The sequence below is a fragment of the Schistosoma haematobium genome, chromosome 4 (assembly GCF_000699445.3).
Source record: "Schistosoma haematobium chromosome 4, whole genome shotgun sequence".
NCBI classification, from domain to species: domain Eukaryota; kingdom Metazoa; phylum Platyhelminthes; class Trematoda; order Strigeidida; family Schistosomatidae; genus Schistosoma; species Schistosoma haematobium.
In genome coordinates, this window is record NC_067199.1 from 2966457 (window position 1) to 3110635 (window position 144179).

Sequence of the window (144179 nt, forward strand, 5' to 3'; positions counted from 1 at the left end):
ATGAGGGAATACCATCACTACGTTTTATTCTCCGTTTAACATACTAAAACAATCGTTTTGGACAAGTACGGCTATCATATTTCATCTGTCTTTCGTAAATAGTATGTCATCTAGCTGTGATCTTTTTACATATATCCCAAACGTTTTGGTATTCACACTTAAATGATTCGTGTCCTGTTGACAAGAAAAAGTCCAAGAAATGTTTCTTACGTTTTAGAAGCTCTTGGACTTTCTTATTAATCCATGAAGGGTAATGTCATAGCCTACATGGTGTTCATGAGATGTACGGTGATGTTTCGGATTCGAATGTGGCCTTTAACGTATGTCATTCGTCTTTGATTGATTCATCCACACCGACCGATCATTCTGTCGAGGTAGCACATTCTCTTATTGTTGGGATGTTCGCCGGATATTGGGACAGGGTGGAGCAGATACATATTGTATACCGTGTGTCCGAAACTTAAATTAAAGTACGGTGTGATCGCTACTCGCTAGTGGGGAAAGTGCCGGGTGTCAATAACATACTCACGGTCGTGTGCAAGGACAAGGTCCAACTGTGACGGATCATGCTCCAAGTCAGCATGTGTCGGTTTTGCGACACACTTTACAGGTGCACACTGATGAATGGTTGGTAGAAGGTCACTATCAAAACCCCCATCTGAAGCTGTAAGCTCTATCCAGTTGATATGCGGTTCGCCGAAATATCTAATGATGTGACAGCTTTCTGTCTTATTCCAAAGACAAATGTGTCTTAAGATAAAGTCGTCAACAAGACAGCACGGACTGCGGTATATTCCTCCTATAGTCACTAATCCGTGTCCAGATCTAATTGTGCTACATTCTATTTTATATGTACCACTAACATGAGCCTCCGATATGATTAATTGTATACGAAAGTGATCCCTGACATATAACATCATGTCTCCTCCCTTGCGACTTATGAATCTATCACTTCTAGTACAGATGTATCCTAGAGTGATAAGAGGACAGTCTATATCTAGGGTGAGCCAAGTTTCTGTGACGACAAATATATCGGAATTTAATTCATCCACCATCAAAACTAGCTCGGACGTTTTATTTCTAAGACTACGAGCGTTCGTGTATCACACACTTAAGGTGTTTGCGGAATCATTCATTCTATCCATACATGTCTCGGAAGCATTGAACCCCATGACGGCTTCCTATCGTGATGTCATATTCTGTCTTTTGACCACTAGGAGCTTACCGCTTTTCTTTCTTGTAACAGAGTCGTTAAGGGTGAGCGGATATCTCTCTACAATTTTTGATGAGACCAAACGCTTCCCATCTACGATAGGGTTAAATATTTTCTTACTTAGGAACTTTAGTGCAGTAAGCCGAAAAGCAGAATTTGAATTCACCAAGGAATTTTCAACTAAACTTGCGCTATTTTTAACTATACTTCTTTCTGTTCTATGTTTCCGCGTCATCTATCAGTCGCAGTATACACATTAGAACTGCTCGGGACAATAATTTATTTTTCTGGGTCATCAGTCGCTACTGGAGCAACATGGCGACCAGTATCTAATGGTGAATCGCTAATTAGTTGTTTCGTGATGGAAATCCCTATTGTGTGTTGTAAAGTCGGGTTTCTATAACGTGCTGTAATAGCACTGACAACAGTAACGCATTCTATGTTATCAGTACACATGTTCCTGGTAACAGGTTGGTGCCCAACGACAGAGGCCTAACTGCCTTTTAGATGAGTAATGTTTTGCTCGAACACCAAAACATACAAAGACAATAAGAGCTTAGCTTTGAGCACCTTTTATAGGCAGTGAGATTTAAGCGGGTGCACATCTTATGGAACCGCTTCTTACACTCATCACATTGCATTTCTTCTTCCACAGGGAATAAGGTATATGACTGTCCGCATTTGTGAACAGAGCCGACCACCTTAAAAATTAGTTGAAAACGGTAACACGAGAGTGAATATGTCGAAAAATTTCAAACCTTAACCGAATAATTCAAATCAACGTCGACTGAGTATGCTTTGCTGCAACAAATCCACAACAGAAAAGTCAATACACATAGGTAGAATACCACTTTAACTGACATAAATTTAATGAAAGTGTAAACAGTAGTTTTTATGCGTAGTTTACGAGCAAAACAGTAAATCTGTCTCAACGAGGGATCATACCACTGTCGTTTATAGATATCGCGCGATATGTTTTGTCTTGTTTGGTCGTGTCGCTGTGCCAAAAACAAGGTCAAACACGTTTTTCCGAGTGTGCTCATATATTTGTACATCTTTTCTCTTAAAAAGATCAGAAAATTCATCGTGCAACATTTTTAAAGCTACGTCCTTTTATTTATGATTGCGTATGTCAGTTTTTTCCTTTTTGTACACATTTTGTGTCCTCACGTGAGCACGAATTCACTTTGATATTCACCTATATTTTCACTTCTTTCTTTCCTGTGGCGACTAAAAACAAGGAATACAATGAATAGAAATTTTCATCGTACGCTTTTAGCGTTGTTTTGTACTATTTGGCTCGTTATATTGAAGAAAGGTGACCAGATGCTCATGGACTAAGCAAGCTATCAGAAGTATTTGCCAACAGTAGGCTCGTCGCTTTTAAACTGCCGGCTGATCATGTCTTAGAACCACCACTATCTCGGTAGCCAGAGAGTGAGCTGTAGCAGCAAATAAATATCTGAAACGAATAGATCGTCTTGTCTTCCACATTGGTGTTGACTTCATTCGTTTCACTGGATATGGCCTAGCTGATGGCTCACGGTCACACGCCTGCACCAAATCATGAGTGAGTATATCCCTCGCAACTGCTAGCCAGCTTCGGCCAAACGCTTCTCGAAATGTGTCTTCCAACCTATTCATTTTTGACTTCTGGTTTGACTGGTTTGTTGTTCTTTGATTATTAAGGTGTCACAGGTTAAGGTGTTGTCAAACTCCGATTACCTGTGGTATCTTTAATCCCCTAGGCTCGAAAAATTCCTTTTGGAATAGAAAGTTGTCACAGGTTCCATTACGTTCTTTAAAAGAAAGCTGGACGTAAGCTGAAAGCTAGTGCTACTGAGATAATTTATCGTAGTTGTTTACTCTGAATGTTTACTATTATTTATTGCAGACGTCGCTCAGTATATTGCGTCGAAGTAGCCAGTTCATATCTTAAAAAGGATGATAACATGTTCGAGTGTATGTATTGTGTGAGAAGTATAATACTAATGGGTCATTCCAACTTTTCCAATGATGGACGGTTACTATAAACCTTTCCCCCTTGTCTAACCTCAGAATGCAAGGTGACCTTGTATTGGTGTGGAAGATTATAATTTTGAGGTAATGATTCTACCTTTCCGTCCATAGCGACAGTCTTATGCAACCCATAGGCAGTGTAGCACGTTATTTCTACTGAGTGTAGTTTGAACGTTTGCACGCTATTTAAAAGGGAAGTGGTATTGTTTCTTGTTGAGTTAAATTAACTGTTTTTATCGTAAATTACGCATCAAAACTACTGTTTACACTTTAACTGAATCTTTTCCAGTTAAATTGATATTGTATTGAGTGTCTTGATTGTGTTTTTGTGTACTTAATGCATCAAAGCATACTTGGTCGACTTTGGCTTTGTATGTTTTGTTGCTTGAGCAAAACATTACTCATCCAGGAAGCAATTAGCCTCCTGGCGTTGGCTAATAAGGTTGACGAGGGCTGTGCTGGTGACATGGGTACTGATCGTAAAGATTGCGTCGGTGCCGTAAGTACTGTCACGACACAATTCAGATATCTAACTGTGCAGCCCTCAATTGAACCTTCCACCCCAAAATAATCAATGAGGGGCATAACGTTAGATATTGGTGGCCAAGTTGCTACACCAGCGACCGGTAATCCAAACAAAACAATGTAAATAATACCACTGATGGAAAATGAATGACGCGGAAACGCAGAAAAGTAGGAAATATAGCTACAACTGATCTTTGTTTATGTTAGGGGTGCAGAGAAATATACCAATAATTATCGTGTTAAGTCTAATGGTGTCCTTGGACATTAAATGGACATTTCCATTGGTCGATATTCATTTCACTTGTCAAATATTGTACAATTGTTTTCTATTTTAAGGCACGATGTGGACTGGTTGGTTGGTACATAAATAGAGTATGTCTGAAATATAATGATTCATATCTCAGAGGCTGTGACTTGCGTTCTGGACTCAACTGGCTGGGCTAGACAGGGAAGCGGGACCAATCGAGACTCTAGGCCGTTCATTACGTGTTTTACGTGTCACTGTAATCGATCAATAATACGCTGTCCATCTAACCTGCAATCCACACGTCACAACAGTTTACTTGATAAGTCCTTGGTGAACTCAAAGACTACTCTACGAAAGTCCCAAAGTAAAGCCTCGTCAAATATTGTTGTGAGTCACTAGCTCGACTCTCATGACTCTGTTACGATAAAAACTAATCGTAAGATGGCAGTAGTTAATATTAAGGGTCTAACGTCACGATCGAAAGCCATGAACACGATTTCAAAAGAAGCTAAACTACTTCCCAGTTTAATTATTTGGAATCCAGAGGAGTTAAAAGACAATGACCCTGCTAAAAAACATGCACACGCTCCGCAGTTAGTGGAATCTGTGATAATAAATGTACTACCTGAAGAGGTTTCAGGGGTACATAACATCAAAGTAATACGACTCGGAAAGTGGGTCGGAGGTGAGACCCCAACAAGAAGGATCTTCAAGCTTGAGGATCGTATCAAGTGGAAGAATGCGCTTACGGAGTTAAGAACTAGCAAGTAAATGGCGAAATTAACCTTACCAGCAATGGTTTTCGGGTAGTTAGGTCTTGAAAGCCAAAGCTTCCGAGACATGTATGGATAGAATGAATGATTCCGCAAACACCTTAAGTGTGTGATACACGAACGCTCGTAGTCTTAGAAATAAAACGTCCGAGCTAGTTTTGATGGTGGATGAATTAAATTCCGATATATTTGTCGTCACAGAAACTTGGCTCACCCTAGATATAGACTGTCCTCTTATCACTCTAGGATACATCTGTACTAGAAGTGATAGATTCATAAGTCGCAAGGGAGGAGACATGATGTTATATGTCAGGGATCACTTTCGTATACAATTAATCATATCGGAGGCTCATGTTAGTGGTACATATAAAATAGAATGTAGCACAATTAGATCTGGACACGGATTAGTGACTATAGGAGGAATATACCGCAGTCCGTGCTGTCTTGTTGACGACTTTATCTTAAGACACATTTGTCTTTGGAATAAGACAGAAAGCTGTCACATCATTAGATATTTCGGCGAACCGCATATCAACTGGATAGAGCTTACAGCTTCAGATGGGGGTTTTGATAGTGACCTTCTACCAACCATTCATCAGTGTGCACCTGTAAAGTGTGTCGCAAAACCGACACATGCTGACTTGGAGCATGATCCGTCACAGTTGGACCTTGTCCTTGCACACGACCGTGAGTATGTTATTGACACCCGGCACTTTCCCCCACTAGCGAGTAGCGATCACACCGTACTTTAATTTAAGTTTCGGACACACGGTATACAATATGTATCTGCTCCACCCTGTCCCAATATCCGGCGAACATCCCAACAATAAGAGAATGTGCTACCTCGACAGAATGATCGGTCGGTGTGGATGAATCAATCAAAGACGAATGACATACGTTAAAGGCCACATTCGAATCCGAAACATCACCGTACATCTCATGAACACCATGTAGGCTATGACATTACCCTTCATGGATTAATAAGAAAGTCCAAGAGCTTCTAAAACGTAAGAAACATTTCTTGGACTTTTTCTTGTCAACGGGACACGAATCATTTAAGTGTGAATACCAAAACGTTTGGGATATATGTAAAAAGATCACAGCTAGATGACATACTATTTACGAAAGACAGATGAAATATGATAGCCGTACTTGTCCAAAACGATTGTTTTAGTATGTTAAACGGAGAATAAAACGTAGTGATGGTATTCCCTCATTGCTGTTACACGAAAATTCACATTTACTAGCTGAATCAGGTCGGGCAATAGCTGAGACGTTTTCAAACTGTTTTAGCGAAAACTACTCTACGTTTATTGTGACGAATTCTTGTACCAATCACACCGATATCAGCCATTGAATCTGTACAGGTGACTGAGAAAACTGTCCTTCCGTTGATAACCAGCCTCAAATCTTGTAAGATATCAGGCCCTGACGGGTTACATCCGCGGCTGCTGTCATCTCTTGCGGATATTATTTCAAAACCGCTCGCGACACTCTTCAACATGTCCCTTTCACGACTTGAAGAGAACAACGCATTGCAACGCCGCCGCCGCCAAATTTTTCGTGCGTTATGGTCAATTCGCCGAGCGTTCAAATGCTTTGACGAGAAAATGTTTTGAATTTCATATTCCACCTATGTAAGACCACACTTAGAGTAATGTATCCAAGCAACTGGCCCATGTCTGGTAAAGGATACTAACTCACTTGGGCGTGTTCAGCATGTAGGAACAAAATTAGTGAATGGTCTTTCTAAACTCCCTTACGATGAGGGTTTAAAACGCCTAAACCTTTTCCCCTTGTCGTGTCATAGGACACGAGATGACCTTATATTGGCATTTCGTATCTTTAATTATGATTTAGGTGTTAATGTCTCATCATTTCGCTCTTTCTAGCACTAATAATCTCGGAAGTCATAGCAAACGTGTTCACGAATGGCGATCGAATAAACTTAAAGTGATGTTCGGTTTTTCTCAGCAAGTGGTCAATGACTGGAACGCCTTGGCCGAATACGTGGTACCGGCTCCATTGGTTAACATTTTCAAGGAGAAGCTGAACCTTCGCTGGAAGACAAACTGTCAGGATTAACACAGGTTAACCAACCTTCTCTCCGTATTACCGAATAATATACTCACTAGAGACCTGCTCTAGATTCGACCTTTTGATGTGCAATAAACGATTTTTCTATATTAATACGTCACGAGTGATTAAGTTTACATTTCAGTAACAGGTATTATGTTTGATATAGATTCATATAAAATTGAGTGATAAGCTGTTGTTATCAACTATGCATATATGCCACAAGTATAGGAGACAGTATTGTGCGATACTTTCGGCTAAATCAATCTTTACATGATGATAAACAGTGAGTTTTGCTCGTGTGATTACCGGGTAGAGCATAAGTTCTGACTAAGGAGAGTGAAACACCCATCCCAAATCCATGATAATGTTGTGGTGGCAAATAAATCCCCATGATCAATAGCTCTGTAAGTCTTCCACATTTGATGCTATCTGAAGGCTCTCGGTCACTCATCCGCACCAGATCACGAATGAATATGCCGTGCTTCGAATCCATTTCAACTACTAGTCAGTTTAGACCAAACGTTTCCTCGACATTTCGATAACTTTCTAATTATATATTTGAACCTCTTCACTCCTGACTTCTGATTTGACTGGGTTGTCATGGTTCCATTATAAAGGTGTTACTGGCTGAGGCGTTGTCAAGCTCCGAATACTTGTGGCATCTTTAATGGCATGAACCTTAGCTAGTGTTGGATTAAGTTCGACAATGATGTTTACTATTTGCAAGACATTCGATCGATTGCTTACACTGAGGGTTTGCATGCATGATTGTGTAGCCAAACCTGTTATTATACTGACACGTTGTTAATATGTTTATCAAATGAGCAAGTGATAGAGAAGCATTACTGAAATCATCTATGATAGCTAATTATAACCACGAAAGAACAACACTTATGACATCCTTAAGTCAGTTTACCGACAGAGGTTGCGAATAATTTCATCAATTTTATTAGTCATATTGACTGATTATCAAGTCATAACAATGTTTCATGACGATATCCAGAAACTGTTATGAATAACTAGTTATAGTGTTGATTAGGGCTTAGCCAGTAAGAAATAGGTATTGTTATTTTAGGTAATTCTGAAATATCAAAAGTTTCTGACATAAACGAACCCGAGTTGCTCTATTATAGTACGAATTGCGATCCAGAAATATTTATTCACTTAGTGTTCACTTTCATAGTGTGCTCTAGAGTATTTATTTTGAACGCTTGGGTAACTAATAACCACGTGATAGTTTGGTTATCATACTAGTGCAGTTTGTTACCTTAATAAGGTGAACTTATCATTTCAACTATGTTAAATGTCAATTAGACTTAAATACGTATGGCAATAGCGCCTACACTGAGATTAGTAGAAAACGTTGGATGCGGTTCATATAATTATTAAATTTCAGTGGCATAGACATGACATGATGCAGTGTAAGCAAGGTGGACGTGTAAGTTAATGTAGAATACAAAACAGTTAAGAAACCTAACAACAGAGTTTAAAAATTTAGACATGACTCATGAAAATACAGTAAGAAACATGATGCAGATATTATAGACCTTCCGTAAGAAGTTGCTGTAGTTAACTTAGTGACATTTATAAATACGTGGCAATGATAATTAGAATTAAAGTGTGTCAGAATAATGTTGAATCTAATATGCTCCGCCTGATAACAGCAAACTTTCTCAATGTAGTATGTTGTCGTATAAACCTATTAAATATACTGATGTGACAGACGGTTTAGGAAGGGGTCTATATGACATATATATGGATAGTCTAATTGAAAACAAATAGATGTTAAGAACAATCGAAAGCATAACAAGTTATCCAGCAAAATGATAGAACTCTCTTGGATTATTTTCGGGATTGAGATTACCCAATACATTTGGCATATAGAACGCCAATTGTGGCATAGATCGAAAAGGAAGCAAACTAAATATACAGTAGTACAACTAATTCCAGGGTTCTTGATGCTGTTGATGTTTTGTCACTCGGTCAATTCAGTACAAATTCAGGAGTTCAGATAAATATGTGTATGAACCATCGTAAGTTTTTTAAACATTGTCTCCGTTGTTTTTCAAAGAAACTAAAAAATCGGAAATTAATCAGGCAGCGGTCAGAAGAAAAAAATATTAGAGAACATTCTATGGTTTAAGATGGCGCAAAAAGCCAAGTGAGGCATCATATCCAGACAACTGCACAGAACTTGCCTACATTAATTGCTAGCCTACGTGTATTTACATCGATTAAGGACATATTTGATAGCGCTTGATGTTTTGACAAGTTTATTTCACTGATGCCTATAAATGCTACCAAAATCATAAAAGTGAACCATCACAGCTAAACATATATATAGTTAGTTAGTTATTAGGATCGATAGAGAAAGTAAGCTGAGTACTAATCAATATCATAATACTACAGTACACGTGAGCATTAGTCAAGAGACTAATGGAGACTAATCGATAAAGCTAAAATGAATATGAGAATTGACATCGGGCTGCGTGTTTTCGTCGGTCCCATCAATGTGGAATTATGGTCTTAGTTTGGTATTAGTGCTACTATAATGAAAGACTTAATCCCGATATTGTAGATTTGTAATGATGTGACTACCTAATCCATGAGATCCTACGTGGAAGTCACGTCATTGTCTACACTGACTCGTCATATGGTGGAAATCAACAATACGACGTTTGGCACTTCTGAAATACACATTTGAGTTGAGAGTAGAACAATATTTATTTAATGTGGAAAGGTACGAATTACACAAGAATGACTACGCCTGTGAAGCTGGGCCAAACTAAACCAAGCAATTGTTGCCGCCTTCACCATTGGTGACCCCTCCATTTTAAATGATGAATATGAATCTTCTCAATTACCTCATGTTCAGCTCCGAGGATCGTGCGGTTAGGACCAATACCACTACTGTTCCTTTGCCTATTCTCCTCTGTTTGACCTGTCGCCTGAGGGTTGTCCAAAAGAACTTGTGCTGAAGATCAGTGTCTTCTTTTTGAAGCTGAGTGAGTTTGAGAAGGTAGATACCTAAGGAACTGATGAAGCAAGTTATACAGGATAAGGGGTCTGTAACTAAACTGTGTTGTATACCTGAATGAAACTGAGAGATGTAGTCCTGTTGTCGAGATTCTCAAAGGAAATAGTCGTCTACAGACGGGCTGAAAGAGACGGTGGGAGGTTGATGGTCGGTAAACAGAGCGAATTCTTAGCCTTCCACAGAGTGCTGAATGTGACAAACAGCATAATACATGAGTGGAGTTTCCCCAACGAGAGTGCTATACTTCCATTCAGTGTCTTGCAATCGTCTCGAGAAGAATGTCTAAGGTTGCCAGATGTTATTTGTTGATTGCTTTAGGACTCCTCCGATAACCAAGTCGGTTGCGTCTACAAATGGGTGCTTCGATGTTTATGTGTGCTCACATAGTTGCTTTTGCGATCATTTCATTGACTGTGAAGAATGTTATTTTGCAATGTCGTTTAAAATTGATGAGTTTCACATTTCCATGTAGCTGTTCTGTTAAGGGTCTGATGAGAGACGAGTAGTTCGATGTGAACCGTCAATGTAAACTGACCACGTCGTTGAACGTGTGTAATTCTTTGACAAAGGTCGGTTCTGGGTAATCCAGAATGATGACTACTTAATTTTCTAGATAGCAATTACCTTGAGCTTTGGTAGTATGCCCGAGAAAATCGAAGGAGTCAGTCCTAACCTGGCAATTCTGAATACTTACAGTAACTGTATGTTTTGGAGTCGTTGGATGTTATGGATAGGATTCTCTGTCCGGACATGCAATTTAGCAGTCATCAAAATAAGAGTGCACAAAGTTGATACCTCTGAATATATCATCAATTAATCGTCGGAACGTTCCAGCAGAATTTAACAAATGAAAAGGCATACGAAAAAATTTGCAGAGTCCAAAGATAGTGGTGATAGTGGTTTGATGAATGTCATCTGCTGACATAGGAATTTGATAATATGCACCAACAATATCGGTTGACAAGAAAAAGTTGCAAATTTTAACGCGGTTCTCAGGTCGTAAATGTGCTGCAGTCGGTAGTGATTTTCGTGGTAATTCGCCGATAATCACCAATCGGATATCAGCCATCGCTGTCTTTTCTAGGGACCATATACGAAGGAGACCTCCGCAGGTTGTTTGATGGCCGAATAATTCCCAAGTCTACCATGTGCTCGAATTCTTCTTTGGCCAACCTTAGCTTTTCGAGAGCTGGTCCTGTATTCGCGATGTGATGTTTAACGTTGATAGTTACACATGGTAATTTTGGCCGTGTTTTTTACGGTTCGGGATATTTGTTGAGTGTCTGTTTGAAAGACGGATCGATCATTTTTTCTATTGTGACCAGGGATAACCTACAACCAGAAAATGAGTAGGTTGTAGTATTGTATCAGTTCTATGCCAATGATCGGCATAAAAACATCTTCAACAACGGAAATTCATTTAATTGGTTTGCTCACACCTATACTAAGATACACATATTACTTACAATATATGGCGATGAGTTTCTCGTTTGCCACCTATAAGTTGAAAATTGATTCTTGCAGTTAGTAGTTAATAGGAAAGTATACTGTAGTTCACCAAGGTAGATGATCTACATCAAATGATTGGAGGCCTATTCGATTTAGACAGGAATGTTGTGACGAAACAGCTAACTTCAAAGTCACACCTCGCGGTCAGCTTCTAACGTGGATTACCTCTCGACGTATCAAAATACTATGGCTGCTTTGAAGACCGTATAAAATAGAGGACGTTATAATGGAAGTATATTGGTTAAGGTAGATACAAGCGAAAATAAGACCACCGCCTCATGGGTCAGTCCATGGCGTACGATCAACTGATGCGCGTTGTTTATCTTTGACCTTGACAGGAATGGACGATCTGTTCGACATTCAATGACCCAACTGCCGGATGATTTCGCTAGAACTCAGCGACATTTCACTGACCCTACAATACTAACAATATTTTGTCACTATTTTAAACTTTTTCTACTACTACTTTCATCAAGAGAATGCTATTGGTTTAATGGAGACAATTATTATTATAACCAACTGCACCAGTGATTGTTTTACAGTACTTGTTTGTTTGACTGTACAAAAGACATTTATTCTTCCGTTGATTGTTACCTTGTACGAATTCGGTTACGCTCAGTAACCGCACTTGTAACCTGGCACGATCTCGGTATTCTTTCGATACCACGAGATCGCCAACAAATACATCTCGACTACAGTCATCAACTGCCTTCTGATATTTGGCTTACGGGGATCTCATCGGTTAACTGGCACGTAGTTTTTGTGTAGTAGTGACGCCACACTACAACCTATTTATTATTGAATCAAAGATTGAAATTAAAAATAAACGAATCAATCTGTAATGAGTAATAAATTTGATCTGAAAACAATGTTTACTGATTGATCCATTAGAAATGTCGTCATAATAGGTGTGTTTATTTTTTCTTAAACCAAACAAACAAACCGGTAAGAATACTTAAGGTCACCAAAACTGTGAGATCAGTTCAAGGACATTCTCTCCTTAAAAAAAGTATCTATTTATAAGTAATAATTAAGTCTATAAAGTTCAAATTTACCTTAAGCGATATTAATATGCTTGATGAATTAGTGAAAGATCATCTTGGTCGTATACAAATGGTTATTCAATCACATTACATTTCATCGAATATCTTTAATAGGAACTGGATAAATATCGAAAATTTCCTTTACAAACGGATGATAATAAATTGGAAATGCATTTAGAATTAAGCAATGCAAGATATCAAAAAGCTTATGAAAGTATTAAAGTAAGGATTTTATATAAAATATGACATTTACTATTTGTTTAATTATTAACTAGTCAAAAAAGGATAGCTATTTCATCTTATCAGAATGGGTTTTGTGGAAAGTTTTAGAAATTTCACTGGTTGAAATCATGACTCAATTGAAGCTAGACCACAATGGAAAACCTGGAAGCACTGGACGGCCGTTTCATCCTGGTATGGGACTCCTCAGCAGTGCGCATCCACGATCCCGCACCCCGCGAGATTCGAACGCAGGACCTACCAGTCTCGCTTTAGGCGCTTAACCAACTAAACCACTGAGCCGTCATCCAACGGTGTTAATCACGCGGGGTGCGGGATCGTGGGTGCGCACTGCCGAGGAGTCCCATACTAGGACGAAACGGCGGTCCAGTATTTCACCTTAGTTTGAGATATGTCATTAAAGCATATTTCCCTAGTGATCATCCTGTTCTATTGATCAAGTCTTGTCACGTTCATCATATGCTGGTGTAGTTAACGATTGAAAACAAAATCCTTAAAACAATTCACATTCTTTTCTATAGATGGTTTTTGCCATAAACTGGATGGCTGACAGACGTGTTCGGGGTAAAAACCGGTGTTAGGCAAGGTTGCTTACTCTCACCCTTTCTCTTTATCCTGGTGATCGGCTGGATCATGAAGACGTCAACATCTGAGAGGAAGCATGGGATACAGTGGACAGCTAGGATGCAGTTGGACGATCTAGACTTCGCAGATGATCTGGCTCTTCTATCGCACACGCAACAACAAACGCAGGGAAAGACGACCAGTGTGGCAACAGCTTTAGCAGCAGTAGGTCTCAACAAATGGAAAAGCAAGGTTCTCTGATGCAACACAGCATGCACCAATTCAGTCACAATTGACGTCGAAGATATGGAAGATGTAAAGACCTTTACATACTTGGTCAGCATCACTGACGAACACGGTAGATCTGTTGCAGATGTGAAAGCGCAGATCGGTAAAGCAAGAGCAGTATATTTACAACTGAAGAACGTTAAGAATTAAAAAAACTGTCAACCAACACCAAAGTCAGAATTTTCAATACAAATGTCAAGACAGTTCTACTGTATGAGGCTGAAACTTGGAGAACTACGAAAGACATCATTCAGAAGATACAAGTGTTTATTAATAGCTGTCTATGCAAAATATTTCGGATCCGTTGGCCAGAATTTCTCAGAGAAAGACTGGATTCCATCGGAGGAAGAAATCAGGAAGTAGCGCTGGAAGTGGATAGGACACACATTGAGGAAAACAGCCAACTGCGTAACAAGGCAAGCTCTCACATGGAATCCTCAAGGTCAAGAAAGAAGAGGAATACCAAAGAGCACATAGGCTCGAGAAATGTAGACAGATATGAGAAGAATGAGCAGGAATTGGATAGAAGTAGAAAGGAAGTCCCAGGACAGAGTGGGATGAAGAATGCTGGTCGGTGGCCTATGCTCCTTTGTGGGTAACAGGCGTAAGTAAGTACGTTTTGTCACGAACTGACATCATTTAAATACTATTGACAACCAAACAGCACTGGACATTCATTTCGCCGTTGTATGAGAAGAGTGTAACATGAAAAACAACAATAAAATAAAATAACTTCCATGAAATTTCATGGTCACCAATGTGTTATGTCATTGAGTGTTAAGTTAGATTTACAATAGGTATGATTATTTTGCACAGGAAAAGAACAATAAGATCCTCAGAGATTAAATGGATTATAACTCGGTTTAGACGCTTCTTCTCATCATCTGCTGAATGTTGAAATTCACGACAAATAATAGGATAAGGAAAACGTTTCATTTACTCTATTTAATGAATTTGAAATAGAAGTTCGTTAAGAGATAGCATTTCGAAGAATTAGAGCATAATGATGGTAATATAAATCATTAGTAATGGTTATCAATATTCAGGACTGTGATTTATCAGTTTTTTCATGAAATATATGTGTTCTGAAATGATGCTTCCATATTGTCTTTTAATGACAGACTAACCTGTAAGTTCATTTGAGCTGACCAAGTTATTGGTAATTTGGACTTGATGATTTGGTGAATAATGCGTTAGCTTTTAAACCGACAACGACTAAATTTGATTCTCTATGTGAAAATCAACACTGAGATGTAAACATATCCAGCTGGCTAATCCTCAACACTGCGTAGAGAGCCACTTGAAGTCAACTACAAACCATAAACCAAGTAAACTAAAGACCAGAGTTGAGATTAGTGTATATGTATACACAGGAAAGCTAGTCATATAAGTAGTTAAGGTAAAGTCATAATTAATGATAATGATGATAAAAGTGAGTGATGTTTTGATTAAACTAGTCAGTCGTAAAACTCAACCCAGTGAGTGAAAGTCAGTAGATCAGGAAAAAAAATGGGATTATGTAATTTGTTAAATTGTTTCTGGACTGCTACTGTTGTTAGAGCAAACAGTTGTTAACCATACTTCCCTTTTCTGTAAACGGAGGTCATGATTGAGATCATGAACCGACTGATGTTAGACCACCACTGAAAACATGCAGGTACTAGACGGCCGTTGCGTCCTACCTTGGGACTCCTCAGCAGTGAGTATTCACGATCCCGCTCGCGGGATTCGAACCCAGGACCTTCAGTCTCGCGCACAAACGCTTAACTTACTGGACCATTGAGCCGGCATACCGTGATGGTAATGTCTAACATCAATCAATCCCCAAAATTGCACAGCCATCTTCCATTGTACTGAGGTAGATACCTACCTCTACCCGACACGGATTAGATCCACTGGTCACGGCTTCTCACTAGAACTTCGAGAATTCCATCACAAAGCTTCCAGGTTTTCAATGTTGGTCTAATATCAATCAGTTTATGATCTCAATCAAAAACGTAATCATCTTCACAACCCCTATTTTGATAACTAGTTTATTTTGTTAAAAGAAATATTACATAATGTGTCTTTTATTTTTCACTAACAAGGTATTTTTGTGTTTTGTTTATGATCAATAAAGGCGTTGAAACAATATACAGAGTCACCTAGCCGATCAGTACAAACAACAAATGAAGTAGGTTAGTTTTAATGTAATACATGATAATGACGTAATGAAAGTGGCAAAATTAAATTGTTTTACTCATTGTTACATTTGATTAACGTTAATTTCATTGATTGAAATCACGAGTCGATTGAAGCTAGACCACCATGGAAAACCTGGAAGCACTGGACGGCCGTTTCGTCCTAGTATGGGACTCCTCAACAGTGCGCATCCACAATCCTGCTTAGTGGTCTAATTGTTTAAGCTCCCAGAGCGAGACTGGTAGGTCCTGGGTTCGAATCTCGCGGGGTGATATTTTACTCGGTAAAACAATTTATTCAAGTGTAATGTATTTGTTCAAGAGACATTAATCAAAATGGGTGTACAATGAAGTTAGACTTTAATGGCCGTTGTGAATCTGATTCTAGTTAGATTGTGTGATGATCGTACATGAGTTATACATTTCGTCAATCCTTGTATATAATCAACGACTTAAATCACATTGGTAAATAACGGAATCGAATGAGTCAAATACAACAATGGATCTTTGAATATGCTAATTTCATACAATTGTTGATGAAATAACAAAGAAAAATAAAGTAACGTGCAATGGAAAAGGCAAGTAAGCCAACTCTCTTTAATCAAGCTTGAATCGATATTTATAATCAGACAAAAATAAGTTACAAACATGTGATGAGTAGGATAAGAAATTCACACACATACACTTACATAAAAAAGTCAAGGTTGATAAGTGAATAAGTGACAGGGGTAAAAATGTAGCTTGAGGAGAATGGAATAATTGGTTTGTCCAGAAGCTAGGATAACCTATCTGGACATTAACACCGTTGTCCCAGTGGTCTAGAGGTTGGGTGTTCACTCGCGAGAGTGGAAATGCTGGGTTTAAATCCCGCTTGGGGTATCGTGGGTGCGCACTGATGAAGTGTTCTTTACTAGCATAAGAAGGCTGTCCAGTACTTCCAGGTTTTCAATATTGATCTAATATCGATCGACTCATGATCTCAATCAAGGTTCGTTGCGTTTTGTGTCTAATAAATCAAGATTGGTTAGACTATCTCCTAAGATATTACATGGTATTATATAAACTCTTATGGTTGTTAATTTATAAAGTAAGAGAACTAACTAAATAAGATCATTATTTTTTGAATGATCTTTCCATTAACTTCTGAATCACTACAAATTCATAAATATTCGTTGAATTTGGATTATGGTCATTACTATTCAAATCACTACTATTAGCATACGGGTTACAGCATTAAAGTAACTTACCAGTGTATACATGGATGTAGACGAATGTACAACTTCATGATTGATCGAGTCAGAAATTTATTAGCTGAATTTCTTGTTGTTGTGAAGGGTGGTGCCCAAAATCTCATGCCTGATATACGGTGTGCTATGCGCTTATCCTTCAAGTGACTACTTGAGCAAGAATACAAGAGTAAGCAAGAATTAGTATTAAGCTAACCGAACATAATGCACAAATACTCATTTATATATATATCACTTTAATCCTTAGGGAATTGATTCATTTTTTAGCCAATGAAATTCGCTTCTAGTCTAGGTCTTTTTTGTTTGTCATCAATTGACCTTCTCATCAGACTACATCTGATTGGCTCTTCATATCACTTAATCCTATGTTATCACATAATTGACTCTTAAATAGTTTCAATTAGCTAGTAACAATAATAATAGTAGTAGTTGTGTTGTGTATGATACTTAAGTTTTTTTCGACATAAAGGAATTCACAATTGAAAGAATTATGAAGGATGTGAACGACGACTAACGGAAGATTTTCAAATAGAGTATTTCACATTTTAGGAAAAAATGCTCTAAATTGGTTGTCTCCACCTGAGTTCTCGTCCACTACATTATTATTATTATTATTATTATTTGTAGTGGTAGTAGTAGTAGTAGTGGTGGTGCTGGTAGTAGTAGTAGTAGCGATGGTGGTGGTGGAAGTAGTAGTAATAGTAGTAGCAGCTGTGGTGGTAGTAGTAGTAGTAGCGGTGGTGGTGGTAGTAATAGTAGTAGTGGTAGTAGTGGTGGTAGAAATGATAGTAGTAGTAGTAGTGGTAGTAGTATTCCATAAATAGTATTTTCACTATTAGTTCTTATTGGTATTTAATACTTGAAATAGATAGAAAAAACGATATGGAAAGTTTCATGAAAATCATGATGATTCAACAATTTCAACAACAAAATTTATTATATCAGTCTGCATTATTAAATACATTGACTAAAGGTTAGTAAATTATTGATTTAAGCATCATTATAGTTAACCGTTTTTGTGAGCATAGTAATTTAATGTTAATTTGATGTTAAATGTAGTTAACATTCTGGACTGATCTTGGTTAGAGAAAAGTTGGAAAGTAGGAAACATTGGAAAGTTAGTTCCCTTCAAGAGTGTTTATAGACGACCTCGTTACTTCGGATCAAACCCGCAAACGCTCAATCTTCAGATCACTGAACGAGCATCCAAAGGTTTACATTGGTTAAGTTTAATGAATTTGCAATATTATGCAACTATATTCCAATTTACTAGGTGAATAACTACCTCATACACGATATGGTTGAAATTCGCCGATCACCGGCTTTTCACTAGAACTCCGGGATTACCCTTGGAAGCATAAGATTAATTATTGTAGAGGAGATTTCCTGAACCTTATGAACAATACCGAAGAGTAACATATCAGGATGAAACAGCTGCCTAATGTTTCCTGATTATCAATAATTGTTTAACTAATATCACTCCGTGATGTTAAATATGAAATCCAAAAACTCTTCATAAACCCCATTTATTAATTCATGGAACAATTATTTTGTAGTGCTTTTGGGTTACCTTTCTATGTAGCTACTGCTATAAGAAAAGAAAGTTTATACCAGTTATTTAGTTTAAAAATATCAAACATCACTAACTGACTTCAGCTAGACAACTGGTGTGTGTCAGGAAGTGCCAGAGACAACTGGTTTTATTTTGATTTGGTATTGCTATCTGTGAGATTTGTTTCACTTCTAGAAAAAAAACAATGGACCTCATCGGTTAGAAGTTCACTAGAGTTTGAGAGATTCTTCTCAAATTAACATATGAACCTCTTATAAAGAGTCTCAATCACCCTTCAGTTGCTTCATTCGAATTCTTAAGGAGCGTGAATTTCTACAATCCACCAGTCATATAAAACAAGTGTATTACCAAGTTCGTGAGTTGTACTGTTAGTGATATAGAGGGTAAAGTAAATCTGAATTTTTACTGATGTTTTTGAAAATCCTCGTAGACAAATAAAGAAAGCATTTGTAGTAATTAAGCCAGCCAAAGATCAAGATTTTGACTTGATAATCAATGACTAGAAATCTACTGCAATTCAGTTGTACTGGTAACTTTTATCAAACAAACGATTATTATTTATTTATTTATTCAAACATATAAGAAGACAACAAACAGATGTGCGCCACATAAATCATTCGATTTGTATAGGGGCTTAGATACTGCTAGAGTATCCAAACTGAAACAAGTGTTTATCCTAGGGGGGCCACAACCAGAGCCTTCGATCTAAAGGTCTAATCCACATGGCGGTGGAGCAACACCAGAAGACGCAGTCGCATGATAGCCGGTGATAGATTTTACTTCTATATTATATTTCTTTTGTGATCTAGAAGAACGAGCACAATATATAACACATTATCTTCCATATGGAGATATTATGAAATCAGATGTCGAACGTGAAAAGAAAGTATTAGCTTTAGAGAATGGAAAGGGTAAGAAATTTGATTTTTAATCTCGATTTGAGTAATGTTATATAATCATTACATATGTAGATGAATTGCGTATCTATCTATCTATCTATCTATCTATCTATCTATCTATCTAACTAACTAACTAACTAACTAACTAACTAACTAACTAACTAACTAACTAACTAACTAACTAACTAACTAACTAACTAACTAACTAACTAACTAACTAACTAACTAACTAACTAACTAACTAACTAACTAACTAACTAACTAACTAACTAACTAACTAACTAACTAACTAACTAACTAACTAACTAACTAACTAACTAACTAACTAACTAACTAACTAACTAACTAACTAACTAACTAACTAACTAACTAACTAACTAACTAACTAACTAACTAACTAACTAACTAACTAACTAACTAACTAACTAACTAACTAACTAACTAACTAACTAACTAACTAACTAACTAACTAACTAACTAACTAACTAACTAACTAACTAACTAACTAACTAACTAACTAACTAACTAACTAACTAACTAACTAACTAACTAACTAACTAACTAACTAACTAACTAACTAACTAACTAACTAACTAACTAACTAACTAACTAACTAACTAACTAACTAACTAACTAACTAACTAACTAACTAACTAACTAACTAACTAACTAACTAACTAACTAACTAACTAACTAACTAACTAACTAACTAACTAACTAACTAACTAACTAACTAACTAACTAACTAACTAACTAACTAACTAACTAACTAACTAACTAACTAATTGGTCATTATTCATGAAGACTATATTATACATACAATCTCTGAATAAAATAAACATTCGATTAACGTCTGTTTACTATTAGTTCATTTAAATACCATGATAATCTTATTCTGTAGTACATTACTGTCTTGTGTTTGTAACTTTTAGACGATCTTTGGATAACGTTAATATGACCTTGAAAATATTCACCTAATTTTTTACATCAGGGTTAACTGAGGATTATAAATTAGTGTGAGTAATTAATGTTTATAGTTAAAAGTTAGGCTTATAAATAAGATTTAGTGGTTTTCATTACGAACTGACATCAGTTCTAATGCCGAAATGGTATTTAGCTAGATGAAAGGATGAATTTCACACTAGAATTCATAACCTACTATCTTAAATCTCATACACATAGTTCGCTTTATCATTTTGAAAAGAGCAATAACTAAAAGATTCTAGCAGAATAACATGAATTCATTTCGATTTCGTAGGTTCTCATCAGCTGCTTACAACCTGTGATATTTAACGAAATCATCCTTACATAATGGATTTCAATTACTTACATGAGACGGTTTCGTTGGAAGTCCGGAAAGGTGTAAATGAAATTAATAGACTAAATATTGTAAATATATACCTTATGTGATGAAAGAACATTTTACAACATTGATTGTGACAACAGTTCAAACAGCTAGAAACAAGTGAATACGTAATGAATAAATGTTGGCAGGAATATAGTGAGTAGAGTTCAGTTAGAAAATTATTATCACAGATTGAACTCATGAGTCAGTTGAAGCTAGACCACCATTGAAAGCCTGGAAGCACTGGACGGCCGTTTCGTCCTGGTATGGGACTCCTCAGCAGTGCGCATCCACGATCCCGCACCACGCGGGGCTCGAACCCATGACCTACTGGCTCCGCGCGCGAGCACTTAACCATTAGACCACTGAGCGGGATCGTGGATGCGCACTGCTGAGGAGTCCCATACCAGGACGAAACGGCCGTCCAGTGCTTCCAGGTTTTCAATGGTGGTCTAGCTTCAACTGACTCATGAGTTCAATCTGTGAAAATTTCTAAAAATCTCCACAAAACACATTCTGATAAAAAATTATTAATTTGATAGTTGAAAAAAATGAAATCAGTGATGCAATAAATACAAAAGGAAAAAAAAGAAAAAAATTTAAGGTGCAGTGAAGAAAATATTTGTCACTAAGGCAAGGAAAGATTGACAACCGTCTCCTTTTGAACACATAAATCAGGTTTTTCACGCCTGATGGCAATAGCTTCAGCAAACTCCAGATGACTGGAGTTTGGCTGCCTACGAATCACCCTAAAGGATTGTAAGGTATCTACTTGATGTCCTGTATCAAGGAGATGTTTGGTGATTGCACTGTTTAGAGTCTTTTTTTCCCTTGTTCTAAGACTTTTTGGAACATGTTCAAAGAATCTAAGATACGCTCTCCTTTCTGTTCGGCAAATGTAGCTGCTTTGGTAGGTACACGTAAATTTATAAATACAGTTGGCGGTAACCTGAAAGCGTTGCTTGTCGATCTTTGATTGGTTTATTGAACATGTTGTTTTATAGAAAATTAAAAGTTTAGCAGCCGGATAAGTTCCGGCTAGAGCAGTCTTCAGTCTCCTGTTGATTATTTGTGCAAAGTTATCACCTTTAAAGTTAAAATTTATATACACTGACTTTTTATTGACCGTAGTGTGGTGTTTGAATGAACTAATGATACCTTTGTACTTGTTGATTGCTCGATTTCGAATTCTAAATACAATACATTCATTCGTGCTCATCTAGTACTTCTTGATTCAATTGCGTTATTTCGGGGATTCTTAGTCCGTATTATAATTCAAATAATTCGAAACACTATACGTAGTTAATTCCGTCTTGTTTTCTTTCGACTTTTTATATTTGTAGATAAAAGTTGTCTTGTAGGCATTTTTCTACGTTCATTAATTCTTCTTCCAGTTTGCCGGTGGTACATATCTTTTCTACACTGTAAAATTGGGTTTTAACCAATGCCTTCTTGTAACTGAGTGGACAAAAACTATTGACATTCAAGTAAAAGTCATTCAAAGTACTTTATCGATAAAGCGAACGTTGGACTGTCCCGTCTCTTCTACGTTTTATAGCAACATCAATAAAGTGAAACATGTCATTCTGTTGGTGTTCCATAGTAAATTCTATGTTAGTATGAGCGTTATTGAAACGTTTTAGCAGGCGGATTGTATGCTGTTTATTGTTACAGATAATAAATGTGTCGTTCACATATATGGAATATTCCGTTGTTTCACTAATTGCCTGTTTAAGTACCGTATTTTTAAGATACCCCATAATTGGACCTAGTGGGCTTTCCCTTGTCACAATTAATGCTGTAGAGTATTCCTTCACATTAGGTATATATTTACAATATTCGGTCTATTAATTTATTGACACCCTTGCTATAATATACGAATGTATCTTCAATATAACTTCCAAACAAACCTTCTCATGGAAGTAATCTAAACCTATTATGTAATTATGATTTTCTTAAATATCACAGGTCGCAAGTAGCTAATGAGTACCTACGGAATAGAAATGAATTCATGCTATTCTACTGGAACCTCTCATCTTAAATCTGATTAGTTCGTTGAGAAATAACTTTTCCACCACATATGTTGTAGTGAACAGAACAAGGGTGGAGACAATCGAATGTATCTAGAACACAAATTACAGAGTTACTCGATAAAATAGAAAAACCAAATAGCAAATCGTTAATTTGCAAAATATCAATCCATCATATCAAACCAGACTGTTGCCGTTGCAAACATCAATCCATTATCTCACATTTTATTGTTCATGCGTTTTCTTACAAATTGCATTGTGTTCCCGCTCTTCTTTTCTTGATCTACCCCCATCTTCTGCTGCCAGACATTACGTTATTAACTTGCGTCATATACTACTTATATCAATGTAAGTAGTACACACCACATGTATATAAATATATATATTTAAAGTTTTTACTTCATAATACTACTTTTGTACGGTAATTCTAATTTTATTTTATAGCTGGTAAACGTAATCGGTCATTGAATAGTTTCCATGGATTACAAAATAATGGTATCCACTATTATTATTTATCTTTATTAACCAATCAAAATATGTATTCATAGAAAATGCAAGTAAATTACGTATTTTTGGTTATATTCATCTATTTGCAGTGATTATAAAACAATCAATGATTCAGGTAAATGTCACAGTTTTTCAATTCCCTTTTTTGTAATGCATAACTAATCATTTTGTTTTTAAGAATCAATGGGGTAATCAATGGATAGCCCTTTCATTTATTCATAAAGTAGATCTGTCATTTTAAAAGGGATCTAATGTTTATCAGTAGGTAGGTTCGAAACCTTATTATAGGTTAATGAAGTATAACAGTGATCATTCATCAATGTCGTTTTAAGATAAGGGGTTTGCGAAAATTGTTGCTGACCATTATTCATTTTCATCATAAACTCTTATTATCAGAATGGGTTTTTGTGGAGAGTTTTAGAAATTTCACAGGTTGAAATCATGAGTCAGTTGAAGCTAGACCACCATTGAAAACCTGGAAGCACTGGACGGCCGTTTCGTCCTGGTATGGGACTCCTCAGCAATGCGCATCCACGATCCCGCACCACTCGGGGCTCGAGCCCAGGACCTACTGGCTTCGCGCGCGAGCACTTAACCACTAGACCACTGAGCCGGCATTGCTGAGGAGTCCCATACCAGGAAGAAACGGCCGTCCAGTGCTTCCAGGTTTTCAATGGTGGTCTAGCTTCAATCGAGTCATGATTTCAACCTGTGAAATTTCTAAAACTCTCCACAAATCCCATTCTGATAATAATCAACTGCTCACTAGTGACTGACTTCAGGAAAAACTCCTGGAGTTCTAGTGAGAAGCCGTTACCAGTGGAGTTCAACCAGGTCTGTTGTGAGATAACAACTCACTGAAGACAATGGTGTACGGTGGCGCAACTTCGTGGATTGGTTGAAGTTAGACATTAACACCGTTGGATGCCGGCCCAGTGGTCTAGTGGTTAAGTGCTCGCGCGCGGAGCCAGTAGGTCCTGAGTTTGAGCCCCGAGTGGTGCGGGATCGTGGATGCGCATTGCTGAGGAGTCCCATACCAGGATAAACTCTTATGTTAATTGAGAAATTATTGTAAACAATTAAGAATTAAACGGATGTTTTGACAATAGTACTTGACTATGTAGAAGTACATACTGACGATCTTCAGGCTTGACAACTAGGATGACCTAATAAAATCAATCAGTTATGATATAATAGAAAGAAAAGTCAAAATTCGATTGATTTACTCATTATGAGTTTTGTTCAATTGTACTTCCGTTTTGATTCAATGTAATGATTACTCAATGTAGTATTTGTTTTCCTTTCTTGTATTCCATTGACATGAAATATGCTCAGTCTGTGATTTGTTATAACTGTAAGTATTTTTCATACATGTGATTTGACCCTAATTATGAATCAAAATGGGTGTACAATCAATATGTAAATGGGTGTATTCTCTACTAGAGTCTTCGTCGTCGTCGTTGTGTTTTGGGGTTAATAAATCATCTCTTATACCAGTCTTTGTGTTCTTACTTTTGTGTCGTGGGAATTGTAGAGGTCCCTCGTTTCGAGTATAAGTGATAAGCGTTTCCGACATAACAATCAGCGACGACCAGATACAAAAAAGTAGCATTAAAAGAGCCAAGACAATAAGCATTCAAACGACAAATGACAACAAGTTACCATCTATAATTCAAACTTCAATAAATTCTCAATTGATCAGTACTATTGATGTTAGCTGTTTTATTCCCTACCCGAATTCAATCCACCATTTGTATTTGAATGCATTTTATTCTTTCAATGTTACTTAACAACAAATAAGGAAATAATAAACTTCTCTGTAACTTTATAATTGTCATACTTAAATCATGTAATTCGCTTTGTTGAAGCATAGCGCAGATCACAAAGCTATAAGTGGACCAAGCAAATTTGAAGCGGAGTGGTGAATAAGTATATGTGAGCAATTACATAGGTAAATTTATAATCAAATTGCATAAGGGCGCAGTAAGGCAAAGTAAAAGGTAATAATAGGATTTGACTATATACATACATGGGGAGGAGGATGATGAATCATTGAGTGATATTTAAGCAATCAACATTTTAGCTAGAGTCTTTCTCTCTAGTCTCTCTAGTAATCATTACTTAGGTTTGAATAATTTTTTCTAGTTAGGGTATTTTTAGAGAGTTAGTTTTCTACGGGATGGGGTCGCTAACCCCATACTCAACCCTCTTCCTTTATCCGGGCTTGTGACCGGCATTAGCCCCCGGAGGGACTCCAAGCGGAGTGATCATAACGGTACAAAGAAATATGCAAATTGTTGCTATCCAAATAACATTGTCTGTTAAGTTAATGAATCAAAACGGTTTAACCAACATTAACTATAAACGAAATTGGTTGTAGATTAGTTGCTATAGGCTTGTTAGAAGTAGTAGTAAAACAATAAAAATAATTTAGTTTCCATTACAAAATACAGATATTTCATAATAATGAATGAGCAAGTGTATTCAAGCCATTAATTTTGAGCTGGGTTTGGACACCTTCGGTTTCATAATAGTTCAATAATGAAATTTATAAGTTGATCGGATATGAACCAGTATATTCTATGCTGTTCAAATTTAACAAATATGAATGATTATGGGTTTTAAAACTTTGAAAAACGGCTATACAATATGCTAAGTTTGTTTATAAGTATGACTTTCATTTCTTCCTCGATTATTGAAATCATGAAATCGATTGATATTAGACCATCATTGAAAACTTGGAAACACTGAACTGCTATTTCGTACTATTGTGGGACTCTTCAGCAGTTCACATCCATGATCCTGCTCGCAGGGTTCCGAACCCAGAGATTTCGGTCTCGCGCGTGAACGCTTAAAACAAATAAGACGGCAGGAACAGTTAGTCCAGATATTCAAGCAGGCCTTAAACTTACTTCCTACTATTTGTTGTATTATTCTTGAGTATTTCTACAAGATTTCTTTTACCCTAGTTGGAATTGCCTAATTCTTTTAACAATACTTCTTATTTACAGATATTCATTGAACTTTTGATTAGTTGTAATAAATTCCATTTTTCGCCATCTAAAATACCGTTTCATTCGGTAACAGTCATAATGTATTTTATATTGGTAACTAGCAGTTGTTTAGACCGATCTCCAGAAAATTCATTAGTTTTGATTTGAATTTAGCAATACCCCAAGCTATTGCACTAGAGGTTTCGATACAATTAACACAACTTTCAACAAGACAGGGATGAAAATAGTAATTACTTACTTACTTACGACTGTTACTCCTGATGGAGCATAGGCCACCGACCAGCATTCTCCAACCCACTCTGTCCTAGGCTTTCTTTTCTAGTTCCATTCAATTTTTGTTCATTTTTCTCATGTCTGTCTCCACTTCCCAGCGTAATGTGTTTTTTGGTCTTCTTCTTTTCCTTTGGCCATGAGGATTCCATGTGAGGGCTTGTCTTATGACGCAGTTGGGTGAGTTCCCCAATGTGTGTTCTATCCAATTCCAGCGCTTCTTCCTGATTTCTTCCTCCGCTGGGATCTGGTTTGTTCTCTCCCACAGTACGTTGTTGCTAATAGTGTCCGGCCAATGGATCTGAAGTATTTTGCGTAGACAACTGTTAGTAAACACCTGTATTTTCTGGATGATGGCTTTCGTAGTTCTCCAGGTTTCTGCTCCATACAGTAGAACTTTCTTGACATTTGTATTGAAAATCCTGACCTTGGTATTGGTTGACAGTTGCTTTCAGTTCTAGATGTAATTATCGAACACTATTTGTTTGACTTATCATCTAGCCAAAGTTATTCAGTATAATTTTGAGTAATTAAACTGTTAAATATATCAGAGGAGGTTTTTGTGGATGTAATAGTACTTATAATTGTTGAGTTCATCAGTCAATTAAAGCTAGACTACCATGGAAAACCTGGAATCACTGGATAACCGTTTCGACCTAATGTGGGACTCCTTCCCAGGTTTTTCATCGTTGACTAACTTCGATTGACTCATGATCTCAACCATTAAACTTGTTAAATATGTATTTAGAATTTAGTAAATTCTTGATTTCGCTGATCTCATCTCTTAAATTACTGTTATCATTTTTTTTATAGCTTCCTTTTAGATTATCAAGTAGACAAAGTTTTACATTAATGCTTCGTTATTCAGTGGATTATCTAGCTGATAATTTAAAAGATGTAAGTTTAAGAAAGATTATTCGAATTCATGCTTAAATTCATGCTTACCAGCATAACAATACAGAGTAGTAGTAGATAGTAATTGTAATAAACTTGGAACCTCTTAACTAGATAAGAAAAACGATATTAACTTATAAGTGACGATACTACTTTATTGCAAATTAGTCGAAGTTCATAACATGCGCATGATTACGTGAACCGACTATATTCTATCTAGGAAAAGATCCAAAAGTATAAGATTTTATCCTGTGTATTATGTCATTGATGTAGTATACTTTTGAGATGTCAGAAGTTTAATCTGTCAAGCAATTGTTCACTTGCTAGATAATTTCAAGGAGTTTTATAGCTAACAAATCCATGAATTCACTGACAAGTGAACTGAGTCATGTTGGTAGATGTAAACTACCTGGCTGGGATCTGCGAGATGATTGCAACCGATGGTTAGAGACCTTAAATGACATGGCTCAAAATCGTTTGCAATGGCGCAGGTGCATTCATTCTTTGTGTTCTCTTAAATTCTAATCTTCTGAATTCTTCATCTCCCTTCTTTTTTTCTCTTTCCAAATTTATTTCACTGGTTTATACTCCTTGAATAGCATCTTCAAACCCTAATCTTCCCGACTACTGCTTACAGTATTACTACGTCAACTACTATGGGATTTGAACCGACAATTGTATCTCTATGCTAATGTAGTATGGCAACCTGAAGTGATGTACGTACGTACGAAGTTCTACGTTGCTGCTGACTGACTGATAGCTAACACCACTTATTATTATCTTTCAAACAATATTATTGTTTTATAATATTTTCAACTATTATGAAATCATATCAACTGGAAAATGCCTGTAAACTAGGAAATGTTGAATGATCATTTCTTTCTATCAGTCTATGCAAATAAAACTCAGTTCTACTTGAAGAAAGAAGCGGTAGTGTATGATGAGAATGACAATTAAACCTGAAGTTAGACGATTTACCTCAAAGAATCCAATTCTTGAATATCGAAATTCATGCTGAAAAGCTCTATTCAGTAACTTATCTCTTACTTACATTCATCTCATAAATTCCATACATTACAAAACAATAACGATGTCTTGTATCTTCCTATTGAGGTTTAAGACTGCAATTGATCAGTCTGTTATTGGCATATGTGCATACTGTGCGTATGCCTTGATATTGCCTTAATTCACAAGCATTTTGTAAGCAATGATGGAAAGTGACTAGCCAAATAAGACCAAGTGAATGAACATGTCTTGTCGATTACTTTTCATAATGATCTTATCAATCTTTTCCAGACGTAAAAACATTTGTCGATGTATAACATGTTAGGAGATCTATCGGTCTAGATTTGATTCCAACAAAATAATAAATAAACGACCAAAACGTACATTCATTAAGAGTTATGTTGAATATTCATAGATTAGGTCTATGAAAAACTCAATCGAAACTGATAAGTGTTAGTTTCAAAGGCCAGATATCCGTCTCTCAATTAGGAGACGAGTATACTGCGAAGCAGTTTGTTCTGTTCCAATTTACAGCTGCGAAATGTGTCTATTTATAATAGGAGATACTTGTAAGCTATAAGTATTTGACCACAGATGCCTTAGAAATATAGTTCGCATCTTCTGAAATCACCGGGTAAGTAATAGTGAGGTTAGACACAATGTATTAGGGAACGATGGTAATTCAGTTGATGAGCTTGTAAATCTTCATCGACTGAGATAGTTGGGTTACGCGTTACGTATTCCTGAACACCAATTACTACGACGCGCAATGGTGACTAGTGTTGATGATGGTTGGAAGAAAGTTAGGAGCAGCCAAACCAAAACGTGACATCAGTCCTGGAAGTCACTAACTTCTAGTCTTCTAGTCCGCGTCACTATCTCAACCAATGGTTGGAGACTCTGGGTAACATGACTCAGAATCGATCACAATGGCGTAGGTGTATATACTCTCTATCCTCCCTTAAACTACGAGATTAAAATCGCTTCATATCTTTCTTTCTACAAACTAATTCTCTCTTAATGTATCATATCCAGTGTTCATCTTGTTGTTTTAATGAAGTGTGGCAACTTGGACCGTTGCATATATGTGCCTGATTCTGTATTGTAGCTGACTAACTGACTGACGTGTAGATCCATGAATTCAGAAGTGACTTTTTTTTCACCATAGATTAATATTAGCTGGGGGGAATGACTTGAAGCTAAGATGAACTGACTAATTGTTTCTTACATTTCATCTGTTTGTTTTTCTCTACAAGATAAATAAAGATCTTGGAAGAAAATTGAATTCAATGAATATGAATACAGCTTATCAATTTTATTTATTATTGAATAATAATTTGGATAATAAACAACAAAAAACATTGAAAATAGAATTACAAGATATGCTTGACAGTATATTAATTGAATTAACTGAAAAATTGGTAATTACTTTCATAGTTTGATTTCATATAAATGAATATAAGTGTAATGTAAATTTGAATTTGACTACTTATCCTCTGAAGAAGTAGCATAAACTGAGTTACGAAACGTTAGGAAATCTACTTTTGATTGAGATTATGAACCGATTGATGTTAGACCATCATTGAAAACCTAGAAGCATTGAACGGTCGTTTCATTCTATTGTGGAACTCCTTAGCAACACGCGTCAATGATCCTACTCACTGGATTCGAACTCAGCGCCTTCAGTCTCGTAAGTGAACGCTTAATCTTTAGAACACTAAGCCAGCCGGCATCCAACGGTATCAATGTCTAACATCAACCAATCCACAAAATTGCGAGACTATCTTCCATTGTACTGAGGTAGATACCTATCTGTACTCGACACGGATTAGGTACACTGTTCACGGCTCCTCACTAGAACTCCGAGAATTCCTTCACGAAGATAGTCACTAGTGATCACATGATAATTGACAGTATAAGGTTTTAGAGGTTATTCAGTTTTTGATTGAGATCCCGTGAGCGTAATCATGGATGAGCAATTCTGAGAATTTCAAGTTCTCAGTGGTGGTCTAAAATCAATCAGTTCATGTCCACAATCGAAATCTAAAAATATAATAAATTATATGTGTGGTTTTGCAGAACTAAAAGTTTACCTGATATCGCAAATAAAACCAACAAAATATTGAAAATTATAAGTGGTCATTAGGTGTTATTTAAGGTTTGGTTTGAATAATTTTTTCTGGTTAGCGTATTGTTAGCGAGTTAGTTTTCTACGGGATAGGGACGCTAACCCCATGCTCAACCCTCCTCCTTTATCCGGGCTTGGGACCGGCAGTAGCCCCCGGAGGGACTCCAGGCGGAGTTCATCAGGTGTTATACTTTGCACTAAACAGTATGTTGAATTGAATGCATTGAATTCCCTCTGACAGTTCATGAAAGTTCATCACATTATAGTAATTAAAAGCTATTGAGATATTATATATGAAGGGTTTGAAATACAAATATCATTTAGATTTTAGTGATATATATATATACTAGCTTCTTTCGGAACTACGCATTGATAAACTTGCCTAGCAACGCAGAGAGAATGACGTACTTTAACAGCTAGAGTAAATACTTTGCTACAACACTTATGAAATAAAGAATGGAAATCAGCTCTTCTCTAGTTCAATAACATTAGCTACATGAATTGTGACTATGAGTTTGATTAAATGAAGTAAAAACAACTAATTATAGACAAGGATTTGTTATATCCAAGCGAAGATTGAATTACGAGTAACGTCTGAGACTTATTAATGGACTATTGTTATATATATATATTCTTATGGTATAAATATTCAGTAGCTAGATAATGTATATCTGTATTCTCCTTGTTATAAGCTTTATTTTCACCTATAGACTATTATTATACGATTTATTGGTCTTAAGTTATGTTCAGTTTATTGACTACTGCCTCCCACGTTCACAGCCACTTTTTGGGCTTATTTGTGTACAAATGTTATTTCCTATTTTATGGTGCGTTGCGGTCTGTTTGATTGATATATATAAACCCAGTATGTCTGACATAAATGATTCGATTCGACTCGATTCTCATAGTAGAAGCTGGTATTTGGTGTTCTGAACTCAAGTGAACGGGCTAGGCGAACATAGAACCAATAAGGACGCTAGGCTGCTCATACCGATCAAACATCATTGGTTTAGCACAGTGCTAAGATTGTATAAGTTGTATTTTGATCGGTGAATAAATCATGTGAGAAAAAGCCGGACATAAATATATAACAGGAGTGAATATGAACAAAACTTTAAAATGAATGGAAATAATGAGACGATATAATAACATTTAGATACTAAAATGGAATTGTTCTGATCATTAGTGAAAACAAATAGAGTATGATATAGTCAGATTTCGGTAGGAAAATGAATTTAACATGAAACATAAGGGATTACAAAATAGTAAAATTTCAGCCTGGGGACCTTCTGTAGTTACTATCGATTCCATGACAGGGTAGCAATCTCATCGCGTAAACAGAAAAGAGTCTTCTTATGCTAATTTAAAAAGCAATTTCTCAATGAATATTCACTAACATCCTGAATTTAACCCTTAATTGATTGATAAAAGAATCTTCTAGTCAAGATTAAGTTGTAGTGACTTAGCTTCGTTAATCAATCACCTTGATATCTGTCATTATACAGATCTCCAATGATGTTTGAAATCAGAAGGCATTATCAAGCGGCCACTACAGTTTATTAGCTACAAGCACTTCGAGTGAATTTGAAGCGGAGAAGTGAATGTGCGTGATCACGATTAAATACAGAGGTGAATTTTGTAGTCAAATCGAATCAAGGCGAAAGCAATTAGTAGGATTCGAACCTATATATTCAAAGGGGAGAGGAGGAGTCATCCAGTGATATTTGAGCTATCAACATTTAAGCTAGAGAGAGATATGTGTGAGTAGACTGTCACATTGTAGTGAACAGAACACCGGTGGGGACAATCGAATGTATTTAGCACAAAGTTACAGGACTTATTGATAGAATCTAACAATGATAAAGTAAATGCTTAATTTGCAAAATATCCACCAATTGTCTCAAAATGACTCAGACTTCATTGTTCTTGCATTCCCATACCAATTGCATCCTGTTTTCATTCTTTACTGTTCGATCCTCTTGTCTCTCTGCTGTCAGACCTTCTATTCACGACTAACATCATCTACTACTTATGTTAATATAAGTAGCACACACCACAACATGTGAACAAGTGTACCAGCTAATACAAACAAGATAGTGATCATAATAATACAGAGAAATAGACGAATTGTTACTATTCAAATTGCGCTGTCTGTTCAGTAAGTGCGAGACTATAATTTATGGACGAATCAATCAGATTTACGATAACAGGTTTTGAATTTCTGAATAAAATTAATTCATCCATTTGGCTAAATTAAAGTTTTGGTATTATAGTTGATGTTAGCTCATGATGAAAACCCTAAATCTAAATTCCTAACCCTAAATTATCAGCTGCAAATATTAATTCTTATATATCATATTGGTTTATAACCCTCATTTAGCTGTAGTATGTAGGTGGACATTCTTATGGTCTTTTTAACGTCACTCAAACTTACTTACTTACGCCTGTTACTCCTCGTGAAGGAGCATAGGCCAACAACAAGCATTCTCCATCCAACCCTGTCCTGGGCAATCCTTCCCAGCTCTTTCCAGTTGTTATTCATCCTTTTCATAACTGCTTCTATTTCCCAAAGCAATGTGTTCTTTGACCTTCCGCTTTTCCGATTCCCTTCAGGATTCCAAGTGATGTCTTGACTCATGATGTGGTTTGATGATTTGCGTTATGTATATCCTATCCATTTCCATCGTCTTTTCCGAATTTCCTCTTCAGCTGGAAGTTGGTTTGTTCTCTCCCACAGTAGGCTGTTGCTGATGGTATCCGGCCAATGGATGTTGAGTATCTTACATAGACATCTGTTTATAAGTGCTTGTACCTTCTTGATGGTGGTTGTTGAAGTTCTCGAGGTTTCAGCTCCGTACAGTAGAACTGCCTTGACGTTCGTATTGAAGATTGTGACTTTGATATTGGTTGACAGATAGTTGTTTTGAGTTGCATATGTTCTTCAATTGTAGGAATGCGACCCTTGCTTTGCCGATCCTCGCCTTTACGTCTGCATCTGAACCTCCTTGTCCATCGACGATGCTTCCTAGATATGTGAAGGACTCTACATCTTCCAAAGTTTCGCGATCAAGATTGATTGGATTGCTGTTCGCCATGTTGCATTTGAGGACCTTGGTTTTCCCTTTGTATATGTTGAGGCCTAATGATGCAGAGCCTTTTGCTATACGTCACACAAAAGTCATCCATAAATTGTAATCTCATCTAATTAGGTTAAAGAAAGTGTTTAATCGAGGATTAACTATAATCGAATCTGATTATATGATAGTTGCTCTAAGATGAATGCACATTCTGAAATATCTTCTATTTATTCTATCTTACACCATCAATCAATAAAGGATTATTATAATGGATTCTTTTTTAAAATCATATTTAGTCTGAGAAACCATTATTTGCAATGAATAACAATTCAACTATTTATATGATGTTGAAAAAGGATCAAGTTTATCCGAAAAACTATTTTATCACAATAGAAAAGGTAGGTTTATGATAAATTATGTAATTAGAATATTTTATTAGCTACATTTGACATTTGTAACTGAGATTGAATTTGATTGGAATATGATATGCTTGAATGTTATTACAGGGTTCATCTTACTTGGTAAACGGAACAACGATCAAAGATACAATGATACGATAGGCTATTCTAATCTGTTGTCTCCAGATCTGCTAACTAAATCCAGAAGTCTTGATAAGGCGTAGAGAATGTATTCTACAAGCATCCAGAAAATACGAGGTCACTAAGTACACAAATCAAGCTTATTTATATAATGATAGAAATGCCCTTGGGAGTGCCACAAAATAGCGTAATAAAAAAATCTATCAACCAATGACAGACAAGGATTTCCTAGTAGGAAATATAAGCTGTAGAGAAACTAAGCGTCTCTTGGCGCGAAAACATAAAATTCAAATTTTCAGAATAAATTAGGAACTTTTCCAAGTGAGTTCTGGGGATCTAACGTCCTCAACAGAATAGCACTTAGAACAATAATATAGTAACATGTTAACGAACTCGGATAAATCAGACTGTGAAACAGTTAAACATAAGAATTTCAAGTAGATGTATTTTTTGTAATTTTACTGAAGTATACCGTGAATGAAACAAAAATAAAGTCAGTTTTATTGAAAAAATATTTTGTAAAATAACTACAAAAGTTTATAAGTAAAAATGGTTAGTGGTGAGAAGTGGAATCTATGATGCGTGTTTCGTCTTATTCAGGACTCGTCAGCTGGATCTACCTGCACCTCAGAGTTGATGTTCACTTTGGGACTCCAGCCCAATACCGTTCGCTTCAAACGTCATCGCATTATCTACTTACCTACTGAGTCTTGATGGCTACCTGCTTGTGCAATGTAGTGAAGTTTTAAATTCACTTGGTGTTAGTTTACTTGAATCTTCCGATTGTTATTTAAGACTGTATTTGATCAGTTTCTTGTTGCATATGCGCATCCTGTGAGGACTCCCTTGATATTACCTTAGGTCACAAGCTTTATAAGCAAAGATAGATAGTGGCTAACAGTGGAATCCAGGACGCATATACCAACAAGAGACTAATCAACTACACTTATTAAAGTTCAATAACACGGTCCACTTATTCACATATTTCATATGTACTATTGTTAAGTTTGTATTGTTCCTACTCTCTCCCTTTCCATTCTTTTGTATATTGTTTTATACTACTTATTTACACTTAGTAAGCAGTTGTATTACCAACATTTTTCACACGTATGTTGTAACGCAAGTTGCACTGTAATATCTTTAACGTTTATTGTCCTTTTCATTGTATTGATCATTAAAATTACTGTACCTTAATCGCTGTAGCTGTTATCCACAGTTTTGTGCATTTGTTTAAACGCAACAGTTTCCATATTGTTTGCTCTTGGTTCGGGTTTCGGTTGTTCGTAAACTGTTATCAAATTTAGACACAGCTATAAGCTGTCGTTTGTACTATCGAAGCCTTTTTATTTTCATACTTCAAGGACGCGTTTAAACGCCCCAGACACCTCATAAGTTGAGGACAGCTATTGTAGACAAATCGTTGTTTCGGAAACTTCGGTTTTGCGCGTATTTCAATCGGGTGACTTGGACGCTTCGATAGATCTAACAACTATGTTATAATGAAGGACAGTAATATTTTCTTTTAAACTATTTACATAATCCAGAACAAATGACTAAGCTAATGAAAGAATCTGTTTAATAATATTTGGAAATCTACCTGGTTCTAGTATATAGATTCATGAACATTTTTTTCAGGAAATCCATCTGCTCATTACCGTTTTCTATCAATCTTTCTAATCAATTCACAGTATAGAACATTTTTAAGTTTATTTTTTCTTTCAGAAGAGCAATTTGTTTGACTTCAATTCAAAATAGGAAACTTTTATAATTAGAAGCATATAAATCGAATAAGTTATACCGACTCTATAAACGAATAAATATGCAACCGGGAATCAATTTATCGATTGGGTCTTAAGCCAATGCACTGGAGTTTTCAATCACTAGACAATAGGTTTGAACCCATATCTCTCCAATTTTAATTTGTACAAAGTAATATTATGTACAGTTCTTATATGAAAAGTGATTCGAAATTGAATGAGAGAATACGTACTTGGTAAACGGATTTTTGTAAAAGGTTATCACAAATGATTGATCACTGAGTTGTGACCGATGTCATGTGTATCAAGTCCTTATTATTAGTGCAGACCGAATGCTATCAACCATGATGTAATGTGACCACTAGTCTAGGTGACTCCACACTGCGTGCACTATTGTGAGATTAGATGGTGGTTGGAGGTAGTCGATAGGAAACCCTGAACCCCGGTTTTGTGCTACTCAGCACTCGTCAGCAAGGTGTACCTGTAATCTTGAGGGAACTGGTGCTCCCTGACGGATTCAATCCCATGTTACCGAGCTTCACAGTCAGGGACGTTACCACTGAGCTATCCGAGCCGCGAGTGACCTATTGTAGGACTGAGATGTAATCACAATTGTTTGATCACTGGGTGGTGATCAATGTCATGTGTGTCAAGTCCTTATTATTAGTGCAGATCAAATGCTATCGATCATGTAAAAGATTAACACTGACTGAATACTTGATTGTTACTATATGTAAAGTCTAATGAAAATAAGATAAAAGATTAGTAAAAAGCTGATGATAAAACTTATAGACAATTAGTCTTAACAGCTAGTTTTATTAATTCTCTTTCTAAATTCATTCAATCTTGTATTTATACTGCGAAAATCATCTTACAAAGAAAAGGATTGATTGTGTTATATTCTAGCGAAGATTAAATTGCGGATAATTTCTGAGAACAATAAATGGAAGAATATTATATATATATTTTTATTGTATAATGTTGTGGATGCAGAGGAATAGACCAATAATTATCATGTTAAGTCCAATGGTGTCCTTGGACTTTAAATGGACATTTCCTATTGGTCGATATTTATTTCACTTGTTGAATATTGTACAGAATGTTGTTTTCTATTTTATGGTACGTTGTAGTCTGCTTGACTGGTATATAAACAAAGTATGTTTGAAATATAATGATTCATATCTCCAAGGCTGTGACTTGTGTTCTAGACTCAACTGACTGGGCTAGACAGGGAAGCGGGACCAATCGAGACTGTAGGTCGTTCGTACGTGTTTACGTGTCATTGAATCGATCGATAAGTACGCTGCTCTCCAATTTAGCCAGTCAAGGACACAACAATTAGCACAGGGAAAAATTGACCCAACTTAAAATCATAACATATAACTATTCAGTAACTAGATTATGTATATCTATATTCCTCTTATTATAAGCTTCAATTTGACTTATAGACTATTATCATACGATTTACTGTTCTGAAGTTATGTTCCGTTAATCGATTACAGTCTCTCACGTTCACAGCCCACATTTTGGCTTGTTCTTGTATAAATGTTATTACGTATTTATGGTGTGATATGGCCTGTTTGACTGGTATATAAACCAAATATGTTTGAAATAAATTATTTGCGTAGTAGAAGCTGTTATTGACATTCTGGACTTAACTGGCAGGACTAGGAGGAAAAAGGGCCAATAAGGAAACGAGGCTACTCGTACCGGTCGAACGCTATTGATTTGGCATAGTACTAATATTGAATAAGTCATATTTCGATTAGTGGATAAGCCACGTGATAACAAGTTGGGTTTAAAGGCATAACAGATTTCTTCTGAGATGACTATTTGTACGAAAAGTCTTTAATCTTTTATCTTTTAACGTTCGATTAAGTTATTATCACATATCTAATGTTTAATCAATTACCTAAATTGATATAACACAATGTATAAAGGTGAAGTACTAACAATCAAACAATGTTTATATCTCAATTCTATTTCTATACTACTTAAGTGAAATAAGCATTTAATGGACGAAAACGATCTATATGAACGAATCAATGATCTAGTATAGTTCAACTGCTTTAGAATCTCATTTGCCCATTTGATTATGAAATAGATTATCCATTATATTTATCGGCCTATGCTCCTCTACAAGGAGTAACAGGCGTATGTAAGTGACATCTTTCTTTTTCTTTCCATTATGAAATTGAATTCATCTCATTGTTTATTCATATTGAACAGACTCAAATTAATTTAACTGAAACAGGAATGATACGTACAATAACTTTATATGAAACTAAAATACTGATATTTGGTTTAGTATTTCTTCGAGCTTTGATTGCAAAAGTGAGTAAATTTTAAAGTTATGATTTATACTATTGAATTATATTTAGAAGTAGTAAAAAACATTCATCGGCATATTTTGAATTTAACTAACCAAATTCACATTGAATTCATTGGCTAGAGATAAGATATATACTGGGGAATAATTTCATTTCCATGAAATAAATGTAAAGTATAAATACAATAGTACGTTAACTCCGGTAAGCTCATACTGTTCACTAATAACATCCTCTGGTATAATAGTGATATTTCTATTTCTCAGTAGCTTACCCAAATAATGTAACTTAGATTTTATGATCGAACAAGCAAAAACCTCAAACGGAACATACAAAAAGTTGACATTTATCCAAATTAAACACAAGAAATGACAAGACAAAAAAAATTAAAACAGTAAGGGAAAGACCGGTAAATTCGGGGCTTTCTGTTAGGTTATCAGTTAACAGGAAGGTTCCGGTTTCGAATCTCGCAATAATCTTGCAATAACTAGACTTTCAGTCACCAATCTGAAGGTTTGTACACTGGTTCAATTAATTTGATCTGATTCTTAGAATAATAACAGAGAACGTTAAACGTAAAATGTCCAGCTCAAAGTTAAGTACATGAAGCTCAAGATGTAGAGGAGCATTGTCAGATTAATTAAAGTACTTGACTTTTACTCATTATGTAATAAGTTCCAAATCCATTCAGTTTAATTTAGTCTCTGAATATAGGTGGAGTCATTCATCTTCAAGCGAAATGTATATCACAAAGCAGATTAAAAATAATTGATCTGCAATCATTAAACAAATTCATCTTCAATAGATTATAACTAGGAATTCTTCGCTCAGTTTAATAATTGATGGCATTTCTTGATTGGACATAGTCAATAAATTTATTAAACCTTCACTGTTGCCAATCACCTTTTTCATCTATTAACTGACTTCAGTGTGATTGAATCATTAATAATATTAGGTTATGTTACTATAAATCCTATTTACTTCTAATACATTCTACTAACAAGTACCAGTAACAAACAAATAAATGTAGAATACGAAGATATTTGGTGAATGTTACACTTTTATCTTATTTATTTATTTTAACACATAGATACTGGTACAAGGAGGCACCAAATACATATGCGCCACACAAACCTCATTTGATATGTGTGAGGGCTGTGATACTGCCCGGGGGCCCAAACCGAAACAGGCACGTTTTTTGGGGTACCTAGCCTTTCGCATGCCCTGATGGTGTTCTCGTAACCTTCGGGTTGCCTGATTTGCCAAGGGCGATGGGACAGTGCATGATGCCATTGTTGTGTGCTAGGTTCAAAGAGAATTTTATTCTATATACATGAAAATCCGCCACGTTATTGTTCCTGTTTTAAAGCCGGGGACCATACCACGTTGAAAGCACTAGTTCTCGTTACTTTTACCTTACAAACGGTGACATTTTCAGCGACGTTTCGTAAACTGTATTTGTTAAGTTTGTCTTACATTGTCCCTATTCATTCTCTTTCTACTCTTTTGTATATTATTTTATACTACTCATTTACATTCAGTAAGCAGTTGTATTACCAACAATTTTCGCACATATGTTGTAACGCTGGTTGCACTGTGATATTCTGAAATGTTCACATATATCTTTAACGTTTATTGTACTTATCATTGTATTTATCATTAAAATTAATGTACCTTAATCACTGTAGCGGTTATCCACAGTTTTGTGCATTTATTTAAACGCAACAGTTTCCATATTGTTTTGCTCTTGGTTCGAGTTTCGGTTGTTCGTAAACTGTTATCAAATTTATGACACAGCTATCAGCTGTCTTTGTGCTATCGTATGTTATAATTATTCTTTATGTTACTCTTGCATTAAGCCTGTGTTATTTTCATTCTTGAAGGACGCGTTTAAACGCCTAGACACCTCACAAGTTGAGGTTTGTAACTAAATTTTGTGTATTATTCAATAAAGCACCGCTATTGTAGACAGATCGTTGTTTTGGAAACTTCGATCGGGTGACTTGGACGCTTCGATAGATCTAACAGTATTTACTACTTACATACTATCATCTATTCCTATAAACATACATGAGATGAAAGTTCATTTGTATTAAATATAAGAATTGAATAAGCAATATTCTAAGTTTTGCCATTAAGAATACCATTACTTACATGACAAGAGAATATAGAAATATGTTCAACTATATTCTTACATTTTTGAATAATCATAATTCTTCTTCCTTTTAGTTATTTCTAGGTATGGAATTAGGCTTATCTACTACAGTAATGACATCAAATAAAACATCAATAAATAATAAATTACTTGGATCAATTTGTACTTATATTTATCGAAAAATTATGGTTGACATTATTAGTGAACGGACTCGAACTACAGACTTGGTAAGTTGATAAGTATTTGTTAATTACATTTCTATACTCTAACAATTTTCTGTAATTTATCTGATTCTATCGTCTTATATTATAGAAGATCATGAATATTGACCTAAGGATAAGTGATTTGAATCGTCAAGGGCATAGATAATCTTCAGATCATGGAATATTGTCATGTACCTTCAAACTTAGACGACTTGCATAATAATAGTAAAAGCATATCAAGGAGTTGAGTTGAAGAATCTAAATAATAACACGATCTTAATAGGCGAAATTTGTATATATTTCGACTTGGTATAGTTTATTAGGATCGTCCCATTGATGTTTAAGACTACAATTGATCAGTCTCTTATTGGCATATGTGCATGCCGTGTATGGCCTCGATATTACTTTAAGTCACAAGCATAATAAAAAAAAGGATGGCGGCTAACAGTGGAATCCAGGATGAACGTTTCGTCCTGAATTGGACTCGTCAGCTGAATAACTTGATGGCATTTGAAGCGACTGGTACTGGTTTGTAGTCCTGGAATGAACATGAACTCTGACATGCAGATACATCCAGCTCATGAGTCCCATTATTTATTTCAAAAAGTTGATCAAGGTCATTATGAATACAAATGCCCCCAAATGCCCTGGTACGGCCGAGAGTGGGGAGAGTCAGCTTTCCCACTCGAAATGCTCTCACGTGGCCACGTGCATACAACCACTGATAGGGAAATCTTAATCACTGCCTTCTCGCGACACCGGTGTTGTTTACGGAATCGAGAGGACGAAAAGCGAATGTTCGGAGCCTCAACCGGGTTTGTGGATATGTAGGATCCATTGAGAGGAGTTGAAAAACCAAGATTCCAAACCAATGGTGCACCAAAATTGCCATACTAGATTAGCATGATATGATAAAATCAAAGTAATGCAATAGCAATGAAAAAAAAGAAAGCCTAAACCGTAGAGATAGGTTTAGATAAGTCGAAATGTGAAGGGATATTGGTATTTAAAATAAAGAGGAAGACAGAATAAATCCATCTGTCACCCAAAGTCTCCAACCACGTAGTTTGCTCAGATCTACAGTCAATGACTTGATTTGCTGATAGCCCGTAAGGTTTGATTCGACCAGTAGTGTCTGAATAAAAGGCCTCCACAAAGTTCATGTACTTTGTTGGTACTTTTTTCCATGAAAAATATTGCACAGGATATCTTGGTTAACACAGTGGAATGGCGTCCTTTGGTCAAGAGATACCACTAAGTTAGCGCATCGATAATTATCCTAGTCCTAAAACGTTATTGGGGGGAAGTGGTAGATATTTGGTCTACACATTCAAGTCCAGGAATCAAACTAGCCTGATCTTCACGGGTTTGTGGTTCATGAGCACCGTATAAGCGTAAAAACTCTTAGTATATTATTCACTGACCTACCAGTGGCTGTCGCAAAAAAGTATTTATACTTTCTTTTGGACCGGGACTATCAGGATCAGTCATATGAGATTATGCCCAGTTCCAATACTCTACCTAGTATCCTAGTCAAATTAACCGCCAAAACTAGACCACCAGCCTCGATGATCAAAGGCATTAATCCATTAAAGCCTGGTGCAGTCCCTAGCTTTAGATTATCTACAGCCTTTCTAACCTCATTACGAGTTGGGAAACCTGTGTCAAATTAGCAATAGGGTTGATTGAAGATAAAGAGTTACGGAAGGGTAGTTGGACGTCAATTGAGTCGTCCCCTAAAGTACTCAACTCATATATCTAACCTATGTAAGAAAAAGGACAACAGATTTATCCTTCTCCGAGAGAACACTACTAAAACTTCTCTATTTAATACCAGTCACCTTCTTCAGCAGGTAGAGTTCTCTAGTATTATTTATCATCGCTACTTCTCTCTCTTCATTGACTAGCACCACTAACGATAAATGTGCAAACCATTTGATAGTTTACTTTCGAGTTGTCGCTATCGTCAGGCACCAGCCGCTCACCTACACACTGGTCTACCTACGAGGTAACTTCTTCAGGTACACTGCCTTAGTGTACCCTCATTTGATAAAGTAGTAAGTGAATTCCTTAGGTCACCTTCGAGTAGACATTGTGCATCTTAATGATCTTCGTTGGGTGAGAAGGCAAGAATCCGAACCTCTTTTCCATCCACTTGCTTCACTAAAGCAGTTAAGTGGTTACATTTTAAAGCATATTTATCACTCACTAAACTAGATGATAAACATTGTTTTGATCAGTTATTAGTTCTACATTTTAGTTGGGTACTTGATCGATACTCATTTCTCGTGCTTCTAGCCAATACCAGGCGAATTACAAAATATGATTTTTAATGATACCGAAATGAAACAAATCTACGGTATGATTGGAAGAAGATACTTGGCAAACTTTATCGTAAGTTTAAATCTATGCTATGTGCATATGATTAACGTAAAGAGATAGCAACGGTTTTAGAGATAGTTTGATTTCAAGTTATTTTTTGTCAAATGTTGATGAGTTTTGATTGAGATCATGAGTGGATCATTGCTAGACCACCATTGAAAACCTGGGAACACTAGGCAGCCGTCTCGTTCTAGTATAGGACCCATCGGAAGTGCGCATCCACAATCCTGTACACGAGATTCAAAATCAGTATTATATATATTTTTTCAGCTTTATTCAATATTATATTTTTGGTACAATATAAAATTCTCAGCGTAAAGTATTTCAACAAGTTTCCGTTTCTTTTTTCTTGGTCGGTCCTGGTGATAAATATTGAGTGATCGCCAGTTAGATGTTAGCACTTCAGTAAATTAACATCTGAATAATGTGCATTCTTTTTGTTGTATATTGCCAGGAACCATATTGTCTCTTATTGAGGTTTTTGTAACCTTGACAACGAAAGGTTGTACACTTTTCAGAAACGCAGCAGAACAGGTTATGAGATTAATAAACATATTGATATATTAAAACAAACAAAAATAGATAACTTGTTGAAATATCTGGATGGCAGGAACGGGTAGCCCAGATGCTCAAGCAGGCCGCCCTATCCTTGGTCTCGCACGTGAAGGCTTAACCTCTAGACCACTGAACCGACATCCAACGGTGTTATTATCTAACTTCAGCCAAGCCATGGTATTGCGCGACCGTTGTTTTTAGTAACTGCCTTCCAACATACACGGTCGAACTCCACTGATCACGGCTTCCCTAAACAGATAAAATATTGATGAAACAAACACCTGATACTCTAAACAATTTGTCAAGCCCTCACGGATTATCCTAGCTTCAGGAAAGACCGATTTATTCATTCTTTTCATCACAATTGATTGATCACTGGGTGGTGATCAATGTCATGCTTGTCTAGTCCTTATTAGTGCAGATTCAATGCTATCGATCATGTTGCAATGTGGCCACCAGTCTAGGTGACTCGACACTGCGGGCATTATGTATTGAGATTTAGATGGTGGTTGGGGGTAGTCAACAGGAAACCCTGGACCCGGGTTTCGTGCTACTTGGCACTCGTCAGCAAGGTGTACCTGTAATCTTGAGGGAACTGATGCTCCCTGGCGGATTCGATCTCGTGTCACCCAGCTTCACAGTCAGAGACGTTACCACCATCACCGCCATGGAGCATCAGTCCCCTCAAGATTACAGGTACACCTTGCTGACGAGTGCCAAGTGGCACGAAACCCGGGTCCAGGGTTTCCTGTTGACTACCTCCAACCACCATCTAAATCATTCTTTTCGTGTCACATTCTGACTTTGTTGTTCATTTCTTTATTGACCCCGACCGTTTTTATATGAGCATACGTGTGTGCCGCTTCGCTTAGCTTCTTATTCTGAATATCTGCTTGGATAAACGTGAGCTTGAAATAAATTCATCCAACAAACCGTTTTAAGCTTCTTATTACTGCCGTTACACAAACGGGGTTAGCCTAGGCAATATACGGAGTAAAATGGAAGATTTATGTTTACAGAATATTCATTCAATAGCACCGATAATAACTTTCTCACTCTCAAAAGATATTTTGAAAATCCATCTTAAAGCTGATCACTAGTGAAGATTAATATGACAAGACTTTAATTTATGAACGAACCAATCAGATATAAGATAATAGGTCTTGAATTTTGACGCGAAATTCATTCATCCATTTGGTTAAATAGAGCTTTGGCATTATAGCTGATGTCAGTTCGTGATGAAACACTTTAGTTGTAATTCTTAACTCTAACTATCAAACGAAAATCATAATCTTAATTCTTCACATTGGCTTTTAAACCCTCATTTAAGCCCCGTTAGTAGGTGAACATTCTCCAGGTCATATTTTAGCGTCCCTTTCAAAAGTCGTTCATAAATTATAGTCTCACGGATAAGACTAGCGAATTATAACAAAATATTTGGTAATGTATGGATATGTTTAATTCAAAGAATCGAGTTAGGATTAGAATATCACACAATAGTGTAAATCAAATCATCCATTCAATAAGAAGTCGACAACGTTACCTTCCATTTCCACCATACTAATGGTCTTTTAAACATTCTACATAAGTTCACAAATAATCATTTGAGTTAAACTAATCATTTTAATTTTCCTCATGAATTTTCTTTTTTTATAATTCAGGCAAAATGTAAACGTTGGCTTCAGGATTATGGTAGAAGAATATTGACCTTGTAAACCATACAGCAACGTATCATACCTCATTATTACATAATGTGAAAACAAACTATTCTAATAAGCTGGATAACAAACCCTAATATATTTTGACTAAAAATGTACAAGTCATTGTAGTTGACTTCAAGTTACATTTTCTATGTAGACTTAGTCCTTAAAGAATGTCAAGTCTCGATCAGCCGGTTGCTAGTTCAAACTCTACTCTATCTAGTATGATTTAGGCATCTCTGTAGTGATAATACCAACCAAGTTATATGTAAACTCTATGATCGAATAAGTTACTTAGTTATAGGTAACACAGAACCCAGTACATACGTATGTTGGTTCATGATGTTATATCACACCGAGAAGAATGACCAAGACAACTGCCAGGGAAGTAGAAGTTATTGTACTAATAGTGGCAGTAAAAGAGATTCCGAATAAACAAATCATAAAACAATTTTAAAATCCAAGATTTAAGGCTCAGTTCAACAGTTAATGACTTTACGGACCGTTAACTTATTTCGATTTAGTTATTGGCAGCTTTTATTTTAAACGTACTTTTAAAAACCGACCACATAGAACATCGAAGTAGGTTGTAGTTAGACATATGTAACAAATATTCCAACCACCTCGATCAATAAAGATTCACTGCTTCATCAACTCACTTATCATCTTAAACTTAAAGTCAACATGGATCCATCTGAATGTTCCACAATATCTACCCTATCATCTAAAACTTCTAACCTGTCCATGTCTTCTAATTTAGACGGACGTGTTTCCCGATCATAGAGTAGTTAAAAAGTAATATAATATATGTGATATATGTAGAGATATGTATTTATAGAAGGGATAATATACTGTTCAAGGATAAAATAATAAAAGCTGAAAGTATAAGGAGGCAATATGATTACTAATTACAAGATAGTAGTTTATCGTTTATAAAAGAAAAAGGGAAAAAACAGTTAAAGAGGAGAAATAATATGCATTACTCTTCTATGTGTTACCTATAACAATCCAACTGAGATAGGTTATAATGTTATCATCTTGCTTCATTCAACATTTCTTTCAATTCAACATATAAACGTTGTAAATGCAAATTGAGTGCAAATAAACTTAACAATTCTTTCGCTAATACAAGCCTCGATATACCCTATAGTTAGAAATGAAAGAATTAAAAAAAAGGATATAAAGATAAAGTGGTAATATAAATAAGATGTTGAATCGATCAATGTAAGACTGTCATTGAGAATCTGGAAACATGGAATAGTCGTTTCGTCCCAGTATGGAACTCTCATCAGCGATGTGCGTGCTTGGTTGTGGATGTGTACTGTTAGGGAGACCCATACTAGTACAAAACGACTATTCAGTGCTTCTAGGTTTTCACTGGTGGTCTCACATTGATTGATTCACAGTCTCACGTATTTATTGTTGTAAGTTGAATGTTTTAAATACATCGAACTATCGCTTCATACATTAACTTTAAGTAAATCACATTGCTTGTTATTCTCTATTCCGATGTACAATTCATTATATTTAATCTTTACAAACATATAAACTGGATTGTTATTTTACAGTTTACAAGTGTAGTATGATAAACGAACCATTGGCTATTACATGGATTTGCCACTGAACCATACATTTCTTTAATATAAAGGCTAGTGATGTCGGAACTTGAGTGCTTAAACCAACATAAGTGAAGGAGAGTATGGATTTGTAATTCAATAGTTGAAAATCGAGTATTTGAATCAATGAACCACCGTTTAACGAATCATCAAAACAAAAGTGGAATTATTTACACTTACTAGATAAGTTAAGAGATAGTTAAGTTTTAGGAGAAATAATAATCATGCGCTTAGCAATATATAAGATGGTAATGCATCCCTATGAACTATATATCCTTGTTGCTGGGATTTGAGAGTTAGGTTTTATTCAAGCTGGGATTCACTAACCGGATTTCTTTAGGTGTAAATACATTTATTGTGGCTGGGACCTGGTAAGTAGTGAACTCTACTAACTAACTAACGGGAATGTAGTAGTTACATAAAATCAAATAGAAGATATTATATAACCTGGAAAAACTATATAATACAGAAATGTGATGTCACTAGCTCACTGTGGAGACTATCAAGTACATGAAAGAAACTCAACGTCTTGTACAGACTGCCAGTCTCAAAAGTAGCCTGGATTATATTGTTGACTGTGGTACTAAATGATACGAGTTCGGATGAAGACCAGTTCTCCAGAAGAAATATCAACATAAGTAAGGACATCAGAAAACCCTAGAATACTCACCTTTACTTCAGACTGCCAAGTAGAATGTAGTTTGGTATTCGCCAGTACAGGACCAATGAGATCTTGAATTATTTGACGAACACGTTCTTCTTCATCTACAATTTACGCGAAAACATATGATAAGTATTTCTACTCAGATTGATCATCTACAGACAAATTATGCATTCAATCACAACTATATTTTTGTGATAGTCACCAATCTTATGAAAAATCGATACCCAGTCGATTCAAAAAATTCTTCTATTTTTGAATCTGTTCAATCATAGTGGAAAAATTGACAATCCGGGTAATCATGACAAATGACAACATCTACAGATTACTATCTATCTATGATGATGGTACTGGCTATCAGAACTCACGTAACATCATAAAAAAGTGAATAATGTTGGATGATCAATAAGAGAATATCAATGTTGTGAACGTTAGTTACAATTAGTGTTTAAGTAGATCAGAATTATGTTATCATCACAACGGTCTAGGGTTTATTGAGATTAATGATGAAGTATGTTGTTTTGTTTATGTTTTAAAAAACACGGCTCTCATCTTGAAACAGGCATAAATAGTGAGGCGACTATAGTTAGACACACAAGGACTGACTGAGAGTCGTGATCAGACCAGTCAGTAACAGTCAGTAACAACGTAGAACTTCGTACGTACGTACATCAGTTCGAGTTGCCATACCACATTAGCACACAGATGTAGTGGCCGATTCAAATCCCGTAGTGGTAGAAGTAATAAGGGTATAAGCAGTAATCGGGAAAATTAGTGTTTGGAGATGTTATTTTAAGAGTATAATACAGTGAAATAAATTTGGGAAGAGAAAAAAAAGAGACAAGGAGGAATAAGGAGATCAAAATTTGGGAGAACACAAAGAGTGTATGCACCTGCGCCATTGCAAACGATTTTCAGACATGTCATTCAGGGTCTCTAACCATCGGTCGCTATCATCTCGCCGTCCCCAACCAGGTAGTCTACACCTACCAACATGACTCAGTCCACTTGTCAGTGACTTCATGGACTTGTGCCATGTTTTGGTCTGGCTGCCCCTAGCTTTCTTCCAACCTACTCCTATACCACTGGACATCGCACGTCAAGGCAGTCGGTCGTTGGGCATACGTAACACGTGTCCCAGCCATCTCAACTGATGAAGTTTCACTACGTCATCAATCGATTTGCCATCCTTACCTAGTACCCGTTTCCTAACAACTGCATTACTTACTCGATGGTCCCAGGATATACGAGCAATATTTCGAAGACATCTATGGTCAAATACTAGTAACCTACGGATATCCTCTACTCTTACCGGCTATGTTTCACTGCCATAAAGTAGGACGGAACGAACTGATGCACAGTAAACACGTCCTTTGGTTGATAGACGGATATCTCGCCCACGCCATAAATGACGCAAGTTGGTAAAAGCTAGTCGAGCCTTCTGTATCCGTGCTGAGATTTCGTCACACACCAGACCACAAGGGCTGATGAGACTTCCAAGATAAGTGAAGCGATCGACACGCTCAATTACTTCACTCCCTATCATTAGTTCGGGTGTCAATGCAACCCAATCCTGATCAGATAAAGAAATCTACTGTTGTCTATCACAGTAATTAATTCTTGAAACTGTTAATCAGTCACCGAACGAAAAGAATAATGGGAATGGTTGAGGTCAAATGAATAGATGAACTAATTTACTGTATCTGAAGCATGAAACAAGATAATGGTTTGAGGTAGTAACGTATCATGACCAACTTGATAAGATGTTGACGCTACGGCTTCAGCAAGTTAAGGTATAACATTCTATAGACTGAAATTTTCAATCTCAAAAAAGGAATCGGGAGATACCACGTTGATAGCACAAAACGATACATACTAAAAGAGTGATTTCATCAAGAACGTATGTTCTACATAAGCATTAGATGCATCAAAAAACAAGTGATAACTCACTATCTTCAATGAGTTGACGGAACCAACGAGTTAGCCAATAGCGATATTCATTAGAAGATCCAAATGATAGAGCTAATTGAGTCTGAGATTCAAGGAAATTTTGATTTGAAACTTTACGACAAGAAGCCGAACTAATTAAAAATGTTAATAAATAGAATGAAAACAAAAAAGCAACATCATTCATTGCTTAAAGTAACGAAAAAAATTGTAAATTTTGAACAACATATGTAAGTGAACAATATTGTTTTCGATCAGACCTTCATCAGACTTTACTCTAATATACAGTAATGTATTTATATGCATATATGACATTATTAAACCAATCAAGGTAGTTTATGAGTCAATGAGTAACAATGAAAACGATTAGATAATAGTAAATGTACTATGAAAACTCCACTTACCAAACAGTACTGAGATGCTTTACATATGCTTAGAAAGGATAATACTCTAATCATAAGCAAGCTGGACAAAGGAGGAGGGTTAGTTCTTATGAACAAACCCGATTATATTAACAAAATGAACTCGATTTTGAATGATCCGACTGAATTTCAGAAACTCAACGACGTGGAGGATATAAATATGAAGGCAGGAAAATTGCTGACTAACTCATTAAAAGAATTAAAAAATAAAGGTATATTTACTCCTGACATACACCCTCTGGATCGAACGCACCGCGACTATATGGTTTACCTAAAGTTCACAAGACAGGTCTTCCTCTTCGCCCAGTTTTAGATATGTATAATTCGCCTTGTCATAAAACTGAAAAGTGGTTAGTTCGAATTCTAAATCCCTTACACAAACTAGTCGTCGACAGAAGCGTGAAAGACGTCTTCGGTTTCATTTCTAAAGTAGAACATATGAACTTAAATGAGAAACGGATGATATCTTAACATGTTGCTTCCCTGTTCACCAATGTACCGTTAACGGAAACTATTGATTTTGTGTGTCAAAAACTACAGGAAAAACAAATCAATATTGGAATTCCTGAGGCTAGTGTCTTAAATAATTATTTTTGAAATGCACAATGAATGTCCAGTTTGTCTTTAATAACACATATTATAGACAAATTGATGGTATAGCGGTGGGTTCGCTTCTAGGTCCCATCCTTGAGAAACTAGAAAACGGACCTCTCAAAGAGGTTATCAATAAGCTTGATTTCTACTGTCGTTACGTTGATGACACTTTCATTCTTGCCGATCAGAACATCAGATAAAAGAACAACTACTAGAACTGTTTAATAACATTCTGCAATTAAATTTACATGTGAAGAGGAAATAGATAATAAACCGCATTTCCTTGACGTTTTGTTAAATAGAAAAGAAAATGGTTCTATCAGCACAGGTGTGTATAAAAAAGTTCTTCATCAAGCCAATACACACATTTCTTAAGCATTGTACAACTTCATTATAAGAGAAACTTAGTCAAATGTCTGGCAAATAGAGCTATTAAGATATGCTCAGTTGACACAATTCATAAGGAATTAGAGCACATTCATAATATGTTGATTGAAATGGGATATCCACAGGGTTCCCGGAAGAAACACTTGAGTGTAACAAGCAAGAAAATAGCGACACTAACGGCTAATAAGAAACCTCTTTTTTGAAACTGCAATTCAATGGTAAGGTATCTAGTGATGTATTGCGTGATAGACTGACTAGAGCAGTAAAGAGAACGTTTAATGCTGCCAACCTCTGTCTATCGTATTCGACCCGATCTATGATGATTCCCCAACTGAAGGATAAGTTACCTGGTTATGCCACTTCTATGTGTATTTACGAATTCAGCTGGTCCTGTGGAGAAAGCTATGTTGGGCGTTCTACTAAACAACTGAACCAGAGTTAGTGAACACCTCCCTACGTGGTTAGGAAAAGCTAACGTCAAGACAATACGCAGCTCGGTTCTGTCACACTTGATCGATAGCGGTCAAATAGGGGACAGAAACAAGTTATTTATCGTATTCCCATTAGTTTTCCTTATGGTTTTCGATCTCGTCTCTTACACATAGAATAAGCTATAGGAATTCGAGTCAACAATTCAAGTCTTTGTGTTCGGAAGAAATCTGTAACACCATTATCTCTCCCTTGGCCGTAATAAATGAATTGATTTATTATTTTTCAAACTTTCTTTTCTTTTATTATTTTTTTCTTCACCCCCTCCAACCATTTTATTTTCATTTCAGTTATCTGAACACTTCTTATCATTGACCTATTTCCGATTATGTAACATTCATTTGAGCCTTTATTATTCTTATCAAAACTAGTACACTTGTCATTACACTATCACTTTGTACTATTCACTTATTTGTGTAATCTATCCCATTGTTATCATTATTGACTCATAAACTACCTTGATTGGTTTAATAATTTCATATATGCATATAAATACATAACTGTATATTAGAGTAAAGCCTGATGAGGATCTAATAGAAAACAATATTGTTCACTTACATATGTTGTTCTAAATTTATTTGGAATTGTTAAATCAGAGAAAGTTGTCATAACTATTATTATTATCATCAGCATAGGGTGGTGGAGATTATTAAGTTTCTGATTGAGATCGTGAACCGATTGATGTTAGACCAACGTTGAAAATCTAGAAGCACTAGACGGCCAACTCGTCCTATTGTGGAACTTCTCAGCAGTGCGCATCCACGACCCCTCTCGTGGGATTTGAACCCAGGGCCTTCAGTCTCGCAAGCGAACGCTTAACATCTACAAAACTGAGGCGGCCGGCATTCAACGGTGTTAATGTCTAACCTTAACCAATCCACAAAATTGCCTCAGATACCGATCTCTACCTGATATGGATTAGTTCCACTGTTCACGGCTTCTCACTAGAACTCCGAGAATTCCCTCACGAAGATAGTCATTGGTGAGCACATGGTAACTATCAGTATAGGGTTGTGGAAATTCGGTCCACGACCCCAATCAAATACTACCATTATTGATTTATTTGCGATGTGAAGTAAAATCTGTCGGTCATAAGCAACATATAAGCTCTGATATAAGCGTGTGTACTGATCCTATTTACCATACTCTATCAGTGGACCAAGATAAAATCAACAAGATGCATAGTAACGGAGTCAAATTAATGATATAAATAGTTTTGAAAAGGATTAAACATAAAAATTATATGATTTGTAGATAAGCGACAAAAGGTATAGTATACAGTTGAAAATCAGTGACAACAGGTCTTAAACTATTTATCATGACTATATAGAAGGTTTCAAACGAGAAGTCCTAATCTTTCAATATGGTACAGTTAAACAGTGAATAATTTGACAGTTCAGTCACCATTAGCTGTCATCCAATCTACATATATCTACACCAGTCATAGAATGTAATTAATGTAGTGAAGAGATTGATTTTTTATTTCTTGAGCTTAGGTAGTTAGCAACTGGTTCATAAAAAAAACCTATTACTGTAGGTCAGAAGTTTAAAAATGAATACCGAAGACTAAACACTCAAATTACGTCTGATGTTACACTGATATAACTTAGAAATTAGAACGTTGAAGTTCATTGATTGAAAGTGGGTTCCTTTAATCACTAGATCGGTTTTCAGCAGTTACTTGAGTGTATACGACCACTTCTCACATTAACATTAAAATGATCCATGAAATTCGTCTTCAAATTAAAGCCATTATACAAGTAACTATCAAGACGATAAAGTTTAAATGGATTGATATGAACAACACCTTAAAAAATAAACTGTGATACTACTAAAGAGACACAGAAAACTAATGAATACATACATGACGTTTGAATTTGAACTAGTGAAAGAATTTGACTTTTGTACATTAGCGGTCAATTTATTAAGTTGTTGACAGGCAGATAATGGACCAGGAGGACAGCCACGAGCAGAATTCACAGCGAATTGACAACGTACAACATCAGATGCATCAAATAATTCAATCCTATAAAGTTTATACCAGAAAAAAAACGTAATAATAAATTAAAGAAAACTTATATCAAAGTTATTTTAACTGGAGCCATGGTTTAGCTGTTAAAGAAATCGGATTCCAACCAGTAGATCTAGGACTTCAAACCCTCTTTTGGTAATCATTCAGCAGTCTTCACAAAAACACTGTAGCCTACAGATGAGTAAACAAACTGGTGAACGCTAGACAAAGTACATATACGAACCGACAGTATTCAGATTAATGACACGAAATCTTTACAAATTGATATATGAAAATCTACAACTAATGGAGTTTTAGATCTTTAAGTAATTCTATCGATAAAAAGTCACTACTAGAAACATCTCAGTACTACAGGATATCATCAATCATAGCCCAAATAGCTCAGCGGTAACGTCTCAGGCTGTGAAGCCTAGTGACATGGAGTAGAATCCACCAGGGAGCGTCAATTCCATCAAGATAACAGGCACACCTTGTTAACAAGCGCCAAGTAGTACGAAACCTAAGTTCATGGTTTCCTGTCAACTACCTTTGATCACCAACTTACATTCAAACATAGTGCACGTGATTTCGACTTAGACTAATGAGAAGAAAATTCGATCAGCAGAAAGAAGGACTTGACATACATGACATTGGTCACCACTCAGTGATTAATCAACTGTAACCACTACAAACCACATAAACATAAAATCGTACCATACATGAAAAACACCTTGGAAAGTATCACCAGAATTTTGAAACCTTTCGTAATCAATGTTACTAATGAACGAAAAAAATAATTTTATTCCATTTTATGCAAACTAATGGGCTCAACATCAAAGGCAGACAAACTCGACTTTATCGATAAAATAAATGATACTAACTGTGATCAAATGCAATTATCGGACAAAGTGGATATCCTACCCATCGATAAACCGATGAACATAGATTAGTAGTTAAAAGAAACAATGTGTTTTCATTCATATGAATATATGTAAACAACTACGAACAGTAGTGGAACTGGGAAAACTTTTTAATTACGGATCGAGCGAACTCTAAAAAATGTTAAACTATCTCTGAAAGACAGATGCTGAATTCAATTTGCAACCAATGGATAATTTGACAAAGATCTAATCTACCAACGTATATCGAGAAAGTCAATCAATTACGCAGTCAGACAAAATAATCAACTGGATTACAAAGTTATCAAAACCAACTTACCCAATACTTATGGAAAGGCTTTTAATGGCATAGTTCTATACAAATAGACATTGACGTTATTGTTTATAACAGCATTGAATGCATCATAATGAAATCATAGAATCTATGAAAACTGACAACCAAGGGAGCTAATTTATAAATGATGACTTAAATTACGTACTGAAATACAACAAGAAATCAGGTGTGGTAGCAGACTGACGACAGTTACGGCATTTTTAAGGCTAAAGTTATCTATAATGTTGATTTAGTGAGTGTGTTGCTTATTGCAGTGGAATTTTCACTGGAGATTTCATTTTGGGTTATAAATTGCACCATACTTGTTTCTCATTAGATACACTGGTATGATGATCATTGCAGATCGTTGCGGATATCATACACTTCATTATAGACCGAAAGTGTTGGATACAACACATTTATTAAACATGGAATATGTTGTGGATAACCTCAATCATTTTCTAAATTTAAATAAAATTGATTAACCGATACGTCTTTCACATGTTTTTATTTATTTATTTATTTTAATACATAGATATTGGTACAATAAGGCACCAAATACATATGCGCCACAGAAATCTCATTCGATATGTGTGACGGCTGTGATAATGCCCGGGTGTCCAAACCGAAGCAGGTGGTTTTCTTAGGGGGCCACTCCCCAAGCCTTCGACCTGAAGGTCTGATCCACAAGGCAGTGGAGCATCGTAAGGAGATGCAGTCCCATGGAAGCCGGTGACCAACAATTGGTTCATACGCCATTTGTTCCCGCAGGATACTGGAGCCCATGTGCACCATGGGTTTGGAATCCGGTTAAAGCGCCGGACATTCGCTTTTCATCCTCTCATTTTCGTAAACAACACCCCCGCCACGAGAAGGCAGTGAGTAGGACTTTCCTGGCAGAGGCTATATACGCGTGGCCATGTGAGAGCACTTGGGGAGGGAGAGCGGACTCTCCCCACTCTCGGCCGTACCAGGGCACATGTTTATTCCTTCGTTTACTTATTAGATAATCAAACTCATACACAGGTAAATGTAGCTCTTTTTTTAATACTAAAAACATGTAGGAATCAAAACAAACTACTAACTATATAAGAAATTACTTACCAAATCCGACTTTCTATATGAAATAAATAAGATGAATTATCTTGTAAATATACAACAGGAAATCCATTTGGACCGAATGTAAGAGAACTAAATCGAGAATTATGACCACCTATATGAATAAATAACAAAATAAATGGAAATGATATAATATTTACCAATAAAGTAATCAAACAAAACACTTCAATAGTTTGCTTTCAATTACGAAATTAGGGAGCTAATAATGAAAAATTCAATGGAGTAAAATGTATAAGTAGATGAACTATTAAAGTATCACTCTCTGATAGATCAAATGGTAGATCATCAACATTTATTTATTTATGTTAACACATAGATATTGGTACAAGAAGGCACCAAATACATATACGCCACACAGATCTCATTTCATATGTGTGAGGGATGTGATACTGCCCGGGTGCCCAAACCGAAGTAGGTGATTTTATTAGGGGGCCACACCCGGAGCCTTCGACCTACAGGTCTGATACACAAGGCAGTGGGGTGACGTAAGGAGATGCAGTCCCATAGTAGCCGGTGATCAACGATTGGTTCATATGGCATTTGTTCCTTCAGGATACTGGAGCCCATGTGCACCATTGGTTTGGAATCAGGGTTTTCCAACTCCACTAGGTGGACTCTTCATGTCCACCAACCCGGTTAAAGCGCCAGACATTCACTTTTTGTCCTCTCAATTTTGTAAACAACGCCCCCACCACGAGAAGGCAGTGAGTAGGAGTTCCCTGGCAGAGTATATATACGCGTGGCCATGTGAGAGCATTTCGAGAGGGAGAGCGGTATCGCTCCACTCTCGGTCGTACCAGGGCATTTAGGGGCAGATCATCAACAATTTATTAGTGAATGAACCATTTTATTGAATTATCAATATTTTATTAGTTAATGAGATAGATCATTTTCGAAATCTCAGTTCCTGCATATATTTCAAATGGATGAGCAATTCATCAATATCAAACTGTTATTTCAGCATAATATAGAGGTTCAAATTAGGATCAACATTTCGTATAGAACTCCTTTAGCCTCATAGTTCGATATGGATATGGAGGATATACCTAGGGAAGTTGGAAACAGGATCCTAATGAAACAAATGGTGTATGAACCAATTGCTGGTCACCGGATACCATGGGACTGAATCTCCTGACGTTGCTCGACTGCCTTGTGGGTTAGATCTTTAGGTCAAATGCTCCGGGTGTGGCCCTCTAATAAAACCACCTACTTCGGTTTCGGCACCCGGAAAGTATCACAGCCCTCCTTGTACTAATGTTTATGTGTTTGAATAAGTAAATAATAAATAATAGTTCCACCTAAATACTAGAGTATCTCCCAAATATTATACTAGTAGCTAGATCATATATCCAGTGAATAGACAAATGAAGGTAAATTAACAAACGCATACAGATCAAAGGAGTTGGCTATCAAATTACACCTTGAAAGCAAAGAATAGTAATACGATTTGGGAATTGAAGTACGTGGATAGGGTTTCAAATTAATGACCAACAGTTTAGAATTAAGCGGTTGTATAATTACAAATCAAATAATTTGTGGACACTATGAGGTACGTTTGGCCAGTATCAAACTCAAAACACATCGATCAACGGTTATAGTAAACACTAGATATACCAGTTATTGAGTAATACTAAAAATTGGTGATCGAACACTAATGAACATACTGATCATTCTAAGTAACTCGAAATCGCTTCTATTATGTTCGGGTATCAGGTGGTAGAAGGTAATTACCAGAACGATCTGGATGTAGATTTGGTGATGAATTGCTGGTTAGCAAAGCGTATTCGTAGGTTCGAGTAAAACCAAAGACAATGATTATATTAAGATCACGGATAAATCTTGCGGACAAAAGTCAACTAGTACGAAACTAAGGTCCAGGAACTTTTACTAATTAATTCCAAATACACAATTCAGATATTAGTCGTATTGACATTCTAGATGATGTTCTCATAATAATCGTGACCAATAGATAAACAACTATGGTGACGGTTAGTTGTCGGTTGTCGTCACACTGATACATCCGTTAGTGTATTTTAATGTAATTTCCTACTTTCTATTTCTCAATTTGAATTTGTTCTATCCGAATTACACTGTCCATGTTTAGATATTTTTGATTTCCATTGACACTACTACTAGTTAAGCTCTTTAATCTCATAAACTACCAGATACTTAGTGCGAAAGATGACAATATAGGGCAAAGAACATTTGCACTAGATTTTATAATCGATTGTCTTCAACGTTTAAACGACAAAAAATGAATAGACTATTCATATTTAATATTCTAGCCAAACGTATAGCATGAGATAGTACTAATCCAAAAGAAATAATAATCCAAGGATAATAATAATAATAATAATAATAACTTTAATAGTTGGATTCATGAGTCAGTTGAAGCTAGGTCACCATGGAAAACCTGGAAACACTGGACAGCCGTTTCGTCCTAGCATGGGACTCCTCAGAAGTGTGCTGTTCATGAATTCAACTATTAAATTATTATAATATCCACGAAACCGCTTTTTGATAATAATTGAAATGTTGAAATTCTTACCATTTAAAACGTCTTTAATATTAGTTTCAATTAAAACTTGAGGAAATATACAAGAATTGAATACAGAAGACATTGAACCGAAACCATAATTATTTAAACAAAAATTCCATAATATCAATCTACCAGATCGACATAAAGCAGCTAGACGATATTTACGATTTACATTAAATTTATTCATTATATTATTGTTAGGTAATGTAAAATTATTATTCCCATTCAAAAGTGTTGTTTGTTGTTGTTCATTTCCACTGACAACTGCATGTAATCGACTAAGATTATTATTATTATTAGTTGAAGGTTCTGTGCATGTTGTGAAAATACGATTAGAAGTTGTTGAAGATGATTGAGATGATTCAGTGGTTTCAGTAGTTAATGCCAATGTATGCACACAGTCTAACAAGAGATTAGGACATATATGACCACCAGTACTGTAAATTAATTGTATTCGACCTTTGTTATCACCAACAGCAATAACTTCACTGAAATAATAAAAGAAAGGAATATACAGGTTGGAAAAAAAATGCACTTATGAAGTTTACATCAAGAAAAGAATTTAGTTAAACAACTACTGAAGACTAGAAAGCAATGGAAAGCTATTTGATCTTAGTATGAGACTGCCCAGTAGTGTGCATTCAAGACTCCACAAGGGGTGAGAGTCAGGATCCTCAGGTCCTGGGTCGAGTGCCTAATTTTTAGATCACTAAGTTGGAATCCAGTGGTTTCAATCAGTTTGCGATATTGTGCAACTATTCTTTGATGTCACTGGTTGGTAGCTAATTCACGCTCACTAGGGTTCAAATTCACTGACCAAAGGTATCACCAGAACACCGATCGTCTAAGATCAGTTCGTGATGCAAACAATAAGAATCGACAATCTCTACAAAACCATTATGCTAGAAAAACGCATTCCGTTAACAAAATTATTTTACTAACAGGGGTTCGCAGAGTGTAGCATACAAGATTTTAAATAAATCGATGTTAGTTTTTCTAGTGCAAATGAATTTTACACCCGGCATTAATCAGTTGTTTACAATGGACTTCTATACTGGTAGTATTCTGGTAAAAGCAATCAGGCTTAAATAATCTCAAACGGTAAAGGTGACAGCTATAAAGATAGAAAAAACTGGAGTTGTAATTTAATTTTTTAAAAACAGTTTAGACTTGATGGATATCAGTCAATTAGTCAGTCAGCTACAACGTAGGACCAGGCACATATATGCATCGGTTCAAGTTGCCAAACTTCATCAGTACAACAAGATGAACACTAAATTCATAGAAGTAGTTACCTCAATGGTGGGAATATATAAAAGATTGCATATAAGGATATAATACAGGAAGGAAGAATGAGTTGGTAGAAATATATATAGCAATTTCAATCTCATAGTTCAAGGGAAGACAGAGAGCGTATACACCTACGCCATTGTGATCGATTCTGAGACCAGTCACAGTGCAAGTGCATCCATTCTTTGTCTTTCCTTAGACCTCAGAATTACACCTACGTCATTGTGATCGAGTCTAAGCCATGTCACACAGAGTCTCCACCCAATGGTTACGATAGTCGCGCGAACCCCAAACAAGTAATCTGCAACTTGGCTTAGACTAGAAGTTAATGACTTCAAGCACCAATGACACATTTTGGTTTGGCCTCCCCTAACTTTCTTTCAACCATCCCCTACACTAGTCAGCATTGAGCATTGTGGTAATCGGCGTTCAGGCATACGCAACACGTGACCCAACCATCTCAGTCAATGAAGATTTACAACCTCATCAACTGATTTACCACCATTCCCGAATACCCTGCGTCTAACCTCACTATTACTTACCCGATGATCCCAGCAGATGCTGGCAATATTTCTAAGACATATATGGTCAAATACTAGTAACTTATGAGTATCTTCTACTATTAATGCCCATGTTTCTCAGCCATAAATTAGAACAGAACGAACTGCTGCACAGTATATTCGTCCTTTTATTGACAGACGGATAGCTCGAGTTCGCCATAGGTGACGTAAGTTGGCAAAAGCCAAACGAGCTTCCTGAATCGATGCCGAGATTTTGTCAAGTTTAATATGTATAAATTGAACTCAACTATGAGATAGAACACTACGAATAATGTACATTAGTCGCAGAGGATACTGATTTAGATGAGTTTTACCCGACCATAAAGGTTAATTATCATTACTTAACATCGAACAACAAAATCTTTTTCAAAGTTATTATTGTTATAACATTTACTGAAAATATAATGTTCATATTACTTACTCTGAATATGCATACGAAGTTAAACGATCTGAACATATTAGTTCCCATAAACGACGATCACTACGACTGGCAATTATTCGAGAGACTGAATTTGATAATTTTGGGATTTCTTCACCACGTGTAGACGAATTTGAAGAGTTGATTAACTGTACAATAATTGGACCATCTATCAGATTAGAACATACAAATTGAACTTTTGATGCATTCCCTAGTTGATCAGATGTAGTGATTAGAAACGGTGCAAAACTTGCCGTTCCTAAAGGTGGATTTTGTACAGATGATGATGTATGATCAGCTGAAAGAAACGAAAGTTTACTTGGTTATTTATGAACAACTTTAAAACACAAAAAGTTGTTCAATAGCATAGTTCTCAGAAATTCTAATTGGAAAAATCATAAAGATGCGGAATTTTTTTAAAGATAAATACGGTAAGGCTTACTAGATTCCAAAGTAGATCCAAGGGTGAGCTTTGGTTTTGGTGGTGATGACTCCGGTGTAAAACAAGGTTTTTTATTCTGTAACATAGACGACTTTGAAACATCCGATCCTGATTTTGGAGATTTTTCTTCTTCAGCAAACAATCGAATACGTCTTTTACGTTGTTTGTTACCAGTAACAGTGACTTGTTTATTTGTCTCATCACTGATCGGTTTAATATGGTCCGTATCATCGTCGTTGTTATCTAAACGTGGACGTTTCAGTTCTATCCCATTTTCCTGGTCCATAGCAGTAGTGGCAGTAGTAGTAGTAGTATTAGTAGTAATAGTAGTAGTAGTAAACGTAGTAGATTCAAGTGTTAATTTCTTTGATGGTGCTTGGACAAACGTAGCTAATGACTGTGATTCGGAGTTGATTTTCGGTTCTACAGGTGAATGACTTGGGCATATAGTAACAGTAGTTGACCTAGAAATAACCAATTACAAATCAAGGTAACCAACTAAACTTATTGAAGAGCACATACACAACAATGAATGAAAGTAGATGGTAGATATTCATGTAAACAATGAAAGGTTACACTTTTTTTAAACTTACGGAAATGTAGTTTCATTTCCCTTCGAATCAACTGTACTTATTGTCGATATAGGTGTAGGAACAACAATATTCGAATTACATGTTTTTTTTAAAATCGTAGAAACAGTATTGTTGACTTGTACAAGTGTAACAGTTGGAAGAGCATCATCACTGGTTATAGTTTTAGACATAACAGAATTAGTAGAATGAGTTGTTGTTACATTTGCTCCGGTTGTTGATACTGCTACTATATGATTTGTTTTATTTATATCTGAAATCATGTCCGAACTATTCTCCGAGCTCAATTTACTTTCACATCTGTTAGATTGAGGTGATGAAAATTGTGGATTGGAATTAGCATCTTCATCAGGACTATGATATAGAGAGAAGAATGGGAAAAAGGAGACAATGATTGACGTTAATAGAAAAGCTTTATTCAGATTTATTGAGTTTCGACTTATTAAAAACATTATAAAATGATTCGCCATCCATATCACTATTAGTAGGGATATCCTTGTTAATATTCAGAATGGGATTTTGATTAGGCTTTCTTGTTATATGTGTATAATGTGCGAATCGCCTCACTTTAGCCATTGAATGTTTTATAGAATAGACACAGATACATTCAGCTGACAAATTGCGAAAAAGATGAAATGCGAGACCAAGCGTTAGCCATAATCTACCAATCTGATAAAATCTTTCACTATCATTCATAAGTGTTTTATGTTTTTCAAGACTGAATTTGATAAGTTAATTATCGTACAGAAAATCAACATTTTGATTCATAGTTTAAGTGATACTCAAAGACGATTTCGTAAAAATTCTACTTTTTCTAAACACTGTTATCTGAACGAGAACTATTTACTTTATCGTGGGATCTTTGTAAGCACTAGAGAAAGATGGAAGACAGCTAAACGTGACGAGACCACGATAAGGCATTAGTTCATGAAATCATCAACTGCTGATCTACTACATACTGGTGGGTCTCGTATACATAGTTGGCGTTCACTGGATTATCGCGACCGGCGGTTTCAGAAAGTCAGTGACATGGCTCAAAATTAATTTCAATGAAGTAGATTGATCTATCACTTGTTTGCTCCTAAATTCCAAGTTCTAATACCATCCCATAATTTTCATTCTATTAATTCATCCCTTCTTCTCAAATCACATGCTCTACATTTGATCTTTTCTTAAACTATCACTGGTATTACTACTTTTACGATCTTGGTATTCCTCATATTAATTTCATTTCATTGTGTTCATGTTGTACACATTTGTCTCTTGAGCTAAGTTGTTTGTGAATGAACTATAAAAACATTTTGTTATTAGAATGGGAGTTTTTGAAGACTGTAGTAATTTTAATAATTGAATTGATAAGTCTATTTAACCTAGACCACTAATGAAGACCTGGAAACACTGGACGGCCGTTTCATCCTAATGTGGGACTCCTCAGAAGTGCGCATCCACGATCCGCGACACGAACCCAGAACGTTCAGTCTCACGAGCGAATGTTTAACCTCTAGACCACTGAGCCGGCATCCAATGGCGTTGATACCTAACTTCATACGATCCATGATCGACTCATGAATTCAATTATTAGGATTTTGGATATGCTATGTGTAGACAAGAAGTTGAAGTAATTAAAATAGAATTCAGATTATTCTGTTATCATTCGTTTGAATAACTTGACCTAAGCGAAAGCAACTAATATATTTTGATACTATACACACCTAATTCTTTGTTCATTATACTTATCAAACAAGTGAAACAGATGAATTAAACTGCTCACACAAAACACTGTATTAGGGTCGTTGACCTTTAAAGCTGAAAGGTACATATCAAAGATCAATTCGTTTCTTTCCCAACATATGTTGTCCGGTCAGTTGTCACTGATTAAGAAAAATTAGACATTATTTCATACAACCTTGAATATACTATCAGATAATTATAGATGGGTATAAAAACAATTTTTTTTAAAAAAAAAAGACAAAAGGTTAATCCTAGTTTTATTCTGTCTTATAGGTTAACAGACTTTAGGTCATTCACACTTAACTCTTGCTTACTTGGTTTTACAAATGTAAGCTGTGGTTATATGATTAATTGACAGTGTTTTTCCTCAATCTACTCACCAGACAACCTTGGATCCATAGTATATGAATAAATTTATTTACATGATATTAGATATCTATTAGAGTATGAAGCAGTATCCTGTAGTGTGCATCCGGATGCACATTACAGGATCTGCAAATACCAACACGTCATAGAAGACCAAAAGATGAAGCAGTATTGAAGAGAGGTTATGTTGTTGAATTAGTTCTAGTTACAAACAGTGTTGTTTCACTAAATTACAATTTGGACACTATCATTTTTAAGTAATTTTTAGTCAATTAATAACATGCGATTACATGAAACAGTAATTCAAGTCTTATCACACAATGATACAAAGATATAAATAGTAAAATACTGTTAAAATTATGTTCTTTAGACAAACTTGAAATATTAGTAAATTTGAAGCCAAATTAACATAGAAAATAAAAACTATGGAACAGATATGATGATGACCATGAGTGGAATTCAGAACGCGCGTTTTTGTCCCATGTACGACTCGTCGACTGGATGTGTCTGCATCGCAGAGTTGATGTTCAACTCTGGGACTAGAACCTAGTACCGTTAACTTCAAACGCTCCCCACTTAGTTACTGAGTCCAGATAGCCACTAACTTGTACGATGGAGTGAAGTTTAATTCATTTTTGTAGCGTTGGATAATTAAAGGGACGTCCCTAGTAAAGATTACGCTAATATACGCAGAACTAATTATTTTTTTTATTTTAACACATAGATATTGGTACAAGGAGGCACCAAATACATATGCGCCTGACATTCGCTTGCCATCCTCTCAATTTCGTAAACAACACCTCCACCACGAGAAGGCAGTGAGTAGGACTTCCCTGGCAGAGGCTATATACGTGTGACCATGTGAGAGCATTTGGAGAGGGAGAGCGGACTCTCCCCACTCTCGGCCGTACTAGGGCATTTGGGGGCACGCAGAACTAATACACTAAATAAACAGAAAAATGCTGGATTTTGTACTTTTTTCAATACTAAAAAAGATAATTATTCCCACACACAAAGTTACAAAAGGGGAAAGGTTATTCTTTTTTTAATCAGTCAACGCTTGTTTTGAATATAATTGAACGTGTTTATTCACAGTGAAATAATGTAATTCTTTCTTTGAAAAATGAATGATCAACTGAGGTGCTTAATATATGAGACAGAACAAAGTCGACAGATTTGTTTTTAGATTGGTGACTTAATTATGTCAATATGATGGATTAAGTCGCAAGTCAAGAGAGACAAACTACCGTTAACATAATTAAGTCAGTCGCTCAATTCCAATCTTTAAGACTGTATGAATAGTATACATGAAAGATTACGTAAGAAATGAAAAAATACTACATATGACATCAATTAACAAGATGATAGGATTTCATATAATACTTAGGGATTAATGTAGAAGACGTTAATAAATCCAGACCATAGACAAATATGGAATTATACTGATTGAAATCATGACTCAATTGAAGCTAGACCACCATGGAAAACCTGGAAGCTCTGGACTTCTCAGCAGTGCGCTGAAGACAATGGTGTACGGTGGCGCAACTTCGTGGATTAGTTGAGGTTAGACATTAACACCGTTGGATGCCGGCCGGCTCAGTGGTCTAGTTGGTTAAGCGCCTGGCGCGAGACTGGTGGGTCCTGGGTTCGAATCTCGCGGGGTGCGGGATCGTGGATGCGCACTGTTGTGGAGTCCCATGCTAGGACAGAACGGCCGTCCAGTGCTTCCAGATGGTGGTCTAGCTTCAACTGACTCATGATTTCAATCATTGAAATTTCTAAAAATCTCCACAAAACCCCTTCTGAAAATATGGAATCAATTTTACACACAATATAAATCTAAACATAAGAAATACAGTTCCAATGAAATGAGATGAAACAATTAAGAATTAAGAATGACACTTAAGTTGAGATTAGCAGGAAGATACAAAATGAATACAATTACAACCGAGTTTATATCAGCTCGCCTAACGTATTCAACCCCTAACTCCTTGTAGTAAGCGGATTTCGCCAAAGAAATTTAAATCCATAGAAAATTCAGAGCTAAATGGTTTCTCAGATTGATATCACATCTTGATAAACAAACTACAACTGTTCTTTTAACCTATTCATTCAGTATAGGGTATGAAAAGAAGTTAAAATCAACAAAACAGTAGGAAAAAACTGAAGTGAATGGAATTGCAGAAGGAAAAAAAAAGTATTTTAATTATTAGAATCAAGGTTTAGAGAAAGAAAATCTGTACACAAGCCAAAATAATTTTCAATCATGAGTGAATATTCCTCATTTGGATAATATGACTCTCTCTCTCTCTCTGCCTTCAGGGAGAAAGCCACCGAGATAAATGAAATGAGTCCATTATAAAAAAAGCACATTCTATGAAAAACCTATCATCATTTAGATATTCACTACAACATAGTAACCATAATAATAAGTATTAAAACATACCTGTCCAAATGACCTAGAAATTTAGGAGTTATTCTTCGTCGTCCGTCTTTACTTACAGTTTCAATCTGTTTGGATGGCTTGAATGAGAACAAACATAAATAATGTCAACAATAGTACAAATTGAGCAATAGAAAAGAAAAAACATTCAAAACAATCACAAAATTTCTATGGATAACTGTCAATTAATAAATCAATAGATACAAATAAGTTATACGCAACAACATAATGACCAATAACTAAGAAAAAAATTGGGTGATATAGTTCGGAATCGGTTGTAACTGGTGGATGGGGGTGAGAGAGCAAAATGCATCCATTCTTTTTTGTTCCTTCATTCTTGAGTTTCAAAATTATTTCGGATCATATTATTTGGCATTTTTCCTGATGATCTTATGTTGACAAGATGTAGAGACTTGAAGTCATACAGATATATTTCAGATTCTATGTTGCTGTTGACTGACTGTATTTGTAACCTTTCTGATTTTGAATCATTGATTAAACGATGCTACAATCGTCGTGAGACGTGAAGTTTTCAGTATGCAGTAATGTGCTGAATTCCATTGAAATTATGAATTGATCTACGTTAGGCCATCACTGAAAACCTGGAAGCACCGGATGGCCGTTACTTCCTAGTGTAGGATTTTTGAACAATGCCCATTCACAATACCGCATGAGGAGATCAAACCTAGGACGATTGGCCTCTTACGCGAACGCTTAACCTCTAGAACACTGAGTCTGTATTAAATTATTGAATAAAATTAACTTCTTATGATGACTGATTTCAACGACTACTTATAAATGATGTTCTGGGAGTAAATCAACGGTATGAATTCCTCTTTATTTAATCATAGTGATGGATTGTTGTATGTCAGATTCTGAGCTCATGAAAGATGTGATGTTCGTTAGTGCATCGTTGTGTCATTTCTTTACATACCACCTGAAGATCATTCACTCAATAAAGACTTCATATCAATTGAAACAAACATGTACGCTTGAAAACTTAAATTCGCCGTTTTCCTTTATCAGATTTCAACAGGCCACTAACCAAACATTTTAAATTCAACAGTAGCTTATTAGTATATGATTACCGTGGAGATTACGGACAGATTGTAACCAAACAACTATCAGAAACCAGAAAGGACTGAACAGCTGAATCGAGATAGTACGGGATTCCTTAGAAGTGTGCATCCTTGCAAGGAATACAACCCAAGACTACAAGACCTCGTAGAAAGTACTTATTCTTCAAGCTACCAAGACAGTAATCCAAAGGTTTACATTGCTAATTTTAGTCGATTCGTCGTCAAATACTTTCTAGTTTTATATAGTCAGTTTGTGATATACACTATAGAATTCATTGGTAACATATATGACTGCATAGCTAAGGACGACTTAAGCATATAAGACATATTATTATGTCCACAGTTTATTTATTTATTTATTTCAACACATAAATATTGGTACAAGGAGGCAACAAATAGACATGCGCCACATAAATCATTCGATTTTTGTGAGGGCTATGACACTGCAGAGTGCCCAAACCGAAGTAGGTGGCATTATTAAGGGGCCACACCCGGAGCATTTGACCTAAAAATCTGATTCACAGGGCAGTGGAGTAGCTTTAGGAGTTGCAGTCTCATGGTAGTCGGTGACCAATAACTCATTCATATACCATTTGTTCCTTCAGGATCCCGAAACCCATGTACATCATTGGTTTGGAATCAGGGTTTTCCAACTCCACTAGGTCAACTCTCTGTATCCACCAACCTGGTTAAAGAGCCGGACATTCACTTTCCATCCTCTCAATTTCGTAAAATACACCCTCATCGCGAGAAGGCAGTGAGTGGGAGCTCCCTAGCAGTGATTGTATGCACGTTGCCATGTGAGAGCATTTGGAGAGGGAGAGCTGAGTCTCCCCACTCTCGGCCGTACCAGGGCATGTCCACATTTCATAATTATAATCTCTAAACTTTACTATTAAAACCCGCACTCCGTCATTATTCTAATTAAGCAACTGATCATAACGATTTTTTATTGACAGTATTACGTAAGTTATAATAAACAAACCATAAACTTAATTATTAAAAAGTGATCATCACACTTTATCACCATTCAGATGATCATTTCCAAAACTTCCCACATATTCAATCGTACTTCGAAGACATTTTTTTAAAGAAAAAACAACTTTGGTCATAAAAATTAGATATTTCATATTGTGAATAAGAAAGAATCAAAGTACTTACACCTTTTGGAAGACATTTCGCTTGTTTATCTCGTGTTGGTGAATGCTTTAATTTTGTACGTAATTCAGCTTGAGTTTTTTGCAAAGCTAAAGCTTCAGGGGTTTCTAGTAAGATATCACTTTGATTTAGTATACTTGAATTGTCTTTATTTTCATCAGAAAAATCTACTTCTGTAGATAAACCATTCGATGTAATTGGATGAAATTTATCTAATAAACTTTGTCCATAAATTTTGTAATGTAATTGAATCTAAAAACAGAATTGATATGGATGTGTAACTTTTTCGGAGTAGAAATCTTGAAATTAATATGAGAATAATAACAGTGACAGAAGAACAGCATGTTCTTTTAAAGAACTTTGGTCTATTCAACAAAACCAACAGTAACTAAGTAGTGTATAAACAAAAGATGACAACTAACATCAATGTACAATATGAGCGATCAATTGTTTCACAACAGCAACGATACCACAATAGAAAACTTTATTTTCATAGCCTAGAGCAGGAACGGTTGTGATATAAATGACATTTCGTTTCTAAATATTCTGAATATACCTCTTTTTGGTTTAAAAAGAGTACAGAGCCGTTAAAGTGTTAGTAAACCTCTCAGACACGCCATCTTTTTTAACAGAAAATCTTAGAGTACAGTTTTATCCAACAAACGAAAAAAGGCCCCTGACATCAAGAAATATACGAATTGTTGGCCCGTATTAAGTGTGATGGTCATTTAACATTTAGCGGAAGATGATGAAGCAACTAAATAGATGTATAATCTGGTGGAAAATTAACCTATTCTATACAAGTCAGTCTTTCTGAGCAAACTATCAATTCATATACTGATAAGTCTTATCGATTGAGCGCTATATTAGTTTCCTAAGCTATTCGGGTACCCCGAAAGCTAGAACTGCACAGCGACTTGAACACCAGAGAGAAGACGCAAGTATGAGGGAAAATACTTTACTCCGAGGTTCATTTTATTACAGAAAATATAGGGTTTTTATAATATATCTAAATGTCCATGGGTCGCTGGAATATTCTGGAATGCTACTAAGCATAGTAGCACTGTAGTAGCCAACCAATCGGAGCTTCCGTATGTGACGTTCCGTTACCTTGATATTTCTGGCCAAGACTCCAAATGAACTCTGATTGGACGAAACACTTCTTAGCGTTTCTTGATGCTTGCTTGTCTTTTGCAAGCGATTTCTGGATCACCCCAACATATACCCGTAAATACAAAACACAGCACTATAAAGTTTTCATATAATATGATCAGTATACAGAGTATTACATAAAATGTTTTAAGATTAAACAACTTACAACTTCTTTAAGTGACCATGGAGTTCCTAATTCTTGGTGAGTAAAACCCATATAACAAACAGAGCCATCCAGTGAGCAAGCCATTAATTCACGACCATCAGAACTCCTTCATTAATGATTAAATATAAACAGTTTTGGTTAAATATTCTAAGAATTTATTTTTTTCGGAATTTCACTTTATTAAAAAAGTGAAGTGAGTACATTGTCAGTGATGAATTACTTACATACTGATTTGGATACTTGATATTCATTCAGTGAAAATGCTGCTGGTCTTGAGGTGTTCGAATCTATATTTATGTGTATACTATGAAGTATACGGGCCTTTGCTTATTCATTCTATACATGCATGTATCATATACTTGCAAGGGTAAACTTCTGTGCTTATATGTATATTTAGGTGTGGACTTGCCTGTGTTTTCCATAATTACATGCACAGCATACTAACAAACACGCACATTTACACAAATATGTATATATTCAATACCTGCATTTGAATATATGCATATGGAAAATATTTGGTGATAGTTTCCAAGTTTCTCCACTGGTGAACACATTAGTAGTTCATCAACTCTTTTAGTATGTTGGTATGTTGAAAATATGCTTAACTTATTTCCGATTGAATAGATGAAAATATTATTAAATATTATGCATAAAATGTAACTCAAAAGCCGATCAAATGAACCAGTAAGTGATCTATTAATTCATATAGAGTTCACTATAAAACAATATGTAACACTGAGAAAAAAAAGATATTTTCTCGCTGCATTAAGCCAAATAGAATCTAAGATATATCTGCATTCATCCAACCTGTCACATCATATCAGCATACCAACGAAGTAGAAGCAGTAGCTTAAAACCTGAATCAATTCGACATCAGTTCTAAGTCAAATGAGAAGTGATTGATGTTAATAGGGGTATTTATTTATTTGTTTATTTATTTATTTGAACACATAAATATTGGTACAAGAGAGCGCCAATATATATGCGCCACACAAAACAATGGGAATTCGAAAAAAAAAAAAAAAAAAAACTAAGGAACGCAAAAGAAAAAGAGAGTAATGACGAAGAGGTACAATCAGAAGAAATCTTTCAGGTAAAGGAGACACAACCACTTTTTATGAAGAAAGTAAAAGAAGGTTACAGCAGGATCGCCACTGGCTTCTATTCTGAGCCATATCTGATAACGTCTCTAGCCACTGTGTAGCACCATCTCTCGGACCCCAGCCAGGGAGTCGTGAAGGACCAACACAAGCCAGTCCTTTGCAGCTTTCTTTCATGCCACGACACCATGTCATGCACTGACCACCTCTCCGCTTCTTCCAACCAGTCCCAGAGTCGGCAAATAATGCACGACGTGGAATTCTCTGGGACGACATTCGGAGAACATGTCCAAGCCACCGAAGTCGGTGTTTCAAGATGGTGACACCAATTGAGTTATCATCTCTGTGCCCGAACACACGATGCCGAACCTCTGCATTACTGACATGGTGTTGTCACTGAATGTCAGCAATCCTTCGGAGACAGCGATGATCGAACACAGAGAGTCGTCTAACGTCCTCAACTCGGAGAGGCCAGGTTTCACAAGCATAGAGCAAAACTGCTCTCACCGACGCGTTGTACATCCGGCCTTTTACAGTTAGACTAACATCACGAAGGCGCCAAAGGTGGCCCAGATTGGCATAAGCCGCTCTGGCTTTCACTATTCGTGCATTGATCTCATCACTCACACCCCCACCAGCACTTATGCAGCTACCCAGATACACGAACTTCTCAACTACGTCTATCTGCTCACCATCCAGGGTGAGTACAGGATTGGAATCCTGCCAGTCTTGTAGAAGTACTTTGCACTTCGAAGGTGCAAAGCACATACCATACCTACGGACATTGATTGCCAACTGATTAAGTGCGGATTGCATGCCTTGGGCATTATCGCACAGTAAGACAATATCGTCCGCATACTCAAGGTCGAGAAGTCTTTCTCCAGGCAACAGATCCACACCACCATTACTTACATTCATCAGAGCTGTTTCCAGAATGTCATCGATGGCAAAGTTGAAGAGGAATGGTGAGATTGGGCAACCCTGCCTAACCCCACTACTCGAATGGAACAATGGAGAAAGGTGGTTGTATGCCCTCACTCTGCCTGAGGTGTTTTTATACAGGGCTTTTAGGATGTTAATAAACTTCTCAGGCACACCCTTCTTCAATAGACAATCCCAGAGAACAGTCCTATCCAACGAATCGAAGGCAGCCCTGATATCAAGAAACACTACGATTGTTGGCCTTTGATAAGTATGGCGGTGTTCTAACATTTGGCGGAGGGTGAAGATATGATCAATACATCCTCGACCAGAACGAAACCCAGCCTGCTCCTCGCGAGTCAATCTTTCTCGGGTTTTGAACAACCTACGAAGTATGACGGAAGCCAATAGCTTGGACGCAATCGGAAGTAAACTTATCCCCCGATAGTTGTTACAAGAACGACGTGAACCCTTTTTAAAGATAGGGACAACTATCGACTCATTCCATGACGTTGGTACACTCTCTAGTTCCCAAACCTTTGTAAACAACGTCGTCAATTCCTTAGTCAAAAAGTCACCACCATCTTTAAAAAGAGCCGGAGGTAAGTCATCTGGGCCAGGTGATTTGTAACGCTTCAAGAGTTGGAGTTCCTTGCGGACTTCCTCCTCGTTTGGTGGATCAGTCGTCACCGGCCATGGAGGGCAGGACAGTCTGACCGATGTTGCCGGAGCAGCAGGCCAGTTGAACTGCCCTTCGAAAAATTCTGCCCATCGTCCAAGACGTCGATGGATGTTAGTGATTGGCATAATTATACAAAAGGAACAATTATATGTTATTATTTAAAAATCTGGCTTAATTTTCTGTAAAAAAAACAGATCTACGCTAGTGAATGAGTTTTCGGACATATTTCGACTCAGTAAGCCAATAAAGCTTCCTAGTCACTCCTGGTTTTTATACGCACGGAGCTGTTTCAACTTGTACACAGGTAGTGTATATTTCAGTAAGAGACCCGGACGGCTGTTCGACACAACAATAGTGATATCAGTGGTATTGGAAATATTGGACATGGAGAATATGATCCGAGAAGAATAAATTAACTCGAGGATTTCAAATTACAGAATAACTTTGAAATGCAGAAAGTAAAGGAATATAAAAGTTGAATGCGTCTGAGCGATTGCGGTCGATTTTAACCCAACATCTTTAACTAGTAGGCGGGATAATCAGAAAGATCTCAACGAGGTAGTCTGAGGTTACCAATATTGTTCAGTCCAATGACCAATAACATCATAGACTGCTACTACATTTTGGTATGAGTTTCCCTAACTTTCATCTTTGGAAGAGTGATGAGTAACGAGACTCCAAAGAATGTATTATTTATGACTGTTCGGAGTTTACTTGTTAACCAATGACACTTAAATGTCACTTTAATGGAGATGTGTGACATACTTTCCTCACTTACTGATAGCTGAACTGTTTCCTCAAGAGCATTCTAGTGTAATAACCTTTACAAATTATTTTCATAAACAATGTTTTCCACTGCAGTCATATTTAGTGAAAATATTTCTCTTTCTAAGTAACAGTAAGGCAATTGTTGAAGTTTCATCACAGTAAAGTTAATTTCATAGTATCCAATACTTTAAAATATCACTCAAACGCTATTTCAACAAAAACAAATCAGAATAGTAACATACCATGATAAATCACAAACAGAATTAGTGAACAGATCATGAACAACAATTCGTGCACGACGACCGGCTGTCGACTGAAAAAGTAATAGATTGTTTTTTTACTAAATAGTCAGACAACATATTAGTGATATCAATTAAAATAAAAGTACAGTTTGAAAAGTTGGCATTATGATTTAACTGGCTAAAGGAACAGAACTGTCTAGTAAATGTAAAACAAAACATCATTATTAGAGATTAGGATCCTTGAGCCATGGGTCATATATGTTCAGAATACTCAGGAAGTGCTATGTCACTGACCAACAGACGTTTAAGATTAAGATTGTTAAGTTTCGACGGAGAGACTAGGTGCTGTCTTGTTGCGTGAAGACCTGAAGTTTCTGAGTAGGTGAAGATTACCTGGTGAAGGTACGTACAATCATTGTAACCAATGGTTAGAGACTGAATGATATCGTTCAAAATAGTTATCTTTGGCTGACGTCTGTTTATCTTTTGTCTTTTTTTTTTAGTTCTTAGGTCACCCTAAAAACCATATTACTCCACTCATCTGCTTTATTAACACTAATACTATTACTGCTTCAACTACTCTGGAATTTCCCTTGACAATTTCATCTTGCTGAGCTGATGGGGTGTGACAACTTGACCCGATGTGCACACATTTGCGAGGTTTAGCATTCAATATAACTGACCCTGGTTTAAAAATTTTGTATGGATGAGCAAGCCTGCTAAGTTTAAAATCAAGATAAAACAGATGTTTTATGCTCTAAGGCTAGTTTTCATTGGTTTTGATAGCCTGAGTAAGACTAGGAGCATATTGTACCTGAGTTCACATGCAATTTAAAGATTGAATAGTAAATGATAAATCGTAGTGATCTATGCTACTGAACATGCACCACATCGAGGTCGCAATCTACATGCCGTTGTTTGAATCAGACGGCTAAATGTGTATACCGATAATTTGTGTACCTATTTATTCAGTTTGGCAATTAAACCTTCCAAGTCATTTTACATTCTTCAAATTCGTACAGTTGGTCAGTCAAGCACATAGGAAACGTGTGTATCTGAATCAGACATCGTGAATCATTTCACATTTCCCAGTTCAAAATGAAAACTAAATTTAAATTGGATGTTTCTTAAAACAAAACCATAGTAACAAAACTCATCTAATTTAAAAATCAGTTTTATGCTATTTAATAACACAAATAGGATTAGTTCATGACCTTCCCACAAACAATTAGCGTGAACAAGAACATATTACTTTTTTCTGTTCATAATATCAAGCACTAATTAAAACTGTCTAGTACAACTTAATAGATAGTTTGCCTTTAAAGATATCACATCCATTTGTTAACATACAGTTGAAGGAAATTTATATTTAATAAAGGTGATGTGTGCTACACATAAATCTTTCGATTTCCCTGAGGGCTGAGATATTGCACAAGGGCCAAACAGAAACAGGTGGTTAATTTAGGGAGCAACAACCCGAGCCTTTCACCTAAAGATTTCATACACAACGTAGTGGAGCACAGCAACGTCAAGAAATGCAGTGACATGGCAACCGGTCACCAATAATTCATTCATACGTCATTTGTTTCCTTAGGATCCTCGAGCTCATGTGTTCCGGTGGTTTGGAATCAAGGTTTTCCAACTCCACTAGGTCAACTCTCCGTGTCCACCAACCTGGTTAAAGAGCCGGACATTCGCTTTCCATCCTCTCAATTTTGTAAATAACACCCCCACCACGAGAAGGCAGTGAGTAGGACTTTCCTGGCAGTGATTGTATGCACGCGGTCATGTGAGAGCGTTTGGAAAGGGAGAGCTGAGTCTCCTCACTCTCGACCGTACCAGGACAAATGATGAATTCCTCACCAAGACAAAATAAGTTTTTCCAAAGTGGTATATTCATGAAAAATGGTAAACATAGAATGAGTTAAATAGTCTGCATATTGCGGACTTTTTTTTCTGATAAGAACAACTTGTAGAAGAGAAAACAATTGCTTGGAATTGAAAACACTGATCTTACTTGTGGAAATAATGTTTAGTGTTAGCTATAACTATGAACAAGAATTGATAAACACCTAAAAACTTTCGGTTAGGAAAACAAAAAATTGACAGATTATAAATGACTTCTGTTTTAACTTTATTTATTTAGACAGCAGTAGTTCAGTGGAAATTATCATGTGCATTGTAACATTTGTGGCTTAGTGTTCAAATAAAAGTCGATGGATGAAAGCTCAGAATTGTACCGGTGAGACTATCATCTATGAAGGACTTTTGGACGACGTCAAAGTGACCTTGAGAACGTCTGTCTACTCACTAGGAGACTGAATGAGGGTTATAAAATAGTGTGAGTAATTAGAATTATGATGTACAGTTGATGATTTGCGTTAGGAATTAGATTTAGGGTTTTCATCACAAACTGACATCAGCTATAATACCAAAACTCTATTTAGTCAAATGAATGAATGAATTTCACGCCAAAATCCAAGATCTGTTATCCTAAATCTGATTGATTTGTCCATTAATTAAAGTCTCGCACCCCCAACGAGTATTAGTTTATGTTGAAATTAATAATGAAGGATAACTAACTAGGCAGTTTTGTAATTTCTATTCAATTAAAAAGGAATTCCAACCAACGACTGAAATCAAGTGAAAATCTTTCGCAAACTAAAGAGAACTGGAAAGTTATGCCAATAAAGTTTGAAAATCCTAAACAGTGTCCACGTATAGCTTTTAAACCAAATCGAAGCAATAGCCATTAGACCTTATAATGAGCAAGAAATTATTCAGCTACTTGGTTGGACTTTAACAGTTACCTCTTTTTAAGTGAAGTCAAAAAAATGAGGTAGAGCGTGCATGTTCCACCAGCAAGCGTAAGATATAGACCTCCAATCAACTGCTCATTAGGATGAAAAATAGCTGAGCAAAGTGGAAGCAAAATGGTACACCTAATGATAACGGATGCACACTACAGGATCCACAAATACCAACACATCATGGAGGTAGAGCGTATACCACAAATCTCAATAACCACATTTGTCAATCTTGCAGATCTTACAAATCAGAAACACACCAGTATCACATTCTCCATGTAATCTTAAAATCTGATAATAAACAAGTATACTTTATAAAAGACTAATTAGAGAATAAGTAAACAATTAGACTATGAACAACTTTACACAACAAAATATTCCACAGTTTACAACTACTTACCCATACAGAAACAGAACGATCTTTACTGCCAAGAGCTAAACAAACAGCACCCTAAAACAAGAAAAATAAAAGATAATTTTTCAAAACTTTATGAATAACCATGTCGATTAGTTTAGAAAAACAACTACAGTTACAAGAACGTAATTGAATATGATATATAAATGTAAATATAACAAACGACATTGTTTGTTGAAATGATGGCGAAGATTTGTAGTTAAAGTGGATACTTTGTTTGTTGATGGTAAGTTTAATAGTTTAATTATGAAGCATTTGTTGTCATTCTGGACAATAAATTATAGCTGTAAAACAAAAAGAAGTTGTTTATACTAATACTAATAACATAAATCCTAATATGCAAACAAGTAATTAACCATAAGGTTGGGTGTCATTTAATATAAACAAATTATTTAAGTATATAAACATTGGTACAAGAAGGCACCAAACAGATATACGCCACATAAATCATTCGATTTGTGTGAGAGTTGTCCAGACTGTCCAGACGCCCGAACCAAAACACCCGGAGCCTTTGGCATAAAAGTCTAATTCACAAGGCAGTGGAGCAACTTCAGGAAATGCAGTCCCATGGTAGCTGGTGTCCAACAATAGATTCATACGCCATTTGTTCCATCAAGATCCTGGAGTCCATGTGCATCATTGATTTGAAATTAGGATTTTTCAAATCCCTTAGATGGATCCTCCGTACCTATCAATCCGATTAAAGCGCCAGACATTCGCTTTTCGTCCTTTCAAATCCGTAAACAATACCCCAACCGCGAGAAGGCAGTGAGTAGGACTTCCCTAACTGATAACATCAAGACAAGTGTGTACACTAATTTCAATTGAAAAATATGATCTTAAAGAGTTAATGTGAACCATTAAAATGAACCTTTTCTTAATTTTAATTCGCCAAACTGATAGGTATAATCAATGTTACAAAATCAGGCAGTCAGATTCAATACGAATCCGTATCAATTCAGCCAATATGAAAGAAAATTAATAATATGAGTTATTATTTTTATTATTCATGGCTTTATTCAATATTATATTTTTGGCACAATATAGAATTCTCAGCATAAAGTATTTTAATATAGTGAAAATTCCCAGTTTGACATTTGGTTCATAAAGAAGGAAGGAATCGAGCGAAGAAATTTCTTTTCAATTAGTTTTTCATCATGTCTTTACACACTAGTATATAATTATGGTTTACAATAATGAGGTAATACTTATCGAGTGGATACGTTACGTAATAATTGCACAATGACATATTGATTATAAATTGGAAGAAAGAGGATTGACAATGACCGAAGTAATTATTTGAAAACCAAGTAGTTGCTATGTTGCATAATAGGTTCAAAAAAGAAGGAACCAACAAAATATTTTGGTCGCGCAATTTTGTCGATTGGCTGAGGTTAGACATTAACACAATTGGATACTGAGTGGTCCAGTAGGTTAAGCGTTCGCGCGAGAGACTAAAGGCCCTGGGTTCGAATCCCGAGAGCGGGATCGTGGATGCGCACTGCCGAGGAGTCCCACAATAGGAAGAAAAGGCCGTCCAGTGCTTCCAGGTTTTCGATGGTGGTCTAACATCAATTGGCTCATGATCTCAATCAAAAATACTTTGGTTAATGGTCATTAGTATAGTAGTTATGTAAGAATCTAGAGTCGAATGTTGAGAATAAATAAAATACAAAAAGTGGAAGGAATACGAAAATAGTTTATCAAAGTTCTTCTACAAAATCCCCTATACCGATGGCCAAGGTAGTGAGAGTGGTTGTATAAACTTCTTTTGGATGCAAAGGTAAGTTTCTTGAACATAGATTGCAATGGCTTCAGTAATGTGCAAAAGACGCACTCATAAACCATGTGGCAAATTTGATGGAATATGATGGATAACCTTAAAAGCTTAATTCAGTTCAACTTGATGACCTGTATCCATCAAGTGGACGAGAATAGAACTCTTAGTTACTCTTACCTGTCCTTTGCTCAACTACAACGGATGATGTTCTGTTATACGATGACGAACTTGCTGAATTGTATGCCTTATATGACTGGCTCCACAGGAGCAGTTGAAACGATCAATTCTCTTTTTTAGTATTATGCAACATAACAACTACTTAATTTTCGAATAATTACTTTGATTATAATTATTATTAATAATCCTCTTTCTTCGAATTACTCAATGTTAATTTATAATCGATATATCATTATGCTAATTACTACGTAACGTATCTACTTTCATTATTGTAAATCATATATATATTAGTGTAGAGTCATGATGAAAAACAAAGTATTTCAACAATGTACTGTTTCTTATTTCATGATTGATCCTCATAATAAATATTGAATAATCGACAGTTAGATGTGAACAGTTTAAGTATCCACATCTGGATAATGTTCATTCTTTTCGATGCACATTGTCAGCAACCGTGATGACGTTTATAATTGTACTTTTTGTAACTTGTACAGCGAAAAGTCGTAAACTTTTCATAAATGTGCCTGAATAGGTTATGTGATTAATAGACATAATGAATAACTTGTTGAAATATCTAGACTTCGCTAACATGTAGCCGAGATATTCAAGCAAGCCATAAAGGACATGGGAAAGTATATCAGTATTCACTAGGTTTAACAAAACTTGTTAATGTTAGATGAATTTGTCTTTTGTTCAGATAATTTATTTAACAATATAATGTCGATACTATAATCAAGCATAATAATTCATAAAGATAAAACCAACATACCGGAATCCCAGATCCATCTTGTTTACGTAAAACATTAGGATTATAACGCTGAAAATAGAAAATTAGTAAAAGATAAAAATATCGATCAATTCATTGAACTGGCCTTTGACCTAAAGGTCTAATCCACAAGGTAGTGGAGCAACGTCGAGAAATGCAGTAACATGGCGATCGGTGACCCACAACAGGTTCGTAAGCCATTTGTTTCCTCAAGATCCTGGAGCTCATGTACAGAATTTCCCAACTCCACTAGGTGAACTCTCCGTGTCCACCAACCTGACTAAAGAGCCGGACATTCGCTTTCTATCCTCTCAATTTTGTGAACAACACCACCACCATGAGAAGGTAGTGAGTAGGACTTCACTGGCAGTGATTGTATGCACATGGCCATGTGGGATCATTTCGAGAAAGAGAGCTGACTCTCTCCACTCTCAGCCGTACCACGGTATTTGGGGGCCCACCGAGAATACTTTTAACTGTTAAATTAGGAACAAGGCTCTATTTAATTTAAGTCAGTCTAGATATTTAAAATATATAAATTCAGTGCATAAAGGATAGAGGTTTGCAAGGAATTGAATCTGATTATCCATATTGAGAAAGATTATTTCTTGTTGATGAAATTGAGAAGCGAATCGGATTAGTATCAAAGATCATGAAGATCTAGGAAAGTGATTGCACAATTCGAAGAACAACTGTTTGAGACCTGTAATACAGGAATTTTTCGTGAGTTTAATTAAACTTATTAGCTCTAAAAACCTTATAGGTAATACCAGAAATACATGGCTAATGGATTAGTGCTGTCTGTAGAAAGAACTTTCAAACTTTATCCACTTGTAAGAAGATAGAATAACTAAATATCGATTATCTGTTTGAAGAACCCTACACTCACCATAAATAAAATTTTGCCGTCGGATATTAAATTCATTACCACTCCAGATAGCATGGATCGGGAATACTGTTACAATGGACAAAGCCGATCATCAAATTAAGTTAAGAGCTATTGAAACAGAATTGGCTATCGGATAGCTGTCATTTTTTAATTGAACTGTGACAAGTTATGAAATATAACAAAAATATACTCCATATAAATGATTCGTTGTTGAAGATATTAGTCAAATAAATTCAATAATTTAACTTACTGCACAAATAACATGTTTACGATGTCCAACTAAATCTAAACTTGGTGACCAATTCGTTCGATCAATAAGTTTAGCAGTAGGAAAGCCATTATTTATAGCATGCGGTGAAGCAAGAGTTGAACCATCCAAACTCCATGATAAACGCATAACTTGACTTTGTCCACTAGCCTAAAATGCAGCAATTTTAAACAACTGAGGTAATAACAACAATACATGTTTAAACAATCATTTGACAGATGATTATATGGATTTTAACTTAGTATGAAGAATAATATTAAGGGTAAAGTATCGAGTAAAACATAGAATGTTATTATTATTGAAGGGAACATCATCTAACTTGAATGTGTAAATGTACCATCTTAATAAGTGCTAAAAAGTATGAACCACTTATTTAGGGCTTGGCTAGAAACTGATCTTGGATAGTAAAACATTAACAACAACAAAAATAAGATAATTTAAATACAGAAACAAATAAATTGTCTTACTACACGTAATATGTGTTCGCCTACAGCATAATGATAGATTAAGATTTAGACAATATTTGTCAATGAAAGAGAAGCCGATTGCGTTTAGATGGTGAAATGAATGTTATTGGCCAATAGAGTTTAGGATTTATCTTGCAGCAAGCCACAACACAGTTACTATTTCTGATTGCAATCAAAAGAAGTATTCTCAATGCCCAGCAATACTTTTCATGTTGCGAGCTCTCGAGAATCTTTCAAAAAAGTTTTCAGAAGCCACAAGAAGACTAAAAACGTAAAGCCTAATCACCATCTAATGTGAATTTCTAGAAAACCGACCGGATATGCAGCACACTGAATATTTGTCTGTTTTGTTACTAAATTTAGCATCCTTCCAGGATGTTAAAGTTATCCGTACATAACCTTGTTCTCTGTATATAAACAAAACTTGAATTAAAGCTTCTGTTCTCATTTAGAATGTACTCGCTATTGTCCGTAGCTTAACTTTAGGAAAACTCTGAAGAACGACTAAGCGGATAAGAATTCATAATTAGGTGTTCGAGTACCAGATATTAATAAGTGTAGCTTATAAAATTAACGTATCATTAACATTACCTTTGTAAATGGTTTACTGATGCTAGCTTCTTCCTGCCAGTCTGCAGTACGCCATATTTTCACAGTTAAATCATCTCCTTGACTAGCTAAATAACGACCAACTGGATCCCAAGTAACACCTTTCACAAAACCTTTATGACCACTTAAAGTTGCTTGTAAATAGAAAGAATTGCTTGTATAACCTGAACCATTAGGAAGTTTTTGACGACACCAAACAATTACAGAATTATCAACACTGGTAGAAGCTAAACGATTTCCATCATGAGACCAAGATAAGTCAATAATATCTAAAGAATAAGAGAAATAAAAATTCCCAGTAGAATAATCCTATGAAAAACTATGAGAGAATAATATAAATATACACAGAAATCTAATCTGTAGATAGTTTAATACAAATATTAACTTCGTTCATTGTTTATTCAATTTGATATTTGATAGAAAGGGATATATCAATAGTATCTTGCTTTTATACTGTTCTACTTGTGATCTATTATATAATGAATCAGTTATTGTGTATATCATTTACTGTTCATTAAGTAGAGTAAATTAATCATAAACCTATTACCTAGTTTAGTACTACAAATAACATGTAATTATTGAGATTTTTTATTTAAAGTGATCAATGGTCTTCTATTTTAACCATATAGTCATGTAGATTAAGTTTAAATCATAAGAGATAGATGATTAGTCTTCCTGGTAGATTGGGAACAAGTCAGAATTGTACGTGGTGTATTGATCGTTAGCGTATACATGATACTATTGTAATGAGCGAGGACACAAACGGGGACAATCAAATATATTTGAACACAAAATTACAGAACATCTTAGTAAAATGTGAGAACCGTAATATAAATACTTAATTTGCAAAATGTCAATCAATTGTCTCAAACTTGGCTCTTCCTTTAGTAAATATCAATCAATCGTCTCACACTTTATTGTTCTCTTGTTTCCACACCAATCATTCTTTGTTCTCGTTCTGTTTCTTCGATGTTCTTAGCCTTCTACCTCCATGTATTTCACTTTCGATTAGCGATACATGCTATTTATATCTACCGACATCAGTAGTACACCACAATATTAGTACCAAACTGTATAAATCGAGGCAGTTAAAGAATGACTTAAATTTGTGACATAATAATTGTAAGTTGAATGATCCGACGACTAAGCCATTCTGTTTCATAAAAGTAAAACAGGAATTGGTAATAACGGAGAGAATAAATAGACAGTCTATCAATTCATTCTGATAATGATGTTATGAATATTGCTTCTTTAAAAGTTATTTCATCTGACTCAGAAGAAAAAAACCCTAATCACCGAGAATAATATGAGTGATGTAAGATGATTAAATAATGATATATACTTTAATTTAATAAAAATCTCAGATGATTAGACTCGAAATGGATGAACGATGTTAGAAATATCAATGCTGAATGTAGTAATATTGTGGTGTGAGCTACTTATATCCGCATAAGTAGTATATAAGATCGAGAGAGAAGGGACGGGAACGAAGAGCAGTTGCTATGAAAATGCATGAACAATGAAATCCGAGACAATGTACTGATATTTGCGAAAGGAACAGTTAAGTTTGAGACAATTGATCGATTTATTGCAAATTAACTATTTACTGTATGGTTGTCAGATTTTAGGGAGATGTTCTGTACACTTTTTAATCCAGGTTTTCGTTCTTTTTTTTAGGTACTATATTCTATAAATTGGGTTTTTTACTACCATAGTTTTTACTTCTCTGTTGTTCATTTTATTTCCAACAGTTCAAATGAGAATTATGATAAGGTGACCTAATACATATTGTGTGACATTCTATTTACTTATGATTAATATACAAGTCATATACCAGATACAAATTTGTACACTTAGTTACAGGACACATAAAATGTAAAGATTAGTGATGCCACCCAATTTTCTAGACCGAAATAGATTAAATGATAGTCTTACCTCCTACAAATTGGGTAAAAGTCAAAGGTTTCAATCACTGAGCCATCGCTTTACACTGATTAGATTAAACCTATTATAAGATGACAAACTAAGAGATTAATTACCTTGAAATCTTTCTGGCAAAAACAAATCAGAATTTCACCTCAATAAAATAGCGAATAGGAACATGATCATTACAATTAAGAATGAGGAAAACCAGAATATCTCAAAAAGGTGACAATTTTTATCAAGATTCAAATTGGTAACTGATGTTTTATTAGCCAAGCATTTTTTAGAACCATCACATTGAGTATTTGGTTCAGAATCACAGAGATAATATGAGAAGTTGATATTTAATGCTTGAATTTGGTATGATATATTCAATAATTATCCTTTCCAGGATTTTAATATCAGTCACTCCCCGCCATTAGCTGCGCTACTTTACGCGACTGTGAAATATGGCATTTAAATATGGTGAATACTAATAAAGGCATATTCGATGAAGATGAAGACAGGAATGACTAAACACAATGTGTCAATCAGAAATATAAGAAAGAAAGATTAGTTCAGCGAAGAGTTCTCTTTTCAGTCATAATGGGTGTATTCCGTTTAGTCAGAAATATCACAAGCAACTATCCTCTGAGGTTGTCGTAGGTGAAATACGAGATTATTTGCCAATATAATCGCGCCTTCAAGTCCAGTTAATAACATGGATAATCTAAAAGCTGAAAGTTAAGTATTTAGGTCAACTAATCAAGCTTTTTTGAGATAAAATTAGTCGAAATTATCTTAAGATAAACAACTCACCACCACTGTGGCCTCGAAGGGTTGATACGCAACGCCAATGTTCCGTAAACTTGGTAGGCTCTTTTGAACCGAATACCTGAACTGGACGAGATGTACCGCTGTAAACAAAATAATATTACCATGATCAGATTTGACAAGAGCTCTCTACAACATGATCCATGTATAAAGTGATATAACATTACAGCTGAGGAGACAGTGAACAAAATCAATCATTTGAAAACGGGAACAGTGCATATTACAGGTTCAGCGTAATGTATCGGAAAATAATTTCTGACAATAAAGTAATGAATTAATTTACTAATAGAGCAATAAAAAATATTTTATTATCAGCGCCATCATCGTGAAGAATTAAATAAAATCATTTAAATTCATTTTTGTATTGTTTATTTGAATCTTTTTATTGATACTTAGGACTGCCATTGGTCAGTCTCTTATTGGAATATTTGCCCTACAGAATCTCTATAGACTGAAAATGAACAAGAAACTACAATTCAAATGCATACATAAAAGTATAATAGAGTGAAGTCGAAGAACTACATAAGAACTTACGCTGTTTTCGACCATAACATAATAACTTTGTCCATTCCAGCAGACGCTAACCAACGACCAGATGGTGACCAACGAACACAGTTGACACAAGCTGGCCGAGAGAAAAAAAATTGTTGTTGTAAAATGCAGAGAAGTATATAAGCCTAAAGTGTTTCAGTGGTGAATTGGCCGTTTATTGACGGTTATATTCAATATGGAAACATGTATCGTCCCAAGTTACTGTACAATATTACAAAAGCGAGATAAAATTAACAAGGTGGATAACAAATCAGGTGAAGTAACAGAAGTGTCTCTGGTTGCGAAAAAGATTAAACACAAAGAATATGGTTTTGAAAATACAGGATAAATCCATAAAATGAAGTGATATTGATGATCACGATTTGGGGAATTCAAGAATGAGTATAACTACACAGGTGTGACCAGTTCTGATCAATGTCTCTAACCACTGATTACAGTTATCTGGCGGAAGGAAAACAAGTAGTTAAATCATTCAGTAGATTACTATAGAAATATTAATATAGTCAACAAGTAAACCACAGTTATGGGTTACCTTACTCGCTTTAGCAAGTTTAGATAGCAGTTTTATTTATTTAACCATAAACATTGACACAAGAAGGCACCATATATATACACACCACACTTAATTATTCGATTTGTGTGAGAGCTCGGATACTGTCCGGACGCCCGAAACGAAACAGGTGGTTTCTTAGGGGCAGTACCCGGGGCCTCTGACCTAAAGGTCTAATCCACCAGGCAGTGGAGCAACGTCAAGAAGTGTAGTGAATATTTTTTATTTATTTATTATTATTTATTTAAACACATAAATATTGGTACAAGAGTGCGCCAATATACATGCGCCACACAATACAATGAGAATTTAAACAGAAGGAAAAAAAGGTAAGGAGCGTTAAAAAAAGAGAGAAAAATAACGAAGAGATTGGTGTAAGGTAGCGTAATAATAATAATAATAATAACAATAATAATAATAATAATAATAGTAATACTAGGAGGACGAAAAGGTACAATCAGAAGAAATCTTTCAGTTAAGGAAGATACAACCACTTTTTACGAAGAAAGTAAAAGGTTACAGCAGGATATAGGATATAGAATAGGACTTCCCTGGAAGTGGCCGTATACGTGTGGCCGTTTGAGAGCATTTCGAGAAGGGGAGCTGACTCTCCACACCCTTGGCCGTACTAGGGCATTTAGCTGCTTTAAAAAGGGTTCACGTTACACATTTAACAGCTATCTGGGGATAAGTCTACTTCCGAATGCATCCAAACTATTGGCTCCTGTCAAACTTCGTACATTGTTCGAAACCCGAGAAAGATTGAATCGCGAGAAGCAGACTAGTTTTTATTCTGGTCGAGGATGTATTGATTATATTATCCCCCTCCGCCAAACGTTAGAACATCGTTATAATTATCACAGGCCAACAATTTAGCTAGTGTCAGTTCGTGATGAAAAACCTAAATATAATTTCTAACCCAAACCATCAACTTTAAATCATAAACTTAATTCCTCATACTGGTTTATAACCCTCATTCAGTCCTAGTGAGTAAACGAACGTTCTCAAGGCCACTCCGACGCCGCTCAAAAGTCGTCCATAAATTATAGTCTTGCCGGAATATATCTCAATCCAAGATGCTGGGAAGAAGCACTAAATATATTCATTGGTACACGGAGGAAACAAATATGTATGCGCCACACTCTAACATTCGATTTGCGCGAGGGCTGGAATACTGTCTGGGTGTCCAAACTGAAGCAGGAGAAACTTATTGCCGTTACACATTCGAGGAAAAGTTTACCCTTAGAAAGGAGCTAGTTGACAATGAACGAACGAAATACTAAGAATTATTTCAACTTAATTATAGTAATAAAGGTATTTTAGTTATAGCCTCACCTTGATGACTGTCCATCTGAAAAAGCTTAAGACAAGAGTTATCACTTGACTCTAAAGTTGGATCTCGAATAGGAGCCATATTCCACAAAACAACAACTCCACATGTGTCGATTACCCCACCAGTGGCTAAACGTGAACCATCAGGATGTATATCTAAACTATATATAGGTCGACCTGAAGCGGACATACGAAACTGATGAAAACTTACCAACAGCTTTGTCCTTTGACAGAAATCCATGAGACACCCAGGTCGGTTTAAGCAACCTCATGAAGAAACTGTGATTGGTGTAAAAAAGATAAATTAACTTATATGATAAGCAATATATCAATCTGAAAGAGACCTACCAAATATACTAAAAGCACTAAACACCTGTTTTATTTAAGAAAACTTGAAAACAACTTAGAGTGCTCCTTTTACTTCTTTTTGATGAGGTCAACCGATATAATGATGACCAACATTCTTGATTTTTTAAGAATGCATGATTTGGGATGAGTTTACTCCTGGTATCAACTATGACACCTAATTAAAACGTGAATTACTCGTGATATTTTCAGTCTAAAAAATATTCAAGTTCAGCTATGCGTAAGAATGTAATGTGACTAACACTGATGTCCATAAATGAAATATTGTTTGGAGCAACAATAAAATTTACTGGTCATTATAGTAAACTTCAATAGCTGAGATATGTGTATGTTTAACACTTCAGAGCCACACAAACTGATGACCTTACCAATCAACAGTCTAGTTATGTCACTGCTTGTACGTAACCCTGTATTTTACTGTATTTTAGAAAGGCTTTGATTACACCGAGATTCAGAACTTCAATGGATTGTGTATAAAATTTAAGTTAACAAAAAGTATCTAGCCAAACCAACGAGAAATGACAAAACTTAAGCCCATGGATTATACATCAAAATAAGATTCGAATTTACAGTCATGAATTAGAAATGACTGTCAAAGTTAGGCTATTCCTTATTAACATTATTTGGAATGATAGGATCTCAATTTTTATGACCTAATACTATTTCCTAGCGTTGAAAGTCTTTTATTTAGCTAAAAAAGAGTAAATTTTTTCATCGAAGGTAGGATCTGGAATTATAGAGCTGAAGATTTTCGTACCACCGGGAGATACTTTTATTATCAGCAATGCAATCAGAAATGGGATAAGTTAACTGTAGTTGGTTAAAATTGAACTTCATGAGATCCGTACATAAGTACGTACTGAAACATACACAAGACACATTCGGTATTTTTAGTTATGTTTTAAGCGCAACAAAGACTACTTAAGTAGATTGTAAAGGGGAAATACGTAGGTATCATGATTTCAGACAAGTACTGATCCATTAAAACTCTGCACAAAAAATGTGTGACAACTTATACCACTCCCAGATTGAAAAGGCTTTGACTAATCATACATGTGGAAAACCCAGTAATAATGTGAGATTCCAAGTAATTGCGAAGGTCTACGTCAACCAATAAACAACAACAATGAAGATCGCTTGTAAACTATCAAAGCAACCTGAACTAACTTATGAGTTTTGTTCAACATGACTGGAAACATTGCACATGACGGAAGGCCGAAGGGACAAAGTCATATGAATAGAGCATAGACCAGACTTACCTAGAGAACCATTTACAATCAAAGACAAGTTAGAAAATACAACACGCTAATGCACTAAGAGATAGACGTTTTTGAAATAAAAAGAGACCATTATGACGTAAATACTCTACAGACACTGCATGTTAAGTAGATATTAGAATTATTGTGACACTAACGTGAACGACCTTCAAGTCAAATTATCGGCAACCTTGTGAATAGTTAAAGTGCACAATTTCAGGGCACAGATTCAGATTTGTGTAGTAAGGACATAAGGCCTACGGCCTATGTTATTCCTTTTCTAGTTTACTTATGTGAGTGTCCAGTCTTCTCTTGAGTGAGTCAATTGAAGGTGCGGTCACCACTGCTTCTGGCAACAAGTTCAAAGTATTGGTGACTCGGTATGAAAACCTATATGCCCCGGGGATTTTGTTCGTTCCTGGCTTTTCCACGCGCCCGCTTTGTCTTCTGAGGTGTCCTGTGCCGGTGAGGAAAAAAAGACAGAATATGTTAGGTCCAAAATCATTTCTTAATATTCTGTTCTGAAATTGCACGAGTAGCTGCTCGCCGTACTTTTTCCATGATATCTTAGTCACATTTTGAACAAGCGCTTGCAGCCTGAACGCAGTTCTCAAGCTTAGATCTCACTACGGTTGAACATGGTAGTATCTGACTTAGTAAACGTCCGTTTTCAAGTGCAGAGGGTTCTAAACCCATTAGCTGCGACCTCCCGGAAATGGGCCGTCGTCTTATGATCAAGACTCGCTGTCCCCCCTAGATCGTTATGAGACCGGACAACAGGTAATGGCAATTCCCTATGTTGTAACTATTAACCTTTGTAGACACACTTTGCCGTGTTGATAGGCATCAGCCACTCTTTAGACCACTTAATCAGATTATGTAAGTCTGCCTGTAGTGCACATGCGTCTGCGTCCTCGGTTATTACTCGCCAGATTTTTACACCGTCAGCGTATAATAGCATTTGAAACTCCGTTATACTTGGGAGATCATTTACGTACAGTATAAATAGTAAAGGACTTAGGACAAAACCTTGTGGTACTCCACTAAGTACTAGTCTCCAGGTGGAGCACTTGGAATTTATTCTTACTTTCTGTCTACGACCTACTAGGAAATCCTTAGGCCATTTTAAAAGAGATCCGGCAATACCAAGATTTTCTAACTTCAATAGCATTCTATTTGTTAGCACCTTGTCAAATGCCTTACTGAAGTCTATGTAGACATCCCCTGAGTTTCCGTTGTCTAACGCCTTTATCCAATATTCCCTTGTTATAAGGAGATTTGTTGTACAAGATAAACCCTTTCTGAAACCATTTTGTTCGCTATTTATCAAGTTATTGGTTTCCACAAATTTCATTATGTTTTGTTTGACTATTCTTTCCAATATTTTAATTACAACCTTGGTGAGGCTTACAGGTCTGTAGTTCGATGGAACTTGTCTTGGTCCTGTTTTATATATGAGAGTGACGATTGCGTCCTTCAAGTCCATCGGTAACACACCTTGGTCAAGTGACATATTGAACATCACAGTCGGTGGGGTCGCGATATATTGTGCAAAATGTCTCAAGATTTTGGAATGTAGTTCATCTGGTCCTGTTGACTTTTCCATGTCTAAGGTGCTAAGAGCCTTAAGTACATCGTCTTGACCAAAGTCCACGGTGAGCAGGTGGTTTGCTGACTCTGTATCTGGGTCTGGTTTTTTGTCTAGAGGAGGTTTCTGAGTGAAAACTGCCCCAAGATAATCAGCCATAGCCTCTGCTTTTTCCTGATCTTCCTCTATCATTTCAGATCCACTCTCTTCTTTAATTGGGTTGTGAATCCAATGATGCATCCTTCTTTTGTAGTTTATGTACGAGAATATTGTCTTGGGCTGCTTGGTAGCAGATTGTGCCAACTGCATTTCATATTTTCTTTGAGCTTCCCGAATTTTTGTTATACACTTGTTTCTTACTGATCTATGGCGTTCCATCGTACTTGCTATGCCAAGGCTGATAGCAACATTCCTCCTTTTGTCTTAGCAAACATCGAATATCCCGGTCTATCCAGGGAAAGCCGTGCTTCCTCTTCTTTGGGACTGTCCAGTGTATGTATGTTTGAATAGAGTCCATATCTCTTGTACTGATGCCCTAAAGTCAATTTCCCGGTTTTCAACCGACGCTGCGTAGTTGATTGCCTCCATATCTGCCTTCCATATAGTAGGACAGACCGGTGCAATCTCAGCCATGAATTTGAATAATATGACTGTATGAGCCCTTCTCCCTAGTGGTGAGAGGAAAGTCATTTGACCGACGTCATCACAGTGTGTGAAGACTAAATCCAAAAGAGAAGAGTAATTTCATAATGTGTTGGAATAAAGCTAATACAATCGAGGTTTCCAACAGTTTACAATCGAATGACGTTATCGATGAACCTACTTCTAGGTTAACCGAGTCTATATACCGTGCATTGAATGCGTCTACTATAAGACTTTTACCTCTATTAAACCAGGGCTTAAGTTTGCTTAGAAGGAAATTATCTACTACACATTCTGGACTGCGATATACAACAACTAATTCACTATCTAACCTTCGAGAGGTGGCTTTTCTGAGTACTTTCAGAACCCACCTTTTGTCCTTTTCTATAAAGCTTACAGGCGTTAACTCCTAAAACTGTTTCTAGGGGTAGCTTGTTTGTTAAGGACTTTTTATGACTGAGGTCGTGTTGAAATCCAGCCTTTAGTTCCTTATCAGAAGATTGTCCTTATTTAAGAAGGATGACTGACCACTCGGCGAGGTCCGTCTTGACACGCTATGGAATCTTAGTTCCTGAAATCGTCTTTTCGATACAATCCGACTTTAGTTCGGCGTCAAACACAGAGGTTACGTTCTATTTCCTTACATTTCCTTTCCTAGGTGTGGCTGTGAGCCACTCATTTACCTTGTCTTATCTCTTGATCACTTCCTTTACACTGATCAGGTTTGGCTCCCCAATAGTTGGTGTTGCATTGGTATGTGAATCCAGAACTGAACCCGCAGATTCACATAACTCAAACTTTTATAGGTAGTTTCTTCTTCTTAGCGCGCTTCTTCTTTCTCCTTGTAATAATGCCTACATCCATATACTTATCTGCTTCCCTGATGGGGTCCACCCTTATTGTTTCATTTAGGTCCAGAGATGGGCTCATAATAACGCTCACATTTTCCTCAAAAACCGAACTCCGTTCATCTGCTGCTGTCCGTTTATCGGTCAATTTTTTAGCCGTGTTTAGCAGCTCGATCGTATGTAGAATCAACAGGGACTTAGTAAAACAACATTGTTTTCATAATCTTGATAATGGCTTGCAGCACTGTTTATTCGCAGCTGGTGTGAATTCGGTGCACATATTATGATACCACTTATTGCAGTTATCGCATTGCATCCCCTCACCGATCGGGAAATAGCATGCTGGTCTAACACAACGATGTTTCTATTGTGCCATAGATTTCTTTTATTTTTACATATAAATAAAAAAACGTCGAACTTCAGTAGTTACAGGAAGACCTTAACACATATGGATACGAACAATGCTCAAAGATATATTCAACGACGAAGAATATATACCAGTGCCTTTAGCTTTTAAGAATCTGTACTCGTATAGTACAGAGGATAAACTTCTCTAGAGAAAACGCGGTACTTTTGAAGATTACTTTAACTGAAAAAATCAGTTAAAGCAAAAATAGTAGTCTTGATGAGTAATTTAACGATCAATACTATAAACATTACTCAGAGGAAAAATACTACTGTCCTTTTTGAATAGTGCGTAAGAAAGTTTCACTTCATTTATGTTTTATGGCGTATAACATCAAATCTGGATAGGAAACTATTCCGAAGTGCACTGAAATGTATTTCAGTTCAGATTTATTTAGCATAGGCTAAATCGTGACATCGATAGTTAAATTAAAGTCATCATTGACCAAAGAAGTCATCAACGGTCCGTTAAAATGCGTTTAACATTGGCGTCAGTTGATTTTTCACCATTCTCTGAGAATGATATTTTTGAGGAATTATCAGTTCAAATGAAGATACCAAAGTTTGTCTGTCTTCTGGTTTTGCTTGCGTATACATAATGGGCCTATACTTTGAGCTACTGAGCTGTCATGATTTCTTCAAGTTAAATTTATCGATCGAAAACCTCCCAAGTTCATCTCTAAATATACTGTTGACCTTTCGTGCCTTAAGGTAACCCTCGTGCTATTGATAGAAGAAACCAGAGAAGTAGTGAATAGGTCTTTATTTCGATCTTCGCGCAGTCACAGTGGAGTGTGGGATTATCTGTTCAGACAAACAAAGGCTCTCAACATTCAATATAAGATAATAGGGAATATAACGCTTATAAAAAATAAGAAAGTGAATGAATACTTGAACAATACTGTTTTAGCATATGCTTGGTTGTTTGGCGTCAACTCTTAACCAACCAACCTGAGCTATTACAGACCCACCTGGAAGTTACTTCTTTCTAAATCAAAATCATAGACAAAATTGCCAAGAAAAACTTAATTATGACTTAAAAGATGGGAATTGCTTGACTATCTTTTTTCAGAGTTTATTTAGGGGATTTGCTGTCCCCAGATTGTTCCAGCAGTAAAACTATTTTTTTATTGAGGTTTAAGCCTAATAAGTGCATTAATTTTGTCAAGACTACTGATCTTCATCAACCCAATATTTATTTTGTATTTTAGAGCTTTTTCACAGAAGCTACTTTCCTACTGTCCATTTGCTGATTGCCTGATATCAACGTCATCCTTAAAATAACTAAATGTCGCCGATACTGCATAGCTTTCTCGGTACAGTCGATATCAATTCGATGCGATTAGGCCAGCTTGTAACAATTATGATATTTTGAAGATCTTGTAGTGGTGTTGGTCCTAATCACAAAATGCCCAAAGCTGAACATGAGACAACTCGTAGAGTGTATGTTCAACAACTACCACGAAGAGAAGGCCAACAATTGAGAAGGCAAGAGAATTAATTGGATTCAGTCGGGTGGTATGGCTCAGCTTCACAGACGTTCTCAATCTGTATAACTTGTCTCTACTCATATTAAATACATTATTCTGTCTTTGGCCTAAGTTTGTTCTTTGGAAACTCCAGACACCACATTAGTGATTGCTACGATATGAAGGGTCAGAATAGACAATTATGTGACTTCCACGTAAAATCTTATAGATTAGGTTCCCATCTCACGACATATCTACAATTTCAGAATAAATTCTATCATTATAATGGTAATAATAACGAACTTAGACCATAATTCTACAAGCTGTTCTGAAACAAATGGAAAAAAACAGATCAAGTCTGAATCTTTCGGGTAGTTTTGAGATTCTTGTCAGCTCAATTGGTCATACGTCATCAGAAAGTTCAGAGACTCCTGACACAGCCTTCAATTTCTAGACAGTTTTCCTGCTCAGATTAATAATTGGCAATTTTGGTTCTAAACAGGATATCCGCTAAGTAGAAATAACTAGTGCTTCTTACAAGTCACTTTATAACTGCTCCTGAGCAAGTTGAATCTGTCGCAAGCTACGGCTTCAGAACAAAGCAAACTTTCAAATCTATTTTTCCATGATTTTATATGTATATTGATTGAGTGTCTATTTTGTATTTTGACTTGATGATATATGTTTTACCTTAGTTTCAAGCTTTTATGAAACGTAAATTGTTGATATAGCATTTTCCATTTATATGCTAGAATCGATTGTTCGTCTATTTAGCACTCTGCGTTTTCCATCATTATCGTTGTTGCTCCGTGTTAATAATGTTGCTCAATCGATCTATCGCGTGTCCTGTACTCGCGTGAATATAGATAGATATCTGAAATATAATGACGGTTTTGGATTGATGATCGTTTGTTTCTTGTTATTTCTCTTCGTTTGGAGCTAGTTGGTATTGAGTCGACCTTCAAATATATATTATCAGTGTTTCTCATTCTAGCTTCGCATTAGGTGCTTGAGGTCAATTACATGTATAAGACGATGGTAGTTTTGTGCTGGTGTGAACCCTTTGTGATGGACCAAAACTATATCAATTAAAAAAATAATGATAGGTTTATGACGCCCAAAAGTTTGTGTATTAAGATAATAAATATAATTTATAAATACAAGAAAAATTTACTGGACGTTGCTTCAATTGTCAGGACTTGACGTGCTCGAGTTTCATTTGGTATAATAATCCACAATAATAAGTAATTAATAATTCGTATAAAGATTTTTATAATTTGAGCTGTATGGCCAGACGAAGTTTATAATAGGAATATCGATGTGGTCTGTAAACGTAGATAGTAAATACATTAGAATTCCATTGTCATAACAACAGGTGATTGAGAACAAGAGACATATGCATGTAGCAGAGTATTTGTGGGCGATAAGGGTTTGGTCGTGTTATAAAGGATTTAAAACGGAAGATGGAGATTCAAGGTCGTTTGATTTCAAACTACTATTTTACAGTCACTCCAAGTAAATGTACAAATTATGAAAGTTATTCAAAGAAAAGCAATTAGTATCAAAAACTAATTGCAAAATAAGTTCGTTCTAATTGTCTCCACACCCTCGAATTTTAGATAGAAGTAATCATACTAGTGGGAAATAATTTTTCATTCTGATCTTGGTGAAGAACAGTTGGAGCACGGGATTATCCTTTTTAAACATACACAGCTTTTCAGAATTCAGTATAAGATAATAGAAAATACAATACCTATACAAAATAAAGAAGTGAATGAATACATGTGCAATAATTTCTTTTGACATTGCCTATATGCTTGTGACCAACTTTTAAACAATCAAACTAAACTGTTACAGTAGGATATAACAAAAAGATACCACCAAAAGAACTCGAAAAAATGTATAGCCTCCGAATGAGGTTTTCAAAACACAGCTCTTCAAAACTACAAAGACTTCAGAAACATCTGGGGACAAATTCCTCACCGTAAGTCACAAGGTTTAGTGCAGCATCATCAAAGCTAGCAGCGTAAGGCTAACGAATAGTCCTTGAGACAATGAATTAACCACTTATCATAATGCTGACCAAAAATCTAAAGCACGGTCAACTTACAATTAATGTTACTTCAAAAGACATAAAGAATTTAATCTGTGTCACAGAAATAACATTGACAGTATAAAAAGGATTTAGACAGTCATAATTAGATATGATAATTAAAATTATTCCAATTATCGAAATAGTGCAATTCAAGAAAGGTAGAACTAGATGAATACAAATGAATGTATTATATATGGGATTTGTAATCAGCGGGTGATGAAGTGCAAATAAATCTTTGAATCGTACAAATATCACAACTGCCACAGCTTTGATAAAAATCCCAATTTTTGTGATCAGCGTCTTCTCTGTAGATTCATGATGTGTCTGCATGGCTGTGTATTGGGTACAGACTCTTTTTGATCTAGAATGCAACAATAAATATTAGCATTAGTAGCGTAATTGAAACGGACGCACCTGGGTCTTTCTAACCTATTCGGTTGTTGTGACTGCCTTGTATATGAGACAGATCGTTCGATCGGATTTAGTAGACCTTCCACAGATTGTGGAAAAGGAGTTCTCATACGAAAATTTTTTTATCTAAACAATTTCATCATTGTTTCTGGCAATCCTGTATCAAAGGACTTTATGTGCTCTCACCTCAGAGTCTTTCAATTTCTCAGATATGTGTGCATTCAACAAATTGGTTGTAGGTGGAACAATATTCCCACACAAACACATACACAAAGCTACATTGGTCTCATCGGACCAATAACAGAGAACCAGATTGATCATATTTTCATTAATAAAAAATTCCGAAGGACAATAGAAGATATCAGAACGGAGAAGAGGGGATATAGCTTCAGATCACCACCTGATTGTGGCCAAGATGAAACTGAAGCTAAAGAAACAGTGGGCAGTTGGGAAAACAGCAGTACAAAGTTTAAATACAGCCTCCCTACAAGATTCTAATAAACTCAACCAACTCAACACAGCTCTAAACAACAGGTACCAAGCCTTACGAGATCTACTGAAAGAAGAAGAAACTACTACGAAGGACGACTGGTAAGGGATCAAAGAAGTACTAAATACATCGCATCAGGAGGTAGGGGGCCACAACAAGCACCATCAACAATAGTCTACTGTGGGAGAGAGAGAACCAGCTCCTAGTTGAGGAGGGAATTAGGAAAAGACGTTGCAAGTGGATAGGAACCACGTTGAAGAAATCAAATTGCATCGCGAGAGAAGTGCCAACTTGGAATCCTGAATGGAAACGAAAAAGAGTAAGGTACAAGAACACATTACGTTGGAAATTGGAAGCGAACATGAAAAGGATGAATGGAAACAGGAAACAACTGAAAAGGATTGTCCAGGACAAAGTTGAATGTAGAGTGTTTGTGGGCGGCCTATACTCCTCCATGAAATACAACGGGCGTTAGTACGTCACTAAGTAGAAATGGAGCTTGTCTTCTAGGTCTCTAAAATTTCTGGTTTGCACATGAAAATGAGAGGGCTTTCGAGTCAGGAATAATTTTCTATAATTCAATGCCGTAGTTAGCAAATCAGCAAGCGCTTCTCTAGAAGCGTTTTGCATGATCAATCAGAATTGCTGTTCCTGAAGCATTCTTATTTTTTCTAGACTCAGGATAGATGGTCCGCAATCAGTGATGATGAATTCACGAGTTAGGATTGAAGGTTTATCGTCTCTAATCAGTAAATTATGACACCCAAGAATAGGGGCTTGATGATCTGTATTACTCAAAGCAGAAACTTTGTTAGATTTAATTATCGCATTAAGACTTTATGACCCCAACTTTCCAACTGAAATGATGTATTTGATGATAGTATTGTCAACAATAAGATTGTGGAATGCACCACCGGATAAATATAATCGTTTTTGAATGAGCAGTGAACTACTGGAAGTTGTAAATAAGGATAGTACATGATTAATAAAATCACCTAAATTAATAAGATTCGAATCAAAAAGTTTAGTATTACTTGCAGCGAAATGAACAGTAGTTTTACAAACTGGCTCGATATGTCCCATTTTACCACATATAAAGCACTTGGCATGACGAAAGACATGTAGGGCCATTGAAATGTCACTTATTTATTTATTTGAACACATAAATATTGGTACAAGAGTGCGCCAATATACATGCGCCACACAATACAATGAGAATTTAAACAGAAGGAAAAAAGGTAAGGTGCGTTAAAAAAAGAGAGAAAAATAACGAAGAGATTGGTGTAAGGTAGTGTAATAATAATAATAATAATAATAATAATAATTGTAATACTAGGAGGACAAAAAGGTACAGTCAGAAGAAATCTTTCAGTTAAAGAAGATACAACCACTTCTTACTAAGAAAGTAGGAGGAGGTTACAGCATGATCGCCCCTGGCTTCTATTCTGAGCCATATTTGATAACGTCTCTAGCCGCTATGTAGCACCATCTCTCGAACCCCAGCCAGGGAGTCGTGAAGGACCAACAAAAGCCAGCTCTTTGCAGCTTTCATTCATACCACGACACCATGTCCTACACTGATCACCTCTCCGCTTTTTCCAACCACCATTTTCCGACCAGTCCCAGAGTCGGCAAATAATGCACGACGTGGAAATCTCTGGGATGACACTCATAGAACATGTCCAAGCCACCGAAGTTGGTGTTTCAAGATGGTGACACCAATTGGATTATCGTCTCTGTGCCCGAACAAACGATGCTGAACCTCCGCGTTACTAGCCAGGTGTTGCCACTGGATGTGAGCAATCCTTCGGAGACAACGATGATCGAACACATAGAGTCGTCTAACACCGTCAACTCGGAGAGGCCAGGTTTCACAAGCATAGAGCAAAACTGCTCTCACCGACGCGTTGTAGATCCGACCTTTTACAGCCAGACTAACATCACGAAGGCGCCAAAGGTGGCCCAGATTGGCATAAGCCGCTCTGGCTTTCACTATTCGTGCATTGATCTCATCACTCACACCCCCACCAGCACTTATGCAGCTACCCAGATACACGAACTTCTCTTCTACGTCTATCTGCTCACCGTCCAGGGTGAGTACAGGATTGGAATCCTGCCAGTCTTGTAGAAGTACTTTGCACTTTGAAGGTGCAAAGCACATACCATACCTACGGACACTGATTGCCAACTGATTAAATGCGGATTGCATGCCTTGGGCATTATCGCACAGTAAGACAATATCGTCCGCATACTCAAGGTCGAGAAGTCTTTCTGCAGGCAACAGATCCACACCACCATTACTTATATCCATCAGAGCTGTTTCCAGAATGTCATCGATGGCAAAGTTGAAGAGGAATGGTGAGATTTGGCGACCCTGTCTAACCCCACTGCTCGAATGGAACAATGGAGAGAGGTGGTTGTATACTCTCACTCTGCCTGAGGTGTTTGTATATAGGACTTTTGAGATGTTAATAAACTTCTCAGACACACCCTTCTTCAATAGACAATCCCAGAGAACAGTCCTGTCCAACGAATCGAAGGCAGCCCTGATGTCAAGAAACATTACGATTGTTGGCCTTTGATAAGTATGGCGGTGTTCTAACATTTGGCGGAGGGTGAAGATATCATCAAGACATCCTCGACCAGAACGAAACCCAGCCTGCTCCTCGCGAGTCAATCTTTCTCGGGTTTTGAACAACCTACGAAGTATGACGGAAGCCAATAGCTTGGATGCAATCGGAAGTAGACTTATTCCCCGATAGTTGTTACAGGAACGACGTGAACCCTTTTTAAAGATAGGGACAACTGTCGACTCATTCCATGACGTTGGTACACTCTCTAGTTCCCAAACCTTTTTAAACAACTGCGTCATTCCCTTAGTCAGAAAGTCACCACCATCTTTAAAAAGAGCCGGAGGTAATTCGCCTGGGCCAGGTGATTTGTAGCGCTCCAGGAGTTGGAGTTGCTTGCGGACTTCCGCCTCATCTGGTGGATCAGTCGTCACCGACCATGGAGGGCAGAAGAGTCTGACCTATGTTGCAGGAGCAGCAGGCCAGTTGAACTGCCCTTCGAAAAATTCTGCCCACCGTTCAAGACGTCGACGGATGTTAGTGATTGGCATCCCATCATCCTCGCAGATTATTTCACTCACACCAGACTTCTTGCTGCCAGTGGCTCGGATGAGCTGGAAGAGCTTCCGGTAATTACCAGATGAAGCTGCTGCTTCCAGCTCATTAGCACGCTTCGACCACCAGGCTTCTCGGTCCTTACGCAAGCTTTGCCCAATTTCCTTGCGTAACATCCTTCGTTTGTGGTCAAACTCACGGTCACCCGGAGTAGACCGACGGGCTTCAATGGGTTGTAAGGAACCAGAAGAAACCCAGTGCTTATAAGCGGGACGCTTTGCGAACCCACAACTAGTTTTACTCGCCATTTTCATGGCGTCATGCAATCGCAACCAATGCTCATCTATACTTTTCGGTGGAATGGTAGCTGGCCTAGAAGGTAGCTCGGTTCGATACTTACTTGCAACAGAAGTTGCAACCAGCTTGCTAACATCAATCGTTGGTTAAGATCACTTCGTTGGCCACGAACGCCAGCAAGACCAGGCGAAGATGCCACAGGGTCCCCGGATAGACGCACGTAAAACAAGCTTTTTGAAGCGACAGATGGAGATCGAATTTGTAGTATTTAACTAGAGTCTTGAATACGGGTCTCGCATAGGCAACAAACATCAATATTAAGACTTTCCAAAGACATAGCCAGCCCTATCTGTTGTCCAACCTGCATTAGTGTGCGAACGTTGAAGGCAGACAGTTTGAATGGTGCACGTGGTTTCAGAAAAACTGCTTCAGTACTCATATTCGGTGGTAACATACAATTTTCAACCGGACAGTGACTCAAGAACATTTAGACAGAGCCGAATTTCCACCAAAGACGACCTTCTGTATAAGTCGAAAAACAAGTATTCACAGAGTGGGAATAAAAGAGGGTGAATAAATAGCGTAGTAAATAATAATAATAAAAACAATAGTAGTAATAATAATAATGTGAATCATTTGATTGTTAATCGCAGCAAGAATAGTATTTTCCATAAATATAGATAGTTTATCATAATTGTGCGTGGGCTGTGATACTGCTCCGGTGCCCAGACCGAAGCAGGTGGTCTTCTTAGGGGGCCACACCTCGAGCTTTTGACCTAAAGTCTAACCCACAAGGCAGTGGAGCATCATAAGGAGATGCAGTCCCATGGTAGCCGGTGACCAACAAGTGGTTCACACGCCATTTGTCCCCGCAAGATACTGGAGCCCATGTGCACCATTGGTTTGGAATCCAGTTAAAGCACCGGACATTCGCTTTTCGTCACTCTCATTTTCGTAAACAACACCCCCGCCACGAGAAGGCAGTGAGTAGAATCTCCCTGGCAGAGGCTATATACGCGTGGCCATGTGAGAGTATTTCGATAGGGAGGGCGCTCTCGGCCATACCAGGGCATTTGGGGGCTGTAGACAAACCATCCGACAGTCAGATCACTAAATGTCGGACAGATCACCGATCCTCGGCAACGTCAAGTGCAAACAATGGAAATCAGTTGATTGTACGCTATGGAATTGTAGCGTGGAGTCGAATCGAGATTGACTATGAACACCACTACAAGAAGACCACGTACCAGTTAACCGACGAAATCTCCCGTAAGCCAAATATCAGAAGGCAGTTGATGTCTGTAGTCGATATGTATTTGTTGGCGATCTCATGGTATCGAAAGGATACCGAGATCGTGCCAAAGGAGTACAAGCGTGGTTACCGAGCGTAACCGAACCCGTGCAAGGTCACATTCGAAAGATAATGGAGCAGTAATATAGCTGTCTTTAGCACAGTTAAACGAACGAGCACAGTAAAACAATCACTGGTATAATTGGTTATAATAATGATTGTTTCCATTAAACCAATCGTGTTCTCTTGGTAAAAGTAGGTCACTACAGACTGACCCATGTAGCAATGGTCGCATTCTGTTCCTTGTACCTACTCTTACTAACATATTTTTATAATAACGTCGGTTTTGTTGAACGGTTATTAAAGTAGCTATGACACCTGGATGTAAAGAAAGGGTAATCTGCGTTAGATACTAAACGCACGGTGTCACTTCGACCTTAGTTGGTCGTTCACAACATTCCCGTCTAACTCGAGTAAGCCTCCAACCATTCGACACGGATTATCTACAATAGTCACTTGCAAATACATTAATTACGTAAGTGGAATTTACAGCAAGATAAGAATTTACCAAACCTGTACTCACCTATTCTACCTGCTTGGCAACACCTTAATGGATTTTTATTCATGTTGTCACATGAATGAGGATTATCATCAATTAAACGCATACCTGTATACCCTGTAGTACGCTTTGGACTAGGATAACTAAGTAATACAGTAGGATTCTTGATGTCATGGAAGTCAACTTCATGCGTCGCTTCATGATTATTACATGCAGTTCGAGCATTTGATAAGTAACACTCCAGCATTTGCATAAGCTCTCATTCCGTTTTTGTTATGTTAATTCCTGCAGTTAGTCGATCACTCAGTTGTACATGAAGCTGAGGACCAGAATTACAATTGACGGCTTGTTTCTGTAATTCAGGGATAAATTCTCTAGCCTTTCGGTTATCCTGATAAAATTTTGTCGTTCATGGAATTCGAAATTAGTACACTACATGATTTATTAGTAGTTCTTTGAGAGTTTTGTGGCCCCAAATCTGACTCCATTTGGATTGCATGAATTATTGTCATCGAAATACACATGTCGGCTATCCTCGTAAATAGTTATCAACTTAATCCGCTTTAGTGAATAACAGAATTAAATAAGCCAAATACGAGAACTGATTTGGCATATGTATATTTCATGTGCTCATTGGTTTGAACAGGCAATCAGAAAGACGAAACAAAGAGGTAAGAGCGAAGCAGATTGGAGAAAGTAAGTGAGCCAACTCGATTTCCCCAAGCATGGACCGATATTTATAGTCAAATAAACATATGATAAATAGGATAAGAAGTGCACACAGATACGCTTAAATAAAACAATCAAGGTTGATAAGCGAATAATTAATCAGGTTAGAATGTGACTCAAGAAGGATGAATAAATTGGCTTGTCCTGAAGCAAGAATAAGCTATGTAGGCTTAACATAGTACATGATGTCACATTATTCCTCACAATGTACACATGATACTATGTAAATTTATCAACCTGAGTGAGCTACTTAGTGAATAAACTTTGTGACCTCTCAAAAGTATCTTTATTATTTGTGACCTTTATCATCAGTAATTAAATTATTTAACTATGAGATTGACTTAGTTCGTCGTATCGAAAACCATTTTAGACATTAATTAATCACTTATTTGGTGACAGTTTTCTTTTAATTATTGTTCCTTTTTTATCATTTACAACTTCACCCCCTTCTTTCCTTTATGATTTCATCCTCAACATACAAATAGTTGACGTGTGGGTGAGAATGATAATGATTGGTTGTCTGATTAGTCAGCCATGTAGATAGTCTGACAGGTGTCCGATGAGTTATATATTCCCCCTATCCTTATTATTATTATTATTATTATTATTATTATTATTATTATTATTATTATTATTATTATTATTATTACTGTTGATTGATTGTTCATCGTTATTGGATTGTGTCGGGTTTTTGGTGTGGAAATATATTTACGTTCTAGTCAGGCTAATCATGTGTTTTTGATCATAGGAGTTATGTTGAAGTCCTGTAGAATAGACACTGGGAAGGATATCCTTCGACGTAACAGCACTGTTCACCTCAATTGAACCACAGTTAGCAAAAGAAACTATATCCCTGCTACTCAACAACGACACAAATCTCACCAAATACACGACGCTTCAAATTCAAAGTCTACTGGAGCTCATCGATTTATGCCTAACAACATATTTTCAATTCAACAACAAAATCTACAAACAAACAAAAGGGACACCAATGGGATCGCCAATATCAGGACTGATCGCAGAAGCAGTGATGCAAAGACTAGAAGCCACGATATTACCAGTGATCAAGCCAAAAATTTGGATTCGCTACGTAGACGACACCTTCGTCATCGTCAAAAAGGATGAACTGGAAAACACATACAAACTGATCAACAACGTCTTCAATGACATCAAGTTCACAATGGAACATGAGTCAAACAACCAACTAGCATTTTTGGATATATTGATCACTAGAACTGATACAGGAAAACTGGAAACTCAAGTATATAGGAAACCAACCCATACAGATCAAATTCTCAACTACAACAGCAACAACCCAAGGGCTCACAAAATCAACTGCGTACACACATTGTTCAAGAGGGCGAGGACACACTGTAGCACACTGGCAGCACGAAGAAATGAAGAGAAATACCTGAAGGACATATTTCAAAAGAACGGCTACCCAATCAACTTCATCAAAAAGCACCAACGGCACACAGGATCACAACCCAAGTTAAGCACAAAAATCAGTAAAAGGATCACCCTACCGTACATACAAGGAATATCAGAAACTGCAACGAGACCGCTGAAAACCTTCGGGATAGGTGTGGCACACAAACCAACAAAATCACTACAATCAATCTTATGCAAACCAAAGGATGAAATAACAAAGGAGAACAAATCAAACATTATCTACAAAATAAATTGTACCAACTGCGACAAACACTACATCGGACAAAGCGGACGTCCCCTCCACCTACGCCTACATGAACATCAATTAGCAGTCAAACGCCATGATATCTCTTCACTTATTTCAATACACGTGGATAACTACGGACACTCATTCGATTGGGAAAATGTAGAAATCTTAGAGAGAGGAAACTCCAAAAACACCAGAGAATTTTTAGAAGCCTAGCACTCAGGTCAATCAGCAATCAACAAACATATTGTAATCAATCCAATTTATCAACCAATCAGGAAAATCATGCATATATATAAGAACAAAAATCAAAACAATGGGAGACACAACCAAAACAAAGAAGTGAACAATGATAAATTTAAGGTCAACAAGAACCAATGAACATCGAGGTGCACAGAACAAGCTGTGAAACACATAAGGAGAAAATCGAACACTTCACTTCTATCTGAAGTTTGTGCTGATGATGAAAGCTCCACGACCAAACCATCCAGCTCAGAGAACAAAACTCCATCAAAATCATCCACCTGAGCTACAAATCTTCTCCACTGGGAAGGAATCTAGTGTAGATATTCATCTAAGGCAAATCAGCGTCCCATTCGTATAAACAAGGATAACCAACCGTTATAACATTAGACGAAGTAAAACCGAGCGTTATAACAGTACTAATCAGTCTTAACTATTAATTTAAGTGTTATATATGTCATTATTTCTTTTTTGTTTCTTAAGTCGTCTCTAATTAAACTTCATTGGTTACCATATATAAAACTTTGTTTACAATAATGTAACTGATGTAGATTTAGGTCGTTCTCAGCTGATGAATAACCTCAATACATAATGAATTCATGTCACTAGTTTAGTGGTGTTCTTATCGTTTCATTAAAATTTATCAAGGGATCACGATATATGAATGTCACATTTAGATTCTTTAAAAAAAATATATGAATATCGCATAGATGCTAAATAAAATGATAAAGGTCACCATGTGATTATGAACATAAGTTACCATACAATGATAGCGTGAATATGTAACTATGTCACCATGAAACAAAACATGACAAATCGTCTATGGTTTATGGATAGCGAGATAATACAGAGATCAGTAGGGCAAAGTTTTATTACGACGAAAATTGATATCTGGTACTGAAAAAACAATATCAGGATAAAGAATAACAATCAGTATTACTTGAATCCTAACAATAGTCAACCAGTTATAATACAGAATGAGATGGTCATTTTTTAGTGTATGTTACTCATTTCGACAGATATAAGTAATATGTAATACCAATCAGAAATTGAATGTCTAGCAGGCAGAAAGTTGAAAAGATTGAATTGAAGAGAACGGGAATGTAAACAAATAAGGATTTTGAATTGGAAGCATTATACAGGATGTGATAGACAATTATTATTATTATTATTATTATTATTATTATTATTATTATTATTATTATTATTATTATTATTATTATTATTATTATTAATGGCCCTATTCAATATTATAGTTTTGGTACAATATAGAATTCTCAGCACAGGTTATTTCAACAAGTTACTTACGCAACAACAAAAAAAACAGTAACGAATACAAAAAAAAAGAGAAATGTTTTTTTCAAAAAAAGAAAAAAAAGACAAAAATCCCGAAAAACTGTACAACTTTTAGAATTAAGGATATGTTAAGAATGCAAGTTATTGACTAGGTTGACTCTAACAACCTGTTCGTCACAGAGTATATTTGCTAGGTGAGGTATTAGAGAACTTTTATACTTTTACTTGCGTGCATGGATTTTAATGTAATTACGTCTTGTTCTACCAGAAGATATACAAGGAGAAAGATAAGAGTGAAGGGGATGGCTAGTATCTGATAAAATAACACCTGCCAGGAGTATGCATGATTTTAAATGTCTATCCACAACCATATTGATTATGATCTCGAAAGATTCACCACACATCTTGCTAACTGCCTTCAGTACTCTTCGCAATACAGCCAAGTCTTTTCTCAAAATCCCGGGAAAGAATAATGGAGAACAGTAAAGAATAATAGGTAATATGCAAGAATTGACAAATTGTAAGAGTAAATGACGAGTAATCCCAAGAGCATGCAATCTCTTTATGTAGTAGGTCAGACGAAAAACCTTCTTTGATAACAATAAAACGTGGGAAGACCAAGACAGATCAGAGGAAAAGGTGACACCAAGATAATTGACCTTCGACACTGTGTATATCAAAGAGTCTCCGATGGTACAAGCACTATGGGATCTTAAAATGGTGTTTAGATTCCGTTTATGTCTCATACTAAAGTTAACAGCTTGACATTTAGACGGATTAAGTATGAGACCATTACCAACAGACCAACAATCAATACGAGACAAAAACTCATTCATTTCTATGGGATGTAAAGAGGAAGAGATAGCCATACATACAGTGAGATCATCCGCATATTTCACAAAAGTGTTTTCTGTGGAAGATGGCAGGTCATGCAGAAAAGAAGAGAATAGAATAGGTGAAAGAACAGCTCCTTGTGATACACCTTCATGAGACAGTAGAGACTCTGAACACTTTCCTCCAAACACAGTGTACTGTTCCCTTCCAGAGAGATAGAAACATAGCCAGTTGGTTATCCAGCTGTCAGTGTTGACGCTGATTAACTTGTTAATTAAACGTTGCCTTGGTATAAAGTCAAAAGCTGAAGTACACTTCAGAAAAGCACATCGAACATACTTCTGACCCTTTTTTAAGTTGAACACTATGTTGTGATGCAGAACAGCAACAGCATCTAAAGTGCTTCTTTTGCGTCTGTAAGCAAACTGATATGGATCAATATGTTCTTTTATCGCAGGCTGAAGTGGAAGTATTAATAATTTTTCCATTGTTTTGAGGAAGGGTGAAGTTATTGCAATAGGTCTAAATTTTACATTCTTATCACCAGATGATTTCTTGGGTACAGGAATTATCTTCATCTTTCTCCACATTTTTGGTATGAGATTAGATGAGAAGGATCCGTTAAAGATAGCTGTGAACGGATAACATAGGACGTCAGCACACTTTTAAAAAAGGATGATGGCTTTTAATGTATAGTTCTTATATTTTACCAAGATATTTTATAACTATTAAGTTAATTGTTCCTCACTTAACTTGTTCAATACAATTCTAGGTTATTCATCTTTTAACCCTAATATCATAATCAGGCGAGTATAAAATGCAAGTCATAGTTTTCCACTGTGAAACGTTCTTCGGATTGTTCTGATTAATCTCTGAATTAATATTTCACTGTTCGCATTCATTCTGAATTGTAGGCGCATGAACAAGGATTTCATGTTCACTTTTTGTGTTTCGTCTATTTTAATCTTCTTGATTATATATTAACTTATAAACTTTCTGCGGTATCCGTTTTCTTAATTATTCTAGACATAATAAAATCTAAAGGGGTTTTGTGGAGATTTTAGTAATTTCAACAGTTGAAATCATGAGTCAAATGAAGTTAGACTACCATGGAAAACCTGGAAGCAATAGATGGCCGTTTCGTCCTAGTATGGAACTCCTCAGTAATATCACCTTATAATTCTCGGACTAACTGTGATTCATTTCTGACATAATGAACATAAACTTAATTGATTATTGTGCAACTGAAATAAGAAAATAATTTCTTCATCATCGTCTAGATCATATGAGAAATTATAATGGAGTGATTTCATAATATAGTAAATAAATTATGTCTGTTGTTTATTGGTGACAGTTTTATGATATTGTAAATTTGTATTCATATAGTGAGTTAATGACTAACTAATGTTAAATGCTGTACAGTCTACCTTATACAAATCGAATGATTAAATAATGTAACTGAATTATATCAAACTTAGGAAATTCAGATATCAAAACAAATTGACACCATATGAAAGTCGTGTTTTAAAGGTCGATGAAATCTAATTTAGACATCGCCCTCAAATACCCCGGTACGGTCGAGTGTAGGAAGAGTTAGCTCTCTTTCTCGAAATGCCCTCACATGGCCACGCGTATACAACCACTGCCAGAGAAGTACTACTCACCGCCTTCTTGGCACACGGGTGTTGTTTACGAAATTGCAAAGTCGGAAAGCGAATGTCCGGCACTTTAACCAGGTTGGTGGATACGGAGGGTCGATCTAGTGGAGTCGAAAAAACCCTGATTCCAAACCAATAGTTCACATGGGCTCCAGGATCCTGATGAGACGAATGGCGTATGAACATATTGCTGATCACCGGCTACCATTGAACTGCATCTCCTCACGTTGCTCCACCGCCTTGTGGATTAGAATTTTAGGTCGAAGGTTAGAGGTTTGAACCCCTAAGAAAACCACATACTTTGGTCTGGGCACTCAGCAGTATCACAGCCCACACTCAAATCAAGTGACTTGTGTGGCGTATATGTATTCGGTGCCCTTTTTTAACAATATTTTGTGTTCAAATAAATAAGTAGTTTCATACAATACTACTCTTTTGTTAAAATCATAAGCGTAACAAGTAGTGGTACAGAGAGACATCAACATGAATAACCAGGAAGTGTTGATTAGTTGTTTAGTTCTAACCTAAGACGGAAATCAGTCTCACTTTCCATACGTTTAGATCAGATGAGATTTCAGATTATAATTTAATATCTAATTTAATAAATATTCATCTATATGTCATATGTTCAAAGCATATTAATGGTCTATTCATGCAAATATTGATCCACAAAGCTGTGATAATATTATTAGACTTAATTGGTCGAACTGTAGTTTGGTTTCTAGTGTTATACGCATAGTGTTGAACAAGTTAATCCGATTTAACCAATCTGAATCATACTACTGATGACTAGTAAGACACATATCTGTAGGATTAAACTAAGGCGTTCTTTAAAAAATGGTGATTAGCTTATTATATATATATATATAAATCATTCATTAATGTTAACTAGTTCTGTAGTAGTTTAAGATATGGGTATACTATTTACTCCAGAAAATGATGATCCATATGCTAATATTTCAAGTCATAAGGCATTTACTCATGCGTATCTTTCGACAGTTACTGCAGACTTTGGTAAGTTTTATTAATTATTTACGATTGAATTCGTATAAACCTCTCGTTGGTTGATTAATTTATAACTTAATGAATAATATCATTGATAAGTGTTTAATCAAAGCATTACATTAATAACAATTTATGAAAGTTCTTTCCTAGAGTTAACTTGCGAAGATGTTTACTCTGCACGTGTTCAATGAAATGGTGTGACCAACAAACCTACATCAAAGTTATACCATACGACGATTTCCTAAACAGAATCACCTCTATACAGTGGTCAAACCATTTTTTCTGCTTCTTTCGTAACAGTGAGGAAGAAACAGAAGCTTGCTTGAATAATACTGTACATCAAGTAGATCAGAATGACGAGGTATGTAGTATCGATATTATTCTACCTGAGATGTGACATTCGGTGATATAGTTGAAAATAAGATGGGTGGTATATGTTCTGTCAATATTAACAAATTCAACATAAGAAGACCTTACTGTTGAAGTGATTAAATTTCATATTACCCAACCTATAGTATAATGTCTAATTTAACCTTGACATTTCTACCTAGAATGTGTTCCTGTTGTCTACTGTTTACTTATTTATTTATTTATTTATTTATTTATTTATTTATTTATTTATTTATTTATTTAACTTTATTTATCCAAATGGCTTAGGTGGGGACAACTTCCTGACATGCCCACTTGGTATACTTTTCACACTCGGTATCCTGTTAGGTTCTGGTGGTGCTCAAGGTAGAACAGGTTATCAAATTGGAAAAACAATGAGACTGAAATCGACATCTTCTTCATGGAATTCTTCGGAAGCTCAACAAGAAATGAAATCATTATATCAAGAGCTCAATAACTCGCTGACTTCAGAAAAAACATTTTTAAATGAGAAAGAAGAAAATGTTGTTAGAATATCAACAGGTATATTTGTAGAAAAAACGTACGAAGTTGAAAGACGTTTTAACGAAAGTATTGCAAATGATTTTGAAGGAGAATTGAAACAGGCAAGTTATTGTTCACTTGTTATTGTTTCGCTCGTATCTTCCCATTGAGGTTTAAGACTGCAAGTGATCTGTCTGTTGTTGGCATATGTGCATACTGTGCGTATGCCTCGATGTTGCCTTAATTCACAAGCTTTTTATGAGCAAAGACGGATAGTTGCTAGCAGTGGAATCCAGGATGTGCGTTTCTACCTATTTGAGAATCGTCAGCTGGATGTACTTGCATCTCAGATTTGATGTCCGAGTCCCAGAGGGAACATCAACTCTGAGATACAGGTACATCCAGCTAAGGAGTCGCGAATAGGAAAAAACGCGCGTCCTGGATTCCACTGCTAGTCACTATCCATCTTTGCTTATAAAAGGCAAGTTATTATATTTTGTGTAAATCTTAATATAATGAAGAATCAGTCGTTTTCGCAAACATTAATCGATAAGTAATCGACCGTTTCATTCATAGAATGTTCTTAAAATAGTTTATTATTCGTGATGTGATACTTCGGAAAAGTCCATCTTATTTAGTTGGATGATTTACTTAGTTTGAAAGTGTAGAGTGGATATATTACCAGAAAAACTAGTAGAAATAATGGTTGAGTTGGCTGACTGTTTTTTTCTCATCTAAATAATAAATAACCATACATTCACTTTGAGTTACTTTAAGTTGGATTTAGAACAGTTCCAGTAATAGATCATAACGTATGAATGGAACGAAGCTTTTATCAGGTCATAACTGTATGACTTAAAAAGATTTGCCCTCTAAATCGTTTATGGATTCACATGGAGAAAAATAATGCTGTTGAATTTCAGCTGAGCAGCTGAATAATATTATAATCATTGTGACATATTCATGCAATACGTTCGAATAAATTTGAGATCACTTATGCGCACTGTTTCAAACTGAGATTAAATGTCTCCCGTGTGCTCTCTGACGTTTACTAACTTTCAAATTCACATTGTGAGCTTTTCTCACAATATACTAAACAGGGTTATATATACTAATGTTTGGATTAAAAGAATAACTGTCTAGATAGTTTAGATAGGTGCTGTTACTTAGTTGAAACAAAAACAAACAAACAAATAAATGGTATTCTATCCTTTGTGGATAGAACACGTACAGATTCTTTCGAAGAATAATATTTGATTGCGCTATAACACCGATTGTTTCCAATTGTGGAAGAGTGCTTAAATTCACAATCAAAAATGCAGTTCAGGAGAAAACATGGGGACTCAGTGAAGAAGTAAGGAAAAGGAAATCTGTAATAGAATACAAATATTACCTATTTGAAATGGAATTAAACAGGCCAACAGAATGTACAACTGAAGGGATCAAGAGGAGTGAATTACAGGTGTATATATGGAGGGATTTTCACACACGAAGCCATCATTATGGATCTTACAATCCATAGAGGACCTCAATTCAATTATCGACCATGTAAATTATAATTCTATTTCAAAACAAAACTTCATACTACCACATGTCACATTATGGATTGCTTGGTTGGTAAATCATGAATCGGAATCCTAGTCGTTGGAATGTCGCACAACTTTACCTCTGAGTGTAATCTAGTCACAGATCTATCCATGTGATGAATTAATTTTGTTTTAAAGTTTACTATTATTGTAATGACTCACTTATCTTTGAAGCATATGATGCTGATGTTATTCACAACGACGAACTATATTCAAATAAATGATCCAACTTAAAGATCACGACATCTGCAAAGCTTACTATCGGTAATCATAATCGCAATGAAGTCATTAATTCTGTTAGTATTTGTTCATTAGAATTAATTAACGCTTACAAATTCTTAATGTTCATTACTCTAGGTGGATTTTTCTAATCGAACTAGTGCTACAGTTGATATCAATGATTGGGTTGATCAACAGTCTAATGGTTTATTGGAGAAATTCTTTACAGATGATATTCCAGATGATACTGCGATGATACTGGTAAATGTTTTCTACTTTAGAGGTAGGTAAGCTATGATCCGACTGTTTAAAGTTTGGAGTTTAATAGAAGAACAGACTTGAAGACTATTTGTTGCTTAAAATGTGATGACTCTAATAATCAGAATCACAATAATAGCCTGAATTGTTCGTGTTAAGTATTTTGTATTTTGTTTATAGGGCGATTAAAGTGAGCATGTAGGATGTTCGTGATTTAAGATTTGTGATGTTTGAGACTTGTGAAATAGGCGGAACTGTAAAAGTTGAGTGAAGGTTTATGCTAGTATGACTTGAAGTTGGGTCATCAAGGAATAAGCCATGTTGATGGATGTGAACAAGCAGTAATCCTATGTCTCGACCACCATGGTTACTACTGCATACCATATATTGATCAACGAGTTTGTGAACTTTTCCAAACTCTTGTCCAAACACACTATTGTGAATCATTTCATAATTTGTGGGGGTGGAAGCTCGGTATATAGTAGACAGTTGGGATACAGCTGGATGATCTAGACTTCGCAGATGATCTGGCTCTTCTATAGCACACGCCACAACAAATTCATGAGAACACGACCAGTGTGGCAGCCGCCAAATCTGATGTAAGTCTCAGCATATATAAAGAAACAAGCACGATTGTCCGATATAACGCAACAGGCACCAAATGAATCACGCTATTTTTTATTTATTTATTTATTTATGCCTGTTACCCCCAGTGGAGCATCGACCACTGACCAGCATTCTCCAACCCACTCTATTCTGTGCCATCCTTTCTAGTTTTATCCAATTGTTGTTCATTCTTTTCATATCTGTCTCCATTTCTCGGTGCAATGTGTTCCATTGTCGTCGCCTCCTCTTGCTTTGACCTTGAGGATTCCAAGTGAGAAATTTCCTTGTGACGCAGTTGGGTGCCTTCCCGAATGTATTTCCTATCGACTTCCAGCACTTCCTGATTTCTTCCTCCACTGGGATCTGGTTTGTTCTCTAACATAGTATGTTAACGCTGATAGTGTCTGGCCAACGGGTCCTAAGTATTCTGCATAGACAATTATTAATAAACACCTGTATCTTCTGGATGGTTGTTTTGGTAGTTCTCCAAGTTTCCATCCCATACAATCGAACTGTTTTGACATTGGTATTGAAAATCCTGACTTTGTTTTTGGTTGACAGTTATTTTGATTTTCAGATGTTCTTCAGTTGTAGATATGTTGCCTTCATATCTGCATCAGATCTACCGTGTTCGCTAATGATGCTGCATAGATACGTAAATGTTTTAACATCTTCCAAAGCTTGTCCGTCAAGTGTGATTTGATTGATGCATGTTGTGATAAATCGGAGAATATTGCTCTTCCCTATGTGAATGTTGAGACCTACTGCTACTGAGGCTACTGCTACACTGGTCTTGTTCTCGTGAATTTGTTGTTGCGTGCGCGATAGAATAGCCAAATCATCTGCGAAGTCTGGATCGTCCAACTGCAACCTAGCTGTCCACTGAATCCCATGCTACCCCCAAGATGTTGATGTCTTCATGATCCAGTCGATCACCATGAGAAAGTGCTAGGTTTGAAGCTATCACGAGTTCACTTAATCTGCGAACGAGAACAAGACTTGGTGACCAAAGACTAGTAAGCTAGCTATTGATGCGTCCCAGCCTCACTAACTAGAGGGAGAAGTCCAAGCTTGGAATGGGAAGTATATTCTATAAACAGCCGGAAACGAGCTTCTCACAGATCACAAGCCTTTGCTCGCAATATTCGTGCGGAAATCTGGCATTCCAGCTCATTCTGCAAATCGTCTTCAGAGATGGGCCTTAGCACTTTTGGGGTATGATTTCGAGACCCAGTATCGACGCACTCAACAACTCGGTCAGGCAGACGCGTTGTCACGACTTATCAGCGAACACCGTACGGCCGACGAAGATGTAGTTATTGCCTCCACAATGACAGAGGACCACGCGCAATGTTACCTGACATCTGCTGTTCGTGCTTTGCCAGTCTCAGCAGCTAAAATACAATCTACCTCCAGGAACGACCCCATCATTGAGAGAGCGATGAGATACGTCAGCAATGGCTGGCCGTCAACTGGACTCGATGGTGACTTGAAGCAGCTTTACCACCGTTGAGACTGATTATGCGTCGTGAATGAGTGCTTGATGTTTGGAGTTAGAGTAGTGGTGCCAGAGTCCCTAAGATCAAGGGTGCTAAAGCAGTTCCACACTGGTCATCCTGGTATAAAACGAATGAAACCCATCGCCAGAAACTATGCTTATTGGCCCCTCATGGACCAACACATCATGGATTTAGTAGGCAAACGCACGCAATGTCAGCAAGCGGCGAAATGTAATGCTAAAGTGACGCCGGTCTCATGACCACGACCTGAATATCCCTGGTCCAAGATACATGTCAATTTCACTGGTCCAATCAGTGGGACTACCCGTCAGGTCGTGATTGACGCCTTTTCAAAATGGCCAGAAATTGTCCCCATTATGCCAGTGACAACTACCAAAACGATACAACCCTTGACGGAGACGCTCGCTTGCAACAGGTTACCGGATGCAATTGTATCAGATAACGGTTCTCAGTTCACTTCAATGCAGTTACAAGATTTCTGCCAATGGTTATCCATCAAGCATCTCCGCTGTCCACCCTACCAGCCGCAATTGAACGGCCAAGCAGAAAGATTTGTGAATACATTTAAGAGAGGTCTGATCAAGTTGAAAAGGGAGGGGACGCCAGTGGAAACACTGCAAAACTTTTTCGTTTACAGAGTGACACCTAGTGATGTTTTACACGAGCAGAAATCCCCAGCAGAAATCCTCATAGGAATAAAATTGAGGACGGTCCACAATCCGATGCTTCCAACAACCACATAATCACCGCCACGGACCAAGTCCGATGCAGATATGGTCGATTTGGTTTTGCGTGGTGTGATCCGGTGAAGTCCATGTGATTTTGTGAACGCGCTTATGTGGGAATATAGTGCCGCCTATGACCAGTTTATTGAAGGCACATAGGTTTGTAAACCTCTCACCATTTTCGTTCCTTTCTCCCAGTCCGTGTCGTCCCATGATGTCTTCATATCCGTTGTTGTCCATTCCAACCTTCTTATTCAGATCTCACATCAGAATGGTCAAATCCTTTGCTGGGCACTTCTCGACGATTGACTGCAGAATATTGTAGAATTGATCTTTAAGATCTTTATTGCAGTCACTGGCAGGCCCTTAGGATTGGATGACGTTCATTGTCATGCTCACTTTCTTTGTTTTGAAGGAGGCTTTAATGATCCTGGATTCATGAGATTCCCATCCTGTAAGTGCATTTCGTGCCGAAGTATAACAGAGGCTCCCCAGAAGCTAGTCGTTGTTGTCCAACCTGCGTGCAATGTGTTTCACTGATTCCAAACACTTCCAGCTTGTATCTTTTAATTTCTGCATCACTTTGGAAGACTCTCCCGGTCTTCCACATTGTACGAGCATTCCATGTACTTCAATTAATGGTTGCTCTGGTTGTCAGAAGGGGTATAATCCTCGTTATTTTAAAAAGGAACTCGTCTTTCACCGTAAGACGTCATAACTCTTATAAATGAAGATACCAGTGTTTACTAACAGCTGTCTGTGCAAAATACCTCGCATCCTTTGGCCAGACACTATCAGTAACAACATACTGTGGCAGAGAACAAACCAGATTCAAGAAAAAAAAATAAATCGGGAAGAAGTGCTGGAAGTGGATAGGATACACATTGAGGAAATTAGCCAACTGTGTCACAAGGCAAACTATCTTATGGAATCCTCAAGGCCAAAGGAAAAGTGGAAGACCATGGAACACATTACTCGGAGAAATGGATACAGATCTGAGAAAAATGAACAAAAATTGGATAGAAGTAGAAAGGAAGGCCCAGTACAGATTGAGTTGCAGAATGCTAGTCGGCGGGGTGTAACAGGCGTAAGTGAGTAAGCAAGTAAGTAAGTAACTACAGTCAGAAAGTGTTTTGATCATTTCTAATGCTGCTTTTTCCTTACGTCTTATTGCAAAGCAATTTTTAGATTCCATTATACCACAAAACAAATTAGAGTGTCATTTGTTTCGTGATGTTTTCAGTTTAACAAATACTGTGAAATGAAAAGATAATATTTTTGTACTGCATATTCATCGAAATAACACAGTTATCGTTGATTTTAGACTTTTGGCAAAGTCCATTTGAGCCTCATTACACTAGAAAGGAGGATTTTTATATTTCGCCAGATCGTCAAATAACAGTTGATATGATGACTCAAGAAGGAGTAATGAAGTATGGAAAATTCGAAGATGAAGGATTTGAGATCGTCAGTAAACCATTAAATGTTAGTAATTGAAAGTGTTTTTTTTCTAACTTCTGTTATGTTTTGAGTTTGTCAGTCTCTTTATTCTATATTTTGATGGTTGAATTCATGAGTCCATTGAAGCTAGACGACCATGGGAAACCTGGAAATACAGGACAATCGTTTAGTCCAAAGTGTATAGATTATCAAGATTTATTTTTGTGGAGAAAATGCCTTATCTAGCATCATTCACTTGAAAATTAACAGTTCATTTACCCGTGCTACAGTTTGGTACCATTAATGTTTGATTATTTGTAGAGTTTTTGGATTAGACTTATCAATTTGAGATTGCACTCATTTTTAATAAACTGTTTACATTGAACAGTTATTTTCACCCCAACAATTATACAAATGAATTTTATAATTTGTTATATCTAGAGCTTAGTTTTCTAGTATACTGTGTAAAGCTTGAGTAGTTTAACGCTAGAACCCTGCCAAGTCGTAAATGAGAAGACAGAAGAAGACTGGAGAAAGTGCTTGTTGGGCAAGTATCAAAATGTACCGAAAATAACGGGTATTTATAGATATTGGCGTTTTGTAAATCAACATTATGATTCGAAAAATTCACAAAGAGGCATGATGTTTTATAGACTAACAGTAGAATACCACGTTGGTATTCTGGAAAGCGCCATTGCATTGAGATTGAATGAAACTCTTCGGCTGTTCTAAGGCCTCTGAGGTCACTGTTGTAATTGTCCTAGGCCGTCCTTACATAAATCCTATACCGCCAATTTGGTGATCACACGAATAGTCATACGGATTCCATGATAATGGGGGATATTTAAATGGATACGAACCCAGTCCAAGATATTTCAGTAGTGGTAAATCAGTTTTCTCTGTAGCCTTCTTTCTTTTACTATTTGCGTAATGTCGTTACCTGTTCAAAGTAACCAGTCGTTTGAAAATCCATATGGTCTCATCATTTGCAAGTGCTTGCTTCTTTATAAGTTATAACATCAGGCTTACTCTCATTTATTTCATTTCGTTCTTTCTTTCTTCAAACATCTCCAGAACACACGTTTCACATTTGTTATCGTGTTACCTCTTGAAAAGTGGTCGTTAAATGGTGCCACAGAACTTTTGAATGGCAATAAAGTTTTAAGTGAATACGTAAAGAATTTGAAAGAAACTACAGTGTCATTACGATTACCGAAATTCACATTGAAAAATACACTTGACCTTGTGCCAACATTAAAGTCTATCGGTGTTGTCGATTTGTTTGATCCAGTAAAATCTGATCTGTCAGGTAAGAATATCTAAGTTGGTAAATTCACATAAAATGTTATACATTGTTCTTTTTATCAATTCTGATTATTCTATTGTGAATTCGAATGGATATTAGCACCTCAGATTACTAGTATGTTTTCTATGCCCAGATATTTTATGTGGATTTATTCAAACGTTCGAAGTCAATGAGTAGTGGAGTTTCTTCAAGATGACTGCTATGCTTCGTGTATCACTTGCCATTATAACCGTCATTAGATAACTCGAAGAGATGCATAAATTTCAAAAGGAAATACGACGCGGTTACTACAGTCTATGGAAGTAAAGTACAAATGTCAAGCACTCGGAGCGAATAAGAAAGAGAATTTAATCGCCAATCAATGAATGGGTTTCAGAAACACATTTTATGGGAAAACGAATAAATCGTGGAACAATTTAAGTAAGCAACATTTATGCTAGTGAGAAGAATATGCGTGTAGGCTGTAATCCATAATCAAACATACATACACATACGAACACAATTATAATACACACATATACAGCCAAGACTAAAGTCTGAATTCTCAAGACATACATAACAACATTTCCTTTGTGTGGAGTTGAAACGTGGAGAATAGTTAGATGGACTCAAACTGTTTATAATTCAGTGCTTGATTATCAATTATAAGTTGTTCGGTTCTCAAAATGTTTATAAGGAAATAGAAGAGATTAAGTTGAGCTGTGTAATAATAATTACCAGAACAGTTGATGAATATGTTAGACTTAACCTTCGACATCGTCTAAATTATACTTATTCATGAATAACGTGAGAAAATAAGTAACCATCAGATTAGTATTGGAAGCAATCTCCCAAACTAATCTCAGTCTATTCTGTTTCATAGATTAAAAATTCCACAGTTTTGGAAAAGAAAAACTGAGTAGAAGTAAAACCTTATTTCAATATGTAATCATTCGTTAATTTTTGACACCGTGGATATTGAATTGGATGTTTGAAATAGTAGATTCAGTGGGTAAATTATCTTAGAAATTTAATCAATCTCTGACAATGGAATAATACTTAATATTCATCAACAAGATGTATTTGCATTCTTGATTTGATGTGTACCTCCAAATTCAAGCACATTAATTCGATTACTTCATGCTTTTGTTTATTTTCCCCGTCAGGTATCACACCTAATCCCAATCTATATGTGAATGAATTTATTCAAACAAATGTATTGAAATTAAATGAAAGTGGAATTGAAGCAACCACTGTAACCTCACCTATATTTGTGCCTTTTTCAGCCATTATACCAGAAGTAGACTTTCATGTAACACATCCATTTATATGCTTTATATATGATCAACAATTAACAATGCCGATAATGGCAGCTAAAGTAATGAATCCAGTTTTACAATCGTAGTGAACCAATCATCATTCACACTCATATATATTTGATAATTAATTGATTTCCACATAAATCGTTTGTTTTAATACAGTGAATTATATTACGAACATTCGTTTTGTTCACTTTTCAGTGATTAACAAATAAAGATCATCCATTTTTCTAAGCGTTTCTTTATTTACAATATTATTTACTGAAGTTGTACCATTGTAACTCGATTCAGTTAACACATGTATATGAGAAGGTATTTCTTGTGGAATTTTAATAGCTGAGATCATGAGTCAATTGAAGCTGGACCACCATTGACAACCTGGAAGCACTGGACAGCCATTTCATCTTATTGTGAGACTCTTCAGCAGTGCCCATCCACGATCTCGCCACGCGAGATTCGAACCCTGGACCAATCGGTCTCGCTCACGTAGGCTTAACATCTAGACTACTGATGCAGCCGGGATCCAATGGTGTTAATGTGTAACTTCAACTAATCCACGAAATTGAATTACAGTTATTCCAGAATTTCCATGGTGATCTAACTTCAATTGACTCATGCCCTCAACCAGTAAAATTGTAATTCTATTTAGTTAACGCAAATTTAAGAGTGTGTTAAAAAACAGAGCTGTCTTGAACCCAATAAATATCAAATATTGAGGAGTGATTGAATTATTGATGAGATGTGTCAATGGATTGTAAGAAGACTTTGTTACAAATTGTGGCATTGTGCACTATTAATATATGACGTAATGATACCGCCAATTAGAGGAAAGTGAGTTATCGACCGGACCAATGATGCGTAAGACCCGTGCAAGCAGTCTATAGTCTTTATAGGTTCTTCTTCCTGCCTAGCCCTACCTGTTGAGTCCAGAACACTAATCGCAGCGTCCGTGATATGAATCATGTACTTCAAAAATACTGGGTTCATATACAAATCAAACAGACCACATCGTACTATAAAATAGGAAATAACGTTTGTAGAAGATGTAGCCGAAAGTGTCTGTGAATGTGGGAGACTATAATTAACAGACTGGACAGAACTCAATCACGGTAAATTGTATAATAATATTCCATAAGTCAAAATAAATCTTCTAATAAGAGGAACATGAATATGCATCGTTTAGCCACTTAATAATTCCACAATAAAAATATATGGATCATATTGGTGCATAGATAGTTCTCAAGAGTTACCACTCATTATTCACGTCAGAATATAATAGCTTAGGTCGGATAAACCGATTTAATATTTGATGAGAAATTACAGAGTGCATTGAAAACACGTTATTTGCACATCTTTCAGTTGTCTTTAACATTCATTATGATTCTTTGGATTTTATTATTGTTACGAATTCTCACTGTTTCTTATCCCGTTCTATTCAGTTCAATCTTCCACTGATAGACATTCCACATACGACTGGTGATGTGTACTACTTCTGTCTGTCGGTATAAGTCGGTATAAGTAGTATTGATCAACGTAGTATATGGCTAGTTTTTAGAGGAAAATAATTTTTCACCTGCTATGTATGGAGAAAAATATAGTGGGTTGATTTGTTGTGCATTTTAAACTTGGATTTGGTTATTCACCCTCTGAAGAAGTGGCTTACATCAAGTCACGAAACGTCAGAAAATCTAATTTTTCTACTCATTGGGATATTACAAATATATTATTAATTTATAGTGGGTTGATGTGTCAATAGAAAATCAGTATGAGTGGTGACTAATGTCACGTTTGTTTAACTCTTTATGAGCCAACTGAATTTAGTCAATATCGACAAGAAAAATATGTGTGCATGACCTATTTTGGAGAGATAATTATTATCCGATTCCATCTGTAATGCACATGCTGACATGCTTATTATAAATATCGTCGTGTAGTAATTGATATTGTTGTAGACCTACGTGGTTAATCCTGACCTATGAACAGATGAATTCTCTTCATCATTCATTTGCTCGTTTACGCATATATATTCGCTCGTCAACCAAACGACGTCTATCCTTGAGCATGTTTCATACATGTGTGTATGACAGTGATATGTGACTACTCACTTCTTGTGTATCATACATGACTTTTAAAAAGGGAGTTACCTCCCTATTATTCTCTGAATAGGTGTATTACTGAACTCCAGTGCATTATGTGGTCGATTTATACATTTCCGGTTTTGTTTAAGTAGATGGAACGAGATAAACTTCTCATATGCCGACTTGTTTGGTCACAATTAGAGATTTATGATATCTGTCGAAATAAATACACTAACTAATCCAATTATTGACTAATTGGAATTGGACGAAAATCCTACTTCATATTTAGGCAATGGTTTTCATATACGAACTGATTATATACTAATCTGTTTCGCCATATACTTTAATTCGAATATATTTCAACGTTTGTAGTCTCTACTTTGCACTTTTAGAATTCAGAATCAACAGTCTAACATAAATGAACAATCTCTTAGTGTATTGAAGGAGAACACAATCGGTGTCAACTTAATGTACTACAGTACAAAATTACAGAACATCTTAATAAGATCTCAGAACTATACAGTAAATTCTTCGTTTGCGAAATGTCAATGAATCGTCTCAGAATTCATTGTTATTTCGTTTCCCATCAATCATTCTCTGTTCTCGTTCTCTTTCATTCGATCTAATTAACATTATGTAGCCAGGCATTTCACTTTCGATTGATGATACATACTACTTATATCTGTCGATATGAGTAGTGCACACCACATGAGTACAAAATGGTTTCATGACCTCCGAAAAACTTCAGACTAAACCTGGGAGAGAAATGTTATTTTCAGACGATATTCTCAATTTATGATTTTTACAAATGCAACATTGTAAATAAGAATGTAAACAATATTTGACCTATAACATAATGAAGATATTACTCTGACCACTACTAATTTACAGATTTCAGTGTAACAATCTGTTTACAAAAGAAAACAGTTGCATCAGTTAAGCTAATTAAGTCACATATCATTTTATTTTGTACTTCAAATGTATTAGAATACTCCTTGTATCGTCAGTCAGTCAGTCTGTCAGCTACAACGTAGGACCAGGCATATATGTGCATCGGTTCAATTTGCCATACTGCATTAGCACAGTGAGAGGAACACCGGATTCCTAGTAGTGGTTAATTCGGTGGTAATATAAAAGAAAGATTGCATATAAGGGCATAGTACAGGAAGACAGAGAGTATGTACACCGACGCCGTTGTGATCGATTCTGAGCAATGTCACCCAGAGTCTCCAAGCTCTGGTTACGATGTTAATGCAGACTCCACCGAAGTAGTCTGCATCTACCTTGTATGGAATCAGTTGTGAATATTAAAAACACAGAAAAAGGCCTTAACAAGATCCTAAGACTACTAATCTAATCTGGTATGTGTAAGATGCACTACAGTTGGCTTTATGGAAATGTATGGTTATTTAAACGTAGTTGCTGTTATGTGTGATCGATAAACGAACTCACCAATGCTAACATGAAATTCCCACCAACACATTAACTTTCTTTGACCTTGACTCTGCCTTGTTTATCCACCAATCATAGTTTTATGTTCATTTTAAATCAATATTCGTTTTGTTGACTCATTTCTCTTATAGTCAAGTTACTGTTCGGTATGTTATTTATGTTTTTCCTTTTCCCTGAATAATAGACTGTATTGTTTATTTTGTATAGTGACAGTGTTGATTTACGTTTTAGAAATAGATAAAGTTTATCAAGCCGAATAGCTTACTTGATCTGACTTTGGTTAAGCTAAGATTAGACTCTTGTAGTGTGGCGTCGAGTTGCGGTTGACTATGATCACCTTTACAGGAAGACTACGTGCCAGTTACCAGGTTATACTCCTCCGTGAGCCAAATATCAGAAAACAGTTGATGGCTTTAGTCGAGATGTATTAGTTGGCGATCTCGTGGTATCGAAAGAATACCGAGATCGTGCCGAAGGAGTACAAGTGTGATTACTGAGTGTAACCGAATTCGTGCAAGGTCACAATCGAAGGTAGGAAGAATGCCTTTAGCACAGATAAACAAACAAGTACGGTAAGACAATCACTGGTACAATTGGTTATAATGGGGATTGTTTCCATTACACCAATCACGTTCTCTTGATAAAAGTAGGTTACCACACTCTGTTTCGACAGTCTAGAGAATAGTTTGGAATTACACCTTTAGGAAGTTACTCCCTACAGTTGCTACTGAGAGGCGAGAATATGGAGGATCCAATCAGGTTTAAGATAACAGGTCTCGGATTTTGGTGCGTAATTCACTCATCCATCAGGCTAGATATCGTCTTGACATTTTAGCTGATGTGAGTTCGTGATGAAAAAACGTAAATCTAATTCCTAACTCTAACCATCAACTGTGAATCATAATCCTTGCTGTTCAAACTGGTTTATATCCCGCATTTAGCCCTAGTAAGAAGGTAGACACTCACAAAGTCATTTTGGCGTCGTTCAAAGGTCATCCATATATTATAGTCCAACCTTATTAAAAATTAGTTTTGATCGGTTCGAATCTCTTAACCAGTGAGTAGAGAATTGTCATTTTCTGTAGTTTTTTTGGGGAACCATAACGTCTACAGTTAACAGAATTGAAATTGAAGCGGCTAAATTAATTAACGCATGAGGCGAAAGAATTGGGACACGATCTTAGTACCGTTAAATTCTGATTGAAGCGTTTGGTTAAATGTTATCTATTTGTTTATTCAGGAAAAAGGTTTGTGACTAGAAAGAATACGTCAGTGTAGATTGGTAACACAGTTCTTGGCAAAAACGACCTATGATGACTGGGAAAGTCTCGCATCAGCTGCAGTGCGGTTATGTAGATCAATATTAGATTCGTTATCTGCAGATATGACATATGTACACTATGAAGTGATACATTCAAATTGTAATAGGAGCACAGCTGCGACATAAATGGGAGTTGACCGAGTAACAGGTTTGTAATAAATAAACGGTAGCTTAAGTTAGGAGTGGATAGCTATTTTATCCTAGTTTAAGATAGGTCGATCTTAAATAACAATCACGAAAAACGATGGTAGTAATATCCTTGAAGTGTCTCAATAAATGTGACGGTTTTGGACCATTGAATTTACATTTAGTGCCCTACATATCTGGTTCCAGATGATGTACAATGTAGCGTGGCGTTTGCATAAGTCATTAAAGGAGACTGTAATATCACTAATAATCTGTAACCAGATTTCGAAATGCTTGCCCATCTTGTGTTGGTAAAACTTACTGTCCACGTTCAGTGTTATACAAAATGAAAAGTACTCATCTAATATTACAATGGTTTCAGTTTGATTCAAATGGATGATGCTAATAACAAGTGAAATGATAATAATAACACCAAACTGAATACATTGTTACCAAATTATGCAGTGTGTGGTACTTTGTCAAGCCCACATAGGCTATTCTAGCTTCTGGATAGACCAATTTATTCATTTTTCTGAATGCATATTTTGACCTTGTCACATACTCACTTATTAACCCTGATGTTTTGATTTGTGAGTGTGTGTATGTGTGTTAATTACATACCCTATTCATTAAATGTCTGTCAGTTATTTTCTTCAGACCATAAATATTAAGTGATGTTTGGTTCAGTCGAGTTGGCTGACTTGAGTCCTCCGATCCGTTTCGTCCTTATGCAATTTGACTATAAAGTTTCCGCTTCTCATTGCCTTCTGATTATAAACACTGTTGATATTTATATTATAACGGTTATCGAGGTGATCGATTATCGAAGCGAAACCACTACAGGCATTACGTAGAAGAATACTTAACTGAATTTCCCTGTATTTGTGCCTATATCCAGTCACTTGAATAGAAACGCATTATATGTAAATTATATGTTAATGACAAATTCATTAAATTATTAATACAGGGGGTTTGTATTGAACATTAGGATCACAGATTGATCTTATTTAGAAAACCATTGAGAAGCAGTGTATACTAGACAGCTGTTTCTTAATGGTAGTGTACTCCTCAGCAGAAGGCAACCACGACCCCACCCAACATCAAAACAAAGATGTCCAATTGCGACACCAATGAGTAACCGCTAGATCAATGATTCGGAATCTTATAGTGCTAGTGTCAAACATCAAATACTTCTAAATACTGTATGACCATATCGGATGTACGCCGCTGAGGTGTAGCAATGCGGGACAAAACATCTGTTGATTGTACCGTGGTTTTGAATAGTTTTTCAATGAAATCAAGTCCATGAACTAAACTATGAAAAATTTTCTTATTTTTAAGTAGCACCGATATGTAGTGAAGTCATATTTTATTTTACCGAAATAGATGCAGTGCTATATTTCTCTTAATTTAAATACTTTCAATGGAATTAGATGTTTGGGAGGTGCGTTTTATAGAAACGTTAACAGAAAGTGAAACTTTTGAAGTGTCTTCAGATCGTCAAATACAATTAGTGATGATGTCCAACGAGGAAGAGTTAGGCTGTGTTGATTTTAAGTTAGAAGTATTGAAAATGAAAATTTCTGATATTCTCTGAAGTTGTTTGGACAAACTAGTTCATAATAAATAACCCTACTTACTTATTAACGAAGAATAAATTATAATTAAATGTTGTAAGTGAAATAGAATGTACAACGTTGAATGGCCTATCATCAAACCCATCAGCGAGATGGTTAAACAAATTGCTTTTCTACTCGCTGGTATGAGAAAATACTTTAAATGCTCAGTTACAGCGGGAAGTGGGGAGAGTCTGCTCTCCCTCTCGAAATGCTCTCATATGGCCACACGTATATAGGCACTGCCAGGGAAATCCTACTCACTAACCTGTTGTGGTGAGAGTGTTTTTTACGAAATTGAGGGATCGAGAAGCTAGTGTTCGTGACCTTACCCAGGTTGGTGGATACGGAGGATCGACCTGGTGGAGTTGGGATACCCTGATTATAAACTAATGGTTAACATGAGCTCTAGGATCCTGATAGGACAAAGGGCGTATGAACATATTATTGGGTACCGACTGCCATAAGATTGCATCTACTTACCTCGGACCACTGCCTTCTGAATTAGACTTTTAGGTCGAAGGTTAGAGGTTTGAATCCCTAAGAAAACCACATACTTCGGTCTGGGCACTCAGCAGTACCACAGCCCACACTCAAATCAAGTGACTTGTGTGGCGTATATGTATTCGGTGCCCCTTTTTAACAATATTTTGTGTTCAAATAAATAAGTAGTTTCATACAATACTACTCTTTTGTTAAAATCACAAGCGTAACAAGTAGCTGATATGTATGAAGTTACAAACTCTCTGTTTACTAATATTTCAAAGCCTAGAATTTTTAAAAAACAACCTAAATTATTCTAAACAATAAATATCATTTGTAATGGAACTATACACATCTCATAAAAATCACACTTATTTTGACGTGTGATCTAACAGTTTGAAAATGATATAGGATAGAGATAGAGTGTGTGTGGCTATCAGTGAAATCCCAACTGCTCATTTCTTTCTAACTGGTACCCGTCAGTTAGTTATACCTGCATCTCAGAATTGATTTTCACTCTGAGATTCAAAACTGGTGTCATTCGTTCCACTTAGCTACTACTGAGCCTAGATATCCACTCGTTTGTGCAACATGATATTTCAAATGATTACAAATTACACATTAATGTTGGTTAGTGGTACAGAGAGACATCAACATGAATGACCAGGAAGTGTTGATTAGTTGTTTAGTCCTAATTTAAGATGGAAATCAGTCTCGCTTTCCATACGTTTAGATCAGATGAAATTTCAGATTATTATTTAATTTCTAATTTAATAAATATTCATCTATATGTCATATGTTCAAAACATATTAATGGTCTATTCATGCAAATATCGATCCACAAAGCTGTGATAATATTATTAGACTTAATTGGTCGAACTGTAGTTTGGTTTCTAGTGTTATACGCATAGTGTTGAACAAGTTAATCCGATTTAACCAATCTGAATCATACTACTGATGACTAGTAAGACACATATCTGTAGGATTAAACTAAGGCGTTCTTCAAAAAATGGTGATTAGCTTATTATATATATATGTAAATCAGTCATTAATGTTAACTAGTTCTGTAGTAGTTTAAGATATGGGTATACTATTTACTCCAAAAAATGATGATCCATATGCTAATATTCCAAGTCATAAGGCATTTACCCGTGCGTATCTTTCGACAGTTGCTGCAGACTTTGGTAAGTTTTATTAATTATTTACGATTGAATTCGTATATACCTCTCGTTAGTTGATTAATTTATAACTTAATGAATAATATCATTGATAAGAGTTTAATCAAAGCATTACATTAATAACAATTTCCTGGAGTTTTAGTGAGAAACAGTGATCAGTGGAGTTCAACTGGGTCTGTTGTGAGATATTTGCTCATTGAAGACAATTGTGGATGTGTCGTTCGATTTCGTGGATTAGTTGAAGTTAGATATTACCGCGGTTTGATCCTGGAATGATCAGTGGTCTAGACGTTAAGTGTTCGCGATCGAGACTGATTGGTAGTGGGTTAGAATATTGCGATATGGGATCGTGGATGCACATTGCTATATGATGGAACAGTTGTCCGATGCTTCCTGGTTTTCCATAGAGCTCTAGCTTCAATTTACTCATGATCTCAACTAATAATTAATAAAATTCTTGGTTAACTCATCTCATGGAAAGTGATCGAAAACTAGGTCGTGGATTGTCTCAGTACTCAATACTAATTCGTCATTATATTTTGATAGCTTTAAATCAGACTATTTTTTCTGCCTTACATTACATGTTGACAAGATTTCATAATATTCTGTCAAGTTGGTTCTACTGACGTAAAATGTGTTTAACTACTGTATGTCGTCAGTGTATATCTCATTTATTATTGAAAATCTTATTAAAAAAATATACATGAAAATTGATTGAATCTAGCCATCGACAAGTTAAAATTTAGCACATTTGTGGCAGATTTTTTTAAGTTTTCCTTTAGATTGATTACTGTCAATTTCATCTTACCCCAGTTTACTCTAATCTAGATTTATTTTCCTCATTGTCGATTGTATCGTTGTATTTCTTAACACAACAATGAGCTGTTTGAATTTTAAGAACACCTACACCTATATATATATATATATATTACGAATGTCTTGTAGTTTCCATCAATTGATGTTGATAAAATATGATTTTAACCACAGAATTAATGATTTTCAGTCATCGGTACGTACGCTGAGTTCCTCAGTCTAATCGTCACATTGGAAGCTGATGGCTGAAGGATCAGAGAAAAATGTTTAATTACCAACAGATAAATATTTAGTTCACATTTTTATAATAGATCAGTGGAGATTTGAATAGCTCATTGGTATACTCTCTGACAGTGACATTCAGTGATATAGGTAGATATTCGAATAATGATATAGATTTTGTTAAGATTGCACATGTGCATTAAATCAAGTATAAAACAGAATGAAATCTATATCCCGTGTTTCTTTGAACTTGCCCTCGATTATTAAAAATTGCAATATCTTTCAAACGTATCCAGAATTGGTATTTAAAGTTTAATGTACATAGTACAAGTAATCAATGATGTGTGTTTAAGCATTGCTACGTTTGAAAGACATAAGTTTTGGTTAACGTCGTACAAGAATACCTTAAGGACAACAAATTCAACGTACGAAGACCTTACTGTTGAAGTCATTAAATGCCATATTACTCAACCTATAGCATAATGTCTAATTTAACCTTGACATTTATAACTAGAATGTGTTTCTATTGTCTACTGTTTATTTATTTAACATTATTTATCCATATGGCTTAGGTGGGGACAACTTCCTGACATGCCCACTTGGTATACTTTTCACACTCGGTATCCTGTTAGGTTCTGGTGGTGCTCAAGGTAGAACAGGTTATCAAATTGGAAAAACAATGAGACTGAAATCGACATCTTCTTCATGGAATTCTTCGGAAGCTCAACAAGAAATGAAATCATTATATCAAGAGCTCAATAACTCGCTGACTTCAGAAAAAACATTTTTAAATGAGAAAGAAGAAAATGTTGTTAGAATATCAACAGGTATATTTGTAGAAAAAACGTACGAAGTTGAAAGACGTTTTACCGAAAGTATTGCAAATGATTTTGAAGGAGAATTGAAACAGGCAAGTCATTATACTTTGTGTAAATTTTAATGTAATGAAGAATCAGTCGTTTTCGCAAACATTAATCGATAAGTAATCGACCGTTTCATTCATAGAATGTTCTTAAAATAGTTTATTATTCGTGATGTGATACTTCGGAAAAGTCCATCTTATTTAGTTGGATGATTTACTTAGTTTGAAAGTGTAGAGTGGATATATTACCAGAAAAACTAGTAGAAATAATGGTTGAGTTGGCTGACTGTTTTTTTCTCATCTAAATAATAAATAACCATACATTCACTTTGAGTTACTTTAAGTTGGATTTAGAACAGTTCCAGTAATAGATCATAACGTATGAATGGAACGAAGCTTTTATCAGGTCATAACTGTATGACTTAAAAAGATTTGCCCTCTAAATCGTTTATGGATTCACATGGAGAAAAATAATGCTGTTGAATTTCAGCTGAGCAGCTGAATAATATTATAATCATTGTGACATATTCATGCAATACGTTCGAATAAATTTGAGATCACTTATGCGCACTGTTTCAAACTGAGATTAAATGTCTCCCGTGTGCTCTCTGACGTTTACTAACTTTCAAATTCACATTGTGAGCTTTTCTCACAATATACTAAACAGGGTTATATATAGTAATGTTTGGATTAAAAGAATAACTGTCTAGATAGTTTAGATAGGTGCTGTTACTTAGTTGAAACAAAAACAAACAAACAATGTAATTGGGTAAATGAGGGTTCTACATTTTATTATAAATATAAATGTGCATTATTACCTAAACAAATGTTGCCACCCAGTTATTCAACCAATAATTGTCCAATCAGCAATCAAATCAAGTTCAAGCAATAAATGGTATTCTATCCATTGTGGATAGATCACGTACAGATTCTTTCGAAAGATAATATTTGATTGCGCTATAACACCGATTGTTTCCAATTGTGGAAGAGTGCTTAAATTCACAATCAAAAATGCAGTTCAGGAGAAAACATGGGGACTCAGTGAAGAAGTAAGGAAAAGGAAATCTGTAATAAAATACAAATATTACCTATTTGAAATGGAATTAAACAGACCAACAGAATGTACAACTAAAGGGATCAAGAGGAGTGAATTACAGGTGTATATATGGAGGGATTTTCACACACGAAGCCATCATTATGGATCTTACAATCCATAGAGGACCTCAATTCAATTATCGACCATGTAAATTATAATTCTATTTCAAAACAAAACTTCATACTACCACATGTCACATTATGGATTGCTTGGTTGGTAAATCATGAATCGGAATCCTAGTGGTTGGAATGTCGCACAACTTTACCTCTGAGTGTAATCTAGTCACAGATCTATCCATGTGATGAATTAATTTTGTTTTAAAGTTTACTATTATTGTAATGACTCACTTATCTTTGAAGCATATGCTGTTGATGTTATTCACAACGACGAACTATATACAAATAAATGATCCAAATTAAAGATCACGACATCTGCAAAGCTTTCTATCGGTAATCATAATCGGAATGAAGTCATTAATTCTGTTAGTATTTGTTCATTAGAATTAATTAACGTTTACAAATTCTTAATGTTCATTACTCTAGGTGGATTTTTCTAATCGAACTAGTGCTACAGTTGATATCAATGATTGGGTTGATCAACAGTCTGATGGTTTATTGGAGAAATTCTTTACAGATGATATTCCAGATGATACTGCGATGATACTGGTAAATGTTTTCTACTTTAGAGGTAGGTAAGCTATGATCCGACTGTTTAAAGTCTAGAGTTTAATAGAAGAACAGACTTGAAGACTATTTGTTGCATAAAATGTAATGACTCTAATAATCAGAATCACAATAATAGCCTGAATTGTTCGTGTTAAGTATTTTGTATTTTGTTTATAGGGCGATTAAAGTGAGCATGTTGGACGTTCGTGATTTAAGATTTGTGATGTTTGAGACTTGTGAAATAGGCGGAACTGTAAAAGTTGAGTGAAGGTTTATGCTAGTATGACTTGAAGTTGGGTCATCGAGGAATAAGACATGTTGATGGATGTGAACAAGCAGTAATCCTATGTCTCGACCACCATGGTTACTACTGAATATTTTGAAACTTTGACAGATACCATATATTGATCAACGAGTTTGTGAACCTTTCCAAACTGTTGTCCAAACACACTATTGTGAATCATTTTATAATTTGTGGGGGCGGAAGCACGGTATATAGTAGACAGTTAGGATACAGCTGTATGATCTAGATTTCGCAGATGATCTAGCTCTTCTGTAGCACACGCCACAACAAATGCATGAGAACACGACCAGTGTGGCAGCCGCCAAAGCTGATGTAAGTCTTAGCATATATAAAGGAACGAGCAAGATTGTCCGATATAACGCAACAGGCACCAAATGAATCACGCTATTTTTTATTTATTTATTTATTTATGCCTGTTACCCCCAGTGGAGCATCGACCACTGACCAGCATTCTCCAACCCACTCTATTCTGTGCCATCCTTTCTAGTTTTATCCAATTGTTGTTCATTCTTTTCATATCTGTCTCCATTTCTCGGTGCAATGTGTTCCATTGTCGTCGCCTCCTCTTGCTTTGACCTTGAGGATTCCAAGTGAGAAATTTCCTTGTGACGCAGTTGGGTGCCTTCCCGAATGTATTTCCTATCCACTTCCAGAGTGACACCTAGTGATGTTTTACACGAGCAGAGGTCCTCAGCAGAAATCCTCATAGGAATAAAAATGAGGACGGTCCACAATCCAATGCTTCCAAAAACCACACAATCACCGCCACGGACCAAGTCCGATGCAAATATGGTCGATTTGGTTTTGCGTAGTGTGACCCGGTGAAGTCCATGTGATTTTGTGAACGCGCTTATGTGGGAATATAGTGCCGCCTATGACCAGTTTATTGAAGGCACGTAGGTTTGTGAACCTCTCACCATTTTCGTTCGTTTCTCCCAGTCCGTGTCGTCCAATGATGTCTTCATATCCGGTGTTGTCCATTCCAACCTTCGTATTCAGATCTCACATCAGAATGGTCAAATCATTTGCTGGGTACTTCTCGACGATTGACTGCAGAATATTGTAGAATTGATCTTTAAGATCTTCATTGCAGTCAGTGGCAGGCCCTAAGTATTTGATGACATTCATTGTCATGCTCAGTTTCTTAGTTTTGAAGGAGGCTTTAATGATCCTGGATTCATGAGATTCCCATCCTATAAGTGCATTTCGTGCCGAAGTATAACAGAGGCTCCCCTGAAGCTAGTCGTTGTTGTTCAACCTGTGTGCAATGTATTTCACTGATTCCAAACACTTCCAGCTTGTATCTTTTAATTTCTGCATCACTTTGGAAGACTCTCCCGGTCTTCCATATTGTACGAGCATTCCATGTACTTCAATTAATGGTTGCTCTGGTTGTCAAAAGGGGTATAATCCTCGTTATTTTAAGAAGGAACTCGTCTTTCACCATAAGACGTCATAACTCTTATAAATGAAGATACCAGTGTTTACTAACAGCTGTCTGTGCAAAATACCTCTCATCATTTGGCCAGACACTATCAGTAACAACCTACTGTGGCAGAGAACAAACCAGATTCAAGAAAAAGAATAAATCGGGAAGAAGTGCTGGAAGTGGATAGGACGCACATTGAAGAAATTAGCCAACTGTGTCACAAGGCAAACTATCACATGGAATCCTCAAGTTCAAATGAAAAGAGGAAGACCATGGAACACATTACTCCGAGAAATGGAGACAGATATGAGAAAAATGAACAACAATTGGATAGAAGTAGAAAGGAAGGCCCAGTACAGATTGAATTGCAGAATGCTAGTCGGCGGGGTGTAACAGGCGTAAGTGAGTAAACAAATAAGTAAGTAACGACAGTCAGAAAGTGTTTTGATCATTTCTAATGCTGCTTTTTCCTTACGTCTTATTGCAAAGCAATTTTTAGATTCCATTATACCACAAAACAAATTAGAGTGTCATTTGTTTCGTGATGTTTTCAGTTTAACAAATACTGTGAAATGAAAAGATAATATTTTTGTACTGCATATTCATCGAAATAACACAGTTATCGTTGATTTTAGATTTTTGGCAAAGTCCATTTGAGCCTCATTACACTAGAAAGGAGGATTTTTATATTTCACCAGATCGTCAAATAACAGTTGATATGATGACTCAAGAAGGAGTAATGAAGTATGGAAAATTCGAAGATGAAGGATTTGAGATCGTCAGTAAACCATTAAATGTTAGTAATTGAAAGTGTGTTTTTTCTAACTTCTGTTATGTTTTGAGTTTGTCAGTCTCTTTATTCTATATTTTGATGGTTGAATTCATGAGTCCATTGAAGCTAGACGACCATGGGAAACCTGGAAATACAGGACAATCGTTTAGTCCAAAGTGTATAGATTATCATGATTTATTTTTGTGGAGAAAATGCCTTATCTAGCATCATTCACTTGAAAATTAACAGTTCATTTACCCGTGCTACAGTTTGGTGCCATAAATGTTTGATTCGATTTATCAATTTGAGATTGCACTCATTTTTAATAAACTGTTTACATTGAACAGTTATATTCACCCTAACAATTATACAAATGAATTTTATAATTTGTTATATCTAGAGCTTAGTTTTTCAATATACTGTGTAGACCTTGAGTAGTTTAACGCTAGAACCCTCCCAAGTCGTAAATGAGAAGACAGAAGAAGACTGGATAAAGTGCTTGTTGGGCAAGTATTAGAATGTACCGGAAATAACGGGTATTTATAGATATTGGCGTTTTGTAAATCAACATTATGATTCGAAAAATTCACAAAGAGGCATGATGTTTTATAGACTAACAGTAGAATACCACGTTGGTATTCTGGAAAGCGCCATTGCATTGAGATTGAATGAAACTCTTCGGCTGTTCTAAGGCCTCTGAGGTCACTGTTGTAATTGTCCTAGGCCGTCCTTACATAAATCCTATACCGCCAATTTGGTGATCACACGAATAGTCATACGGATTCCATGATAATGGGGGATATTTAAATGGATACGAACCCAGTCCAAGATATTTCAGTAGTGGTAAATCAGTTTTCTCTGTAGCCTTCTTTCTTTTACTATTTGCGTAATGTCGTTACCTGTTCAAAGTAACCAGTCGTTTGAAAATCCATATGGTCTCATCATTTGCAAGTGCTTGCTTCTTTATAAGTTATAACATCAGGCTTACTCTCATTTATTTCATTTCGTTCTTTCTTTCTTCAAACATCTCCAGAACACACGTTTCACATTTGTTATCGTGTTACCTCTTGAAAAGTGGTCGTTAAATGGTGCCACAGAACTTTTGAATGGCAATAAAGTTTTAAGTGAATACGTAAAGAATTTGAAAGAAACTACAGTGTCATTACGATTACCGAAATTCACATTGAAAAATACACTTGACCTTGTGCCAACATTAAAGTCTATCGGTGTTGTCGATTTGTTTGATCCAGTAAAATCTGATCTGTCAGGTAAGAATATCTAAGTTGGTAAATTCACATAAAATGTTATACATTGTTCTTTTTATCAATTCTGATTATTCTATTGTGAATTCGAATGGATATTAGCACCTCAGATTACTAGTATGTTTTCTATGCCCAGATATTTTATGTGGATTTATTCAAACGTTCGAAGTCAATGAGTAGTGGAGTTTCTTCAAGATGACTGCTATGCTTCGTGTATCACCTGCCATTATAACCGTCATTAGATAACTCGAAGAGATGCATAAATTTCAAAAGGAAATACGACGCGGTTACTACAGTCTATGGAAGTAAAGTACAAATGTCAAGCACTCGGAGCGAATAAGAAAGAGAATTTAAACGCCAATCAATGAATGGGTTTCAGAAACACATTTTATGGGAAAACGAATAAATCGTGGAACAATTTAAGTAAGCAACATTTATGCTAGTGAGAAGAATATGCGTGTAGGCTGTAATCCATAATCAAACATACATACACATACGAACACAATTATTATACACATATAGACAGCCAAGACTAAAGTCAGAATTCTCAAGACATACATAACAACATTTCCTTTGTGTGGAGTTGAAACGTGAAGAACAGTTAGATGGACTCAAACTGTTTATAATTCAGTGCTTGACAATCAATTATAAGTTGTTCGGTTCTCAAAATGTTTATAAGGAAATAGAAAAGACTAAGTTGAGCTGTGTAATAATATTTACCAGAACAGTTGATGAATATGTTAGACTTAACCTTCGACATCGTCGAAATTATACTTATTCATGAATAACGTGAGAAAATAAGTAACCATCAGAGTAGTATTGGAAGCAATCTCCCAAACTAATCTCAGTCTATTCTGTTTCATCGATTAAAAATTCGGCAGTTTTGGAAAAGAATAATTCAGTAGAAGTGGAACCTTATTTCAATATGTAATCATTCGTTGATTTTTGACATCTTGGATATTGAATTGGATGTTTGAAATGGTAGATTGAGAAAGCGAGTGAATGCAGCTAATAATAGAATAATATTTAATATTCATCAACAAGATGTACTTGCATTCTTGATTTTATGTGTACCTCTAAATTCAAGCACATTAATTCGATTACATCATGTTTTCGTTCTTTTCCCGTCAGGTATCACACCTAATCACAATCTATATGTGAATGAATTTATTCAAACAAATGTATTAAAATTAAATGAAAGTGGAATTGAAGCAACCACTGTAACCTCACCTATATTTGTGCCTATTTCAGCCATTATACCAGAAGTAGACTTTCATGTAACTCATCCATTTATATGCTTTATATATGATCAACAATTAACAATGCCGATAATGGCAGCTAAAGTAATGAATCCAATTTTACAATCGTAGTGAGCCAATCATCATTCTCATTCATATATATTTGATAATTAATTGATTTCCACATAAATCGTTTGTTTTAATACAGTGAATTATATTACGAACATTCGTTTTGTTCACTTTTCAGTGATTAACAAATAAAGATCATCCATTTTTCTAAGCGTTTCTTTATTTACAATATTATTTACTGAAGTTGTACCATTGTAATTCTGTTCAGTTAACACATGTATATGAGAAGGTATTTCTTGTGGAATTTTAATAGCTGAGATCATGAATCAATTGAAGCTGGACTACCATTGACAACCTGGAAGCACTGGACAGCCATTTCATCTTATTGTGAGACTCTTCAGCAGTGCCCATCCACGATCTCGCCACGCGAGATTCGAACCCTGGACCAATCGGTCTCGCTCACGTACGCTTATCATCTAGACTACTGATGCAGCCGGGATCCAATGGTGTTAATGTGTAACTTCAACTAATCCACGAAATTAAACTTCAGTTATTGCAGAATTTCCATGGTGATCTATCTTCAATTGACTCATGCCCTCAACCAATAAAATTGTAATTCTATTTAGTTAACGCATATTTAAGAGTGTGTTAAAAAACAGAGCTGTCTTGAACCCAATAAATATCAAATATTGAGGAGTGATTGAATTATTGATGAGATGTGTCAATGGATTGTAAGAAGACTTTGTTACAAATTGTGGCATTGTGCACTATTAATATATGACGTAATGATACCGCCAATTAGAGAAAAGTGAGTTATCGATCGGACCAATGATGAGTAAAACCCGTGCGAGCAGTCTATAGTTTTATAGGTCCTGCTTCCTGCCTAGCCCTATCTGTTGTGTCCAGAACACTAATCGCAGCGTCCGTGATATGAATCATGTACTTCAAAAATACTGGGTTCATATACAAATCAAACAGACCACATCGTACTATAAAATAGAAAATAACGTTTGTAGAAGATGTAGCCGAAAGTGTCTGTGAATGTGGGAGACTATAATTAACAGACTGGACAGAACTCAATAACGGTAAATTGTATAATAATATTCCATAAGTCAAAATAAATCTTCTAATAAGAGGAACATGAATATGCATCGTTTAGCCACTTAATAATTCCACAATAAAAATATATGGATCATATTGGTGCATAAATAGTTCTCGAAAGTTACCACTCATTATTCTCGTCAGAATATAATAGCTTAGGTGGGATAAACCGATTTAATATTTGATGAGAAATTACAGAGTGCATTGAAAACACGTTATTTGCACATCTTTCAGTTGTCTTTAACATTCATTATGATTCTTTGGATTTTATTATTGTTACGAATTTTCACTGTTTCTTATCCCGTTCTATTCAGTTCAATCTTCTACTGACAGACATTCCACTTCCGACTGGTGGTGTGTACTACTTCTGTCTGTCAGTATAAGTCGGTATAAGTAGTATTGATCAACGTAGTATATGGCTAGTTTTTAGAGGAAAATAATTGTTCACCTACTATGTATGGAGAAAATTATGGTGGGTTGATTTGTTGTGCATTTTAAACTTGGATTTGGTTATTCACCCTCTGAAGAAGTGGCTTACACCAAGTCACGAAACGTCAGAAAATCTAATTTTTCTACTCATTGGGATATTACAAATATATTATTAATTTATAGTGGGTTGATGTGTCAATAGAAAATCAGTATGCTTATAGAAATATTGGGTGGTTGGAGGCAGTCAGAATGAAATCCTATACCTAGGTTTTACGCTATTTGACACTAATCGGCAACGCATATCTGATGTTTCCTAACCTACTCGAATCCGTATTATTCGGTTGAACAGCCAAGGAAGTTACGACTGAGTTATTCGGATACTGACTGGTTTCTTGTATGATTGAGGTAATCTCAACTGATTGAACAATGAGTGGTGACTAATGTCACGTTTGTTTAACTCTTTATGAGCCAACTGAATTTAGTCAATATCGACAAGAAAAATATGTGTGCATGACCTATTTTGGAGAGATAATTATTATCCGATTCCATCTGTAATGCACATGCTGACATGCTTATTATAAATATCGTCGTGTAGTAATTGATATTGTTGTAGACCTACGTGGTTAATCCTGACCTATGAACAGATGAATTCTCTTCATCATTCATTTGCTCGTTTACGCATATATATTCGCTCGTCAACCAAACGACGTCTATCCTTGAGCATGTTTCATACATGTGTGTATGACAGTGATATGTGACTACTCACTTCTTGTGTATCATACATGACTTTTAAAAAGGGAGTTACCTCCCTATTATTCTCTGAATAGGTGTATTACTGAACTCCAGTGCATTATGTGGTCGATTTATACATTTCCGGTTTTGTTTAAGTAGATGGAACGAGATAAACTTCTCATATGCCGACTTGTTTGGTCACAATTAGAGATTTATGATATCTGTCGAAATAAATACACTAACTAATCCAATTATTGACTAATTGGAATTGGACGAAAATCCTACTTCATATTTAGGCAATGGTTTTCATATACGAACTGATTATATACTAATCTGTTTCGCCATATACTTTAATTCGAATATATTTCAACGTTTGTAGTCTCTACTTTGCACTTTTAGAATTCAGAATCAACAGTCTAACATAAATGAACAATCTCTTAGTGTATTGAAGGAGAACACAATCGGTGTCAACTTAATGTACTACAGTACAAAATTACAGAACATCTTCATAAGATCTCAGAACCATACAGTAAATTCTTCATTTGCGAAATGTCAATCAATCGTCTCAGAATTCATTGTTATTTCGTTTCCCCACCAATCATTCTCTGTTCTCGTTCTCTTTCATTCGATCTAATTAACTTTATGTAGCCAGACATTTCACTTTCGATTGATGATACATACCACTTATATCTGTCGATATGAGTAGTGTAAACCACATGAGTACAAAATGGTTTCATGACCTCTGAAAAACTTCAGACTAGACCTGGGAGAGAAATGCTATTTTCAGACGATATTCTCAATTTATGATTTTTACAAATGCAACATTGTAAATAAGAATGTAAACAATATTTGACCTATAACATAATGAAGATATTACTCTGACCACTACTAATTTACAGATTTCAGTGTAACAATCTGTTTACAAAAGAAAACAGTTGCATCAGTTAAGCTAATTAGGTCACATATCATTTTATTTTGTACTTCAAATGTATTAGAATACTCCTTGTATCGTCAGTCAGTCAGTCTGTCAGCTACAACGTAAGACCAGGCATATATGTGCATCGGTTCAATTTGCCATACTGCATTAGCACAGTGAGAGGAACACCGGATTCCTAGTAGTGGTTAATTCGGTGGTAATATAAAAGAATGATTGCATATAAGGGCATAGTACAGGAAGACAGAGTGTATGTACACCGACGCCGTTGTGATCGATTCTGAGCAATGTCACCCAGAGTCTCCAAGCTCTGGTTACGATGTTAATGCAGACCCCACCGAAGTAGTCTGCATCTACCTTGTATGGAATCAGTTGTGAATATTAAAAACACAGAAAAAAGCCTTGATAGGATCCCAAGACTACTAGTCTAATCTGGTATGTGTAAGATGCACTACAGTTGGCTTTATGGAAATGTATGGTTATTTAAACGTAGTTGCTGTTACGTGTGGTCGATAAACGAACTCACCAATGCTAACATGAAATTCCCACCAACACATTAGCCTTCTTTGACCTTGACTCTGCCTTGTTTATCCACCAATCACAATTTTATGTTCGTTTTGTTGACTCATTTCTCGTATAGTCAAGTTACTGTTCGGTATGTTATTTATGTTTTTCCTTTTCCCTGAATAATAGACTGTATTGTTTATTTTGTATAGTGACAGTGTTGATTTACGTTTTAGAAACAGACAAAGTTTATCAAGCCGAATAGCTTACTTGATCTGACTTTGGTTAAGCTAAGATTAGACTCTTGTAGTGTGGCGTCGAGTTGCGGTTGACTATGATCACCTTTACAGGAAGACTACGTGCCAGTTACCAGGTTATACTCCTCCGTGAGCCAAATATCAGAAAACAGTTGATGGCTTTAGTCGAGATGTATTAGTTGGCGATCTCGTGGTATCGAAAGAATACCGAGATCGTGCCGAAGGAGTACAAGTGTGATTACTGAGTGTAACCGAATTCGTGCAAGGTCACAATCGAAGGTAGGAAGAATGCCTTTAGCACAGATAAACAAACAAGTACGGTAAGACAATCACTGGTACAATTGGTTATAATGGGGATTGTTTCCATTACACCAATCACGTTCTCTTGATAAAAGTAGGTTACCACACTCTGTTTCGACAGTCTAGAGAATAGTTTGGAATTACACCTTTAGGAAGTTACTCCCTACAGTTGCTACTGAGAGGCGAGAATATGGAGGATCCAATCAGGTTTAAGATAACAGGTCTCGGATTTTGGTGCGTAATTCACTCATCCATCAGGCTAGATATCGTCTTGACATTTTAGCTGATGTGAGTTCGTGATGAAAAAACGTAAATCTAATTCCTAACTCTAACTATCAACTGTGAATCATAATCCTTACTGTTCAAACTGGTTTATAACACGCATTTAGCCCTAGTAAGAAGGTAGACACTCACAAGGTCATTTTGGTGTCGTTCAAAGGTCGTCCATGTATTATAGTCCAACCCTATTAAAGATTAGTTTTGATCAGTTCGAATCTCTTAACCAGTGAGTAGAGAATTGTCATTTTCTGTAGTTTTTTTGAGGAACCATAACGTCTACAGTTAACAGAATTGAAATGGGAGCGGCTAAATTAATTAACGCATGAGGCGAAAGAATTGGGACACGATCTTAGTACCGTTAAATTCTGATTGAAGCGTTTGGTTAAATGTTATCTATTTGTTTATTCAGGAAAAAAGTTTGTGACTAGAAAGAATACGTCAGTGTAGATTAGTAACACAGTTCATGGCAAAAACGACCATGATAATGTTGACTGGGAAAGTCTCGCATCAGCTGCAGTGCGGTTATGTAGATCAATATTACATTCGATATCTGCAGATATGACATATGTACACTATGAAGTGATACATTCAAATTGTAATAGGAGCACAGCTGCGACATAAATGGGAGTGGACCGAGTAACATGTTTGTAATAAATAAACGGTAGCTTAAGTTAGGATTGGATAGCTATTTTATCCTAGTTTAAGATCGGTCGATCGTAAATAACAATCACGAAAAAAGGATAGGAGTAATATCCTTGAAGTGTCTCAATGAACCATTGAATTTATATTTAATGTCCTACATATTTGGTTCCAGATGATGTACAATGTAGTGTGACTTTTGTATAAGTCATTAAAGGAGACTGTAATATCACTAATAATCTGTAACCAGATTTCAAAATGCTTGCCCATCTTGTGTTGGAAAAATTTGCTGTCCAAGTTCAATGTTTTACAACATGAAAAGTACTCATCTAATATTACAATGGTTTCAGTTTGATTCAAATGAGTGATGCCAATAATAAGTGAAATGATAATAATAACGCCAAACTGAAGACGTTGTTACCAAATTATGCAGTGTATGGTACTTTGTTAAGCCCACATAGGCTATTCTAGCTTCTGGACAGACCAATTTATTCACTTTTCTGGATGCATATTTTGACCTTGTCACATACTTACTTATTAACCCTGACTGTTTTGATTTGTGAGTGTGTGTGTGTGTGTGTTAATTACTTTATTCATCAAATGTCTGTCAGTTGTTTTCTTCAGACCCTAGATATTAAGTAATGCTTGGTTCAAACGGGTTGGTTGACATGAGTTCTCCGATCCGTTTCGCCCTTATGCAATTTGACTATAAATTTTCCGGTTCTCATTGCCTCCTGATGATAAACACCGTTGAGATTTATATTATAACGGTTATCGAGGTAATCGATTACCGAAGCGAAGCCACTACAGGCATTACGTAAAAGAATACTTAACTGGATTTCCATGTATTTGTGCATATATCCAGTAAATTGAGGAGAAACGCATTATATGTAAATTATATGTTAATGACAAATTGATCAAATTATTAATAAAAAGGGTTTGTATTGATTATTAGGATCTTTATTGTTTTCATTACATATTGATCTTATTTAGAAAACCATTGAGAAGAAGAGTATACTAGGCAGCTGTTTCTTAATGGTACTGTACTCCTCAGCAGGTGGCAACCATGACCCTACCTAACATCAAAACAAAGATGCCCAATCGCGACACGAATGAGTAACCGCTAGATCATAGATTCGGAATCCTATAGTGCAAGTGTCAAACATTAAATACTTCTAAATACTGTATGACCATATCGGATGTTCGCCGCTGAGGTGAAGCAATGCGGGACAAAACATCTGTTGATTGTACCGTGGTTTTGAATAGTTTTTCAATGAAATCAAGTCCATGAACTAAACTATGAAAAATTTTCTTATTTTTAAGTAGCACCGATATATGTTATTTTAGCTTTAGTTTTAGTGAAGTTATATTTTATTTTACCGAAATAGATGCAGTGCTATATTTCTCTTAATTTAAATACTTTCAATGGAATTTGATGATTGGGAGGTGCGTTTTATAGAAACGTTAACAGAAAGTGAAACTTCTGAAGTGTTTTTAGATCGTCAAATACAAGTAGTGATGATGTCCAACGAGCAAGAGTTAGGTTGTGTTGATCTTAAGCTATAAGTATTGGAAATGATGGGTAAATTTCTGATGTTGCCTGAAGTTGTTTGGACAAACTAGTTAATAATAAATAACCCTACTTACTTATTAATAAAGAATAAATCATAATTAAATGTTGTAAATGAAATAGAATGCACAACGTTACACTGCCTATCATTAAACCCATCAGCGAGATACTTGAACAAATTGATTTTTATTCGCTGTTATGAGAATATACTCTAATTGCCCTGGTACAGAGTGGAGTAGGGAGAGTCTGCTCTCCTTCTTGAAATGCTGTCATATGGCCACACGTTTATAGGTACTGCCAGGGAAATCCTACCCACTGACTTGTTGTGGTGAGGGTGTTTTTTACGAAATTGAGAAGTCGGAAAGCTAGTGTCCGGCACTTTAACCAGGTTGGTGGATACGGAGGGTCTACCTGGTGGAGTTGGTAAACCCTGATTATAAACTAGTGGTTGACATGGGCTCCAGGATCCTAATGGGACGAATGGCGTATGAACATATTATTGGTCACCGACTGCCATAAGATTGCATCTACTTACCTCGGATCACTGCCTTCTGAATTAGACTTTTAGGTCGAAGGTTAGAGGTTTGAATCCCTAAGAAAACCACATACTTCGGTCTGGGCACTCAGCAGTATCACAGCCCACACTCAAATCAAGTGACTTGTGTGGCGTATATGTATTCGGTGCCCTTTTTTAACAATATTTTTGTGTTCAAATAAATAAGTCGTTTCATACAATACTACTCTTTTGTTAAAATCACAAGCGTAACAAGTAGCTGATATGTATGAAGTTACAAACTCTCTGTTTACTAATATTTTTAAAAAACAACCTAAATTATACTAAACAATAAATATCATTTGTAATGGAACTACACACATCTCATAAAAATCAAACTTATTTTGACGTGTGATCTAACAACTAAACTTTTTAAAAATGATATAGGATGGAGAGAGAGTGTGACTATCAGTGAAATTCCGACTGCTCATTTCTTTCTAACTGGTTCCCATCAGCTAGTTATACCTGCATCTCAGAATTGACTTTCACTCTGAGATTCAAAACTGGTGTCATTCGTTCCACTTAGCAACTACTGAGCTTAGATATCCACTCGTTTGTGCAACATGATATTACAAATGATTACAAATTACACATTGAAGTTGGTTAGTATTACAGAGAGACATCAACATGAATAACCAGGTAGTGTTGATTAGTTGTTTAGTTCTAACCTAAGACGGAAATAAGTCTCGCTTTGCATACGTTTAGATCAGATGAGATTTCAGATTATAATTTAATATCTAATTTAATAAATATTCATCTATATGTCATATGTTGAAAGCATATTAATGGTCTATTCATGCAAATATTGATCCACAAAGCTGTGATAATATTATTAGACTTAATTGGTCGAACTGTAGTTTGGTTTCTAGTGTTATACACATAGTGTTGGACAAGTTAATCCGATTTAACCAATCTGAATCATACTACTGATGACTAGTAAGACACATATCTGTAGGATTAAACGAAGACGTTCTTTAAAAAATGGTGATTAGCTTATTATAT

The 144179-nt window shown here is 36.1% G+C and overlaps 3 protein-coding genes across 3 annotated transcripts; 2 read left to right on the forward strand and 1 right to left on the reverse strand.

The window, feature by feature from the left end:
* Window positions 1-17867: 17867 nt before the first annotated feature.
* MS3_00007214 (uncharacterized protein) lies at window positions 17868-45416 on the forward strand (the record flags this gene model as incomplete). The annotated part of the gene is made up of 10 exons (XM_035730967.2): window positions 17868-17937; window positions 19347-19448; window positions 23360-23433; window positions 27416-27499; window positions 29758-29922; window positions 34003-34104; window positions 38232-38336; window positions 40559-40711; window positions 42986-43081; window positions 45286-45416. The coding sequence occupies 10 exons, from the start codon at window positions 17868-17870 to the stop codon at window positions 45337-45339; spliced, it is 1005 nt and encodes a 334-aa protein (XP_035588690.1). The 3' UTR covers window positions 45340-45416.
* Window positions 45417-45501: 85 nt separating this feature from the next.
* Window positions 45502-88586, reverse strand: MS3_00007215 (uncharacterized protein). Its single transcript, XM_051215472.1, has 21 exons — window positions 86989-88586; window positions 86781-86954; window positions 84878-84968; window positions 84329-84426; window positions 81590-81876; window positions 80514-80681; window positions 79378-79425; window positions 76637-76687; window positions 73430-73500; window positions 69717-69822; window positions 68402-68650; window positions 66165-66241; window positions 61625-61975; window positions 61032-61495; window positions 60593-60887; window positions 58331-58809; window positions 55768-55876; window positions 53305-53466; window positions 49552-49682; window positions 47611-47705; window positions 45502-46468 (listed from the first exon to the last, which is right to left on the reverse strand). The coding sequence occupies exons 1-21, from the start codon at window positions 87047-87049 to the stop codon at window positions 46358-46360; spliced, it is 3678 nt and encodes a 1225-aa protein (XP_051065977.1). The 5' UTR covers window positions 87050-88586; the 3' UTR covers window positions 45502-46357.
* Window positions 88587-132105: 43519 nt separating this feature from the next.
* Window positions 132106-136090, forward strand: SERPINC1_1 (Antithrombin-III). Its single transcript, XM_051215473.1, has 3 exons — window positions 132106-133334; window positions 134344-134995; window positions 135704-136090. The coding sequence occupies exons 1-2, from the start codon at window positions 133257-133259 to the stop codon at window positions 134590-134592; spliced, it is 327 nt and encodes a 108-aa protein (XP_051065978.1). The 5' UTR covers window positions 132106-133256; the 3' UTR covers window positions 134593-134995; window positions 135704-136090.
* The last annotated feature ends 8089 nt before the right edge of the window (window positions 136091-144179 follow it).

Coding starts and splice junctions, on each gene's coding strand:
- MS3_00007215 (XM_051215472.1), bottom strand. CDS start 87,049: ATGAGGTTGCTTAAACCGACCTGGGTGTCTCATGGATTTCTGTCAAAG. Junction 79,426..80,513: donor GTAAACATGTTATTTGTGCA/GTAAGTTAAATT, acceptor TTCTATTTTCAG/CGTTATAATCCTAATGTTTT. Junction 66,242..68,401: donor CGAAATGTCTTCCAAAAGGT/GTAAGTACTTTG, acceptor TTCTCATTCAAG/CCATCCAAACAGATTGAAAC.
- SERPINC1_1 (XM_051215473.1), top strand. CDS start 133,257: ATGATGACTCAAGAAGGAGTAATGAAGTATGGAAAATTCGAAGATGAA. Junction 133,335..134,343: donor TCGTCAGTAAACCATTAAAT/GTTAGTAATTGA, acceptor AAACATCTCCAG/AACACACGTTTCACATTTGT.